Here is a 133,331-nt window from a genome sequence, read left to right on the forward strand (position 1 = left end):
ATTAACAGCTGTGTCTAAGGAATATGTCGGCCTTAGTCGCTAACTAGACTACAAGATCACGCCACTCATCCTACACTCATTCTTCACTCATATTTGGGTTGAAATACGCAGATAGTGGTGTCCCCATCTTACGGAAAGTAAATAAAGATACGTCTTATAACACTTAAAACATATATTTACGCTTATACTGTTACTCACAAGACGGTAAATATACAAAAGATGGTAAGTGGTGATCGACTTCGATTGGACACTCCAATCATCATCAGATGAACATTCGCCTATTGGCTCTGATGATGATTGGAGTGTCCAATCGAAATCGATCACCACTTACCATCTTTTGTATATTTACCGTCTTGTGAGTAACAGTATAAGCGTAAATATATGTTTTAAGTGTTATAAGACGTATCTTTATTTACTTTCCGTAAATTTAATAACACGTACAATGCTGATCAAGAAGTTATTTATTTTCCCCATCTTAATCTTAATTAAAATTATTGATATTAATTTATACTTTTATTATAAGGAAATTGTATTAATATAAATTTATTTCATAATATGAAAAAATGTAGTTTGTCTCTAACTTTATATTAAGAATTAAAAATAAATTTAAGTGATTACGTTGCAATACATCCAACCCTAAAAGGTCTCGTAAATATCTTTATTATCCAAAAAATGTTCCACAAGAATGGTGTAGTTTCTACATCACTGCAAATGTATAAAGCATATAGATAACCATCTGAATGTTTACAATAATTAGCTACGACCTATAAGTCGTGAGTACTCACCTTTTTTATCCACTCTAAAACAGTGTTTTTTTTTTTCATTTTTTTATATCATAGAGGTGTTTTATGTAGAAAAATCATTTTTTATGCCAAACAAAACCCGTTCTCTAATTATGTTTGGATAACTATAACCATTAAATTGTCTTTGACTTAACAATGCAGCATTGCGACTTGTCAAGAAAAAACATTTGGTCATGTTCAGATATAGGAAAGGTTTGAAAGTTTCGGTTTATCACTAGTACCTTCTATATCCATTACAGTTGCCACACAATCATTATAGCAAACGTTTCAAATGCGAACTGTATGAAATTCACAGCTAATCTAACATAATAAGTTTAAGACTTCACAAAAATAGCAGTATGAGTAAACCGGCGCATACTTTCTCCTATTAGCTTGTCAACAACTCTTATAATGGGTAATTGGTTGGTGTAACTATGATATTTCATTTGGGGAATCACAAAAGTTGCAATTAATTTTGAACCGTAATTTTTACAGCAATGGGGGTTGTACTGTTAAGTTTAGAGTTGAAAGTATTACAGCATTCTAATTTTTTATAAAAGTGCGGGCGCTTCATGAGATCATTTTATATTAAGAAAAGCGTTTAATAGTTAGAGATGGTGTAGCAAAAAAACAACTAACTATGACAATAAAAAAACTTGTACGGATTCAATCAGATTCACAAAAAAAGTAATTTTTCCCTGAAGAGTGGATCAATGACGAATTAAATCACTTAAGGAGTCGTTGGTATTTAATGCATCAAGTCTACAGCGGACGTTGTCATAGGAAATCGGTTGTCCAAATGAAATAATTGCCGTAATTTGTTTATGCAATCTTCCCAGATACATTTATTATATTAACTATCAGAGTTATTTAAGTGGTTAAGTATATTTGTAAATTTAACATAGTTTTATTTATACAGAACAATATCCATAATTTCCTGATCAATGTTATTCATAAACTCCCTCTAATGTGTTTTGTATAAACCGAATATGCATGTTTTTACAGGCTTTCATTTTTATCATTAAATTAAGATTAAACACATAATTATACATTTTATTCAAACATAAACGTAATCATTAATTGTGATTGGCACAATAATTTTTCAAAGACTGCTTGTGCTTTTATCATATAAATACGGCTTTCACTTGGGTCTGAACTTCAGGAAATCACTTGGAGAAAAGCATAGGAAATAACATCTAAAAGAATAGTTGATAGTCAACTATATAAATAGATTCAATAAAGAATAAACCATAATTCTAACAATACAACTCTCCGTAGTCCGAAGTGATACTATCAACCCACTATGATAACTATGGTTTGAGGTATGGGTGCAATAAAGTCCAGTCGTGTAGAAATATGGGAAAAATTGCACAAATCTGAGAAGCCACATTAGATACGTGATCGGAGCATCAATACCGTCTCTAGTGATACCCCCCCTCCCTCCCCTACAACTAGGAGGGGAACTGACATTACTTCCCCTTGGTCGTAATGTCAGTTCCCAGTAAAGTACATTGAACAGTAAAGTAACAACAGTAAAGTAATTGAAACCGTTCGGCTTCAATTACTTTACACTAGTCACACGTTTTCTGTTTATTTAACTTTAACATAAGAACGAAGTGTTATTTCAGGAAATTTATTTAGTGAATCTATTTGTTCATGTTAAAAGTTTTTCAATAAAGTTAGTTGAATAGTTAGTTTGAATAGTGATAGTCCTATGTCAACATTGTACTTGATCTGAAGTCGGTCATTTCAAAAGAGACGGGTAGTGCTACCAGAGATAGTGACAGAATAAATGAGATAGCAGTGCTAAGAAAGATAGTAATGAGCCGAGAGACACAGTGGTACTACCAGACAGTGGTATTACCAGACAGTGGTATTACCAGACAGAGATGCTACCAGACAGTGGTGCTACCAGACAGTGGTACTACCAGACAGTGGTGCTACCAGACAGTGGTACTACCAGACAGTGGTATTACCAGACAGTGGTACTACCAGACAGTGATGCTACCAGACAGTGGTACTACCAGACAGTGGTACTACCAGACAGTGGTTAAACCAGACAGTGGTATTACCAGACAGTTGTGCTACCAGACAGTGGTACTTATCGCACCAGACAGTGGTACTACCAGACAGTGGTACTACCAGACAGTGGTACTACAAGACAGTGGTACTACCAGACAGTAGTGCTACCAGACAGTGGTGCTACCAGACAGAGGTACTACCAGACAGTGGTACTACCAGACAGTGGTGCTACCGGACAGTGGTGCTACCAGACAGAGGTACTACCAGACAGTGGTACTACCAGAAAGTGGTGCTACCAGACAGTGATGCTACCAGACAGTGGTGCTACCAGACAGTGGTACTACCAGACAGTGGTGCTACCAGACAGTGGTACTACCAGACAGTAGTACTACCAGACAGTGGTGCTACCAGACAGTGGTGCTACCAGACAGTGGTACTACCAGACAGTGGTACTACCAGACAGTGGTATTACCAGACAGTGCCAGAGAGTCATTGCTGGTGATTGAGTAATGCAGCAGAAGTGTCCAGTTTAGACTGATAAGGCTGTGATATGATATGCAAGCTACTGATGGTATTGATTACATCAAGTAAGTTATAGTTAGTAGTTTCTAGTTATGTTCAACACTCCAAGTTGATGCAGTAATATTGAGCCAACGATAAAACTTTTATAGTGGTATTCTTATGTCGCCATCATTAACATACATTTTTTTTATTAAACCTTCACTATACAATTTATAGTGAAACAATTCTCCATTAAGTAAATACATTTTTTGATTAGGTTACGTTTGGAAATGTTATGTGTAAAATATTAATGTGACATTACATTTCTTGGATATACAAAGTTCACATTTATTTTAGACTGACACTAAACCGTCATAATATACAAATCCAACATTTTCTTGAAGTTTTATCTGGCTTTTAGGATGCTTGTAATAAGAATACCTCTCAATGATAATTATACAGATAATTATAATTTTTTTGTCCCGTAAGTAAACAGCCAAAGTTCGGAAAATGGTTCAAGATTCAGAAAATCTGAAATTTTTTTCCCAAATAACGCTTTGTTAACCAGATATCTGCCTTTTTTAATAATCATTCTTATTTTAGATTTTTTCTAACCGATGTTTACAAAATTTGGTATTTATTTTATTGTAGAAGTAACCTATAATGGAAAAAATTAAGTTTATTCAATTTGAAATTTAAATGACAGTCCTTTTGATTCGTGTAACTTAAATTAAAGTACGAACAAAATGGGAAATTTTATGAAAAAAATGTCATGAATATGTTACCTTACCTTACCTCCTCGGCCACTCAAACCTACGAAGGTTTTTGGCCTCGCCAACAAGTTGTCTCCACTGCTGCCGGTCTGCCGCCATGAATATGTTATGTTGTAAAAATGTTATGGAATACTAGCAACCTGTGTTACTTCGTGACTTCAAAATCCGTGATATATATTTGAATTTGTTTACAGTTTTCTATTGCTTTGAGCTAAGTTTAAAATTATCTATTTTTACGAGATAATCATTAACTTTAGAAAACACAACATCTAACTTAAGTAATTTTCTTCTTTACATTTTAAACAAAAAACATTACTGTACAATATTTTACTTGAATTTTCTAAAACATACTATTAACACACAAAATCCTATCAAAAGACAAAATCTAAAGTAGGCTAATTAATTTTCTTATTTACATTTTATACAAAATAGCATTACAATATTTTACTACTTGAATTCAATAAAACATCACCAACTGTAACGATAGTCCAATTTTCTTATGGACGTAAACAAAATATTGTACCATGGACATTTGTTTTATAAAAAAATTTAAACTTGAAAAAGTTCAGATGATTGACAAGAGAATTCAGCACAAACTCAGACATTTTAAAAGGAAGAAGTGCTTTTGCGGGATATCATCCAAATCCAAAAAAAAGGCACATCTAGAGGATACGAGCTTTAAATTGATAGGTACCCAATATGCCAATAAAAATAAATTTTTAGTGGTCAATTTGCTGCACACAAAAATCCAATAAATTCTTTTAATAATATAGATGACTGTTTTAGTTTCGAACGAGACGCAGCCTGACGCCTCATATTCTTTAGCTTAGGCATATTCAACCTCATTTTACTGGCGTAGTGTAACTGCCCCGACATTTTGGGTGCTTTTGAAACATGAAACTGTCCCGCTCATTAAAGTGGATTAGGGAAGGGCCGCCTCGCAAGACTTTAAATGCTGAAATTGCCCCCCGAACACCCGGCCAGGTAGTCGCTACGGGACTGGGGAAAAGGGAATTATTTTGTCCCCGTGTCCTGTCAGTGACAGCAGTCTTCTAAAACTGCCGTCGACTGTTTTTTCTAAGTCACAATTGTTTCTGTACCGATACCTAACCTAACCTTAAATCAGCTAGTAATTCCCGATATTGGTGGTAGTTATAATAAGACTGTAGTCACTGACAGAACGCAGGGACAACAATAATTCCCTTTTTCCCCATACCCGTAGCGGCTACCTGGCCGGGCGCTCGGGGCAATTTCAGCATTTCTTGTATGGCGAGGTGACCAGGGGATAGCCCAACTCCGCGCAGTGGTCAAATTTAAGCCGAGGAAAAGTTTTATGGCCCCCGAAGGGTTCAGTCCAACTCCGCGCGTTGGCCACATCTAATCTCTACCCCTAGTGCTTTCGTATGAGATATGATGTGTTTAATATAAAATATTCTATATATGTTACACTTTTATTTGCTCATAGGTACTTTATTCATGTGACAGGTTAGGTTTGGTTAGGTGTTAGGTTTGGTTAGGTAAGGTTAGGTTAGGTTAATAATAGGTAAATTCTAATGAAACATAAGTATTCTATTTTGTACTAATTAACTTTAAGCTATAAGTTACTTTTGTTTCGTACAGTTCTAAATTATGTACATATATAACAATTTCAAACTTCAAATACAAACTCACAGCCGTCAGGTCTGTGAGAGCCAAAATTGACCACCGCACGGAGTTGGACAGTCGGTTTTTACATATTTCTGATCACCGTGCGGAGTTGGGATCATCGATGTATATAACCTATACATCGATGGTTGGGATAAGCCCGGCGACCCTTCTTGGTGCTCTGTAATGAGCGGGGCAGTTTCATCGTCCCCCATTTTACAACTAAAATTTGTGAAATTTCAGCTATATTTTATTCAATATTTTTTATCTTGGTGTTGTTTGATAAAGGTTTTAAATGCTATATTGTGTTCTTGGCATTTGTTCATAACATCAGCCATATATGGTCATTTAAATTTAAAAAGTTATAACTAACACAATTTTAAAATTTTAAATTGGGCCAAGGTAACTTTTTTTTAACAAGGGTCTCTCCTACCTCAACAGTCATAATGATCGTTTGGGACAGTCCAAAGATAAAAATAACCTGCCTTTATTTTTAGTCTAGCTTTTATGTAAACAAGCTATGCTATAATAGACAAAACATTGATTCGATGCAAATTTAACAGAATTTAATAAATTTTACTATTGTGTCAGACAAAAGGGCTGTGTGTTTTTGGCTTAATAGTCAAAAATAATAATTTAATTCTAATTAAGTTCAATGTGAATTTCTTTAAGGGGCAGCATTGGGTAGAGTCCCTTGCATCGACAATTGTGACAAGCCCAAGATGGTGGTGTGTGGCTTTGACAGACGGCAAGGAGCGAAACTCTTTGACAACTTGTGTGCCATGGACGCATGGAACCTCTGCTATCACACAGGTAGCTGGAACAAACAAGAAAACATATTAAGTGCAACATATAAAGTGCAACTTCGCCACATTGTCTAGTGTAAGAAGATGTTATGAATATAATCATAAAGGGTTCAAAAATGAGATGCGTGGAGTGGTTGGACCCCTGGTTTTCTGCAAGATAGGGTCTGCAAGCAAGGATGTTAGTCATGCACCTGTGCTCAGAATGCTACATTTGTATTTGAACACATGTATTGAAAACATCTGTTTTCACTTCAGTAAGCCCATCGAAAAATATTCAGGCCTACTGCTTCTCTCATAGTTACTTGTCATGCTTATTGAATTTCAAAATTAAATTAAATGTCAAAAAGATCCATATTTTAATGTTCCAGATTTTGAAGCCCAACCAACAATTGAAGACTGCATGAAAATGTTTGAAGAGCTTTTGACTCAAGAGAAAGCATGGTGCCCTTTAAAAATCCTTTAATAATACAAATGTATAAACACAATAAAGTAGACAATCTGTACTTATAATCATTGTTTTTGTGTGTTTCTTATGACTACAACAAAAAATTCTTTTTTATGTAAAATACAGAGTGATTCGTCAAAATGTTTCACACTTTCATGTTAAGCTTTCCTTTGACAGTAAAATTCAAATCATATTAAAACACTGATTGTCAAACTTAAACTAAAAACACTTTATTACCTTTCCTGTAGAAGCAAACATCAGTACTCTTTAGACTAATATAATTTAAATAGGGAATATATATATTTTAAAGTCCAATGAGACAAATTAGTGAAAATTTCATTAGTCTGCATGTTTGATGCCAATGTGGTATTTTTTGCTTCTTTTGTAACTAAACGAATCTTTCAAAATTCCTTCGGAGTTGTGTGATATTTTGAAAGATATTCGGAGCTAGGCGAATAATTCTATTTTCGAAACTAAACTAAAGCAGTACATTATGGTAATTTTCTGTTAAAGGGAACATCCATTATTATCAATTATTTTTCTCGATATATAGATATTTTATTTTTCAAACCAATATATCCATGGTGGAAGAAAAATACATAGGTGTGCTATTCCCGTCATTTGCCGTAACCCAGATTGCAAACAAAAAAATCAGCTAATGTATTGCCATATAGGTATATAGGTTAGTCTATGGTTTTATCTATTTAGCGATTCGGAGATATGAGTGATTCGGATCGGAGCTATCGTTTTCGAAGCTATGGGTCCTTCTCCAAACTCTACAATAAACTTATGTGATGCTCCCCTGCTTTCTAGATTCTAGAACAGCTGTTTTTGTGTGACAGCTGAGCTGGCCAAGAAAATAAAAGAAGATTGCAGCTACTAGAAAAACACTGATGCTGTCAAAGTCAAACGTCAATCTGCTAACTTGAAATTCGTTAAATTTTTGGCAATATAATTGAACAATAATCTGAAAATACTTTTGATTTTTGTTGGTGTCAATTAATAGTCATAATCCAATAACTCGATGTCTTAAAAAGAAAGTAGTACCTCTATTAACTATGTGACGTCGAAACTCGTGTTAGGTTAGGAAGGTTATAGCCTATTTATTTGGCATTGACAGAACACTGTTAGCACTCAGCACTGTCACATTAGTCAAGAAGAGTTAGTATAAAACCACACTTCTTGGTTGCTCTGTACCACATTCCTGTTTGCCTTGGTCGATTTAGTAATACCACTGTATTGTTGTATTTGTACACAATAGGTGCGATATCTGTCCACGTAGTACACACAATCTCAAGTGACACTTGTTTACTCTCCAACAGTTTAGCTTCACTGGTTATCTGGACTATGGACTCATGGATCGACATGATATTAAAACAATTTATCTTATCATTTTCTTCAAAGTGAATTATCTCCATATAACTAGCTGTTTCTACTAAAACCACCTCTCAGTCTACAAAGTGACAGTAGACTTTGTGCTTGTGTCAGTGAGGGGGCTGCTTCAATCTTTTCCTTAGTTATGGCATTGTCTAGGCATTGGTCATTGTTATTTCGCCAAAGAAAAAAGGTTGATTTGTTATGAAATTATCTAAATAGTTTTTATTATTATATTAAGTGTTTTAAAGCTCAGTATTATTACATTTTTTAAAGATCTATTTATTTGTATTCAGTTGGCCTATCTACTCTAACTTAGTTTGAAATTATGGCTCCTCCATTAAAAGATGTGCCTCTTGGAATCAGGACTCTACAAAAATGCTGCAATATATTTTGTCCTGGAAAATCTTTCAACCGGAATGCATGGTAAGTCGTTTTATATTTTGATATAGCCTACATAAGTGTTTGCGATTACTTGCCAAGTTAAATAGCTAGGCCTAGTCTTCAAAGTCTGTTGAAAGTTTGACTCAAACCTAATTACTTAGGCTTAATCGATTGTTACAATTGTGTAAGACTAAATTACTTACGTAATTCCCGTCACAGCTCAATAAAACTGCACAGCTCTTTTATTGAGCTGTGACGGGAATTACGTAAGTAATTTAGTATTACATTATGTCCAACAGCTCAGGGGCTACACACATGGATTTAAATTGTTACAATTGATAGGCTATAGAAGATTTGTTTTTGTTAGGCTAAATTTGATTATCGATAGAATTGACAATTAATTTGATAATACAATAGAGACTAAGATTTTTTTAAGGTAGGCCTAATAGGCCTATTTTGGTTGTGGTTTAATAAAAAGGTTTAAATCTTACCAGAGTTTCAGATCTGTAAGCATAAATATTTTCAAATAGAGGCCCATATTTTTTAAGGTTGAACCCTGAATAAGTTAAAACTCACAATGCAAAATGTATTTTTTTCTTTTGTTAGGGCCTAAGTTATAAGTTAATTTATACCGTATTTCTAAGTTAGCTTAGGTAAGCTAGGCCTAACTTCTTAAAGTAACTTTTTATAGCCTACCCAAACTTGTTTTTCTATCACAATCATAAAGCTAACTTAGTGTACTGTAAGCCTATACATTTTCTACACACTAAGTTATTGGGAATAGGTAATTGTGATTGCTTAAACACGCTGACATATTTTTATAGGTATAGAAGTTCTGTCGTAGTCTTAACCTTCCTCACGTACATGTGCTACCATATGAACCGCAAGCCTATCAGTGTGGTCAAGAATGTGCTCCATCGTAACTGTTCGGAAGTGAATCCCAAGCCAATTAACACTACTAACCCAGACTGGTGTGATTGGGCTCCTTTTGGTAAGTAGTTTACAACCCAAGATTACTTAAACCCTGTGTAGAAATTAGTAAGTATTTAACTAGCTAGCTGACTCTATAGTAGGCTATTGGCTGATCTTACTTCTCATACAAAACTGAGATTTAGTCTAGGTACCAAAGTATTACTTTCAGTCCACAAATCCTCCTAACCAAAGATAAGTTATATTGCATCAGTGACAGTGAGTGTAGGTCCCTTAGTTGCCATTAGCTGTTTGGGCTATTAATTAACAGCTGTGTCTAAGGAATGTCGGCCTTAGCCACTAACAAGACTACAAGATCGCGCCACTCATCCTACACTCATCTCCATTCATACTTGGCTTAAAATACCTACATAGTATGGTCGCCATTTCATAAGAAAGTATAAAGTGTGAGGGTGTTTGTATGCACTGATCATGTATTGATTGGTTTTGGTTTGTTTCCATTACACCTAACCTTACAAATTAGGCCTACCGGTACGTCTACTGCGTAAGATTGGATCTGACAACAATTATAGCCAACATAGCACATTTCTAGAACTTCTAGTTTTAACTTTATGGTAAAAATTTCTTTTTTATATTAAGTTTTAGCCTAGTGAGTTTTCAAACTCCAGTTGAAAAAGAATCCGTGTTAAACTAAAGTAACTTAGGCCCTAATCTGTATGAAACCAATAAGTTTTAAAACAAAAATTGAAACATTATGTTACGTATATGGGTTAATTAAAATGTCTATTTAACCCGATTTGGAGGCTTATAAGTAGAGTCTACTGTACAGGTATATCATTGTCTTTTTAAGTTGTATGGAAGAAATTCAAACAAAAATTCTTATATAAAGCCCAAAGTACCCATGAACTTTTGAGAAAACTAACTTACAAGTCACACCCCCATAAACCATATAATTAAAATGATCGTCATGACGAGAAACCTTGCACCAAACTATCCATTATTTCATAAATATCACCCTTTAAGGTCCTAATTGCTTTCTAAGGCCTCGTTCACACGTATCGACTTTTCGCCGTGCGCGTGCATGGCTCGGCGCCGTGCATTCCTGAACCACGCCGTGGACCACACGACTCGCGCCGTGAACAACACGACTTGGGCCGTGCGGGTCTCATTTAGTTGCGTGTAAATTTGTTGAGGGTGACCACGATGCGGCGAGCGGCACCGCTCAGCGCCGGTCATGGTTCCAAGTCAAAAACGATTTTCGCGAAAACGCTGCTCGCCACTCAGGTGAGTCATGCTTCATTTAGGCCTAAAATGACAGGGAAACAGCAGCAAACATGCGATACGGGTCGATACGTGAGGTGCAGTCCAGGGAATTTTTGTGGAATGACTATCAGCACGGAAGTTTTAAAACTCTTCAGTCACCATAAAAGTATGGAACAAAGTTAGGGTTAAGGTTTTTCTAAAAACTAAGTTTTTTTTTTAAGACAAACAACTGTCAGATAGCAACAATAGTTGCAATACGTCTTGCAGGTAAGCATAGTTTACCATTTTCGACTAAACTGACTTATAAAACTGGGTAAATTTCATGAGTGTTATAAAAGTGCCGTTTGTATCGTAGCCACCACCGCCGCTTACGTGCCGCTCAGGTTACCGCTTGACGCTCGCCGCTCGTATCGTACCCGAGGCCTTACTCTCAGGTTTTGTGCTAAAAGGTGTATTTTATGTATCATACAAATTATCTAAGCTGACTTCATTTCCAAATAAATCTGGTTAATCTTTACAAACGAGCTTTGTGGTCCATATTAAGGCATGACTTCACTGTTTAAAAACTAATGTTTTATAGCAAACAATACTATGAATTTGTGAACTGTACACATAAGTTATTTTTACAATTTTTTTATAAAAGAGGAAGATTTCGCCTTTTTTGATGGATGTACTACACCTCTCGAATCCAGGAAGACTTCAAACAATGTCTGTGCATGCGCTAGACCGAGTCGGGATGGCCCCGCATCGACCTGTGTGAACGCATCCATAAGAGACCATGGTGTTCAAGAGGTCGAGTACGGCGCGACACCGCGTCGTCGCTTGAAGAAGGTCGTGATCTCCACGGTCGCCGTGGACGGCGTGGCGCTGTGGTCGATACGTGTGAATAGTTGCATTTACATCAATGCTATTGAATAAACACGACGTCGTGTCGTACACGGCGCACGGCAGAGAGTCGATACGTGTGAACGAGGCTTAAAGGAAACTTTCCATATGCCTAATGTTAAAAATACCTCAGCTGTACATATTTGTTTGTTATTCTTTTAATTTATTACCTTATTAGATTATTTGTCTGTACTGTATTCTGTTTTGTTTATTTAATCTTAACTTAACCAATCAATAATTTTATTAATACTTATGAAGTCAAACGGGGTGTAACCCGTGGGTAACAGCTAGTTATAATAAGAATATTTTATGAACGAAATTAAATAGGCTGGATTATCATATGATTCAAGGATCTTGGGGTAAAAGTAGTTTTGACAAAGACAACTACCTATTGTACTGTCGATTCTTCCTATTTCCAGTGATTTTGAATAAATATCACTTATTTTTAGATGTATTCTCAAAATTCAGGAATAAAGGAAATTATAAGTAATTGTACCTAGAACTCTGGGAAAGTTCTGCCCTCCAATATCAATCACTAACTATCCATAAGTATCCCAACAGAGTTTTTCTCAGGGTGAATTTATTTTTATTGAGAAATATGCGTTATTACCTACCGGCAGTTTCATGAGTAACCGTACCTCACACAGGTACTTCTTTCTAAGAACCGATTGAACATAATTTTGGTCTCCACCTCCCTCATTCGACCCTTTAAATTTAAGGCTGAAGAGTCGCGTAGCACGGAGCCCGCTCCTGTTAAGTTCCGTGTGTTACCTAGATGATGTTGTTTTTGTTTGCCAAATATGTTTAAGTTATAAATATGTCAAGTAAGGTTTTTATTTATTTAATGTACACTTTTAATCTATACTTATTTAATACGCAAGCAAGTTTTTTGTGACAATTACTCCTCCGAAACTACTGAACTGATTGACATGTTTTTGGTGTCATTGGAAAGAGCGTTACGTGAAGTTGTGCAGGAAACTTTCTTTGGAAATAATTAGAGAGTGAGGCCCTGGGGCACTTTAAAGTTTCGTATTCCTCCATAAGATTAACATGGGAAACAAGCATTGTTATGAAACTCCAGCTGTTGTCAGAAATTAAAAGTCAGAAGAAGAAGAACATATGTTAATTGTAAACAGTACCTTTTAATTGAAAGTTTCGCGAGCGAAGCCACGACTGGTATGCTAGTAACTATATACATAGTGTTTATACCTTTTTTGTATTGAAACTGTATTTGTATAAAATAACCACCGATTGTGTTTTAGAATCAAGGATTCCGATTAAGAACCTTTGTGTGCTATAGTTAGCGTAAGTAACTGTTAACTAGAAACCAGTAACTGGTTATTTGTTTGATAATGATTGTTCTTAAAAAAAACTCTTGTATTGTAGATGGAGAAAATGCAGCATCGCTTCTGGGATTTTTTGATTCCTCATTCCTCTTTGCATATGCAGGAGCAATGTTCATTAGGTAAGCAAAAATTTAATTGTTAAAAAAATATATAATACTGAAACTATCCAAATGGATTATGCAGTGAAATGATTAAGGTGAATTAAGGTTAAAAATCATATTGTCCAAGATTTCATTGAAATTGTAAAATAAGACATCTTTGCCAACATACAAAAAGGGATTCTTATTAGGCCACTGGAACTATTTAAAAAATTCTATTTGACTAAATCTTGTATAGACCTACCATTTTTCTTCAGACTTTTTTCATCATATTTTTAAGTTTGAAAATTAATTTTTGAATGATTACGTTGTGACACTCAACGCAGGAAATGGAACTATCGGTAACTAGGTCAGCGGAAAAACTATTTGAATAGTGAGTCAAAAATGCCATTAATAGGTATTTTTTTTAGACAGAGGGCCAGGCTTACAAGTAACCATGGGATTGCATCATAGCTAGAACAGCTTATTGTGCACCCTCATTCACAGGTCCTCATTCTCCGTCAAATCCCAGGTCCTTTGTGAACCATGAGATGTTTTTGACCATGGTAAACTGTTCTTCCCTTTGATCTCCAGTCGATAGGGCAATGGATCTCATATGTAGACACCTTGTAGGGCTGGGCACATAAACATCACGTGGAAGGCTGACTCTTTCTCCTCTCCTTATTTCCTACATAACTTGAATCCCATCTTGAGTAGATGTCTGCGGAATAACCAATGGCCTCAGATGAAGCTAACCACCTACCGCAAGGTTCTCCTATTCAACCCAAGGGCATCTGCCGCTATTGTACCAGTAGGTGTCTGCAGTATTCTCTTTGACTGTACGTTGCCTTCTGTTCTTTCCCAGGGCTTTCATGGTCTGATGACAGTCCCATACAGCCTTAGAGGCAAAGTCAAAACTGTCAAGTGCCATTAGTGCTGCTTTGCTGTCCGAGTTCATGTATATAGTATGGCCTGTCAGACCACGCTTTAAACACACTTGCAAACTCGGATAGGGCAACAACTTCTGCCTGGAATACAATGGCCAGTTTCCCCAGGCTTACGCAAAACTGCGCCTTGGGTCTGACTCCATACATTCCAGCCCCGGTGCCCGTTGGCTTTGTCGAGCCATCTGTATACCAAGTGATCCCCCTTTTCATGTATTCAGGTTCTTCTTTATCCCAAGCAGCCCTGTCAACAGTGTTGACATTGTATGGCTTTTCTAGATCTGTGATCTTCACCATCCTGTCTACTAACATTTCCAAGGTGTTCACCTGCACCTTGTCCACAATTATTCTGTGCTCACTGGAGCACACCTCCAGTTGCCACTGCAAACCATTCTGTATGCTGCCATCCTTGCCTCTCCTTTCACAATAGAGGCTAGGTCTTTAATAGGTCTTTATATAATTTCTATATCAGGAATTTCGTTTTAGGTGTATTTTAAAACTTTGACTCAATCTAATGTATCAGGGGTTTTTCTGCATTGGTGTATTTGTCTTGAATTAGTTTTATGATTAAATAGCCATAGCCTACCTTTTGTTTGAAACCAAGACTAGTAAATTTTGAAAGATATATTTTTAACAGATTCAGGGAGCAAATTACATATAACTAGAGCTCGCCCCGTGGTGATGAACTTTGCTGATAATTGCTTTTAGTTAGAAATTTGTTTAATTTGTTGAAGGTAATGATTTACAAGCCAGTTACTCATTCATTCTGATTCACACTATCCCAACAAAACATTTTGACATTGGTACAACAATCCTTACACATTTGATGACTGCAGGTAAAGAAATACAAATAGTATACAAAACAATATTAAGAGGTATTTGTAAGGTACAAAACACATATAGCGAAGATTTCAAAAAATACTATAAAATGTTGGACTACATATACTTGATATGCTTGATTTGCTTTAATATCCCAAGACTCCCAAGGCTCTGCCCCAGAGGCCTTTAAAGTTCCCTCTTCAGATGTGTTTACATTACAACCATATGCATACATTTACACTACTTTTGAATGAAACAGCTGTTAATATTTAAACTGTGATTTACTAAATTTGTCAAAATTAAGTATTTGCAATGGGTTTTTTATGATTTTAAAATAGATTTTCTTCTGAATTGTGCCATGTTTTGCAATATAATGTTCTATTACCAAATCAGTGGAAAATCCTAATATCACAGTAACTCTTAAAATTATTTCTTATGGAGTTAACTTATATCTATTGTATGGGTTGGTTTCTGCCTTTTTTACCACTTCTTGGAGATTACACGTAGACGATATTCTTTGGCGTATTGCATCTGTATTAGACGATACTTGGTTGGTGTAATTTTTAAAATTACAATGGAAAAAAGTGAGAAATACTGCAAAATTTGATATATTAAAAATAAAACTGAATTAACACTGTGCTACATTTCTTGAGCAATAATTGAAAGAGTCGATTTGCAAACAAAGGAAACAGGAAAGTCATAGACCACAACCAAGTACAGTAGAAGAAATAGAAATAATGTTTGTTTTTTCTTTCATTTATAATCGTTATTATAGACAACCTAATGCGGCTATGAGTGGGGAAAATTTGTAGAAAACACTAAAAAACAGGGTCAGCTTTTCAAAAAAGATAAGATATTAACAAAAAATTTTGATTATATCTAACTGCTGTGTACATCTTGAGTATTTCCATAATCTTTGAGTCGACTCTTATAAAGTCACCAGAAATTATGACTGTTATTCGTTTCAAAAAAACGCCTGTAATGCTTCACAATTGCTCGAATTCGAGCAACAGGTACACTAGTCTATAATTAAAATAATTTCACTGTCATTCCTGTTTTTATTATTCTTATACATATTATTCTAATCTTTTTGGCATATTATGACAGATGCGGAACATATAAATTAATGTTAACTAGAGCTGGCTCGTGGTCGAAAACTCAACCAAAATTATGTTTTGTGCTTCTCTATTTTCACCCCAGGCTGTAAATGAAACATGTCACTGGAATTTCTGCTAATTGTTTTGATTTTCTGTTTTTATTTTGTTGTTATTTTGTCACCAACATGGCAACCCATAAAGCCCATGTTAATTTTTTTTAAATTTTAAATTCATTTCTGTGCTCTTTTTCGAGCCTATTTTAATTTATAAAGGGATTTTGCACATCTACCTAGGCAAATATCTTTCTAACAGTATGCGTCGATTTTCCCTTCAATGCACAGAAGCTGAGATTAAAGGTTTTCAATAAACATGCTTGTCTATTAATATATAGAACTAGCAGTTACCCGGCGCGCGTTGCTGCGCTAACAAAATACATCTGTCTGTGTGAAAAGCATGTTTTTTTCTACATCTAAACAGACGATTGTCAGGGATTGCCCTAGTGCCTTATAATGGTGATTGCAAAAGCAAGACACTAAGGAAATTGTAGTTGATTAAATTTAGAGGGTAATTCGGATGATATCATCAGCATTCTTGGGATTAAGACTATTTATCCCTTAAACCTACCACTAATAATTTTTGCTTTAATCAATTTTGATGTCCGTTAGTCTGGTAACGTTGCACTGCTTCGGTGGATTTAAGTTTCGCATTAGTTTTATTGGAGTTCCTTCTTTTAATGGCAGTAATGTGGTGGGTTAATTAAAAATTGAGAGGCATTTGAATATCCGTGATAGCACGCACGATTATTATTCACTTATATTGTTATATTGTGTGGGTAGGCCTATAGAACGAAAGATAAAAATTGTAAGGCATTGTCATCCCTTTTATTGTTTATAATACTTTGATAAAGGTTTTTATGTTTTTAATATTTAACATTGGAGATTTTAAACGTTGTTGAATGCACAGGTGTGCTGCGATCGGGGTTTAATACATTTGGACATATTCAAAAGTAAAATAGTTTCCTGTGCTGCACTCTGTAGAAACACTGTGGCACTATTTCAATTAATACAGAATGTTGTGATCATTCAAACCTACAAAACAGTTGGTGAAAGTAAACATCTGCTTTTAAATTATATTTATTTGTAAACATTGTAGATCAAAAAGTCTGACATTGGCCCACTTAAACCCTCTGGGGCAGAGCCCTTTTGACGGATCTGCACCAAACTTCACTCAAACCATTCTTGAAAGATGCTAAATAATGCCTGAAAGTTTCATTACAATCTGTCGAGCGGTTTCGGAGTCCATGACGTATATACACACACACATACATACATACATAGTTCCTCTTTTAGCGAATTTCCCATATAGGGAATAAGCTATTACCGTAGTACTCATGGTAAGACCTGGACGCGGGACCGATTTTTTTTTTTCATTTTGAGGTCCCTAGAGGCCAAAAACACCATCCGTTCAAATTCATATATATATATATATTTATATATTTATATATTTATATATATATATATATATATATATATGTGTCCGTTAGCACGATAACTCGAGCAAAAATGATCCGATTTTGATGAAATTTGGTACAAACGTGTAAACCTATGTTTATTCGAACGAGTTCGCGATCCAGCATGATTGGACCATGGGAACGGGGGTTTACGGGGGGTTTTATGGGGTAAAAATAGGTTTTTCCCATTTTTGACCCAAAAAACATAAAATTTAGCAATTTCTTTCCAAACCATTTTGTAGAGCTTAAAAAAACAAATAATTTAGTATATTGAAGCGTTATTATGCGCCTAATGGTTACGGAGAAAATTCCAAAAAATTTTAAATTTAAAATTCCCATGTTATTCTTATGGAGAATAAGTAAATTGTTGTAGTTTGCTTGTTTATGAACATATTTTGATCAAATTTGGAAAATGTTTTTATTTCTTACTAACTATTAACGTTTTACAAAAAAAAAAAAAAAAACAGTTTCACCCTCCCTGATGCAGCAAACCTAATTACTAGTTAAACTAATTCTATTTAAATAGAGAATAAATGTTATATTTTTAAGTAGACATTTCAGTGTAAATCCAATCAGTCAAATGGAAATTCGCTTAGTCTGCAGGTTTGCTGCGGCGGGGGTATTATAGATATAGATTAGCCCCATGTTAATTCTCCATAAGAAAAGTTGAATTTCTAATTTTGACCCAATTAACATAAAAATTCTCAAAATACCAATAAAACCTGCACATAGGACCGATAACCTTTCTTTTGGTACAAACCGTGTGTAAATCGGTTCAGTAGTAGTCAGGCTAGCCGTCACAAGTTTTGCAAAAGTTTTTTTTATATAAAAGATAACAAGAATACTGTAGTAGATTTTTAAATCAAAATGCACTTTTAAAGGGTTTTAGAGGACGGTTGCAGAAAGTTTTTCTTGCTATTTCCAAATAGTTTTCCTATTAAATAATTGTTTGCCTTTCGTGATAGCATAATAATTTGTTTTTCGTGATTGATTCATCATTTCCAAAATTTGCCGCCCGGGGCAAAGTCTATCTCTATTTAAGCAGAGAGACATATAATTATAAACTGGTGGAGAGAGTAGAATAGAGTGAGGTTAAAGTAACCTAGCTTTTTTAAAATAAAAATACTGTAATAATTTAAAAAAAGTTTTCATCATACTGCAGCAAAAACAGCCGTTTTTAATGCAAGCGTCTAAAGAAGCATTTTTACTCTTTAGGCATCTAGGGCGTAATAGAAAAAACGATTGAATTACCTTCAAACATCTACTTACATCTACTTGTTTGCATTAGCAAATTGAACTGAAAACAAGTTAGAAGTAGTTTAGAGGTTTTTATTGTAAAAAAATGTCTTTTCAACCCTCGCTCATTTTCCAACATCGGCTTTTACTCGATCGTAAAACTTGAGCTTGGGTCGATAAGAGTCACTTTAGGCTCTAGTTATTGAAATGTAAATTTTATTGTAATTGAAATATACTAAACATTTTTGTAATTGAAATACACAAAATTTTTGTTACTGTACAGGTTTCTTAAAGTGTTTTTAATTTACTAAGGCATGTTACATAATTTCTCTCTAAATGGAAAAGTCGAAGGTCTATCTTACAAGGAAGTCAACAATGTTTAGTAAATATTATTTTGATAATTGATTCTAAACAATCACGTTGCTACAACCTATTGTGGGTTGGACAAGACAAATACTTCCTCCGACCCTCTCAACAAACTATTTACTAAATAAATATGAAAAAATAACTCAGTATACTATACAGGGTGTTGAAAATGTCTGGAACCAACATTATATCTGGCGAGTGGTTAAAGAAAAACAACTGATATTTTGTGTATGGATATACTAAGGTTTTACCTATCTTTTGGTGCCTTATGAAATTTTTTACCACTTATAGGGAACGTCCTGTGGAGGATGCAGTAAAAAGTTTTAATGGAGGCCTATGGTAAATGATACATCATTTTAAAGGCCATTTTTTTCTGAGTAAGGAGCCGCAAGTCTCATCTCAATAGGACCACCCTAGCAAAAATGGCGACTGTTTGAAATTTAAAAACCCACTTATAGGGAACGTCCTGTGGAGGATGCAGTAAAAAGTTTTAATGGAAGCCTATGGTAAATGATACATCATTTTAAAGGCCATTTTTTTCTGAGTAAGGAGCCACAAGTTTCATCTCAAAAGGACCACCCTAGCGAAAATGGCGACTGTTTGAAATTTTTGAAAATAATTGAAAGCTTAATTGGTATTTCTGTTGAAAATAAGTTTAGTAAAACAACACAAACAATTTAGTTAAATGTTTTTTTTTCAGTCATTTTTCAGTTCACCACATGATAAACTACTGTACTTCGTAACTGGCTTGTAATAGCATTTAAAGGAACCAAATACGGACCATTTAAATAGCAATGTTTTTAAATTTCAAACAGTCGCCATTTTTGCTAGGGTGGTCCTTTTGAGATGAAACTTGTGGCTCCTTACTCAGAGAAAAATGGCCTTTAAAATGATGTATCATTTACCATAGGCTTCCATTAAAACTTTTTACTGCATCCTCCACAGGACGTTCCCTAAAAGTGGTAAAAAATTTCATAAGGCACCAAAAGATAGGTAAAACCATAGTATATCCGTACACAAAATATCAGTTGTTTTTCTTTAACCACTCACCAGATATAATGTTGGTTCCAGACATTTTCAACACCCTGTATATAGAGTGAGTTTTTTTTTTTTAACAAAATGAATAATTTTTTACAGCAAACAATTTAATTAAAATAAAAGTGTACATACAAATTATAATATGTCTTTGGGTTTGTTTGCATTAAATAAGTTGATATATTTCCAGAATCAAGAAACTAAATTTATTCAATACTTTATTCAATCTTCCATGTTAGTCCGCCATTGATGATTATGACATTGTTAACTTGTTGACATTGACAACAGTTGTTAAGCTGATCAGCAGTCACTTCATATCTTTCAATTAACTCATTAGATAAATAGAATTTTGACAGCTTAATCCAAGCGAATTTGGAATATACCTGTGGCATAATATAGATATAACTCAAGTGCCAAGATATTCGATTTTGGCTAACATTATATTTATGTATAACAACATTGCCATTTAAAATTTTTTTAACGTTTAGAGTTTTTAACACATTTTCTTAACTTACTGAATGACGTTTTAATGTTCTACAATTTATTTTCATTACAATTATTGAAACAATTCGTTGGTACTGTAGTCTTATGTGTGTATTATTAATTGTATGTCTTTCTACGCCTATAGATTTTTTACATCTTTGGTAAGAAAACGGTTCAAATCCTAGTCTTATTACTATCTAAAGTTGACCTTTTGTTAGATACCATCGTTAATTATGAGCCCAATAAATAGCATCTAGGTCTGGACGATGTCGAATGAATTCCATTATTTGTTGAACTTAGAGTAGACTTCCTCTTATCCGAACTCCTCGGGACCGAGGCCAGTCCGGATAACGGGTTTTCCAGTTAAAAAACCTACGTCGCCAAAAACTCGTTAAAACAGACCTTTTAAATGCATACTGTAAAAGCCAATAATGATTATTTCGTATTTAGACACGTGATCACTGGTCTCAAATCTTTCCCACAAGAACAGTCGTGTCAGTACCCCCCACTTCCTGCTGATCTAGTCCGGTTAAAGAGATGTCATTTCCGCCAAGTGTAGTCCGGTTAAAACGATGTCCGGTTAAAAGGTGTCCGGGGATAAGAGGGAGTCTACTGTATCAACTGTATAAGTTATACTGCCCAGAGTACATTTGTTACAATGCATTGAAGAATCCTTTATTTGAAAGGTTACATCATTATATGGAAAGTAAATAAAAATATGTCTAACAGTACAATAAGCATATATATTTACTCTTATACTGTTTTAACAGGACAGTTAATGCATATGAAAGATTGTAGCGTTTATAATAGTACTCCCATTCACTTATTTTTACCCTTTCCCTCTCCACAATTTCAAATAACACTTATAGTCACCAACACTCCAAAACTGGTAATAAAAAAAAACTTGAGTGAGCAACTTCAGTAAATGCCTTTTAGCAAATTGCCGAAATAGGGAATAAGCTATTACCGTGGGACTCATAGTAAGACCTAGACCCAGGACCGATTTACTTTTTCGTTTTTAGGTCCCCAGAGGCAAAAAACAACATCCATTCAGATGTAACACTGTGGGCTATGTGACCGTTAGCAGGTTAACTTAAGCAAAAATCATCCGATTTTGATTAAATTTGGTAAAAACGTTTAAACCTACATTTATTTGAAAGAGTTTGTGAACCAGCACAATCGGACTATGGGAGCGGGGTTCTTAGGGAGTTTTATGAACCAGATTACAATAGGAGCTCTCTTAACCGTCCGTCAGATCAACCAACTTTATGTTACAACAGGTCGATCATATGTTTCCTGAGCAAATCAAATTCAATCAGTTGCTATCAATACTTTGTGTGGGCAATCTTTACTGTCTAAATAGCGTTTCCGTTTGCTAACTGTGTTATGTAACAGTTTTTGATACTTTAAGTTTTTATTTTATTATCTAATTAATTGTGTTGATTATTTGGTTTAACAGTCCTTTTTCGTTATCATCCGGTCCAGTAGGAGTCAGTTAAGAAATCTTATACTGTACATGAACATTACCTAAAATAATAATAAACATCTTAAAGTCATGTGGGACTAAATGGAATGACTTACCTATAAGAATCTAATTAAGTTTTCAAGATCTTTAAGACATCAATAATAAAGAAAATTTGGCCTCAATACACTTATTTCATCAGCAATTGTTCCTTGGTAGGTATAACTATAGTATAGGCCTATACGCACATAGCTTTAACCTCCCCTAATTTAAAAATGAAATATAAATCAGCTTAGCCAATAAAAAATCTCTACTTGCAATTTACTCCTCTCCTATTGTTAAGTCCGGCATTAGTAAACTCGTCACCATTTCTGAAAGCGGTAATCCTGTATAGTCACTCTCTTACTTGAAGAAACCAAGGGTGTTATGCGATCTTGTCGTTGTAGTTGGTATTTTAAGTGGAGATGAAAGAGAGTGATATTCAAACGCTTTTTGGGAAAGCTGTACAAACCCATATGCTTTGTGGGCGTGCCTGGAATCAAACCTGTCAAACCCTTACCACTAGGCTTCACAACACACAAAACTGGCTGTAAAAGTAAGCACTTCTGGCATAGAGTTTTATAACTAACTCGATTGACATAAGTTTTTAAAACTGTTTTGTGTGTCTAATCAAGAGAGCAGTTGTTGCTTGTAGCAGTGACAGTATGCCCCTATAATAAATCCAAGAGCTTCTCTACTCCCCTCTAAGATCATTGAATGTAATGTAATTTAACAACTGTAGAACCAACACATGCAGTGACTATAGCATGCATTCACACAGTCTTAAATCTGTCCCAATTTAATAAATGTTAAAACAAATCCATACATCTGTTTTCTAAATTTATTTTATTTGTTTGGATTTTTTTGTGTTTAAACCAGTTTTGCTAAACATTTTACACATCTAAATTCCTTTGTTATTTAGGAACAATAGGGCAAGTTGATGAAATGTCACCCCTCGTTGACCATGTAATCTTTGACTATTGATACAACTGGACACTCCATTCCCATGTTGAAGTTGTCGCCAGTTTTTAAATCTAAATTGTCGTAGTGGATGTGACGGATTGCGTTGGTCTACTAAATTAATAATTTTCTGTTGAATATACAAACTTTTTTACCCAGTTACACTAATGGGATGACTTATTGTGAGTTATAGCAACTGTTATGACCTATCAACTTGGTCAGCAACACAAAATAAGGTATAAATCTGGGCAGTAGCACATTCTGTGACTGGTTCACACAAATATGTTGTTTTTTAGTAAAAAAATTGACAACAGCTGGTCCAATGTATGTCTACTTCAGTATCAAATAGTCAATGGAATGGTCTAATTGAGTCAAGATTGGGAGTAATATTGTTATCTCATAATGCTGACAACGACAACAGTTAGCAGCACGTTATTAAACATTCACTTACAATCTGCAATTTTAGCAGATGTTTGATTATAAAATATTTCTCAATGTTCTCAGCTGACAAGGTATTATCTATAAAGGTTATTAATCACTGCTCTCATATGGTAACAAAAATAGGTCTTGCACAATGTGATCATGTGCTACAGTACACGTGCTTTGTGTAATAAATAGCATTTGAATGTTAGCACAACACAGCTAACACAGCTAGTTTTATAGTTTTCATACTACTATTAGTAGCCTACTTTTTTGGAAAATAATTGTTTAAGCAAACAGGGATTAGATAACTGTTAAAATGTGTTCAAGATGACTAGACAGCTGTTACATATCCTCGGATGTTGTAGATTGTTGAGTTTCATTGTCTTATCCATGAAGTGGACCATGTGTGGCCAAGTCTGTGATAACTTGTTATCTCTGGCCTTGGATGTTTGAGGGGTCAGAGAACGGTATCTGTGTGTAATCGCTTGTATGGAAAAAATCTCTTTTGCCACCCGTAATTGGTGTGAGTGAGCATAAAATCTGAGGAATTTAGATAACCTAACGACATTGATATACTTCATTTCTTTTAAAAAAACTGCCAAGATAACATGGCTTATTGTAGTGAAATTACCTCAAGATATATTTGACTCAGCTAGAGAATAATTTGTGCAGCATCTAATGTCACGAAAAGGGAAAGAGTAGGCCTATATTTTTATATGAAACAGAAAAATAAAAAAGAACAATGTTCTCAAGCTGGTAAACTCTAGAAATATATTTTAATACAGTATTTTTTTTTTTTAAGTTATGGTATTACAAAAAAAGTAGTGTAGGTGCAGCTACAAGTTTTAGTAGTGTACTACAACTACATTAATACACAATATTAAGAGAAAACTAAATTAATTTTGTTAACCTGTTAATATTATAAATAAAAAGTTTACAGTGTGGTGTGGTGTAGTAGCTTACAGTATTGCCATCATTTTAAAGATTATTTTGATGTTAATTATTGTGATAATTTATTGTCCGCTGCCACTTTTTCCCCCAATAACACACCAAATTAAACTGATTAATTATTTTTCAAATATCTTTTTTCATTTTTATGGTATAGCCATAATATTTATGATATTTATATAGCCATAGAAATATTTTTTTACGCACATACTTGTGGATGTGGTCATTTCAAATATCAGCTGGCTTAGCAGCATAGAAATAAATAAACACTACTTTGAATAAGGTTATGGTTTTTGTTGTCTTTTGTTTTGGCAGCTGTTCAACAGCTGTCTGTGTCAACTGATGTGATGTAATCGATCCCAACTGTACTATAGTTCTTACTATAACAACTATGTTCAATAATAATATTTGCTTTATTCTTAACAATTCAACAAAAAAGTTTATTCAAGAAGTTGAAGTTATTGATTATCAACCCAAATGCAAGATGGAATAGAGTCCATCCACAATATTCATCCGTATTACATCGACAATTAATTTTACTCTAAAGCGTCTAACTACTTTGGCTCTACTCAAAATAATTTTCAACAAGTATGGAAATTCATATTGAATGTAGCTTAACTATTCTAGCTTTAAACTTTTCATCACTGAGATTAGATAACCGTAGCTTTTCAAAGTAGACCACTTGTTATTGGTCGAATGAGATTTAGCATGGTGCCAGGAACTACAGTAGTCTCCCTCGTATACAGACTCCTCCGGACTAAGGCTGGTCCAGATAACAGTTTTTCTGGTTAAACTGATGTCCCCTAAAACTAGAACGTCTAATAGTATATAAGCCTATAATGGTTATTACAGATAGTGTCACGGTGCGTGGCGCCTCGCTGGAGCATGCGCACTGAGAGCTTTCCCCCACTACGCCTCAATGTATGGTACAGTCATGTTCAAATACTGAAGTTGTGAACTAGCATCAGCTTTGTCAAATTAATTTGCTTTATGTTTACGTTTTTGTATTTTTCTGTCTCTCTCGCACTGCCTCCCCTACACGCCAAGCACGGTGAAACGGTCTGTACATAAAAATAGTGACTAACAATACATGTGCATGCCACAGGAATCACTTGAATTCTATCCCAAATATTTTACTTAAATTTGGGCGAGCATTGTATTTGATCACTAGTCTAAAATCTTTCAGACAAAAATGTTTCAGTACTACCGGTACCCACTTCCTGCCAATTAAGGCCGATTAAACCGAAATGCTCATTGTCCGGTTAAAGGGATGTTAACTTATGCCGTGTGTAGTTCGGTTAAACCTAAGTCCGGTTAAAAGGTGTCTGTATAAAAGGCAGTCTTCTGTAGAACAACCTTGTGATTTAATTTGATTGATAGGTTCTTTAGTATTATGAAATTAAATATGCACAGTATTTTTGATCAATTGATTCATTATATTCTAATGAACAATGTTACATGTTATTATCTTATTTGGATTGGTTTTACCATAGACAAATAGAATAAATATAGACTGTCAAAGGAAGTTAATAATTACAACTTACGTCAATCAGTCCAGTAATATTTATGGAGGACGCACGTTTCGACCTTTAGGTCATCTTCTGCTCCGCTGTTGCACTAGGTTATTACTTAGTTGCATTGTTGGTGTAGCAACCGCGTCCAATAATTTACATTGAGAAACATAGTCAGACCACGTAAACATAAAAACACGACACTGACGAAGACGAAAACATTAATAAAATAAATAATAAAATAATAAATAAAACTATAACCAAGCCCACGGCTGAACAGGCTCGGGACTGCGGCGGCACTCAAGGGCGGGACTGTGCCGAGCCCGTTCAGCCGTGCGCACGGTGATAGTTTTATTTAAATGTTTTCGTCTTCGTCAGTGTTGTGTTTTTGTGTTTACGTGGTCTGACTATGTTAACTAGGTAATAACCTAGTGCAACAGCGGAGCAGAAGATGACCTAAAGGTCAAAATGTGCGTCCTCCATAAATATTACTGGATTGATTGACGTAAGTTGTAATTATGAATTTAAACATCAATCTGTTTGCTACAAATCAATCATGATGTCAAAGGAAGGTTCCGGCGCCCACCTCTAGGCTTTGCCGTGTAGTTATGGCGCACACCGCTGCAGCTGGGGAGCCATATTCGACCATCAGACGCTGCAGCGATGTGTGCTGTAACTACACGGCATACCTAGCAGTGGACGCCTTCTGCTAACCGCAGCACAGCTGACGGTCTATATTTATTCTGTTTGTCTATGGTTTTACCTAAAGCTAACAACAGAACACAGTAACTTAAACTCTCCTAATTCCTGACTAATTTGAGATTTGAACTCAAATATAATATTGTATGTTTGTTGCAGTGGTCTGGTGGCGGAGAGAGTGAGTCTCAGATATTTCTTATCTCTAGGGATGCTGCTATCAGGTCTTGCAGGATACTTGCTGGGTATTGCCAAGTATTACAACATTCATTCCATATCCTACTTCATGCTGGTTCAGGTAAATTTACATTATTTGTCATTACAGTAGAATGTCGATTATTCAACGTAAAGCAGACGCCGCTAGGTCAGATACATGGAAAGTAATAAAATAACCATTGTAAACACGTTGAAACAAAGTTGATTTAATAAAGTGGGAAATTTATGCTATCCAAATCATTAATATCAGTTGGTTAATGTGGGAAAAATGAAGTAAAAAACTACTGTATTATATAATTATAGATTCGGTTTGTTATGTGATGAACATGTAACAGCTCAAAATGCATTATGCAACTCTGTACTCTTATAGTTAGCTATGATCTTGTTTATATTTTCAGGTGTTTGGTGGAGTAGCTCAAACCACAGGATGGCCAGGAGTTGTTGCTGTCATGGGAAACTGGTTCGGAAAAGGAAAAAGAGGTATTTTACCAACCTTATATAAATGTGTGGTTCGTTGCCCAGCTCCTTTAATAAATCACTTCCTACAACAGTTTAACTTTTCAACACTCTCCTAACATCTGAATTGTTTTAGACAGTAACAAAATAATTAGTTCAAGGTACATCGCAAGAGTGTTCCAATATTTTTAATGCATATCGTTTCCCTGTGTGAAATTACATTTTTCTGTGCGCTTGATTATTCTGTACTGAACCACAATTTGAAGGTGAGTGTCGAGTAGAATGATGTCTTTGTAACTTTCTTACTGACTTAGATCAGCTGTTTCTTTAGTCAGGGTAATTTAAAAGCCCAATGGTCTAGGACATCTGGATTTAGTTTTGAACTACATATCAAAGTATTACTGACTTTCTCATGATAGATTTGGTGATCTTTTGATCGTTAGGCAAGCACTATAACCACACAGCTACCCTGTACTGTCTGTAAACTGATCATGTTCATATTATTGTTTATCAGCGGGGTTATTTGTTTGTTTTTGTTTGTGTGTTTTGATTGACTTGAACGGGAATAAAATAAAACTAACACATTAGAACATAATTTTATTCCCGTTCAAGTCAATCAAAACACACAAACAAAAACAAACAAATAACCCAGCTGATAAACAATAATATCAACATGATCAGTTTACAGACAGTACACTCTTCCCCCATAAAATTAATTGTGAAATACTTTGAATTTCTTTAGTTTGTCTAGCGTTCTCTGTGGATGGATGTCTCCAGCTCTTCTACACGAGATTGAGCTTCACTCAGCGTTCTTTGCAATCTTCTATTTTCTAATATTAACTCATCTTCTATTATGTCTAAAGTTTCCGCAATACACTTATACCGAACTACTTGAGTCTCCAATCTTGCAACGTTGATTTTAAAAGTATTGACATCTTGTTCAGCCTTCTGGAGTTTGAAATTATAATCATTACCTTTCAACCGAATGTCTAGAGATCCAGATGCATGTTGCAGGACTTCCGCTACTTCTGATGCAACTAGAGCTCTCCTCGTAGGTTTTGCCCTCGGTGTTTCGACATCTCCCTCGTCATGATCCTCTTCACTATCTACCACCACTATACCCGCCTCTTGGATCAATTGCAGCAACTTCTCCAAATGAGTTCTTGATACTTCCAAATCTTGCTGCAGTTTGCTCTTACACCGTTTTGTCTGTTCAAACTGTTGGTAGGGTTCCTTTTGTTCTATCAACAACTGAAAATGTTGTTGCTCCAACTCATACTTGTGTTTGAACAGATCCACCATTGCAGCCTTCTCTTTGGACATCTGCACCATGGTCGCCATAGCCTTGCGGAACTTCTCCTCACATACCCTTAGCTCCATTCTGACATCTTGTAGGCGTTTGACTTCCTCTAGAGAGTCTTTAGAACTGTGATGGGACAAGTGGTGGCTGTTTTTGGAGGATAGCATAGATCTAGAAGTGATGACCGAGTTGTTTCTAGGAAGTCCAGTTCCTACCCCGTCAGGAGTTTGTCTTTCTAGCTTCCTCGTTACGATTTCTCCGTCCTTAGACCACGCCTTTTTCTTGATGGTCAATCGAGCCTCTGCCTCTTTTGCACTCTGGTCGAGCACAGAGTGTTTGGAGCCTTTCCTCTTGTGGTGCTAGCCTCCTGTCAATGACTTGCATTCCACCACCGCGGATCCATATTGTTTATTTGAGTGATCATTCTCCTTCTTAAGCTTGATTTTATTCCCGTTCAAGTCGACCAAAACACACAAACAGAAACAAACAAATAACCCAGCTGATAAACAGATATTATTGTTTACTAAACAATAATATCAACATGATCAGTTTACAGACAGTACATACCCATATATCGTTTGATCATATCAAGTGTAGCTTATTCTTAAGTTGGTTTTACTATGCCTTAAATGATAAAGCTTTAGTTTTTTTTTTTTTTGATTAGTTTTCATTATAACTATTAGATAGGAATCATAAATAAGGATGATATCAAAGGATTTATTTTTTGTGTGTGTTTTTACTTCAGTGGCATTTTTTACGTTTTGAAAGGGAACGGTCCAAACCCTGGTCTTGTTATTGGTATTAGCTATGTATCTAATGTTTGACTTTAATATCACAATTTGATTCAGTAGCTATTTCATTAAATCAGTGCTGTTCTCTGTTCAAACCTAATGTGTAGATAAATTGTTTATTTATTTTTTTAAATATAGGTACCTAATCTATCAAGGATATTAAAATCATTCATTTTGTGATGTAGAGTGCAAAAATACTTACTGCTGCTTACTTACTGCCGTGGCTCTTGGTACCCAAGGAGGTACTTTGCCTCGCCAACACACTGCCTCCAGACTGCACGATCCATTGCTTCATCCTCTCTTCTTCCCATTCTTCTCAGATCTCTTCTCACTTGATCTCTCCACCTCAACTTGGGCCTTCCAGGAGGTCTTCTACCCTCGGGATTGTTGTTTAGGGCGTTTCTCACTAAGGATCCCTCTTCCTTTCTTAACACATGGCCTGCCCATCTCAATCTCCTACTTCTCACCTCAGCCACAATATCTGGGTCCCTGTACAACTCTCTCAACTCCCTGTTGTGCTTAACTCTCCATTCTCCGTTTTCAAAGGTTGGTCCAAAGATTTTCCTTAGAATCTTGTTTTCGAACACTATAAGTCGTTTCTCAGTTCTCTTGCTTATCACCCAATTCTCTGAGCCATATAGTAATACTAGTCTTATTATAGTTTTGTATATACGGATTTTAGTTTTCTGTGAGAGTAGGCGAGAACTCAACAATTTGTGGCATGCCGATAAACTTTTATGAGCTGCATTTAATCTTTGCTGAATTTCAGAGTCTTCCTCATTATTATCTGTCAGCATTACTCCTAGGTAAGAGAAATTGTTTACTTTATAAAATTTGTGTCCTTCTATTTCTACATGATTCTTATTATTTAATTGGATAGCTCTTCCACATTCCATTATCTTGGTTTTGTCTACATTGATATTTAAGCCAACTTTTTTAGTGTGGTTTATGAGTTTTGAGACCATAACTTTTAGTTCTTCTTCGTTTTTGGCCACAAGTGCCACATCATCTGCAAATGCCAGGATATTAATGTTGGTTCCCATAGTAATTCCAGCTTCTAGCTTTTGTAATTCTTGTAGAGAGTCTTCCAGAGCTAGGTTGAATAACAATGGGGACAAACCATCTCCTTGTCTCACACCAGTATTTATATCAAAATCCTCTGAGAATTCTCCATTGACTTTAACCTTGCATTTAGATCCTGAAACAGTTGACTTTGATAGACTTATTAACTTTTTAGGTATTCCATACTTTTCCATTACTTTCCAGAGTTTTCCCCTAGTGATCGAGTCGTATGCTTTGGAGAAGTCAATGAAAAGGCAGAGAAAGGATTTGTTGAATTCATAATATTTTGCAATTGCCTCTTTCAATATAAAAATTTGATCCGTGGTTGATCTTCCTCTTGTGAAGCCGGCTTGATGGTCTCCTATGATATTTGATGTATACTTCTCTAGTCTTTTTTGTAAAATCTTTGATAATACTTTATAGGTGCAGTTAAGGAGGGAAATTCCTCTGTAATTGGTGCATTCTTTTTTGTCTCCTTTCTTGTGAATGGGAATGATAACTGCTTCCTTCCATTCATTCGGAATCAATTCGTTGTCCCAAATATCAATGATCAGTTTGTGGATCTCCCTTGCCAGTTCTGTGCCTCCTGCTTTGATTACTTCCGATGGGATAGAGTCCTCCCCTGGGGCTTTATTATTTTTTAATTCCTTGATGGACGTTTTTACTTCTTGAATTGTTGGGTATGGTACAATTGGATCTACATTCTGGTACACTTCCTCCTCTTCTTCTTCTTGTTCAGACTGTCTTACATTCAAAAGATCTTTAAAATGTTCCTGCCATACTTGTAGTCCTTCTTTGTTCTGCACCACCAGTTGTCCTGATTTGTTTTTAATCCCATATGGCATTGGACTGTATCCCTTCCTAAAAAATCTTATTGATCGGTAGAAGTCTCTACTGTTGTTTGCTGTCCTGTCTTGTTCAGCTTTCTCTAAGATTTGGTTTACCCATTCTCTTTTTTTCCTCCGAAGTACCTTTACTGTCTCTCTTGAGATTTTTGTGTAGTTTTCTCTATCTCTTTCTTGTTTCTTATTGAGCCAGACTTCTTTTGCTTTTTTCCTTTGTAAGACATTAGCTTTACATTCTTCGTCGAACCATGGTTTTTTGTTTTTCCTTTCCCTTTTCCCACAAACTTCTTTTGCACAGTCTTGCAGGGTCTCTTTGATGTTCTTCCAAACCTTCTCAATTCTATTTACCTCTGAGTCTTCCTGATCAAGGTTATTTAATGCTTGGAAACGGTTAGACAGTTTAAGCTGAAACTCTTTCCTTACTCTTTCTTCTCTTAACTTTTCAAAATTAATATTTGTTGCAGTTTTCTGTTTTGTTAGTTTCTCTATCTTAATTCTCTGTCGTAGATTGACTAGAATAAGGTAGTGGTCTGACCCACATTCTGCGTTCCTTATGCTACGTACATTGCTAATATGACTAGAATGTCTGAGATCTATTAGAACATGATCTATTTGGTTGTTAGTTTTTCCATTTGGTGATGTCCATGTGACTTTGTGTATGTCTTTTCTTGGAAAAGATGTACTCATTACCTTCATGCTTATGGCTACCGAGAGACTCAAAAGTCTCACTCCATTATCATTGCTGTTTGAATGAAGGCTATGTGATCCTGCAACATTTTTCCATATTTGCTCTTTGCCAATTTTTGCGTTAAAATCACCCATCATTATCTTAGTATCATAACTTGGAAGTTTCCTATATTCTTCCTCCACCATTTCATAAAAATCATCCTTAATATCATCTTCCGCATCTTCCGTAGGCGCGTAAACACACATTACAGATATATTCTTAAATTTACCTTTAATCCTAATAATACATAATCTTTCATCTTTGGCTTCAAAATATATCACAGCACTCTCAATCTTCCTGCTTACAGCAAAACCTACTCCTCTTTGGTAACTTCCATCTTCATTGCCACTATAGTAAACAATGTAATCTTTGGTATTTAGCTTTCCTGCCAATGGCCATCTTGTTTCTTGCAGGGCCACTAGATCCATCTCATATTTATTTAATTCTTCTGATAGAATGTCTATGGCTCCAGGCGCTGCTAGTGTTCTGACATTCCACGTACCAAGTCTCAAAGTCCTAAAGGGTAGCCGAAGTTCATTCCGTGTAATCCGTCCTGTGTCCGAGGCATGGTGTTGGTTTTTCGTAACTTGGTGGTTTTCCGAGGTGAGTTGTTGGCCCGACGCTCAACCCCCACATGCCCTTGGAGGACCGGGTTCGGGTTCTCTGATTTCGCCTACCTTATCAGTGCTAAGCCCACCGAAAAGGCGTTTCCCCCCCTGCACTACGGGGAAGTAACAGAGTCACCCTTGCCAATACCGTTGCTTCATCACCACTGGGGCTAGCAGTCTAGGTGCATCCGCGGTGGTATTAGCCTTTAGCAGCTCTTTATTAAAGAGTGCAAAAATAGATCAAAATACATTAGCCTGTATCATTTTACTGCTAAAAGTTATTCTTAGGACTGATAATGTATAAGAATATCGAGAACATCAAGGAATAACTTTCTCACTAGAAAACTGATTAAGTAAAATGGTTATTGATTTTTTATTAATCCTTTTAATAATCTTCTTGAATGTTGAAATTCTGTGTTTATAAACAATGTCATAAAATGGACTTATGATATAATATTGGTTTTTGCTGCAAGATAGTTGTTCAGTAATGGATTAGAAGAGCGTCTAGGGAGCTATACAGTTTTGTCAAGTGTTTTCTAAAGAGATAAAGCTTTGTTTTATCAGTATCCTGTTATCGCCACCAAACTCTATAGAACCATCATTAAAATGGTTCAGTTTATGTACTATTGACTGTCCCATTATCATAGTTGGGTATAGATTCTAATCTTTCTTGGTTGTGTTTGATCTTTATTAAAGTTCTCTATAACTATAAAGTTCACAAGCATTACACATTGGATAAAATACATAGGACTAATGACTACCTTAATGCCATTTTTGTATGGAATAAACACAAATCCTTTTAAGAGAAAAAGGCATCCATACCTCTCAAACTCATGCTAGGTATCAAACATGTATCCCTTAAGATAATTCCTTTCTTAGCATTGTTTGAAAACGTAGTATTTTATTTTGTTTGTTTTTACATTATTTTTATTTATTTTATATTTAAAAGGAGATGGTTTTGTTACTATCTAATATTTGTTCTTATTAGTGACATCCATGAATAACTGAGTAGCTCAGTGGATTTAACGCTTGCCTGTTAATCAGAAGGTTGCCGGTTCAATCCTAGGAAAAGTCAGTAGCTTTTTAATAGTTTGTAACTGCACCCTGCTGTCCTTGGTTCATTAGGTGTTAGATAGATGATCCTGGCTACGTATGGATTTAGACTATATTTTAAGGATTTTTTTGTTTATAGGATAAACTACTACTGACGAAATAAGAAATAGTTGAAAATAACTAACATAAACATTTAAATACATAAAAAATAGAATCATCGGAAATACTAGCTCCTACTTCTGTTGTAGAATCTGTATTCTTGTTGTAGGTTGCAATCAAATAATCTATATGATCTGGTTCTGTTCTAATCTACCGTAAATCCCATCAAAGTCTAAAACACTTGCCAAGAGGCCATCTAAACCCCCCTTTCTAACCACCATGCCAAAACCTTAGTTTCAATGTCCCAATCAGGTGTATCCAATAGTATGTGTTACGGATCATTTTGTGGGGTTGAACATCAATGACAATAGTGAAGGGATGGGGAAGGTCCAAGGCAGTTCAAAAAGCAGGTTTGTTTATAAATGAATTTGTCTCTGCTGCACTATGTCCCAAATGTCATCCAATTTTATGAAAATTACATTCTTCCTTGAAGCCAGATTTTGTTGTCTGGGATTTAGAATCTATTGAGGATAAATCTGAGGTTTTATCAATGGTTGAAAAACTAATGAGGTTATTTCCATGTTGACGTTACGGCTGAGGCAACATTAACCAAGTAGCTTAGCAACCTAGGCGTAGAGCAATATACTGAAATTCTGGTAGGGAATACTGCAGGAAAAGGTACACTTGTCCATTAGGAAGAACAACTGGGAAATCCATGTTTTTCTACCAGATAAACCGGGGGTTTCTAGGAGTTCTGTGGCTACCCTGAGAAAATAAATTAATAATTTGATCAGGTTTTATCCACAACTTTGGTTTCAGGGTTCATCTTCGGTGTGTGGAACTCTCACACGTCCATCGGCAACATCCTGGGTACAGTGATTGCTGGTTACTATGTGGAGGACAACTGGGCTCTCTCCTTCATCGTCCCCGGAGTCATCATGTCGGTCCTGGGCTTTGTCAACTTCTTGTTTCTCGTCCCAAACCCCACTGACGTAGGCTGCGTCTCCCCTGACCAGAACAGGCCTAAGGATAAGGTCGGTCTTATACTCAAGGTGCATGTTTCTAATCACTCAGTTGCACTAACAACTGTGGGCAAAACTTGGTAATCTTAACAACCAAGCTTTAATAATCCAACTCTAATATTTCCAAAATTAATTTGGAAAAAAAAAGATACGTTTTTAGTAAAAAAGTAAATTTTACAAATAAATACATTTGTATAAGTATTATTGTCAACAAACCACGCGCAAAGAATTAAATTTTTCTATATATTACTGCTTCCTATAAAAATGTTAGAAACAAAGACATCCTTTTTAATATAGTAAAACACCCTTTACCTGGACTCAAACCATGATAAAACATTAAAATCTATTAAGAAATTAGCCAGGCACAGGAACTGTCTGTCTTGGCGCAAGTAGTTGGCCCGGCTTTGCCAACAGGTTTTAATAGAACAGACGATGTCACGGATCTCATACCGTTATAGAAATAAAGGTCATAAAACAATTTATGATTATTTAAAAATATATATTTTGGTTATGTTTGTAAATTTAAATTTGACAGGAATTAAAATAACGTGAAAATGACAGTTGTCATTTATGAACCAAAATAGTCTTTAAATTCCAACCATTAATTAATCAAACAGATAGGTTATCTGAAATGACCTCGTCCTCTATATTTGAGTTGGTCAGGGTTTTACAGTTTAACTGTTCCCAGATAAACCAACAATGAGATCTAAGTTATTTTCTAAATTATTACTGTTAGGTACTAGTAAATGCTACAAACAAAGAAATCAATAAAGTAGGTACCTAGCCTACTACATTACCGTCCATATTATTTATGATCATTTGTTTTAGATACTGCAAACGCTATAATTCAATTACCTGTACTCAGTAATACTGTAACTTATTTGTCAAAGCATCAGTTAAAAACATCAAAAATTAAATAGATTTTGTATTAAATTACGAAATATATGAACATAATATTGCTTAACTCTTAATCTATAATGTCTCTACTTTTTGTTTTCAATCAAATCTCCGTTGTATTATAAAATATTTTAAGTTTTGCCCATCTTTTTTTATTTTTGTTGAACTAATAAAAATGTAAATATTTTATAGGCTAAACCAATAATCTTTTCATTACTTTTTACTGTTAAATGGTGATAAACAATGTTAAATTAATTTAAAATATACTATCAACTTGAATAAGATTATTAAGTGTTGTATCTAAATAATATAAAATCAAATTGTTTTACTCATAATGTACAGTTGTGTACAATAAATAAAGTATATTATTTAAAGAGTTTTTAAAGAGATTTCAGGATATGACAGCTAAAAATCATCATTCATGTTTTTAAACCAGTTTAAATAAATCATCAGTTAAGATTCAACTCTGCCATCAATTGAGGTAAACTGTTTATTAGGGTGGCACGTAAAAAATCTAGTTGTAAAATTAAATTTGCCATAGTTCGGGAAAGTTACAATTGATAGGCCTACAAAAAAATGTTTCAAAAAAATGTTTCAAATCGTATTGCATTTTTCAATCACGTAATCTTCCAAAAATGTTTTAAGATTAGGAAAAATCATTATTTATTTTGGTTTTAAAAGTCCTATAGGGCTTTTCTTTTACTTAAAGCTGTGGTAGAAACTTCTACGAATTATTAATCCTCTTGGGAGTATTTCATGCGCAATTTCATGAAACTAAGCAAAAAACACAATTTTTGACAAATCTATTGTGTGAGGCATATTATTTGTTGATTTTGAATTGTGTTCCAATTTTGCAGCTCTTACCTCACATTAAATCCTAACTACCTATAACTGACCACGTGGAGGGTGCTGTCTTTACTTATGCCCCAAAGGTATCCAAACAAGATACAGTTAACATCATAGCCACACTAGAATCTATATCACTTATGCCCAATTAGTGGCTCCTAAACTAACTACAGGAAATAGTTACAACAGAATAGATTTGCAGAGTTAGACTAAACCAAAGAAATTACCAAACATGCAATGTGTAAATAATGTAATAGCTAACTTTAATTTTGCAGCTTAAATTTTTACGCACCACCTCACTGTTAATTAGTTATTACTTAGATTTGTTTTTAACAATAACCTAGGTTCTTAATTTAACTCTCTATTTTCACTGACACATTTTATAGTAAAAAAAAATAGTAAAAATTGTGTGATTCGATTATGTATTTTCACCAATAATTTTTACTGTATTGTACAAATATAATCTTTAAATTTTTTTAACACTTCTTTTGTGATTATGAAAATACAGGTGATGTTGTTAAACATTTTTTTTAAATATGTATCGTATACTGTTTAAATAAACAAAATTGATCAGAATTAGGGTGTTTTATAGATTTATGATAATTTTGTATGGAAAATATTCATCTTGTATTAAAAGCTGTGTTTTCTGCATGATTCTGCATCCTAGTTATGTGTGTTAACTTACATGTTTACTAACATGATATTGTTGTGTATAGTGTATGAGTGTATAGTGTAAGGGATGACTGAACTAACACTTCTAACCATGTAACCGTATGCAGAGTAACCTGATACAGTTGGATCGTATGGATGAAACAACTTCCAAGGTGCGAGGAGCGAAGCATGTGAGAAAGCGAAGCTCGATCAAGTTCAAGACCAAACAGAAATCGGGCAGGTCTCAGATACGCCAGATATTGAAATCAGTAAAAAATGTTGTAGAAGTACACAAGAATGTAAGTTAACCTATATGTGGTGCTGAGCTGTCATCAAGCTTTGAGCTGAATCATCATCATCATTATCATCAGCGACGTTTGTGCGACAATGTAGCTACTGTCTTCTAGCCGTCCTGCTTACTGTAACGTAAAAACTGCAAAAAAAAACATTAAACACCCTAACTACTTATGTAAACTCAGTAAAATTGTATTCAAACTATTTAGCTAATATTTTGTATTAACCTAATTTTTTAAACCAGTATGAAACTGGGCAATTTTTTCATTCTGGATATAATAATGTTGGATGTAGTAAGTTGCATGATTGTTTGTTTCTTATCTGCTTGATAAATTCTAAATAATAATAAGAATAAATTATTAAATACTAACGATAAAAACATCGACTGTGCAAAATATTCTGTTGAACATCATACTTTTTAGCTGTCATATCCCTAAACTCTTTAAAACCTTAAAATTTGTAAACTACATTTGTACATATTTTAAATAAGAGCATTGACTATAATAGGTAATGTTTTGTATGGCTACTATTTAAAAATAATGACAACTAATTATTTGTTAATGATGTATATTTAATTATGTATATTGCATTTAAGTACAATTTCCAACTGTGCAAGTAATCATCAATATGTTAGGCATGGCAAAAAGTGCAATAACAATATTTAAAAGAAATTGTTAAGTTCTAAATCTGCAAACTAAATTTTAACTCTGGTCAATTTTACTTAATTTTTTCTAATCTGAAATAATTTAGCAGTCTTAAATCTTAATGTAACATGAAATTAGATGGTTGTAATGTTATTTAAACAGTTTGATAATAACACTCTGTACCAGGGTATAATTTGCATTATCTCTGTTGTGATGTTTACTAACTGTGTTGCTTGTGTGATGTCTGGGGGTAGGACGTCAACAGTAGATACCAGAGGGTGCCGAGCCATGATGAAGGAGAGGAGGGGGAGGTGGGGGAGGGAGCTACCACCCCTCCACTGTCTCTACCTCCCGAGCTGCCTGTCGATGACTCCAGCGACGACGTAAGTCTCTCATGGCACCCCTGGACTAACACTGGTTCAATCTTATCATGCCACCCGATTTGACTGTGAGTGGGAAATCTTTTCAGCCATTGAAGGGGTCGTTCTTCAGTACTGTTTGAGGGCTATTCAAAAAGTAAGGAACGTTTCCGTCTGACCCCGCTAGACCAGTGCCAAGTGTATACTGTATGTACAGACGTGTTCGCCTTCTTAATGATTGTACAGTTGTCGCAGTGGAAGTGTCGTTGTGCCACACATTGTTGCAACATTCAAGTTGAAAAAGTGTACTTAAATTGAAAATCCCACTAGATGTGATGCACAGTCTGAAATACAGATTTTATTGGCCAAAAACCTATAGAAAATTATTGTAAAGGGTCTGGTGTACAGAAACAACGTAGTGAATGTAATTCTCTCTGGAAATAATACATTCAGTTTGAAAATGGTCAAACTAACATTCGTGAAAAAGTGAAAAGTAGATGCCCAATTAATGTCACCAATAAATTTATTGCTAAAGTTGATGAGAAGATTTGTGGAAAACCCCATTTTAAAATAACAGAGCGGAGACCGAACATTACAACTAGCGGGATTTTCAATTGCAGTGCAGATTCTCAACTTGAATATTGCGACATTGGGCAGTGCAATACTTCCTTTGTGACATCTGGAAAGCCATTGAGGAGGCAAAAACATGTGTACTTAAAGCGCAGATGGAAACATCCTGTTCTTTAATAGGTCTCGTAATAAAAACCACATTTCTTTATACTACTCCTCTCCTCACACAGTTTTCCTAGCCTCATTGTGTGCATTTCTGATTATCAAACTGTGACATTCCCGCAACACTTAATATAATCCACAATATATCAAACAAATTACAGTAGAACACCTAATATCCGGCCTTGGAATTTCCCGTCGTCGGTTTATCCAGTAACTTCCCGAAATAGATACCTAAAATATTTCCCATGGCTGTACACGTAGTCTCCATGATTTGAGCGTTCTCACGGTTTATCTGTTTCCTGTTTATATACATTTTTAGCGGGTTCACTACTACAAATCATGGTTTTAAAATTAGGTTGGTTTATCCAGCCAGGGCTTGGTCTCATTTAGGCCGGATATGAGGGGTTTACTGTAGCTTGCAAAAAATGTAACAAGTACAGTAGTTGCTTCAACCAGCTTCCATACAATACTGCTTTCATTTAACATTCATCAACATTCAACATATCATACTAATGTTGACAAAACGGGTTGTCTCATAGTTATGGTGGCTACTGTAGTCTACCAGTTGGAATGTTAAGAGGTCTTCCAACTCTCTTGCTGTAAGCCAAGTCATTGATATTACTACTTATTCCTGATAAAATAATGCCGGCCTTTATTTGCATGTTTGTTCCTAATAACAAACTAATTTTCTGTTAATTTTTTTAACATAGTTAAAAGTTAATACAGCTATGAGTTTTAATGCCGAGCATAGCTAAATATTTTATCATCATTAAACAATTATTGTGGATGATACTGTAATTTGATTATTATTTTTCTTCGAATTTAAATAACTGGCTTCCAATTTTAAATAACTGGACTTTGATACAAAATATTTATAAGAATATGCATTTCAATCGTTTTCTGAGGCTGTAAAAGATGTTTGAATTTTGACATTTTTATTTAATCTCTTAACTTTTCCTTTTGTTGTGTTAATCACGTTGGTCTTGCTTTATGTAACTGCTGTATAGCGTTGCCAACAACTAATTATTGGCAATATATTTTTGACTAACAGATAAACCGAACATTTTTTCTTAGTTTAATTTTGGTTCATCCACATGAACATTCCTTACACAATCATAACTCACCAGAAAACATGCAAGTGGTGGAATTTGGGCTAATACTGGGAATCCCATGTAATTTAATCAATTCTTTCAATATTCTTTAGTTCCTTTGCCACCTATTCCCGCCATTGTCGTGTAGCCATCCTCGCAAGTTCACTAATCACCTTGCTGAAAGAAAAGCAGTGATATATGTCAATTCTAAATTTGCTAGATACATAAGTCTTCAAATCTTTGTGATTATTCTATTTTTCCCTATCCCTGTTTGTCCGAATTATCTACGTTCCACTGTTGTTGATCTTTCTTGTATCTCTTAATCACACTATTTTAATACGTTTTCACAACTTAAATTTAAAGTGAAGGCGTAAAAAAGACTCATCTGAGTCGGTGGGAAAAACAATCTATAGTTCAAAGTATTGTTGTGATGCAATATTGTGGACAAGGTTGTTTTGGTGAACAACGCATAACAACAATACTGTCGAGGCCCCGGTGAATCTTTTATAGAGAACGATTCAAAATATTACTTGGTAGATCACCCGGGAACTGTATTTTGGATAACATTAGTTACAATGATTTAATTTACGTATTTGTAAATCAAAATGTTATCCAGTGACCAGAAATGAATTATATTGATAAAACTTGTTACTGTTTGATGTTTCATTTCATTTAGCGCTTGGCCTTGTATAATGTTCAAAACTTGTGTCTTTTGTTATGTTCTATATTCTATGAAGAGGGGTTGACTGTGAATAATGTCCCAGTGTTTTACTGATATTGTCAATGTAGTTTACATGTTAATTTTATACAGCATTAATCTGGTAGCTCAATCTCAAAACTGGCAAACTTAGTAAACTTGGCTGAGAGATTTTCAGTAATACTTACCAGAATTTGTGGGTATTGGCTCGATTTTGTTTAGTAAATTTCATACACAAATCCGAGATAAATGTGAAAGGTTTTGATCTATGGTTGGGTAGTGTTAGACTATCTGTTTGTTTACAGACTATTTCTATGTAGCTGTTAACTACTTATTGAATTGAAGTAACTGACCTTGTAAAACAAGATGTAAAAAAATCAAATTCCTCTTTCAGTAGAAAAGCCTGGGTAGATATCAGAATATCTTGTATGCATTTTATGCTCAACAATGGGGTGCTGATTTCATCAAAAAAGTAGTTGATTGTATAGTGTTGGCTTTTGGCTCTTAAATTGATACTGCACAATCGATTTGAAAACTCCTAAGGTATATCATTATGTATGTATTGTTAAGACTTACTTTTTAAATACATTGGTATTAAGAACCCTTTTTTATTTTCCAGGGAGACATCTCAAAAATAAATTCAGAAGGAAGACCAATCTTGTATCCAGACCATGAGGCAAAACCTGTTGGATTTTTTGGAGCTTTGAGAATACCTGTAAGTTTCATTTCGGGTTCTTCAAAAGAAATAAGTTATTGTAATATGGTATGTCTGAAAATACTGTAGTCTTTTGTCATCAAGCTATTTCAATATGGTATGAAAAATTAGCAGGGATTCAGAGTCAAATAAATATATATAAATAAAAAATACTGCAATTTTTAATAACCTTTAGAAGGTGACCGCTCTTATTCAATAAATGGGCAAAAATCAATCAACCATTTAAAATCCAAATGACGTGTTATAAATTATTGGCTCTATTCAGATTTCATCAAAACAAAGTTTGTTGTGTGGAATTTTGCAATATGTTCCAAAGTAATAAAAACTAAGCTGGGTTTTCCTTGGACAAGCGGAGTCCGCTCTCCTCTTGTCTTAGGTAATAATTTAATGCTACTGTTTTCCTGTAAGTGGAGTGGTCAGCCACTGGATGAGTGGAAATCGCTTCTCCGCACTCCACTCTGCGTTTCTGCGCTCAGGAAAAACCTGATGAGGAGAAACAAATTAAATCCTTACAGCAGTACACACTGTGTACATCTCATTCACCTATAACCAAATAATAAACTAAAACTTAGCTTTCATCATAATAATATCTCATCTGAGCGGTTTTGTTACAGGGTGTAGTAGAGTTCTCACTTTGCCTGTTCTTCGCCAAACTGGTCAGTTACACATTCCTCTACTGGCTTCCAGGCTACATCAAAACCTCTAGTGAGTTTATTATTATTTTTCTTACAGTTACCTGACAAAGTGGGCTTCCTTGCCCTGATTTATAGCACGTGAAGCAGCTAATTGCTGCTGCTGCACTTACTTACTTTTGTCGAACTCCTTTTCTTTTACCGCACTAATTTTTTGTTGCCGCACTCCTGTATTTCAACTAAACGACACAAAACAGTGTCCTTTTATTAAGCACGTAATATGTGTACGCTTGAAAATAAGTTGGCAACACTTAAAGATAAGAACACTACGATCAGCTGGTGCAGCGTTTCCAATTTCGTTCAACGCTTGGATTTAGTTCAACGTGTTTGAAAGACTGATTATTTAATGATATATAGTAACTATAAGAAAAATATATGTAACGCGAGTGCCTTTACTGCACTCAAGAAACTTTCCACACTCGCCTGCAGCTCCACGTAAACATTTCTCTCGTGTGCAGCTAAGAGCCACTTTGCACATTAGTTACACAAATAACTATTTATTTTATCACCAAATTTTGGTTTCCAGGAGAACCAGTCACCTATGTAGTTGTGGGGGGAAATGTCTATGATTTGGAATCTACTTTATAAACACCCAAAATGGATAAAAAACTAGCATTGTCCAATCAAAACAATCGGAAATTGGAGTGTCCAATCAAAATTGATCACCACTAACCATCTTTTATATCTGCCGTCTTGTTAAAACAGTATAGGTTTAAATATATGTATCAAGTGTTTTCCAACGTATTTTTATACTTCCCGTAAAGTTAATAACATGTACTATGCTGATTAAGAAGTTATTTTAAACAAGAAAAAGATTATTATTGCAAACAATTGAACACTCCTGACAAAAACTTATTAAAGATAACCTTACTGGAACGCTTGAATTTAAAACATTTAGCTTCCTTCAGGTTTTAAGAGGGTCCAAGTATTTTCAGCCAAGAGTGTCTAGTTGTAGTCTTTAGATTAGAAGAGGTTAATTTTGTTGAAGGAAAGGCTCAAGGCCAGGATAGGATTGCTATTTTTAGTAAAAAGGGGATAGCAGCTAGCTTACCTTAGGAAAATAGTCCAGGTAGACAACAGTACACATAGAAGACACACACAATGTTTTCCCTTGTAGGACTTTCTCAAGTATAGACAAAGAAAGTTGTTCAAAAGTAGTGCATATTTTGTACTTATTTTTAAGACTCTCTTTGTCTACATTTGACAAAGTCCCCCAGGGGACAAAATATTGTGTGTTCTGTGTCTTATCCTATGTGTACTGAGGCATACAAATAAATTTTCTAAGGTAAGCTAACTGTATCCTCTTTTTTCTCTTTAATATAATAGAGCAAATGTATATTTTAGTTTCTTGTGTTTCAGCCACTCTAAATCCTACGGAGAGTGCTGACTTGTCGGTTGTGTTTGACATCGGAGGTATTGTCGGTGGCATCGCAGCTGGCATCATCAGTGACTACAGTGGCAAAAGCGCTTCCACCTGTGCCGTCATGCTCGTCATAGCAGTGCCAATCGTTAGTATTAGTCTTAAAATAATTTAGTAACACTTAAATGGTTTATCTTAAACATATCCCTCTTGGGACTGGTCGACTAATTTGAGTTGATAAAAAAACGTGATGTAATCGGGCGGCAACATTCCGTCAGCTGTCTGCTGTTTGTTATGCTTACAAGCCGACTGTGTTGTCGTATTATTTCTGCTATTTTGAGGTTTGGTTTTGTGTTTGTAGTGAAATAATGATTTAAAAAATGATAGCGGTGTCATTCCTCAACGTTTTGAAGACAGTGATAGTGACAGTGACCCAGACAATCAACTTGTTGAAAATGTCGACCTTGATCCCGAGCTCGAAGGTAACGACTTGGATGTTAGTATCGAATCTCTCAGAGATTATTATTCTGGTAGTGGAGACAATTACTCCTCCACATGATAGTGAAATGGAGGCTTCTGATCGGGAAGATAATAATCCAGAACCTGAACCTAGGCTAGGCCTAGGCCCCCAACTCGAAACCCTAGCCTGGACAACTGGACGAAAGTTCGCCCACCAGAACCTCCCAAAGATGTTACTCCTCAGGTTAGGGTAAGAGAAACTGGACTAAAAATGCACCCCCAAGAAATAGCAGTCCCATTTCTTATTTATATATTTTTCTCACTGCTGGTTTCTGGCATAGAATAAAAAGGAAAACTAATGCATATGCAGAAAGAGTTTTTAGAGAGTGCAAGAAAATGAACAAAAATTTTCCCAACTATGAAAATGGAAAAATGTTTCAGTAAATTAAATGAAGTAGTTTGGTGTATTCATGAGCATGGTTCTAACTGCCAGAAAAAACATAAACGTTTTGGGACAGTAGGCCATCACAACAAATATGTTTTTATTCTAAGACCATGCCTCGAGATTGATTCTTATCAATCAGTACCTTTATTCACATGACATTTGCACCAACACTTCCAAAAGTGGATCCCAACTATGACCCTTGGGTTAAGGTAAGGTGGATGTTGGATAATTAACAAATGTTCAAAGCAATATTTTGTTGCAAGTCAGGATGCGCCGCCCAAAAAACCAGCAAGCGGCAAAGAGAGGAAGAAGATGGAAGAAGACTCAAATAGCTCTAACCCAGACGATCCAGATTGAATTGATGAACTTAAAATTTCTAGGGTTTGTCCTGTTTATAAGAAGGGGCTTAAAGATAAGCCAGAAAGCTATCGTCCTGTGTCTCTTGTGCCTGTGCTGTCAAAAATTATAGAAATAATAGTTTACAATCAGGTCATCTTGTTTTTAGAGGAAAATGAAATTTTGTACAGTTCTCAGTTTGGCTTTAGAAGGGGCAGGGCTACCCAGGATGCCATGGACGATCTCATTTCCCAAATCTTGCAGGCTTTTGAGGCGAGGTCCTATGCTCAAGTTACCTTCTGTGACTTGAGTAAAGCCGTCGATTGTGTTGATCACTCAGACCTTCTTTTGAAATTGCACTTCTATGGCATCCAGGGGGTTGCCTTGCAACTTTTCGAATCTTATCTAAAGGATAGGAGACAAGTTGTGTATATTGATGGTGTTCAGTCTCAAGAGGTTTATTTGAAATATGGTGTTCCCCAAGGATCAGTTTTGGGCCCTCTGTTATTTTTAATTAGTATTAATGATTTACCTCATAATATGCAATGTAGAACCCTTCTTTACGCTGATGACACGACATTTGTTAACACTTCCAGTAACTTGCTGTATTTAAGTAACTTGCTGTATTTAAGTAATTTGGTAAATAACTCTATAGAAGAAGCTTCATCTTGGTTTAGAGCTAATGGCTATCTCTTAAATAAAAATAAAACTGAAAATATAGTATTCTCTTTTAGGCCTTATGACCATGAATCTTTAGCTATAGAAACAGCTGTCAGTACCAAGTTTTTAGGTGTATGTGTTGACCAACAGCTTACTTGGAATACTCATATTGATTGTGTTACTACTAGACTTTCTAGAGTTGTTTTCTTGTTGGGGCGTTTGAAATACTGTGTAACTCCAGAATATATCCGGATGGCTTATTTTGCTTTTTTTCAATCAATAATTAAGTACTGCTTGCTTGTCTGGGGCAATTGTTCAAGAATTGAAGAAGTGTTAATATTACAAAAAAAAGCTGTTAGAATTATTGATGGTTCAGCTGATCTTGAACATTGTAGGCCTATTTTTATTAAATTAAAGATTTTTACTGTTATTAACCTTTATATTTTAGAACTTGTTATTTATTATTTAATAAAACTACCAGTCATGGTCCTGAATGAAGATGTACATCCCTACAATACTCGTGGTAGACATCAAATAAGTTACCAGCACCTCCGTTTGAGCAAATCTTTAAATAGCCATGTTGTTATGTGTAAGAAAGCTTATAATAAGGTAATTATTAATGTAAATAAGTATCCACAAAAAATATTTTTAAAAAAATTCAGTGACTGGCTCTTAAGAAATCCTTTTTACAGTATTGAAGAGTTCCTAGAACAACCTGTGATAAGTCTGTAACTTTGTATCCAAATCTGTTAATTATTTCTATATAGTCTATTTTTGTTTTCTTCAACTTTGTTAATTGTTCATTTGTTAAATTGTTTATAGTCTCTTGTGAATGTTAACCCTGTAGTTAAAATGAATTTGTACAACATAGACTCATACCCAAGTTACCTCTGAATATTTAGACAATGAACATTGAAATTTTATGTTCTTCTCCACTGACAATGTCAATGCATGTAAATGTCCATGATAATAAATGATTTGATTTGATTGATTATATGTTCACCACGGCTTTGACTAATGAACTGTCCGTAAATGAAGAGCCTAATGAGCCCTACAATCATCATGAAATCAATGATCATGAAATCGGGGACTGGCTTATCCTTAAGTTTTTTTTTTAAGACGTTGCAGTAGTGGAGGATAAAAACCTCTCTACCTGTAAGATGTGCAAGACATGTTAGAAACAATAAATTCTAGTGGGCGAATCTGGAAGTTTTTTGAACGGTCGATTACGACAAGATTGGACAGTGGTTGTACCCCCCTACTTTGGAATGATCGACTTAACAACTTTAGCTTTAAAAAATGTTTGAGCAGAATTCTGACTGTCAATTTGAATTTTTTTCTGTCATTTCTTAGACAGACTATTGGTTTGGGTCACTACTAATTTTGATTTTATAGCCTATGTAAACTCTTTGCCTTATGTATGTACCATATTTCACTAAGTAATCAATTATAAATAAACGTTCTTAAAGGCATAACTGGTTATTTTTTTTATTCCTAACCTTTTTTACTCATAAGTTTTAAACTCTGTCTAATTTTACATGGCCTTATAAACTACTAAGGCGTCTTTAATAACTTAAAAGACATCAGACGGCACAAAACACTGTTGCGGACAGGAGAAGTTAGTTTGAAATTTATTGTGTTATTTCAGTACGCATCAGGGTCAAGACCGATTAATTGGATTGACCCAGACACTTAATTTTTTTTTTATAAATCTTAACTTCTAACAACACAAACGGGTCATGGATAATGTTTTTATTATGGTAATATTTTTATTAATGATATCTAGGTAAGTCATCTTAGCCTTAAAATATCAAAATAGTGTACGGTTCTACCCCGTCCACGGTAGCATTGACTAAGTCAATGACGGTAGTCATTTTTTATAAAGCTAATGAACAAAATACTAACTTGAACTGTATATTTTGTTCCAGCTACAAGTTTACAATCTGTATGGAGCTGACAGTGTTGTGATGAACGTGTTTCTGCTGCTGGTGGCGGGATTGTTGGTCAACGGCCCGTACGCTCTAATCACTACGGCAGTATCAGCAGAGTTAGGCACTCACCATTCCCTCCAGGGAAACTCTAAAGCTTTGGCCACTGTCACAGCCATCATCGATGGCACTGGTTCTATTGGTAAGAAACTCTTTTATTGTCTTTTGCTGTCAAGATGTCAAAAACTCAATGTCTATAATAGTGGTGATATTAGTGATTAATGCTCACTCCTTGTAAGGGAGATTCAAGATCCAAGCAATAAAATTCCCTGTTCAAAGGTACAAAAGATCATGACTGCTGTCAATATGTATATATTTCTTTGTTTAGGCTAATTTATGCGCATTAATTCTTTGGTAATTTCTTTTTGTCTGGTCACATTAATGACCATTTAACGAGATACAGTCATAACTTGTATGTAGGTTGTAGAACCAACATAGTTGGCTAAAAAATCACTATCATTCAGTATGCTTGGTATTTGTAAACTCACCTTTTAGATGTGCTATATCTCAGGGTAGGGTGTCGTGCTGGCTTGAATGCTAAGAATTAATAAATTAAATAGTGTCCAAATAATTAAGGTGTTAAACTTACAAAATCCCACAATGAAAATTAAATTTTGAGGTCGTCCAAAAGGTAAGTCCAATGTGCACTGAATTTAAAAGAGTTTAAAAAAAGTTTATACTTAACTTTGAAAATAACAATGATGGAGTTGAGTCCTCTTGAGGTTTACTGTAATATAACTTGATATAAACTGGTTTTCTAGATAATATTAATTAATTTAATTTAGATAAAATCTGGACTCCTTCTTTTAACTAACAGTTTTAACTTCCACTATGGAGTTCTTCTCTTCCCAATCTCAATGTTCACATAATTCATTGTTGAATACATGGATCACTGTTTCACTGCTTCTTGAATTTTGATGCCTTAAGGACTAATTTTGAAATTACATTATAAGAAATTTTGATGTATTGCAATTCTCTTACATATTTAAAAAAATATTACAAATTATGATGTTCAACACCTCTTAAAACCAAAATTTAAATTAAAAAATTCCCAGTTTATTCGCGACTGGCTCATTGAAAATTTATTCAACAGTATCAATGAATTTTTAGAAATGTCCTTGGAAGACAGGATGACTAGTTTTTAAGTAATTCTTGGCAATTTTTGCCTAATGATGTATATTCTATTATAGGGGCTGCAGTAGGACCTCTACTGGCTGGGGTGGTATCTCAGTATGGTTGGGGAAAGGTGTTCTACATGCTTATGGCTTCAGACGTCATTGCATTACTAGTGAGTTATTTATACATATTTTGATAGTTTTAGGTTCTGAAGGTACGTAACGTATTGACAAACACATATCATGAGAATGATTAGAACTACTAGCTCATTCAACCTTAATTAATTAAAAACTAATGTCCCAAAAAAATTACCTGATAAAAAAAACCAGTCAACCTTACGATTCTCCCTGAATATTCTCTTTGATTTTTAACCATTGGAATATTTAATACAGATGCATTGCACAATGTCCAATGATATAAGTCAGTGTCATGACGTCCAAAATATAATTCTAGAGCTCTCTAATGACGTCCAGTATAAAATATTTGGGTGTTGCACGACGCCTAAATCTCATCATGTCCAAAAGTACAGTAACTGCAAGAAACATAGTCTTTCTACAAGCTTTGGACGTCATGGGATTGTTCGTCGTGCGACAGCGCACTTTATACTCTTAAAACTTAGAAGTAGCACCACGTCCAAAGCCACTGGACTAGGCTAGGTTAGGTTAGGCTTTGGACGTGAGGCTACTGCTAAGTTTTTAAGAGTATAAAGTGCTCTGTCGCACATTGACCAATCCCATGACACCCAAAGCTTGTAGAAAGACTATGTTTGGACGTAATGAGATTTTGGATGTTGTGCAACAGTCGAATAGTTTATATTGGGCGTCCGTCGTGAGACAGATAAAAAATTATATTTTGGACATCATGACACTGACTTATATTTTTATACGTCGTGACATACTTCCACATGAAGTTGGTCGGGTGTTACAGTTTACCCATTGTTTCAGTTGCTGACGCGGTTAGTGAAGAGAGAAATCATGCCAATGGTCCAGTCGTCACATACCAACACATGGCAAGCGTGATGTCACAGAAGCTCTGTCTGATTTTATATTCTAACTGAACGTCCCCTGTTCTGAGCCCAAATAAGACTGACTACACATCTTTATACACGCACAAAGTCTTTGAGAAAATCCAGAACTGTGGTTTTTCTAAGTCACGTTAACAACATTTTACAATGTTTATTATTCTAAACATTACCAAGGCCATATGAAAGTTACCTGGTTGGAAGATATGTGATCGCCATATAATAATGATTAAACTTAAAGTAACACTTTTAATTTAAAGGCATTTTTCAACAAAAAAATGTACATTATCAGGTTTATAACTTAACTAGCTTTCTATTTACATAACCAGATTTTTAATTATCATGGATTAAAGTAATGTTATACTTGTAATACGCATATCAATATATTAGTACCTTTCAGCCTCTGCAGGGTGAATATTAATTTATTATTTAAGAAGGGATAGTCTACATATCATTTTTATTTTTTGATATTTTCCCTTTAAGTATTGATTTTCTTTTTATTATTATTTATTATAATTTTTGTCTTTCAGTTTTCCATTTCATTATGTTATAGGTGTAGAGTGTTTTTACTCTAATTGAAAGGTTTAATATTGCAACATTATTACTGTATTGATTATTGATGTCTTCCATTTATCAAGTTGTTTATATGATTAAAGTAGAGCACTAAAATAATACAACATAAATTTTGTGACGAGGAATAAAATAATAAACAAAATTTTTACCCTAGAAATATTTTAACATGGACAATTTTGTAAATTTATACTGATTTTTTGTTAAAGCCATCATTTTTTAAGTATATTTTTTCTGAAAATTATTTTATGGTGCTATATCTATAAAGGCCAGTTAAATTGTTATGGATAATATAAAGAGTAAAAATTACCATGCATGTTTTTCATTAGCCTATGATCAATGGAAGTTTGCCATTTTACCCAAGATGGCTTTTAAAGTAAGGTCAATTCTAAAACAAGATTCTTTCAATATGTTTTGGCACTCAATGTTTTGTAATTAAGTACTCTTTTGATTGGCTTTTATGATTTTGTTTTCAGCCTAATTTACAGTATACCAAGCTAAATTGAACAGTCATAGATTTTTGATTTGTCGAATAAGGAGGATAGCAGCTAGCTTACCTTGATAAAGTGTAGGTAGGCCATAGAATATGCTATCCTCCTTATTCTACAATTCAAAATTCTATGACTGTCTAAGAACCCTTCCATGAACAAAACTAGCCATAGATTTTTGATATTGTGTTAAATTTGGAGTACCAAACTCCACTTAAAGTATTTCATCTATAAAAATACTTGTTTATGTCATATCTAATAACTTATTGAGTTCAGTATATTGGAAAATGTCCCCTGTTTTGACCTAAACTTGCATTGGACCCATCATTCTTTGGACCCAGTGCAATACATCCATTTTTCTATCTCTAGTTTACAGTGAATCTCTTAGTTGTGGTTGAGGAACTTTAGTCAATTAGTTAAACATAATTGATACATAAAAATAAACATTTATTTGTTGTGGCTAAAGATACAAAAAGTGCCCTATCAAGTTTCCTCTAATACACAGCAGAACTACCCTTTGGCAAAGAATATTTTAAAATCTATTGTACCCCAACAATTTTTAGACAACAACCTTAAGATAAACTCAATCTTAAAGTTGAGTCAACTTTAATTGTTAAAATCAAAAGACATCCAATTAGTTATTCTAAACAAAACTATACAACATTTACGTTTTCATTGGTTAACTTAAGGAAACTTTTTACGGATACAAGCTAAAAAAGGTACATAGCAACTATATAGTAATCGACCTTTTCATTTAAATGTACCAATGACCGTTAAAAAAACTGTGTCAGAAGTTGTTGCTATTTGGAATGTAATATTTAACTTCAAACTCAAATTTTGAAAGATAGGGTTGATGCAGAATTTTTGTTTCCCCAAGATAAAGAATCTGTTAAGGTGGTCAATGTGTAATGTTGTTGCTGGTATGTTTGGTTGAGGAAATATGTTTTGAGCTATTTACTGTCATTCACTTTTTAAAATGTTTACTAACGCCAATAATGTTATAAAATTCCAAGACTAGGGTTAGCACTGTTTCATTACAAAAAGACATACAATCATTCCACTATTATAAGATACAAACCTTCACGTCCACGTCCACAACAAAGCAATGGCCAAACTCACTACATGTTTTGCCTATTAAGGCATTGTCAAGTGGTCTTTCAAGAATGTTTCATCCATTAGTAGACTCATCAAGAACATCTATGTACGTATTAATAGGCAAGCAAGTTTCTTTAAAACCTTTTTTCTCAGCTTGTGTGCATCGCAGGGAAAATCTACGCATACTGTTAGAAAGATCTTTTCCTGTAGATGTGCAGTATCCCTTATAAATTAAATAGGCTAAAAATAAGCAAAAAAATTAATTTGAAAAAAATTTACATTGGCCTTATGGGATGCCGCTGGTGACGAAATAACAAAGAAAAATAAACAGAAAATCAAAACAAATGAAAGAAATTCCAATCGCATGTTTTATTTACAGCGTGGGGGGAAAAAAGAGAAGTCTTTACATATTTTTGGTCGAGTTTTCAACCACTGGACGACCTCTAGTTCAAATAAATACACATATAGAACGACACAACGCATGAAAAAAACATTTAAGTTGCCTTCTATTAACCGGTAGCGGTTTTCGTGTGTCATCCTATATGTGTAATTATTTGAATGTTCTTGACAAGTCTGCTAATTGAGGAAACATTCTTGAAAGATCACTTGACAGAACTTTAATAGACGAAACATGTAGTGAGTTTGACCATTGCTTTGTTGAACTGTGGACGTAAAGGTACGTACCTCATAATGGTCTAATTTAACAGTTCAGGGGCTAAATGATGAATTTTTAATACAACAATTCTAATTGTGTTGAAAACATAAAATAGTTTGTCGGAGTTTTAAGGCAATGTAGGAGATTGGAAGATTGAATATGAAAACCAATTGTATATTACCGCTGATGATACAAGGTATTGTCGAAACTGTTTGCGTTCCCTGAGACTAACTTCTATGAATATCTGTGGTTGTAACTTTGTCTTATTACAAGGGATTGGAAATAGGTGATTGTTGTCCTAAAAGTTAGGCTTCAGCAGAGATGCTAGAAGGTGGTGTTTTGACTAGATGGTTTTTCCTAAATTGGACACAAGTAAATTAAGGATATGTATATGCTTTATGTTTCTAAAATATAGGTTGGGATTGAATTGATGTTTCCAAAATATGACATCAGCAAATGTAGGGTTGTTTTTTTCTGAATGAAGGTTTATTGAATCTAGACTGATGTTTACTGAAGACATAATTAAATGAGTAATTAAGGGTTTGTACGAGTTTTAAGATTACAAGAAAATTAAATAGAGACTTTTATGTCTTTTCCCAAGTAGAATAGCAATCAATGTTGGAAATTGTATGAGTGTTTCACGCCTTTTTGCCTCTGGAAGGTGAGGTTAGGATTAGATGGTTGCGTCCCCCAGACGGACATCTGTGAATGTGGTTGGTCGTGGAAGTTCTGTATCCAGCCCGTGGCTGTCCAAGTCAGACATTTGTCGACCATTGACAGTGCCAGCCTCGTCAGGAGATTCTTCGTCAGCAAGAGCTAAAAATACAACAAAATTCCATCATTTAAAAATCACTTAACAGTCAGAACGATCCAATTGTGATCCACATAAATTTTAATCTGGTTTCATTAGGATTAAACAAAAAAATCAAAGTGATATGTGGTGAAGAGATTATTCATTTGAAAAAATGTACTTTCATCGTGTGGCTATTTTAAATGACAGCTGGTTTTAACATAGGATATATTTTCCCAAGCTAACTCAGAGTAAGGGTGTAAGGGAGAATCAGTAAGAGGCGGATCAGTTGATTCCTTGCTTCTAATTATTTTCCATTTGCCCTGTGTTTCATGTATTTTTGCAATTTAAATTATATATTTTAATAAGACAGAGATTATCTACTTTGTGCAAAAATTATTGTTTACCAAAAGTGCTTTCTGGCACTTGTGTCATATTTCTCCCTCGGCTTTGCTTTCCACTTCAAATTTTGTAGTCATATGTTCAGCTTCATCTCACATATGAGCCTTGTTTGCACAGTGCAACTTTCTGTATGAGTAATGATTTATTGTGTTTTATCATTTCTACTCCTAATCCACCTACTCAATTTAAAATTGTAAAATAAAAAAGCTCACCATTCGTAAAGTGTGTTACGCTGGGTATTTATCTGAAATGAGCAGCCCAATCTTTGAAAATCAACCAGGAAACATGTTACTAACACAGGCCACAACAATCACCATGCAAATACCACAATATTTCCATGCAAATTAATAATTAAGTCATTGCATACACTAAGACTTCAATATCATGATTGAAAACATTTGTATAGTAACTCTTTCTTTGGAGCTTTAACTATTGAAATAATACTTCAAGTTCTAAGAAGGCAAACCACTTGACTTTCAATAGGTTATTGCACAACACCAACCAACAAAGTACCTCGAAACCTTGCTTGTCGGTCTGTTCTCATGTTGTATAATACTAACAATAGAGCTATGAGGACCAACAATACGGTCACCATCAAAACTACTCGGAACACATTCGTCTGGAAATTAACAAATATTGCAGACAAATAAATTATGGTAAGACCTAAAAACAGTTGGAGGTGTAAGGGTGGATTTCTTTGATTAAAAGCTATAAATACATAGTTTCTGTTGATGATAATGTCACACAGAGAATTAATAATTGATGCACTATTACTTTGCAGTCAATTTAAAAGTTAAATGCAGCCAATTTATTCTAATCTGTACTAGTTCAAATTTCCGAATGGTTTCATAACTTTTCCACCTTCATAGGCAGGGAAATTCCTTCTATGTACATACTTATCATAAAAATATACATTTTAAAGTAATTAACTGTTTCCTAGCATCCCAGGGGGATGGCCCACAAGGGGCAAGACAAAAATTCTTAAATGTAAGCATAGGTAGTGATGGACATCAAATTAAAGGCCTTAATTTGTAGAATACAAAGCCGCAAACCGGACCTCAAAAGGTTATTCCTAAACAAAAAACATTGCATCGCAACAAAGTGGCAGTAACCCATCCTGTGATAAAAACCATCAATGATATTTTGCAGCATCTCAGGCTATTACGAGCTTCTTCTGTGATCCGTTGAATGAGCTCCTGGGTGTTGGCATGCTTGGTTGGATAAACTCTGTTTCAAATATCCCCATGGAAAGAAATCCAAGGGGTTTAAATCGGGTGACCTAGGAGGCCACTCTATTGCCCCTCTACACCCTATCCAACGATTTCGAAACACTGTCCAGAAGTTCTTTTACCTGCAGAGCGAAATGAGGTGGTGTCCCATCCGGAACCATACAGTATTAAATCGCCGACCTAGCAAACCAAGTAATGTTGGTATGTTTGCAACAATAACTCATATGAATCCCCATTCAAATTTCCATTTATTATGAAAGGACCTACAATCTTTGTGCCAACTATACCAGCTCATGTGTTGACTTCTTGGGGCTTCTGAGTGTGGCTTTCACTCATCCAATGAGGATCCAGTATCGACAGTTGTGACGACTTACATGACCATGAAGTGTAAATGATGCTTCATCTGAAAACACTATGTTATCCAAAAAATGTTGTGTTTCCACACACCTACTCATAACGGTTTTGCAGAATTCAACTCTTCTATCAAAATCGTCCTCTAACATTACTGGACTGACTTACATCGTATTCAGTTGCTGCAGCACTTGTTGATTTTCTGAGGTCTTCAATAAAAGATTGCAGTACATCTAGTATGTGATTTTTTGTCATTGCTGTCTTGGGTCTTCCACTTCTGCCAAGGTCTTTAACACTGTTGTTTTCTTCAATACGTCAAACTGTTCTGCATTTGATGGATTTTGATAAAGGTGGTCTGTCCGGAAATTGGTCAGATGAACAACTTCTTTCAATGATCTCAATCGCCATACCCCCTCCCTAATCATTAGCAATGTTATTCTTTCAATAGTTTCAATCTCATCGAGAGACATTCTGAGAAGGATATTGAAAGGATACTAAAAATTTAAGTTAAAACTTCAAAAATAATCGGCTCAAAATCTTCCAAAGGATACTACACAGCATACACATGTACAATTAACTATTAGAAGATATCGTATTGTTGTAAAATTTGTAAACTTATGGTTTAATATTTTCCTCTTAGTCCTGATCATATGGCCTCACGTTTTTAAATGCAACCAGAAGTTTAATTACTTTATTTACACATAAAATAATATCAATTGCTGCCATTTTGTTTAGGACTAACCTTTTGAGGTCCGGTTTGCAGCTTTGTATGCTAAAAATTAGGGCCTTTAATTTTAAGTACATCACTGCATATGCTTACATGAATTTCTCCTTACCCCTTGTGGGTCGTCCCCCTAGGATGCTACAGTCACCTGTATATAGTACTGCAGAGAGAGCTGTATATGGTACTGCAAACGTAAACTAGCTAAAAAGTTGTCTCTACATTTAGGTACACTTACAAAATGATCAGTTTCATAAACTTCTTCCCAGTCCCTTTTCACAACCAGTTCGACGTTTTCTGCATAAAATGAATTGTTAGAAATATGTTTGCATATGCACGTGTAGACTCCTTGTTCATTGGATGATACGCCCTGAAATCAAATCATAATTATACAAGCTAAACACATTTTGAAATTTATTTCCTTTCAGTCAAAAAACTCAATGAAAAGGAGGGATGTAAATTTTTCCAGCACAGTGGGTGACTTAATCCCTTCCTATTGTCGATACGGGCTTTAGTTGGCAGTACAGGCCATATGAGCGGTCGCGGGGCTTCTACCCGTCCTGACGATATGTGATCAAATTCGGACTGTGGCTGTTACCGCGACACGACTATGCAGCAGACTCTGCATGACTCATTGTCTGAAGGTGCAGGAGCTTCTACTTAGCCCATCTTTCCAGCAAATGTCCTACTTTGTCTTACTTTTTAGTTTTATTTAGTTTCTACCTACTTTGTCTTAATTTTGGTGGGTTTTAAATAAAAACTGACATTCACATTTTGTGAAAATAAAAATAAACAAACAATGCAATAAGTTGTAACATTATAAAAGTCTATATAAAAATAATATTTTCGAATAGCGTAATTTATTACAAATATTTTACAAAACCTACGTATTAGTACTTAATGCTAGCATGTGGGAAGATGGGATCCTCCTATGGGGAAACACAAATATAAATGTAAGTTATTGTTTGTGGTCATTTATTTGCACGGGGTACGTGGCCTACTATTTCATAGTTCAAAGCACTTTTCCCTTGGAGTTGGTGAGAGGTCTGCAGTCTTGCGATTCTCAAGGTTACACAATATAACCAAATGCTGTGGCGATTCCCGGAAACGGAAAAGGAATAAATACCTCTTCTGTCTCATTTCATAATTCAGTGACTGTTGGTTCTGGGTTGGATTTGGGTGCTTCTCTATACAGTTGTGCATATATTAGTGTATAGTGTGAGTTAGTGGGCTTTTATTGTTAAAAATGAATTCGCGTAAGAAGGGAAGACCCATAAGAAGCGGAGACAGAAATACAGTGTTGAACGTTTTTCAGTACTTTAAACCGTTTTACCCACATGCAAGTATTAGTTTTATTGTTGAAAAAACATCTGAGGCTATATACAGCGACAAGCAAACGCTTAATATACATAATTAGAAATGAAGAACTAAAAGGAAATGTGCATACCCCAAAAAAGAGTCGTAAAAAGGTGGTTTATAAGAACAATAGAGCATTGAAATGTGGTGGTTTCATAATAAGTGCCATTAGAAGAATCGTGCACTCGTTCTTTGCAAAACACTTACCCCCAACATTAAACATGTTTTATCTAAGGTGAATGAAGATCCAAACTTACCTGACTTTAAACAAACTACTTTATGGGAACTTCTCAATGATTCAGGATTCTGCTTCGAACGGCGGGAAAAGAAGTCATTACTTTCGGAAAGAGAGGATATAACTGTATGGAGGCACTCTTATTTCAGACAGATTCGAGAGTACAGACGACATAAAAAAATATGATTTACCTCAATAAAACCTGGGTAAATGTCGGAACAAAGCAAACAAAGTGTGGGTAGACAAGACTATAACTACTCCAAAAGACGCTTACATGGCGGGATTAACGACTGGATTGAAAGATCTAACTTAACGAGGGCTTCGGTTCGTCATCACACATGCCGGAGGTGAAAATGGTTTTGTGAAGGAGGCAAAAATTGTATTTCTAGCAAAGGAGGGAAAGGAAGAACTTGATGAGATGGATGGTAAGATTTGGAAAATGGTTCGAAGACCAGCTTCTACCAAACCTTCAATCCAACTCAGTAATTGTAATGGATAATGCTCCATACCATTCTGTGAAAGTAGAAAAGGTAACTAACACAAAATCAAGAAAGGAACATGTAAAAAGATTTCTCAAGGAGAAAAATATTAACTTCCCTGACGACAGCTTGAAAAGAGAACTATTGAATGAGGTAGGCAAAGTTAAGCACTTGTACTTGGCCCACGTCGTCGATGAACTTGCCAAAAAAAAGGATTTTTAACTTTACATCTACCTCCTTACCATTGTGAACTCAACCCTATAGAGTTTGTTTGGAGCCAAGTGAAAAGGTACGTGCATAACACTTAGTTTAAACAAGACATAATGGTAAAATTGATTGACAACGCATTCGACACAGTTTCAAACGATCAGTGGAAAAACTATTGTAATCACGTTGAACTTATTGAAGACAACATGTGGAAGGCCGATAACCTGCATGACGACATTGAGCCCCTCATTATCCAGCTGGGCGTCTCATCCGATGAATAAGAATCCTCCTTGAATGAAATTGACGCCTGTTCAACAACCAGTGAAATGTCTGTGAGTAAATCAATTATAATAAAGGTAGGCCTAAACAGCTTAATCATTCTGCAAGATTATTTAATACAAACTTTACAGTTAAAAAATCAAAGAACTTCGGCTTTATTTACTAAATCTTTGTATATTTATATATAGACTGTATAATAAAACAATCCGGGAAAAATATTTGGATGTTACGGTAACTTATCATTCACCTACTGACAATAGCACAATGATTTTCTTATTTTCATTGTCTATATACAGTCTTTTCTCTTAGGTGCCATAGAGATTATGGCGAGTTTGAAATAAACTCTAAACCTATTGAAAACGAGGGTAGCTTTAGAGCTCTTCTGAGAGCGAGAATTGAAGCGGGGTATCAAGATTTGAAAAATCACTTTGAGTCGTTTGACCGAAATGCTAAATATATAAGTTGGAATTTCCTAAATCAAGACGCTTATAACCGGATTATAACTGAAAAAATAGTAAGTAAAATTAAAGAAGCAAAGTTTTTCAGTTTTTTTCAAACCTCTGATCATTCAACAGTTGAACAGTTTTCGTTGTGCCTACGTTGATACGTGATATGTTGCCTACGTGATATGTAATGCGTCAAATGATTTGTGAGCAGTTTCTCAAGTTCATGCTACTACAAGTAGCAAAGTTTGCAAAAACCTTAAAAGGACTTGAAGATAGTTAATATAGACAAAAGTAACCTACGTGACCAGGTTGGGAACTATCTTGGTCTGCCATAAGTGGTAAGTTTAGTGGGGCTCAAGCTTATATTCAAGAAGACATCCCACAGCAATATATGTGCATTGCGCTTCTCATAGCCTTAACCTGGCGTTTTCAAACACAATGTTGCATCAATCAAAAATTGCTTAGGAATAGCAAATCTGAGGTAAATATGGAGACCAACAGGAAAGAGCTTCTGCAGTTTGCCCAAATAGGTGGGTACAAAAACATGATGCTGTTTTTGTTACGAAGGAACTGCTACAACCAGTTGGAAGTAACGTTTAAAGGAGAGATTAAAAACTGGAATGTTAGGGACTCTTAAGAAGAATCTTAAGACATCTGGAAGAATTCTTCCAGAGCTTTAATACTTAACTCCTTACGTCAAGGTGAATTTATAGTTCTCTCTTGGCATCAGAAAATCTCCTTGGTTACACTGTGTAAAACTAAGCAAGAAGCTGTAAGAAAGTGCAAAATGAGTCAAAAACCAAAGTTAAGTGGCATGGAATTTAGAAAAAAGACGTGAGGAAAAAGAAGAGAAAAAGAAGAAAACTTAAAAAGAAAATTCCAAAATCACCTAATTTTTTACGCGTGCAGATGAAAATGCTGAAGCGGCATCGGTTTCTTCAGAAACATCGGCAAGTGAAGATATATGTGTGAAATCGATCCCGTGCTCGAAGGCCTTGCCCAGGCCTCAGTTGAATCAAGAGTGGAAGTAGACACAGTGTTATAGAATTTTATATTTAGCAGCAGCTGACTCAATTTATGTTATTTGTTATCTCAAACATTACTATGTTTTGTTCTGCTTAGTATAAGCTTGGTTTAGGGTATAATTATTTTCTCTTTTCGCTCTATATCACAGAGTAAGCACTGTGGTTCATTTTAGCAATGATACAGCGTTATGAGACGTTAACCCTTAAATGTGTGTGCAGGGGTATGATATATGGTAATTCTGTCATAATTTCACAAGTATAGTGGCAACCCTGGTGAGCATAACAGAAAATGAATATAGATATTATGTCTAAAGTTTAAAGAGCTATATCAAAAACTTTTTTTACATACCCATTTTTATTTTGGGATCCACTAAACCCCTGCGTTCTCCTCAGCGTAAAACCACGAGTGTGTATGCTTAAGGGTTAGTGAAGATCTAAGAGACTATATCTGCCTAGTCAATTAAAAATAGTAATGTACACTTTCAAAAATCCAAAAGGCGGCATTCAAACAACTCCCGTTACCAGTCAGTCGTTGTTTTAAAAAAGGCAAAAAATTGGTGAAACAAAAAATTATTCTCCTTCAACCGGGTGCGTTTTTTGTGTTCCCTGTAAGCTTTTTGGGGACTCAGATGGGAAGGGAACATTTTCAACTACTGGATTCAACGACTGGAAAAATGCAAGTCGATGACGAGCATGAGAACAGTGGCTACTATAGAAATAGTATGTCAAAAAATAAACTCATATGCGATGCAAAAGGTAAGGTAAATGTTCACCTTATTGAAGAACTTTAACGCAAAATTCATTATTGGCGGGAAGTTCTGAAACGTGCTGTAGCGGCTGTAAAGTACTTGACAGCTCAAGGACTCGCATTATGTGGAACGAATGAACATTATGGCAGAACATATTTAACGAAATATGGTGACAAAGGTTCGGGAAGTACCTCTCATCTGTCTAAAACGGCTTACGAGGAATTTATTTCTCTTATGGCTGAAAAAAATAAGATCCTTTATTATGAAAGAGGTTAGCGAAGCGAAGTACTTTAGTATTGTGTTAGATTCAACACCGGACATTTTACATGTTGATCAGCTAACATTCGTTGTTAGATATGTTAACAAAGATGGTGTGCCGATAGGAAGGTTTATTTGTTTTGTCCCAAAAAATGTGTACATAAAGATGAAAAAAATTGTTTCCGCATTAATCATTTAACAAGTTTGATTTGGAAATTTCAAAACACAGGGGTCAGGCGTACGAACGCTACTAATATGTCTGGTGTTTATTTTGGTGTTCATGCTCAAATTAAGCAGTAAACCCTCTGGCGGAATATTTACCGTGTGCGGCGCATTCTCTCAACTTAGTAGGGTCTTGCGCTGCAGAATCGTGCAAAGAAGCAGTTTCCTATTTTGTTTCATTTTTTTGGAAATGTACAATTTCTTCAGTGCCGAGACACATAGGTGGGCCATTCTGAAGGAGCATTGCCCTTTACAGTTGCAAAGTCTATCAAAGACACAATGGTCTGCTCGCAATGACGTATGTCGAGTTATGAGTGAAAATTGAGAGGGCATTATTTGCAGTTTGCATAAAAATACATAGGGTAAAATATTTGAAAGGTTTAACAAAGTAAGTAAAAAGCTGCAGTATGAAACGACAGAACTTGGGAATATAATAATGTACTATGACTCTCTTTGTGGGGTTTTTCAAAAGGTCAGAAATAATTTTAACAAACTTGAAAATACAGCAAAGGGAAAATGTGGGAAAGAGTACAGGGCGATACTCAATGTAAAAAAAGAGGGCAAAACATGCTGGGGAATATGTCGAACCCAGCAGTGCAATTTCTTTAACAGGATCTGACAACTTTCGTGTGAATATAGTCAATGTAATTTTAGATTCATTGCATTCAGAGATTGAGTGACAAGGTGAAAAATATACTGAGCTCCATAAAAGGTTTGGATTTTTAGAGGCATTACAACGAGTGACACCCTAAAAAATGATAAAGAATTGGGAGAATTATTGAGTGTGTACTCCGAAGATCTTGAGCCTGCCGTAGTAGACGAGTACATTTGAAACCATTTTTGGCGCAAAACTACGAGAAAAGCAAAATAAGTCTCCCCCTGATTGAGATCATCAAACTTTTACGTCACTTTGATGCTTTGGATATCCACCCAAACATTGATATTGCCTTTGGAATGGTTTTATGTGCTCCAGCTACTAACTGCACAGGATAAAGATCTTTCTCCACTCTCAATTATATAAATAATTACCTACGATCAACAACTAGTAATGATCTGTTATGACCTCAGGTAATGGTAAGTTTATAGGCTAACGTGATAAGCCTAGGAACCAAAAGTCGAGTTTGGTTCATAAAATACAGTTAATACTGAGTGTTTTCTAAATATTTTTGACAATTAAACGTACTAATTAATTAGTTTGTTCCAAAATGAGCACTCCTGAATACAACACTGCCGCTACTATATATGCCAATTTGTTTTTTTTTATTTAACCCTTTGCGGTCGTATTTATCGTTCTATTTTCCTCCCCTATAGATCGGGAAGGCCACACTTAGTGGACCTCTTATTTTGTCTAATGACGCGACATTGTCAGCACTGAAGGTAGCCCCACAGTTTGGGCCGGTCACGCGTAGTGGCCCTCTACGCGTTTCCTGTTAAGCTCGGGCCGGCCACGCGTAGTGCCCCCTGTTTCTCTTCATAATATTTAGGATTGTAATTTTGTTATCGATTCTCTCTGCTTGGGAGGTGCTGCGCTCTCTCAACAATCGTCAGAACTATCTGGAGACAACAACAAGCCGTTGGTTTTTTAGGTTATAACAATATTGTCACGTGTTTCCTCAGTGAGTAATCAGCTTGTGCTGTGCAACAGTCGTTTTAATGCTTTTAATTTTTTATAAATTGATATTTATGATTTATAAATGGCCTCAAATAGAGACTTAACATCCGATACTATAGGGGATTTATTACAAGTCGACGAAGATGACGATCTTTCCATGGAGATCGCAGGTGTAGAGGAAGATCAGCAAGTAGGGGTTGAGGGTGGTGACGAAAATATTGAATGTACTTTTAGTGATATTGACAGTCAACATGACAGTGATGTGGATTTTGAATTAAGTGATAATGATATAGAAGGAAATGTGAACATTGATAGTGAACTAGAACACAATATTAGCGAAATTAACGAGGGTGAACACGATCAACATGTAGCTGATGTTGAAGAAGCTGCTGCAGCTGACCTATGGCGAGAGTGGCAGGATGATGATGTAATTAAGTTTCCGTGAATTTCAATATAAAGCTTTGAGTGGATTCAAACAACCACCGAATTTTGATTGAAACTCAGAAATTGAGTATTTCAAATTATTTTTCACTGATGAATTGTTAGAAGAAATTGTTAATGAAAGTAACAGATATGCTCAAGATAAAATAAATAAAATGAGATCCTTACCAAAAAAATCCATGTGGTGGACATGGAAGGATATTACTGTAGTAGAGTTCAAGGCATTTCTGGGGGTCATAATTAATATGGGCATGCACCCAAAGCCTGATATCGACGACTATTTTTCGACCGTTTGGTTGGAAAACCAGCCTTTTTTTAAAGACATATTTTGCAAAGAGAGATTTTTACAAATTTTTTGGAATTTACACCTTTCTACACCTCCAACCAGACCAATATTAGGTGCAATCTCTCGCTCTGCTAAAGTGAAACATGTTGTTAATTATCTTGACATGAAGTTTAGAGAATATTACTGTCCAGGCAGCAAAGTTAGCGTAGATGAGAGTACTGTAGGGTTTAAAGGGAAAGTATTATTTAAATGTTATAATAAGGATAAGCCTCAAAAGTGGCACATTAAGGTCTATTTCTGTCTGACTCGAGTAATGGTATTGTGTGTGCAAAATAGAACCATATCTGGGACAAACAACAAACAACCTACTTGTTAGGCCAGATTTACTGACAACAACTCGAGTTGTGTTGACTCTTGTTGACAGAGTTGGACAATCTATAGGAAGTGCTGAAGGGTTGCACGTATTTACCGACTGGCTTTACTCTAGCCCAGAATTAGCCGTGGCTCTGTACAAAAAAAAGTTCACTTTACTGGAACGGTAGATAGGAAACGAAAAGGGCTACCTCTAGCAGTTAAGAAAAAGAAAAAATTTAAAAAAGGCGATGTCAACGCATTTAGAAAAGGTGACCATCTATCTGTAATACAATGGAAAGATAAAAGGGAAGTATTAATGATAACTTCTTTGTATGACAACTCGGTGGAAGAAGTAAAGAGATACGTTAAGGGTGGAAATCAAGAAGTTGTTCAGAAACCTACAGCTGTTTGCAGATATAACGAAAACATGGGTGGCGTAGACATAGCAGACCATTACATAGCTACTTATTCATTTGCCAGAAAATCAATAAAATGGTGGCGTAAAATTTTTTTTTGCTAATTGAAGTTGCTGTTGTCAATGGATTCATAATTTACAACTACAACCGAGACCCTGGCAGACCAGCTGTGCGTCAAAAGATGTACCGTAAACAACTTGTGAATCAGCTAGTGGGTGATGTAAGAAACACAAGCAGGAAACGTGGACGCCCATCATATATCACTGAAGGAGACCGCCTAGATGGAAAAATACACTTCATTTATGAGCTGGAGGGAACTTCGAAGAAGGACTGTGCCGTTTCTACAAATAGAGCAGCTGGACAACGTAAACGAACCAGATTTTACTGCAAGACCTGTGAGAATAAACCTGGCTTACACCCAGGAGACTGTTTTCACCGATATCACACACAGAAGAAATACAAACTCGTTTAAATCAACTCAAGTAGTGTGATGTCTAATTATTTTATCTATAAATTTTATCCTTCAATTACTAATTTTTTATCCTTCATGTGTAAATTTTAGGCAATAATGAGTTAATAATAGGCAATCAATTTTAGTTTTGTAAAGTTTTTTGCAGTTCTTTTAACAGTTTTTTATCCAATATACTTCTTAATATTATTTTGTTTAAGTACCAAGATTTTAAATTAATATTATATTTATTTATTTATTTTCCAATAATCACATAACATCATATTCAGACAGGTGATTCGTCATTGTTACAATAATTTATAGTCTCTATACTAAAACTATTACTAAAATAAATTTCATATGCTGAGCCTTAACATCTACACAGCTTCCATATATTCCTCCAATGAGAAGAAGGCCTTCTCCAAAAGAAAGTTTTTTAACTTCTTTTTGAATTTAGGGAGTGAATCAGTGATGTCCCTAATTGAAGAAGGTAATTTGTTGTATATTTTTGGACCCATGTACTGAGGAGATAAATGGAATACTTTAAGTCTGTGTTGAACTGGTTTTATATTGTTTTTAAATCTAGTGTTATGTGGATGTTCATGTTGATCTTCCATGAATGTGTCAAAATCACTTTTAAGTTTTAACCATTAAAGCCAGTTTAAAGATATAAGAACTATACAAAGTAAGAATTTTAAACTGAATGAAAAACTCTTTACTGTGAGTAATTCGAGACACTTTGGCTAAGACTCTAACTGCTCTTTTCTGGAGGATAAAAATTTGTTCGACTATTTATATATTATCTATGTTCTTTCTAATTTACACTTAACTCATAATAAAGCTGGTAATTTGCATAATACTGTATGATAATCATATAACTTGTCAAATATATTTAGATTTGTAGTTTTTTTAAATATTTCATTGCAAATGAACCATTTTCATTGTTTTTAATCAGTTTCAACCATAAAAGATACTTTGCTTTTTTATTTTATCTAAGAGTATTAATAATTTAATTGTTATAAACGTTTTAATATTTGAGTAATTAAATTGTTATTAAATACGAGTGTACATAATTGAATCCTAATGATGACCGAGTTTACAGTCATATGTTTGGTTAAACATCATTGATTTGGAGTTGAAATGCTCGCCACACGGTATTTAAATCCAAGCGTAAGACGTAAACAAGAAAAGTAATAATGGCGGCCAAACCATAGAAGGAGGCGGGGCCACTACGAGTGGCCCTGCCGAGCTATTGGCGCGTCACTTCATACATATATTACAACTTGTCACACTACGGATCTTGTGGCCACACGTAGTGGCCCTCCGACCGCAAAGGGTAATCTCAAAATTTAAAAAGTATGAACAAATGATTGCAGTACAGCCAAAAAAAGTTCATTGTCAAAGATAGTCTACCTAACCGCATCTAGCTAAAAAATCTAACTATACCCAGCAAGTTCGGCCGCTTAGAAAGCGACCTCCTCTAGCATTGGTTTAGCATTAGCGCGCAGGTCGTTTTCTAAGCGGCCGAACTATACTTAGTTCTTACCCTGATATATAGTGTTCCAGTGAGAACTTCATACTTATACTTGTCTCGGTTGAACTTGTTGGTTGGTCCAATCATCAAGTTTTGGGTCTGGAGCTGCCAGAACTGGAAGCGATGTGACTCGTCATTGCTGGGACAGTTCAGTACAGCCATGTCTCCTAGACCCACTTCCTACACAAGCAAACATATCAGATTTCATTCGCCTATTGGTCTTTTTTTTATTAACTGTCTTGTGAGTCAACAGTATAAGTGTAAATATATTATTAAAAGTGTCTTTTTGTTTTTTCATGTAATTTAATAACACTTACGATGCTGATCAAGAAGTTATTCAATGTATACACACGTTCATAGCTTATTGTAGACAATTAAAAGCAAAAAAAGACAAATCTGTGTCCACCTCCTTTATACTAATGTGAAAAGAAGAAAAAAATGTGTTGTGTGCAATCTTTATTAAACTCACTAATGCCGCAACCAGATACCATTAATACCATTAATACCATGCCACCGTTGGCCGAACAGGTCGATTGCCCACGCACGACAATGCTAGCGCTCATAAGTCAGATTTGACAAACTACTTTAGTGCCAGTGGGTTATCTACAGCAAAAAGGCTACACACATGATACTTAACCCCTTTTGTTTGGAAATATACAAATCCATCAAAATTGTGTACTCTTTCTTGAGCAACATTTCAATGTTTGGGCTCATATCCAACCAAACTGGATCTAGAGATTTTGAGTCTAAACTTGAGCTTTGAATGTGTTTACTGCACTAACCTGTACCATTGTCACTGCTTGGTACAGAGGAATGAGAGCAGCTAAGATCATTGTCACTACAGCCACTTCAGCCATCTGAGAGACAAATTCACTTCACCTGTGTTAAGCAATTTTAAATTAGCTCATCATTTACAAGGACACAAGATAGGAATTAACAATATGACTACTAAGGGTAATTACAATAAAAGTTGAACTAGTTTGTGATCATCTGGACTTTATGGAACCTTGGATTCATTTATGGACATACCAAGTTAGCTTGATGCGTCTGTAGATGTTTTAAAAGCAGCTGACACATTTGGAAGATTTATTTAAATCAGGCTACCAAAGTGGGACGCACAAACCTTAGTCTTTAAGAGCAAAGATCTAAAGATCCCAATATAATTTAAATCTTTTAAACAATCCAAAGAATAAAATTGTACTTATTAAAATACTACTGGTGAGGTAAAGATACTACGCCACTTGTTGACACAATTGTCAAATGTTTTGGTTAACAACTTCAAATGGAAAAATAATTGTTTTTTTTAGCATAAGTAGTAGGCTACCGATACCTAACACCCATAATTTGTGTGGATTTTGAAAAACAGTTCAAAATGCATTTTATGTTTTCAATCTGTTTAAAAATTATAGTTCGAAGATCATTCTACAAGTAGTGCCATTGTTCTTTAAACACAATATCAATACTGCTGGACAAATATAACTGTTACTGCAGTCTGGTCAAGATTGAATAGCCAGAGATCGATTACTGGTACTATATAAGGTTTCTTTTAATTGAGCATCCTTTAACAATGACAAACAAGATAGACTATAAATATTCAAACTATATTTAGCCACTCTTGCAAACATCTGATTTTCTTTGCAATCTATGATAAAGAGGGATGGAAACCTTCCAAATGTACATCAAAGAAAACTACACTCATTCTTTAGACTAAACTAAAACATGTGATGCTGTGTTTGTTAATAAATATTTTTCACAAATTATAACGGAATTTGTATATAAGTTATGGTGCTACTTCAATATATAATTTGGACAAAATTCTGATAAAACAAAAAAAGCAATACGAATCATGTTAGGTTTAAAAAGCACAGAGAATGTCGAAAACTTCTTTAAAGATCTTAAAATTTTGACAGTTTACAGTCTTTATGTCTTAGAAACAATAAAGTATGTCAAAGAACATGAAAGTGATATATTTTTTGAATCCAAGCATCATTATGATACCCGAAATAAAATTATTTTTTATAAACATAATCTGCATTTTTATAAAAAAATTAAATTAATGGGCACCAAATTTTTTACTCAGTTGCCAATGTTTCCTCAACCAATCTGTATAAATTATGTGTGCAATTCTCTTGCACATAAATATTTTTTATACCTTGAATTACACATAGAAAAGTCTGCCTTAGTCACAAAATATGATGGTCATAATGCAAATTTAAATTTTTAAAGCATTGTCAAACTGTCTGAAGGTTTTAAACGAATAGCTAAATATTGTTATACTTTTATTAATTAGTAATAGCCAAAAAGTACAAATTTTCACGCTTACAACACCAGGCGAGGAAACAACTTCATTCTGCCAGTACATCATACCACGCAGTACGCCAGAAAACCATCCTACACTGGCCGCAAAGTCCACAATAGCCTACCACGATCACTGAAGTCACTGAAGGGAAAACCGCTTTAAACACAACTTCACAAGTGGCTGACAGACCTGCCTACTCCTTGAAGAAATTCCTTGAATCCGATCTGAATCAATAACTTGAAACACATTTTTCATGATATTGTTAAGAAAAAAAAGAAGAAAAAAAACTCTTGTAGCCTACTAGTTTTAGGTTATATTGTTGTATTATTATTGACACCATTGTATTATTCTTAATGAAACTACAAAATAAAGAATGGTTTGATTTTATTTGATTTGAATTTCCAAATGTTAAAGATACAATAATATCTTTATGATACTTGCAACAGCAAAGTTTTATAATTGTTAAATGTGAAGCCGAGTTGCTGGACTCCATTCAATAAAATAAACAAACAATCTACTTGAATAAAACAATAAATTATTCTCAAGTTAAGTTCTGATGATTTGGCCAAGGAGCATTTACAAAAATATTTAATGTTTACAGCCGATATAACTCTAATTTGAAGCCATTTTCGTTGCAAGTGCAGACATCCAAAGGTTCTATTATACCCAAAGCCAACAATATACATTTGTTTTTCGACACAAATTTAATTTTTCAGTTTTTTACCACAGGTAAAAGGTTTTTGACGAAAAACAACTTATACTGGAAATGTATTTTTTAACATTCACCAGAAAACAAAAATCTTAAAATGGTTTAACATATTATACAAATATTTTGAAAGAAATATTTTGAAAGGAGAATTTTTATTAAATAGGTACGGTACATTGAAGGAATTTTCCACCTCTCTCTGAATAATCACAAGTTCTCTGTTTATATATTTAATGTTTATTCATGCATCTCATGTACAGGGTTTTTTATTTCTCTCTAGGTTTGGTAAACATTTTATTACTGTATATTCAGATCAGTAATTTTAGGTTATCTACTGAAGTTTTATCGTTAGCACTATTCATTGTTATCATAATGGTTAAATCTTAATATAATTTATCATATAATTTAGCTTCTATTATAAAACGATTCCTACTGTATTGGCTTCTAGTAGCTATTTTATGTTTAACCATACACCTAAGAAAACATCAAAATATACTGTTTTAATAACATTACTTTCACAATAGACTAAACCATAAAAAGTATGTTTCACTTTTATATTGCCTGGATTCGAATTTATTAACGAAATACCTATCCAAAGTCAATACAAGCTTTTACCTGTCTAACAAAATCACTCTTCTATAACTAAACTTTACTCCAAAAATATTCTACCTTACCTTTTATAGTCTGTCCAGTGTCACACCTCTTCTTAGTAAGAAGTTTGTTTCTCACTTAAAACATTAAAGATATTCACCCTGTGAAAATTTGAACTAGGTCATAATTTACTGGGTTGGAGAGTTGTGGATGAGAGAACAGCTGTTTAGAGTGACCAGTCCAGAAATAGGTTGATACACGACTGACGTTGGGCCAGGTAGATCACATTGACCACTTACCCAACTGTCACAGCATCCATGCCAAAACTTGCGTCTCAATAAACAGCCTTGCTGTTAGGTAATCTGTGATAACCTTATTGATGTATCTTAGATAATGCGGCTTGATTGATAATTAATTTGGTTAAAAGTCTATTAACCAACTTAACTTCCGTGGTTGATAACTGTGAAGTTGTGATTGAGTCAATTAAAGTTATAATCTAGTTTAAATTTAAATAAAAATTAATAAAACATAAAACCAGTCCAGTGATTTATAATTGGAATCAAAAAACGCAAAAAAGAGAACAATCACACTCCAGCTGGTCTTCATAAAAAAATTCAATAATAAAAGGAATGTGAGATATTTATAGCATTACTTGCTAGGCAATTTTATAAATCTTATAAAATACACAACTGGTTTTTTCATTGGAGTAAATTTTGTATTTAAATGACAAGGTATAGTAATAATAAAAATTGAAATTAATTCATAGTCTAAAGGCAGTGTTTAGCTTTGTAAGGCTTAACATGAAAACATTTTGTTTGGGGACTCCCTATTTTGTTGACCAGGGTCAACAGATGTAGATATTTACATGAAACTTGGAACGAAGGTATATCAACATGTATTCTATACGTATGTAAAGTTTGGTAACGATTAAAAAATATTAATATATTTTGTTAACAAAAAAAACCGCTGTAAATAACTAATTTTAATTTTGTTGACCTGAGTCAATCGCAAAAAAAAGGTACCGTACTTAGAATTAAGGAATATACGTGAAACTTAAAACGAAGGTTAATCAGCATGTATTCTATACGTATGTAAAATTTGGTAAGGATTACAAAATATTTACCTATTTTATCAACAAAAACCCGTCGTAAATGACTAATTTTATTTTGTTAAAATAAAAAAATAAGTTATTTTATTTTGTTAAAATCAAAAAATAAAAGTTATTTTATTTTGTTAAAATTTAAAAAAAGTTATTTTATTTTGTTAAAATCAAAAAATAAAAGTTATTTTATTTTGTTAAAATAAAAGTACTTAAAATTAAGGTATATACATGAAACTTGGAACGAAGGTATATCCACATGTATTCTACAGGTATGTAAAATTGGTAATGATTAAAAAATATTTACCTATTTTATTATCAAAAAACTGCTGTAAATAGCCTAGCTGACCTATTTTATTTTATTTTATTTTGCTGACCCAGGTCAACAAATTCAATACATTTAGCAAATTAACTACTTAGAATGTAGATATTTACCTGAAACTCGGAACGAAGGTATATCAACAAGTATTCTATACATATGTAAAGTTTGGTAACGATAAAAAAATATTTATCTATTTTATTGCAAAAACCCGCTGTAAACTAATTTTAATTTTATTGACCCGGGTCAGTCGCCAAAATAAGGTACTTAGATTGAATATACATACAATTTAAATCGCAGGTACTATGTTTGTATTCAGTTTGTTTTTTTTTTTTTTTACATAATAATTACAATATGATACATATATACATTTCATTCCTCTTCTATCCTGTCGCGCCCATCAGGCATCTGTAAAATTATGATTTATGACAAAGTACCCACAAAATTTTAACATTTTTACGATAATCGCTTTTCAAAACAACATTGACTGAAAATAATTATGGACATTTTTAGAACATGTATTGTAATAAGAATAGTGAGATAAAGACAAGTGTAGTAGGCTAGATGTATTACTGATGATGTGTACAGATATTTTTTTAATAAGTTTTCATGCTTTGTACATTATTAGTACGAGTATACTTACAATTAAAATTGCAGGTACTATGCTGCCGTGCTAAGCACAAAAGGGGTATCCGCAATGGGAGTTTCTAAAACGCTGACAGACTGACTGACAATGTTATAACTCCATAAGACACATAAACGATGCCACAGGTTGCCACAAACGACCTACACCATTGAAATTTGAAATATGTGTTGGGAATACAATTATTTATAAGGTGTATGAATTTCAATAGGATATATTAATCGGAAGTTCTTAAAAATTTATTTAAGAACTATTAATGAAAAGAGTGCCACAGGTTGCCACAAACGACTTACAGTATTGAAATTCAAAACATGTGTTAAGAGGGTACATATTTATCTCCTATATAAATCTAAACAGTGTATCTTGGCCGGAAGTTCTTAAAAACACACCTAAGAACTACTAAGTATTTATAAAAAGAGTGCCACAGACTGCCACAAACGCCTTACAGTATTGAAATTCAAAACCTGTGTTAGGAGAGTACATATTTATCTTCTGTATAAGTCTGAAAAGTGTATCTTAACCGGGAGTTCTTAAAAACGAACCTAAGAACTATTCATAAAAAGAGTGCCACAGGTTGCCACAAATTACCTACGGTATTAAAATTTGAAATATGTGTTAGGAGTACAAATATATAAAATGTGTATGAATTTCAATAGGATATCGTAACCGGAAGTTCTTAAAAACGAACCTAAGAAGTATTCATAAAACGAGTGCCACAGGTTGCCACAAATGACCTACGGTATTAAAATTTGAAATATGTGTTAGGACATAGGAAGTGAGGCTTCCACGGTCACAATTACTAACACAAAGTCCTTGGTCTTCTGGGTACGACCGCTTCGGAAAACTAGGAGAAATACTAGTTGCTGACGTTTCGGCTTCGTTGCAGATAGCCATCTTCAGAGCTGGTGACAGGCACTAACTGAGCTGTTAGTGCCTGTCACCAGCTCTGAAGATGGCTATCTGCAACGAAGCCGAAACGTCAGCAACTAGTGTTTCTCCTAGTTTTCCGAAGCGGTCATACCCAGAAGACCAAGGACTTTGTGTTAGTATATGTGTTAGGAGTACAAATATTTATAATGTGTATCAATTTCAATAGGGTATCTTAACCGGAAGTTCTTAAAAACGAACCTAAGAACTATTAATAAAACGAGTGCCACAAATTACCTACGGTATTAAAATTTGAAATATGTGTTAGGAGTACAAATATATAAAATGTGTATGAATTTCAATAGGGTATCGTAACCGGAAGTTCATGGCGGCTGAAGTCGGCTGTCAGCCTTTGAAGTGCCGCCGCCGCGCCGCTAAGGGTAGTAGCTGTGACGCCAGGCGGTCAATGCTTCTTCGCATAAAATCGCTTCATTATAGGTGAGTGGAAAGTCCAAACAGATGTCTTTTGACAAATGTGTCAAATAAAGTAGAAGAGTGTTGTCTCGTGTTATGTTCGGATGTGTTTGGACTGATGTGCGAAGTGAAGTGGAAGTGATGTAGTGTGTCCGTACATGTGTTCAATAATGTAATACATTGTGTTACCGTGAGTTTGGCGTGTTTACATTTAATTATTAATTAATTGAAAACGTATTTGGAAACATTTAGTATTTTTTATACTCATAATACTTACAATTTTTATGCCATTTAAGATTTGGTCTTTACCAATTAATGTTATTAAATAACGTATAAAGTAATCAAATTATACTTGAATGCAATGCGAATAAAATCGCCAACGTATTGCATATTTGTTTTGCTACGCACCATAAAGCTTTCTATAGACTTTCATAAACTTAGGCCTACAAAATTCCTTTGGCTATTAAGTTAGCCCACATTGAACTTGAAGTCATTTCTTTCTTAATAAAGATAATTCCTAATTTGTGTTTTATTTCTGTTTAATAAGGTAAGTTTTTATCTTAATCTTATAATATGAATTATTTTAAGAATAAATAGATTTGATAAGTTACAATATAAATTTATTAATGAAATACAAATATTAGATAAGTTGTTGGTTGAATTAGCTACAGGGTAAGTTAACAAGGGTTAATTTTCAAAATGGTGGGGTTCCAAAGTGGATGAAAAACTCCAGGCTTATTGGGTTTGTTTCTTCTAAAATACTAATCAATATTTTAATATGAGCTCTTAATTCAGGGAGGGGTGGTCGTGCCGGTTCGAATGATATATTAGGCTTCTTTAAAATGCAAATAATTTAATTTAGTTATTGTTCTGAAATAACTTAAGTTAAGCTAGGTTCATGATGCTATTAATATAATAATGTTAAACGTCCAAAGAAAGATTCCAAATGGTTTCACTGAATTTAATGAAATAAAATAGGATTTGAAGATTAAATTTTGAATAAAAGTTCAATTTGAAATATGTATATCTTGATGAGTTAAGTTAATTTGGCCTAGTAGGCTATGCTGATTAAATGTCCAATGAAGATTAAATTTGTCCTTAGTTAAATAAGATGGATGATGGTTACCAAATTTGGAGTGTCTGTCTTCTTATAAATTGGTACTCTTCAATGCACTTGTCCAATACTTTTGGATGATAAGAAATTTAAAATATAGGTTTTACTTTGGGATTATAAATTTTAGTTTAAATCAAACACAATTTCCAATAGAATGATGTTCACACTGTGAAGAGTTGGCAGGATCTGGGGAGAGGCAATGGTAGAAGCTCAGGAAGTCCATGTCCATTGTTGAAGTGATGTACAGCTGGTTAATTCACATGAATGACACTTGCCACAGTAATTTTGATTTTCTTTGGATAATTTTGAAAAATAATACTATATTTAAGATGTTATTACTATATTGCAATTTTCTTACAATTCTATATTATTCTAAGTAAATGATTATTGTTGGTTTTTGATGAATACAGGATAGGTATGGAGAGAATTGGCATAAATATTATATTGTAACATAAAAAGAGATGATGTTTCTGTGGGGTGATGGGATATTATATAACATTGAACAAAATTGGATAAAATAACACATTAACAAGGAGGAACATATTAAATAACTGATAATACATTATCAGGGGCATTAACAGACATTATGGGAGAAAATACACAAAATAATACAGAAATTAATGTTAATGATGAATGAATGACATGTAATATTACAAATTATCCCCACAGAAATCTGTATGCTATGAAATGAAATACAGTTCGACAAAATATGAAATGGAATCATGAATCATTAATATGAATGATACTTAAAGATAGGTATGAATAACATTAAATGATTGATTTTCTGGATGATAGAACATTGGGTGATAATACAACAAAATTATAATCTAAGTTAACAAATGTGTAGGACAATAACATTAAAATGGGGAAAATAGAATAGAGTGTTCATGGCCTGGCATGGGAAGAAAGGGATATTATGGCTGTTGTTCCATACTGTTCAATATCAAATAACTTTATTGTTTCTTTGTTATTGAGGAGATCACAGTTTATTAGTAAGTGAGTATTGTTTATAAACTTTATCACCTGGGTATCAGTTTATGGAAAACACAATTTATGGGGTCACGCACTCGCGATTAAGGTCCATGGCACAATTTGGTTGGAGATGATGATGCACAAAAGTCTATTGATGGATGAAACACATTATAAAATTCATTGATATACAATGTCTTCGAAGGTAGGGTCATCATTATCTATCTCGTCGATCACAGCTTCTATTGCTCGGGTTGGTTCCAAATATTTCTTGAGGGCTGATATATGGTAGGGGCCGTATAAAACATCTTCATCTTCTTTAGTCACATGGAATGTGGATTTTCCTAAGATTTTCTTTATAATAAAAGGTCCTTCGTATATTTCGAATAATTTTGCTGTCTCGCCGTATATAGCTCTAGAGAGGTGGTGAGATCGGATTAATACTTTATCATTGATCTTGAGGGTTTGAGGTTTTAGATTTTCATTTAATTTGGATGATCATTTCAAGCGTTTTTCTTCAAGTCTTCGTCTTGCTAGGAGTAACTTTTGTTCAATGGGAGTATCACTATTGAATGTGTTTTCAGCTAAATAGTTGTCCCAAAACCGCTGGTCTTTGATTCCTAACTGAAGTTCATTAGGTGTATATCCTGTGGATTCATGATAGAGCTCGTTTAAGCAAGCATTTATATCTGGAATGAATTTTGCCCATTTTGTATGTTGGCGAGAACAATAGGTTCGCAAACACCTTTTGATTTCCCTTATTGGTCTTTCAGCGAGATTGTAGCATGGGTGATAGACAGGGCTGAAAATTAACTCAATATTATGTTCTTCCATTCTTCTGATCCATTCTTCACTTTTGAACTGAGTTCCATTGTCTGATTGTATCCTTTTTGGGTATCCATATGTAGGAAAATGCAAAGTGAAAAGTTTATTTAAAATTATCTTTGTTGTCGCTCGTTGAATGGGGTACAGCTTTATAAATTTTGTGAAAATATCTATGACAATTAGGATATATTTTACATTTGATACACTGGTTGGTAGAGGTCCAATAATGTCTACGGCAACTTGATCATTCTTGCCAGTACAACGCACACCTTTTGCTGTGGCCATCAGCGGACGGTTGCTAATCTTACACCTTTGACATGTATCGCATGTAGAAATAGGTTTCCTAATTATTCTGTTGATGTTTCGGAAAATAAAGGTTTCTTGAAGTAGTTGAAAACATTTCTTGGCTCCACAATGTAAGTAGAATAGGTGACATCCCCACACAAGTTTTTCAATCATACAACTTGGTAATGCGATGAGCCATTTATTCTTCAGTCGTTGGTAGAGGGTATCTTGATGTAATAGAAAATTGGCTGATAGTTTTGTTCCGATTTCGGATTCTGGTTGAATCTCTAAAGTGTTAATAATGTGTTGGAGTTTAGGATCTCTTCTTTGGAGTAGGGGAAGGTCTCGTAAAGCGTCTTTTAGATTTTGATCTGGTATTTTATCTATATAATGGATGGTTAATTCAATGGGGTTGTTGTATGAGATTGCTGGTTTATCGATGGAAATTCGACTAAGAGTATCAGCAGTTATGTTGTCAGTGCCTTTGCAATGTATGATTTTGAAGTTATATTCTTGGAGAATTAATATCCAGCGAGCTAATCGATTATTTAGTAAGCGACAACTCTTAAGGAAAGTTAAGGCATGGTTATCGGTGATTATTGTTAGATTTGTTCCAAGGACGATATATCTAGCTTTTTGAAGACAGTAGAGTATAGCAAGCAATTCTTTCTCAGTGGTGGTGTATCTTTGTTCTGCCGGTTGTAATGTTCGCGACATGAACATAATTGCAGCCTTATCGCCATTTTCTCTTAACTGATATAGGTGACCACCGATTGCGTAGTCAGATGCATCTGTTTGGAGGTAGAATTCTTTAGTGGGGTCTGGATGGATTAAAGTGTTGGTTTGTAGGAAAAGTTGTTTGATTTTTGAAAATGTTTTATCATCATCTTCTGTCCAAATGAATTTATTTTTCTTAGAGGTTAATCTCATTAAAGGTTGTGTTGTAGCAGAAAATTTGTCAATGAATTTGTTGTAATAGTTGATGCTACCAAGGAAAGCTTTTAGTTGTGATTGATTCTTAGGGGTTGGAAAGTTTAATATAGGATCCACTTTACTCTGATCCATTTGTAGCCCTTCATTGGTTAGAGTATATCCTAAAAATGGTACCGAGTTCTGGCAGAATTTAGATTTGCTGAATTTAACTGTCATGTTAGCTTCTTCAAGTTTTTGGAATATATATTCAAGGTGTTTCATATGGGTTGGGAAATCTGGTGAAATAATGCAGATGTCATCGATGTAGATAGCGGTGAAATCTTCAACTTCTGAGTCAAACACTTTATCCAATGCACGGACTAATGCAGCTTGTGACGTAGAGATACCAAAAGGTGTCACGGTGTACTGATAAATTCGACCTCTAAATTGAAATGCTGTGTACTGCCAGGATTCTTCGGTTAAGGGAATCTGCCAGTATGCAGTGTTGGGAAGTAGCGCGCTACAAGTAGCGACGCTACAGTAGCGCGCTACTTTTTTTGTAGCGTTAGCTGTAGCTACGCTACTTTTAAGATTTTGTAGCTTTAGCTGTAGCTAGCTACATTTTTAAAGTAGTTGTAGCGGAATTTTAGCTACTTTTCTCGCTACATTAACATTGTTTGAGATAGTGATTTTTATCATAACCTCAACCTTACGTGAAACAACCTCTTTCAAACTGAGATTTAAAAAAAAAATAGGCCTTACTTTCTTGGCTTCATACAGCTGGTTGCAGCCGTTTCATTCCCTATTACAACGTTTTGTGGACATGGAGGCCATTAAATGAGTGTTATCCACATTTTTGGCTCTCATTTCCTTAATTTACTACTCTATGATTACTGTCAGATAAAATAAAATCGCTAGATGCAGCCGACGTTTAAACGTTACCGGTGACAAGAGAAGCTATTGAATGCTTGCAAGTGATTGACAGGGAAATTAGTAATCAATTTAGTTTGTTTATTATACCGATAGTGTTTCAACTTGGATTTTAATGGAAACCAACACTTAAACCTTAAAATAATGAGAAAGCTGGTCTATCAACCTTTGCTTCAGCTGTTGATTGTGGTTCATCATCACAAGCCCTTCCTTGATTAGATTACGAAGATTTTTCAAAGGTTTACTAAATTAACAAAGAGGAAATTACCTGATGTGATTTAAGATATGTATGGCTAAATGATAATTGTAACGAAAAAATATCCATATAACATGAAACTTACATTGAAAAAATAGCATAGTTTGCTCCTGGTAACAGCTCTTGTATAGGACTATTAATTCCTAGGCTATGCTATTGTTTAAGACGAATACCAAGTTCCAAGTTCAATTATTAGGAATCCTATCTGTTTAGTCCTAGCAAGAACAAGCCTACTATAGCCAACTTGTTACATAGCCAAGTAGGCCTACATGTTATTTTTACTTTACAAATTTAAACATGTTTAAATTAAAAGCCGATTTCAGGATAAGTTACTGGATACTGTTTTCTGTATCAACTAGGTTGAAGCACAATTTGCCCTATGCATAATGACAATACAGGACGATTTCTTGACATTGAAAAGTGTTATTCATAGTACAAGTAACTTATCACTTAAAAGTTTATAGCAATGTCGTTTTTAACATTAAAAGAAAGGCAATAAACTCCAATTTCAGTAGGCTAGGCTCTGTAACACAAAAAAGTATTTTTAAATAATCGTTTTACAGTTTTATTGGTATTAATTGTTGATATAAGGCATCTATATTAAAGAAATAAAATGAGCTTTTAAAATATAGTTTGGTTGTATGTCCTTTGAAATGAAATTTACATTTAAGATGCTTAAAAATAATGCAATATTTAAAAATGAGTACTAAATATGATGGGACACCGAACTATTTGGTTCTGTTGTTGTAATGTTAGGTTTATAATGCCAAAAAATTAAATACAATCTAGGAATAATTTGTTTTCCAATTAATGTTAGATACAATACTGACATTTTTTTAATGTTTGTTCAGTAAAAATGTAGTTGCAATTAATTTTACATTTACCTAATGTGCGTGGAATAAAAAGTAACGTCTTTGGAAAAGTAGCTAAAATTGTAGCTGTAGCTACATTTCAATGTAGCTGTAGTTGTAGCTAGCTACTTTTGCAGAACTGTAGCTGTAGCTGTAGCTAAGCTACTTTTTTGGAAATGTAGCAGTAGTTGTAGCTAGCTACATTTTAAAAGTAGCTTCCCCAACACTGCCAGTATGAAGCTGTTAAGTCAATGCTACTTATAAATTTAGCGCTTTTACACTTGCACAAAATTTCGTTTACACTTCGATTGCATTCAAAATCGGGAGTTATTATTTCATTTGCCCTGCGTGCATCGAGGCACAATCTAATCTCGCCAGTCTTTTTGACAACAGGTATTATTGGATTAATAAAGGTACTTTTGCTTCTCTCTATCACATTTAATGCTTCCATCCGATCAATTTCCTTTTGAACTTGGTCTTGATATTGTTGCGGGACAGGGTACGAAGTAGTTTTAAAAATCTTAGGGTTTTCTACACGTAACTCATGTGTATACTTGTTGCATACTCCTGGCTGATCAGAAAAGATATGCTGATATTTATTTAATAAACTGCTTAATGTTTCACGTTCTTCTGCGGTTATGTGCGTATTTGTTGCTAGGGAATTATCTATTTCTTCTTGGGTTAATGTTTCATCTTCGATTGGATCTGTTTTTCTATTTTTGAAGTTATTTATTGTGCTATTAAATTTATTATATATTGGATCATCGTGATATACATCAAACGTTTCATCATTAAAATATTCATTATTTGGCCTATGGCTATCATTAATTATTAAGTGACATATTTGTCCCTCTTGGTTGCACATAAAAAACTTCAAAGTAACATTGTGATTATTTATCTGCATATCTATTTCATTTGTGTTGAAATTCAGATCCATTTTAAGATTAGACAAAACATCTACTCCTAATATTATGGGCCAATATTTTAATTCGGGACAATTTAAGTCCCTGTGATTTTACAAGATTATTAACATATTTAAAGCTGCAACCATGTTAAAATATTAAAGTATACAACTTTGGACATAAGTTCAGGCATTGAATGAATTTTTTAGAAAAGTCGTTCATAATAAAAAAAATGTTAACTATGTTAAAATGTAACGGCGGTCCCGTGTCCCCCATGGTACCTTCGGATGTTTGAAGGTACGATTTTTGTAGTTACCGTTGTTTAAAGTAACGGTTATAGGGCACAACATTCTTAATAAATAGTCTAAAACGACCACCCGAGGTGCATTTTATGAACTGGTTTCGCATTTGGGTGTTAGATATTTTTTTTAGGCTGTCCCCAGGTTTATGGTAACGGCGGTCCCCGACCAAATTAGTTCACGTCACTGCCACTAGAGTAGGAATAGCGCTTCAGTTAGTGGTGGAACGTGAACCTGAGCAGTCGACCTCTTGACTTTTGGCAGGTAAATATTTTTAAATACTATGATTTCTTTGTATTATTAAAAACACTCATAAAAAATGCTTGCGTATGTTTTTATTATGTAACTTCTGTCCCGTTAGTTAATTGGAATCCTGCTAATACAAGACAATTTGGACTATTTCGTTGTATTAAGCAGCTAGACCGAATACTAGGGTTCCAATATGGCTGTCTTGAGTAAAGCTGTTATTTTGTAAAAATTCATAATTTAATGTTTTGTAACGGCGGTCCCTGTAACGGCGGTCCTTGAATATCGGAAAATATATTTTATTAGGGACCGCCGTTACTTGGACCGGCGTTACGTCTTTTAGATGTTGTGAATTAAGTTTTAATCTTCTTTTTTGCAAAATATTTGTAGTCTAGCTACATATTTTTTTTGTTATAGGCAATATCCAGGGTCGAAAATTACATATTAAATCCAAAATTATGGGTTTTTAAAAACAAAAGACATTATAAAAAAATAGTAATTTGCGTCATTTTTAGGGGCTTTTTTAACATTTAACGTTTAAGAAATCACATATTCAGCAGGAATTTTGGATTGGACTGTACACTACCCGCACCATCTTTCATGTCAGCTGTCCAGCCGTCTCGAGTCTTGATTGAATGTGACTCATGTCTCGACGTTCCTCCCTCCCTCCCTCTCCCTCACTCTATCTCTCTCTTTGTTTTGATGTTTTGAGGTCATTTAAGTCGTTTTGACACTGGCGATATCAGTGTCAAATAATTTACCGGTACTGATTTATTAGTTTATCTTTTAGTTTTACGTTTTATTTGTCAAATTTGGAGTCAATACTGTTTTTTTATAATTCTGGAAACAAATGTTCTTGCTTTATTTTTGATTAAATACTATCTAACTAACATTGGTTTGTGTTATGTGTTTAATTGTTTAAAATAAACATTCGGTACTTTATGTAAACTTTTATTTTTTATAAACACCTCCTTAAATAGTAATTGAGGTATTGGTACTCCAAAAATAAAAATTAAATATCAAGTGGTACGCGCAGACAAAAAGACTGAGAACCCCTGATTTAGAGTTTGCTATTCAAATAGCGTGTTCATGTAATCATAGCAGATATTTACGACAATATTTTCTACTTTCAGATCATGGCAGGCAAACGACGAACTAAAAAAATGTCAATCGAAGAAAAACGAATGTATGAGAGGGAGAAAAAAAGAAAACAGAGAGCGAGAATGACAGACGTACAAAAAGAACTGAAAAAAGAATATGACCGCAAGTATAAAAAGAAGAAAAAAGAAGAGAATACGTGGAAAACCGTCGAGACTATGAGTGATCGGGAACTTAGGAAAGTAAGAAAACAAACTAGGATTAGGGTGCAACGTTTCAGGAAGCGGAAGGCTGAACGAGATAATTTTTTAAAGGAACTACTTGTCAATTCACCTCCTGAGAGTCCACAGAGTCTTCCGCCTGATCGTGTTGTCCTAACTAAAAAAAATAGTAGTAGGAAGAAAAAAAATTTGAATAGATCTAAAGTGTACAGAGCACTAAAAAGGATGGAACTTGCTTTGAAAATTGAAAAAACAAAATCCCAGAGATACAAAAAGCAAGCCCAACGATTTAAGCTCAAAACAGGTAGTTGTGGATCTCCATCTCCCAACACAAAAGTGAAAAAACTAGCTGGAGGAAAAAATGTTCCTACTCCTGTGAAAAGGAGACTGGTATTTGCTGAATCGATGCTTGCAAACTTAGAAAAGAAGATTTCGGATAGCAACTTAGATACAAAGAAAAAAGACGAATTATCAAATCTTGTATCTTCGCCGTATCTTAAAAAATATAGAATGATCAACCAAGCCAAAAATTTTGTGTCGTATAAAGTATACAGGAAGGCTCTGATGGGACAAAACACCAAGCGAGGAAGGAAAAATCATCCCCACTCACACCTAGTAAAACAATTTCTCGAAGAAGATATCAACAGCAAAATGTGTCCTGGTAAAAGAGACACACGGACGAAGAAAAAAACCAAGATTCAGAAGAGGATCCTTCTGGATACAATGAAAAACCTACACGGATGTTTCACAAAAACATATCCAGGGATTAAACTGTCATATTCAATGTTTTGCAGGCTAAAGCCTTTTTATATTGTAGCACCAAAGATGGCGGACCGGGAAACATGCGCTTGCATCCATCACACAAACTTTCAGTTTGTCGTTGATAAGCTATACCAGATAAACGTTTTAGACACAAACTCAATTAGAAAAGTCATGGAAGAATCATGCTGTAATGTAGAAAAAAAATCCTGCATGTATAGGAAGTGCCCTAGTTGCGTTTCGAAAATGAAATTTCGCCTACCAGAAGAAGATTTAAAGATAACCTACAAAAAATGGATCCAAAAAAAAGAAACAAGGACAATCAAAGGAAAAGAAAAAATAATAAGGATTATGGAGAAAAAAACTGTGGAGTGCACTATAAAGGAGCTTGTGGTAATATTCATCGAGAGTTTGAGCTTCATGGGACCTCACATCTTCCAAATTCATTACCATTACAAATCAATGAAACACTTGAAGGAAAACCTTACTCCCAATGAAATCATGATCCACATGGATTTTTCCGAAAATTATGTGATAAAACACGCAGAAGAGATACAAGCAATGCACTTTGGAGCCTCAAAGAGGCAACTATCTATTCATACTGTAGTTGTCTACAAAGAAGACATTCCCAGAAGTCCCAATGGTGAAGATGGGGTTAAAACAAAAAGTCACCAATCATTCGCAACTGTGTCATCAAATCTCGACCATAACGCTTATGCGGTCTGGGCTCACCTTGAGCCTATTGTGAGCTGTCTTAAAACAAAATATCCAAATGTTGATACTGTCCATTTCAGATCAGACGGGCCATCGTCACAATATAAAAACAAGAACAACATTTATCTTTTAATGAAGAAGCTGCCTGATATTTGGCCTGGCATTACGTCGTGGACTTGGAATTTCTCTGTTTCAGGGCATGGCAAAGGTGCCATGGATGGCATCGGAGGTACTCTTAAACGTACAGCTGATGGTGTAGTTCTTAGAGGCAATGACATCATAGATACATCTGACTTCATCGAAATGGCAAAACTAAACTGTAAATCAATCGAGCTGTTTGAGGTACAAAGCCACAAAGTTGTCGAGTGGCAAGGATTGTTAGCTGGGGCAAAACCTCATGTAATTCCAGGAATCAAAAAGGTACACCAGATCACTTGGACCAGTACAAAGCCCTACGAAATACAACTTCGGGAACTGCCATGCACCTCTTGCATGTTTGAACGGTGTAACAATACTTGCATATCTGGACAAACCACCATTGAACTCCAGAAAAAGAAGACACCAGAGTCTAACCAAAGCAATGATATCCCCGAATTCCTAGAGATGGGATCCTACGTCGCTGTTATCTATGACTTTAATTGGTATACAGGTAAGGTATTAATTTTTTATCTGTAAGAAATATGTATTTGCCATTGCGTATTTTATTTAAATCGTACCTGTAAAAGGTACCCTACTCAATCACTTTTTTCTTATATTAGTGACACTTAAATGCCTAACTCTTTTTTTGAATGTATTGAAAATGCTTGTTTACAGGACAAATCGTAAGAATTGAAAATTACAACGTGCATCATGTTTTAACAGATTTAAAATCAGTTAATATTTTTTGTTGCCTGTTATTAATCATATGAATGTCAATGCTTCCCTCAACAAAATTATGATAAATCTGCTTGTTTACAGGAAAAATTGTTAAAATTGAAAATGATGACGTGACTATTTCTTTCATGACTAAGAATGGAATCAACTACCAGTGGCCAGCAAAACCGGATATCCAAACAATCACACGCAATTCAATCTTATGCTTGATGGACGGGGGACCCAGAAAAGTATCATCACGGAACTACGTGTTCGACAATACTGAATACATTGACGAGTTGTGCGAGAATGAGTTGAAGCAGTAACTGTAAAAAACATTTTTTCAGCCTTCGTTTTTGAAAAAGAGTGAATTTATTTTAGTTCAAATTAATAACAGAACATTGTTTATATTTTATCCTACAATTGCAGTTACTTTAATAGTTTTTCAATATAACTGCGTCACTTATTTTTTATTCATAATGTTGTCAGCCAATATTTGTCTATTGTTTCTTCATTCGTTTGTCGTTTTTACTATACAGATATATTCTATTTTTATGTACGACTATTAAAAGTTAAATTTATTAATATAGTTCACTTGAAACATTTTTATATTGTTGAATAAAAGTCTGAAAAAGTAACTTTGAGACTGATGAAATAAGACTATAGAAGGTTTTTTTAAGTACAAATTAAATAGTTGATGATGACTCGACTTATTTAATACTATCTTGTTAACAGTAACTTGTTTAAATGACTTATGATCTGCCTATTATAATTTGTAAGTGCAATTAATAAAATTGTTTTTTGAAAGTAGTTGTATTTATTTTCAAACCTCAAAACACTCTGTTCTCATAAGAAAGGTTAATTAACTTTGTTGATTTTCTCTGCATTTGTATTAGTGATTATTTTATGATGATAAAATGCATTGACAGTATATATAAAGGCAACACCATGGCCTAAAAGGAACAAATATAGGTTTAAATAAGTTTTTATCTTTATTTTAATGACGATTTCATGGTCTTGAGTCTTGATGTAACGTCGGTCCCCGCATGCGTAACATCGGTCCCATAGTTTTGTAACGGCGTGTCCCCTAGTCAAAATCAAAAATTTTTTCCCGCCAAAAAAAGGGTCTACAGCGTGGACACATATTGTATCTTGATTTGACATGTCAGTAGAATGTATTAAAAAAAAAAAAAAATTTCACTATTTTTTTTTGGGAAGATATTTGAAGTCAATTTGTCCCGAATTAAAATATTGACCCTTATAGGTTTTATTAGATTTGGTACAATAAGATATTCCAATGGCAAGGTGTGTTCTGCAATTGTGGTGGGAACGTAAATAATTCGAGAGACTCTTTTAGATCGCTCATTTGTAGCAGTTTTGATTACTGTATTATTAACTGAAAATTCTTCAAATGGTGAAATTTTGGTTTTGTTTTCATTGAACCAGGATTCTGATATACAAGTTATTGATGAACCAGTGTCGACTAATGCGTTTACTCTAATATTATTAAGTTTGATGCTAATTTCTGGGCAACTTATTTGAGTGAAATTTAGAGATTGATTATTTTCTGAATCATTTTCTAATAAGAAGTTCTTATCACACATTATACTTTGTGATTGAAGATGATTTATTTCATTACCGAGACTTTCATAAATAGGCGCTGTAATTTTAGAGTTAACTAATGATAATTGACCCTCTCGGTTGTCGCTTACAGCGCCGAACCGTTTTCCTGTATATTTGGTGCAGGATGAGTCTGTGGCTCGTAACTGTGTGATGATTGGTTGTTTGGAGGAGCACTTGGCACGTAGTTATTTTGTCTCATTACTGCGCAAAGCTGAGCTTGTTCTTGGGTTGGGTGGTTTCTGTAGGTCCGTTGGTTGTTGTCACCGTTACGAGGAGGATATTTGTCTCGTTGATATGGTTTGTTTTCATGGTTTCGGTCGTAAGTAGGATGATTGTGGTTAGGACGGTAATTTTGATGGTTTGGATAACTTCTGTGTTGGTGATTGTTGTTGTATGAATTGTTGTGATATGAAGGTATCTTGGGTTGGTACGCTCTCTGATTTTCGTAGCGGCCATTTTGATGATAAGTGTGTGGTTGTTGATTTGGAGTTGTCGGTCGGTTGTTGAATGAGCTGTTGTGATTCTGGTTGTTGGTACGTGTCTTCTTCGGTCCTTCTTTGAGATCTTCACGTTGTAGAAGTCTTTCTAAGGCACGTACGGTGGTGATGTTCTGTACATTGATGCAGTCTTGTACGATGGAGTCAAATCTCTCTGCCATCAGTGTCACAATTTCTTCTTCGGTTAGGCAAGGGCTCATAGATTGGAGTGAAATTACACGTTCTGTAAGGTATTCGCTGCGGCTGAGGGTACCATTTGACCGGTATTTTTCTGATTCAATTTTGGCTCTTAAGCTGCGTTGTACTTCTCTTGACCAGTATTTGGCTTCAAATTCGTTGGAAAATTGTTCCCAGGAACTTAAGTCGGTCTTAACAAGTTGTAGCCATCTTGAGGCGGGACCTTCGAATGAAGTTTCTAGCAGGTCTTTGAGATATTCAATCGGGTCATAATTGCAGTTTCGCTCAAGTCCTCTGTCATAATATCTTTTCAATTTATTAAGATATTCTTTTGGGTTGCCACTTCGGCCGTTGAATTTTGGTAGTTGTCGGTCTTTCTCTTCATTTCCATTGCATATAATTTTGATTGGGCCTTGGAAGTTTTCAAATGTTTTGCTCTGTTTGAGGGTTTCCACTTCTTGTTCACATTTAGTCAGATTTTGATTTAAACTTTGGATTTCAGCTTGCTGAGATTCTAAAGTTTTGTTTTGGATGGTGAGTTTTGGGAGAATTTCGTTTTGTATAATGGCCAAATTAGCAATGGTACCAAAACATAGCACATATTTTCTACGCAGTGACACTTATTGAGATGGGATGGAGTGAGGGGGGGGGGGCTTAACCGATGGTATCCTAGGCCGGTAATTTTTGAAGCAGATAGTATAAAAATATAAATACCGGTAATTTAGGAAGTTAAATTGGTACTACCGTAGACGGATAAGCTTAAGATACTTAATTGAACATCTTCAAATTATTAAAACTCCACAAACGTATTATTATTTGTGGAGTCTTAAGAATTCGAAAAAGTTTAAGAAATAAATAAAATTGGTGTCGTTATCTTTGAAAAAACAAAACAAAATGGCGGTCTTTAAGTTTTTCTAACATACGTAACTCGAAAACCAGTCGTTTTACCAACTGGTTTTTAAGTTGTTTAAATTATAAAAAAATGTAATTGATAAAAATTTAATAACAAAAATGTAAATATGTAAATTTTTTAATCACGACACCAATGTTATTATCTTTATACAACTTATCATTATACAGACGACTAAAATTTGGTGGAAGTATGTAAATCATTTTTTAAATATAAATTGTTTTGTGAAAAAAACATACCGACATATAGACGGACAATTATTTGTGAACCATTCCTGTCCTAAGCACCTAGTTATCGGTATTTGTACAGAGCGTTATGGGTCATCCTGAATATAATACTTATATTATTTTGCTACTTATTTTGTCCACTAACTTATCACGCAGTCACACACGCCCACCAAACGGGATTTGAAAATACTATACTCTTTTTTAGGGATCGTGTAAGTTGGTATCTCTAAAAGAAATGCTTACTAATAAAATAAAGACTGTAAGTTTAGAACAGTAGGTTAACTTCAAATAGTTCAGTAAATAAAGAAATTTTAGAGTGAAGAATAAACGATAACTATACAAGTCCCCGGACCTGAGTAGCGAACGGAGGCAGAGGGGCTTTCTTTAAAGTTAAATGAATCGTGACCAATTAATCGAACCATTCAAATAAAAATCAATTTGTTCTTTTTCAGTTACGTAGGCATTCTTAAACTCTTTTGACACTATTATGTTTACTGTGCGTACCTATATACAGGGTGTTGAAAATGTCTGGAACCAACATTATATCTGGTGAGTGGTTAAAGAAAAACAACTGATATTTTGTGTACGGTTATACTATGGTTTTACCTATCTTTTGGTGCCTTATGAAATTTTTTACCACTTATAGGGAACGTCCTGTGGAGGATGCAGTAAAAAGTTTTAATGGAAGCCTATGGTAAATTATACATCATTTGAAAAGCCATTTTTTTCTGAGTAAGGAGCCACAAGTTTCATCTCAAAAGGACCACCCTAGCAAAAATGGCGTCTGTTTTAAATTTAAAAACATTGCTATTTAAATGGTCCGTATTTGTTTTCTTTAAATGCTTATACAAGCCAGTTACGAAGTACAGTAGTTTATCACGTGGTGAACTGAAAAATGACTAAAAAAAAAAAAACATTTAACTAAATTGTTTGTGTTGTTTTACTAAACTTATTTTTAACAGAAATACCAATTAAGCTTTCAATTATTTTCAAAAACTTCAAACAGTCGCCATTTTCGCTAGGGTGGTCCTTTTGAGATGAAACTTGTGGCTCCTTACTCAGAAAAAAATTGCCTTTAAAATGATGTATCATTTACCATAGGCTTCCATTAAAACTTTTTACTGAATCCTCCACAGGACGTTCCCTATAAGTGGGTTTTTAAATTTCAAACAGTCGCCATTTTTGCTAGGGTGGTCCTTTTGAGATGAAACTTGCGGCTCCTTACTCAGAAAAAAATGGCTTTTCAAATGATGTATCATTTACCATAGGCTTCCATTAAAACCTTTTACTGCATCCTCCACAGGACGTTCCCTATAAGTGGTAAAAAATTTCATAAGGCACCAAAAGATAGGTAAAACTATAGTATATCCCTACACAAAATATCAGTTGTTTTTCTTTAACCACTCACCAGATATAATGTTGGTTCCAGACATTTTCAACACCCTGTATATGACGATATATATGAACACAGCAAACCAGTTGCTACTTCAACTCCAGAAAAACCTCAAGACAGACATACAGTTTCAAAAACCCAACTTGGACCTACTCACAAGATATTAAAGCCAACACCATCTCCTCTCAAAAAACAAAGAAACATTACTGCAGTTGACAAATGTGACATAAGTAGTGGTGAAGAAAGTGATGGCATAGCGTCATTGATAACGGACACGTTTCAGGAAAAGATGAAGAAGAATAAACCATTCTCCATATTAGGACAGTCAATTTATCCCTCCAACCTAGACTGCCTCCTGACAACAAAGTTATCAAATGCTACAGATCGCTACCTCTCTGATAATGTTATCACAACATATCTTTGCATTAGAGAGTATGTTCAGAGACAAGAATTAAATACCGGTAACGTAAGAGTGATGGTTTGTGAAAATTTGCTGTCGTTTACAAATGAAGAAACATTTCTTATGACATACTCGCTAAAACAATTTTCGGAATATGAGATTCCAAAAGCAGACATTGTTCTGATTCCAGTGGTTGAATTTAATCACTGTACGCTGTTTGTTGTGGTGAGAAAAGATCACAGGATTATTTACCTCAACAGCTTGAACAATGAACCTCGCCAGACATTAGTTGACCGTCTTGTATCTTTATACAATTATTATTTCAAGTTTGTAGGGGAAAGCTTACCCACTTACACCTTATGCTGTCCCAAAGATGTCCCACAACAAAAAACATCGTATGACTGTGGACTTTACGTTTGTTTATTTGGAGACATCATAATGAAGAAATCTACAAATGATCTCTTCTATCATAGAAACTCTAACATGGAGTATTACAGTACAGCCGTGTACGGCACAATTGTGTCTGCTACCGGTATGCAAAGAGGAGGAGCAATGACCCGCAGAAAGCAAGAGAAGAAATATAACAAGCAAAAATTTGCTAAATTTAGCAACACAGTGGAACACTTGCAACTGAAAAAGGAGGAAACAAACCCAAGTACAGACGATACAATGACATACTTAGCAAGATTGGTAGACAATTATTGGGAGGAAAGTTCATAATTGTGTCACTTGGAAAACTGCAACAAGCCTACAGGAGACGTTGTGGTTCTTTGTGAGCCCTAGCTGCAACCACTGGTTTCATTTGAACTCCGTGGGACTCACAAAATCTCCAAGAGTTTTTCTCTGTGAAAAATGCAGGTACTCACATTTTAAAATGGTTTATCCATTACCTCTTGTAAATAAACTTGTAATATATTATTCTATTGGTAATAATTTATAATTTATGATAAAATATAAGTTTTTCAATTTTTTTACCGTGAATAAAAAATATCTGCAACATCATTTTATATGTACAGTTTAAGCATAACTAAACCTTTATCAATATATTGTTTAAGTCCTAATAATTCAAGAATGTTTTAACGTAGTGAAAATAACTATTTACTACTGGAATCAAAGTGCTGCATAACAAACTACAGATCTAAAACTTGTAATATATATTTTGATACCCCAAACGGTTTTGATGTGCAGAGGTGGTGGCCATATTGTATTTTAGCCCCATAAGACCAATGTTAAACAAACGGAACTTTGTAACAGCATTCATTACTCATAGACCGTTCATCACGAAAACAAATTTGAGGTGTCATATTAAAAGTAGCCTAAATTTGTCCTCTAGGCAAATACAATGTTACTTTTTGGAGATATTTTGTTATTTTCTCATAGTTCCTGATAAAGTACTTACAAATTGAAAATTTGACTATGAGAAAATAACTAAATATCTCCAACCAGTAACATTGTATTTCCCTAGAAGACGACTGTACCTTTAATATGACACCTCAAATATGTTTTTTTGATGAACGTATCTGTGAGTAATGCTGTTACAAAGTTCCGGTTGTTAAACATTGTTCTTATGGGACTAAAATCCAATATGGTAACCACGTCTGCAGACTCTTAAGACTACGATAAATTGTAACTTTGTTAATTATGTATATGTTTTTATGAAAATTTAAGAGTTTGACTTGATAGCATGTTTTAACCATTAAAATACATTCAGTTATGGCTTATAAATCACCTTCATACTGCCAACAATCATCATTATTATTATTACATTAAGTAACTGTAATTGTTTCAAACTTGACCGAGAGGAAAGGAAATTGCAATAACCCAATTTGTGCTGGTCCCTTGTTTATATTATGTAAGTTTATGAACACTACTTAAATATAATCATAATTATTTACTGTAGGGAAACCCTATTGTAAAGTAAAGTAACGTAAAATGTTAACAATAATTAAATTCACAGAATATTCAAAATTGATTAATATCTCTTTTTTACTGTCTGACTTGATTTAAAAAAAAAAAAACACATTTTGGAAGTGTCTCTAAATGTTGACTACTTAATTTTTTGATTAAAAATGTCCAACACCTATTTTCAAACTTTTAGTACCACTGGTGAACTTTATATATCATATATATTTGTCTTGTGTTTTAGAATGTCCCCTGACCTGCCTTCCCCTGTTGCGACTCGTTTCTACAGCGCCTACACCTAATTTGTGCTGGTCTCTTGTATGTATTATGTAAGTTTATTGACATTAATATAATCAGAATTATTTATTGTAGGGAAAACCTATTGTATAATAAAGTAACATAAAAAGTTAAAAATAATTAAATTCACAAAAGATTCAAAATTGTTTAATATCTTTTTTTTACTATCTGACTTGATTTAAAAAAAAACAACCACATTTTTTAAGCCTCTCTAAATGTTAACTACTTAATTTTTTGTTTAAAAATGTCCACAACCTTTTTTTCAAACTTTTAGTACCACAAGTGAACTTTATGTATTATATATATTTGTCTTGTGTTTTAGAATGTCCCCTGCCCTGCCTTCCCCTGTTGCGACTCGTTTCTACAGCGCCTACACCCAATTTGTGCTGGTCCCTTGTATATATTATGTAAGTTTATTGACATTAATATAATCAGAATTATTTATTGTAGGGAAAACATATTGTAAAGTAAAGTAACGTAAAAAGTTAAAAAGAATTAAATTCTCAGAAGATTCAAAATGGTTTAATATCTCTTTTTTACTGACTGACTTGACTAAAAAACAAAAAAAAAAAAAACACATTTTGAAAGTGTCTCTATTAATTATTTGATTAAAAATCTCCACCACCTTTTTCAAAATTTCAGAACCACAAGTGAACTTTATATGTCATATATATTTGTCTTGTGTTTATTATTATGTAAGTTCCCTTGTATATATTATGTAAGTTTATTGACATTACTTTTAATATCAACAGAATTATTTACTGTAGGGAAAAAATATTGTAAAGAAAAAAATAAATTCCATTAAATCTCAGAAGTTAAAAAACGAATTATTTCATATTTCTTTTTTATTTAGTTACTTGATCTGAAAAAATATATACATGTTGGAAGTGTCTCTGAATTTTTACACCTACATAGAATTTTTTTTGCCTACATTATTGAACTACTTTTTTGGTTTAAATTTTGATATCAGAACTTAACTTTATGTTCCATTAATAGATAGTGTTTTGTTTTAGAATGCCCCTGGTCTTCAATTCCCTTGTTGTGACTAGTGTGAGTAAAAGCCTACATCTTATTTCAACTGATTACTTGTTTGCAGTTTGTAAGTTCATTTACATTAATTTTAATATATACAGTGTTTCTTTTGAGTGAATTGTACTAATTGAACTTTAAAATACCCCCGCCGCAGCAAACCTGCAGACTAAGCGAATTTCCATATGTCTGATTGGATTTACACTAAAATGTCTACTTAAAAATTTAACATTTATTTCCTATTTAAATAGAATTATTTTAACAGGTACTTAGGTTTGCTGCATCAGGGAGGGTAAAACTTTTTTTGTAAAATGTTAATAGTTAGTAAGAAATAAAAACATTTTCCAAATTTGATCAAAATATGTTCATAAACAAGCAAACTACAACAGTTTACTCATTCTCCATAAGAATAACATGGGAATTTAAAATTTACATTTTTTTGGAATTTTCTCCGTAACCATTAGGCGCATAGTAACACTTCAATACACTAAATTATTTGTTTTTTTAAGCTCTACAAAATGGTTTGAAAAGATTTTGCAAAATTTTATTTTTTTTGGGTCAAAAATGGGAAAAACCTATTTTTACCCCATAAAACCCCCGTTCCCATAGTCCGATCATGCTGGTTCGCGAACTCGTTCGAGTTTATCCCGCCTTACACCTTCAAACCAAATTTTACCAAAATCGGACAAAAATTACTCAAGTTATCGTGTGGATGGACACATATATATATATAGATATATAAAAATTTGAACGAATGGTGTTTTTGGCCTCTGGGGACATCAAAATGAAAAAGTAAATCGGTCCCGGGCCTAGGTCTTACCATGAGACCTACGGTAATAGCTACTTCCCTATAGGGAAATTCGCTAAAAGGAAGAGAGGATTATTAAATGAAATCTTTAAACTGTAGATTCTTTGTAGAAACCTTTGACACACATCTTATATATATCTGTTGTCAGTTTTACTTATCTTGCAGTTAAGATACATTATTGAAATTTAAACGTAAGAGTCATAAGACAAATACATGTTATTAGATAGATTATATTAAATTACTAAAGTATGGATAATTTCTGGCAACCTGAGGCAGTTTTTTACTAACAATTGTTTAAGTAAGTTGTAAAATGTACCACTCTTCTTATGAATACTTCTTAAAAACTTCCGGTTAATATACACGGTTCAGATCCATATAGAAGATAAATATGTACCCTCCGAACAAATGTGGTGAATTTCAATACTTTGAGTCGTTCGTGGCAGCCTATGGCACTCTTTTTATGAATAGTTCTTAGGTTCGTTTTTAAGAACTTCCGGTTAAGATACAATCTTCAGATTTATATAGAAGATAATTATGTACCCTCCTTACACATGTTTTAAATTTCAATACTGTAGTTTGTTTGTCGCAACCTGTGGCACTCTTTTTATAAATAATCTTAAATTCATTTTTAAGAACTTCTGGTTAATATATAGTATTGATATGCCTACACATTATACATAATTGTACTCCTAACACACGTTTTAAATTTCAATGCTTTAGGTCGTTTGTGACAACCTGTGGCACTCTTTTATGAATAGTTCTTAGGTGCGTTTTTAAGAACTTCCGGTTAATGTACACTGTTCAAATTCATGTAGAAGATAAATATGTACCCCCCTAACACATGTTTTAAATTTCAATACTGTAAGTGGTTTGTGGCAGTCTGTGGCACTCTTTTTATAAATAGTTCTTAGGTTCGTTTTTAAGAACTTCCGGTTAAGATACACTGTTCAGATTTTTATGGAAGATAATTATGTACCCTCCTTACACATGTATTAAATTTCAATACTGTAAGTCATTTGTGACAACCTGTGGCACTCTTTTTATGAATAGTTCTTAGGTTCGTTTTTAAGAACTTCCGGTTAAGATACGATCTTCATATTTTCTAAAGAAGATAATTATGTACCCTCCTTACACATGTTTTAAATTTTAATACTGTAGGTCGTTTGTGGCAACCTGTGGCACTCTTTTTATAAATAATCTTAAATTCATTTTTAAGAACTTCTGGTTTATATATAGTATTGATATGCCTACACATTATACATAATTGTACTCCTAACACATGTTTTAATTTTCAATGCTGAGGGCTGTTTTTTTAAGTCTGTGGCACTCTTTTTATAAATAGTTCTTAGGTTCGTTTTTAAGAACTTCCGGTTAAGATACACTGTTCAGATTTTTATAGGAGATAAATAAGTTCTCTCCTAACACATGTTTTAAATTTCAATACTGTAAGTGGTTTGTGGCAGTCTGTGGCACTCTTTTTATGAATAGTTCTTAGGTGCGTTTTTAAGAACTTCCGATTAAGATACAATATGTTCAGATTTTTATAGAAGATAAATATTTTCTCTCCCAACACATATTTTAAATTTCAATACTGTAGGTCGTTTGTGGCAACCTGTGGCACTCTTTTTATAAATAATCTTAAATTCATTTCTAAGAACTTCTGGTTAATATATAGTATTGATATGCCTATACAGAAGATCAATATCTCCACCCATTACACATATTTCATATTTCAATAGTGTACGTCGTTTGTGGCACTCTGTGGCATCGTTTATGTGTCTTATGGAGTAATACCATTGTCAGTCAGTCTGTCAGCGTTTTAGGCAGTCTCATCTGCAATTTTTGGCTATATTGAGATATTGATACCTACTAAAACAGCTTGATTTTACCTATCAGTTACTAAAGTATTTTAGCCGTAACAACAAATAATTTCCTTTAAAAAGGTATTTTTTAGTTAGTCGTATCTGCACGAATGACATGTTTTACTAGGAGATTTTAGCTGTAAGTGACATTCACTAAGCAATAAAAGTCGCATCTGCTGTAGATACGACTTATTCCCTTATTAATACTTACATACCACTTTTATATCTTAGTAAAGTAGCAGTTGCCACCTTTTTGCTTTAGTATGTTGGCAACATTCTCACATGTTTGCAAGAATTGTTTGTTAGTTAGCTAGCTGAACAAGTTACTGATTAACCTAAAAACTTTGTTGTTGTTAGTTTTTTGGTAACCGTGAGTTACGATCAGTCTCTTAAATATAAGTTTTAAGTACATAACGTTATGACTAAAAAGTGATTTAATAAATAGTCAATCATAATGTCTGGGAGGGGGAAACTCATGGTCAGTTTGTGTTCTGAGACGAAAAGTTTGTGAAAGTGTGGTTGAAGGTTATGATGATGCAAATTCTACTACAACAACTTCTGGATGTAATGAACCTGTCGTGAGTAATAATGTAACATTAAATGAATATTTAGAACAAAGCAGCAGTTCCGAATACTTTGTGGTAAATGAATTAGACGGTTCATTAACACCTCTAGTTACGCCTACTTCAGACTCCATCACAGAAGATATTAATTTGGACATAGACCTATCAATTAACAATGATCCTACGGTGCGATACCAGGGGCTCCCGACGACGCAGACTTTCGACGACACAGACTTCCGAAATGTGACGTCACGGCCGACCACCCCTCTCTCTATCTGAGTGGAGTGGGAGAGAGTCGTTGCGGCAACGCCCCCCGGTCCAGCCGATGGCTTGTCCTCCACACGAAAACCCCTACAACACTATGACGTCACGGCCGTCTATCCCTCTCTCCGGGTAAAGTGGGGAAATGTGAGTTTTCGTCCGCGATTTTGATGTTGTCGATTTCTACTAAATTAACGATATAATTGTTTTAAATCAGATTTGTAAAGCATGCCATAGACATATATTTTATCCTTGGAAGATTGAAATAAATTGTTAAAATTATTAGCCTTGTCGCCTGCGTTTTTTTTTATTGGTCATTCCCATTAAATTAGCAATATATTTTTAATCAGATTTAAACATAGTTTTAAGCCAATAACGACATTATTGGGAAAGTGTTGACATTTTGTAAGTAAGTACATTGGATTATAGTGTTATATACCTTAATTATATTTATTCTTTGTCTTAGCTAGGCTATGTGATTTGTTGTCTTGTGTTGGTAACACTGTTTGGATATTGTAGATTGAACATCAACCACTTACCACTTCCGTTTATGCTTATGCTAGATTATGACCATATTGTGACTGTCATAGTGTCATGTGCTGTAAACTAATCATAATAAATCCAGTGAATTAACCAAGAATGTGTGAGTATTTCAATACCTAGTAACAATCCAACATGGTGGCAGCGAAAAAACGAACTTAAAAGAACATTGTGCGATGTGATGTGCAGTGTATGTGTTAGTTAAGTGTTTAACACACGTGACTGAAATGTAGATTTAGCTACCTAATTTCAAAGTTTTAGTAGTGATACCTAAGATCACTAGGATTATTAAATATAACCTAAGTTATATAGTAAAATTACAGACCTAAGCTGTAAAATGGAGTTCAGACCCCCTAATCCTATGTCCCTAAATGGGAACCTCAGCGATAACTTCAAGAGATTCAAGCAGAGTTTTTTCAATTTTTATGAAGGCTTATGGACACAAAACCAAGACCTCTGAAATAAAGTGTGCAATGCTACTTAACCTAATTGGGGAAGAAGGAGTCGATCTTTTCTACACGTTTGATTTATCGGAAGAAGAAAGAAAGGACTTTGATAAAGTCATGAGTGCATTCGAAGACTACGCCAGTCCTAAAAGCAATGTCGTAATGGAAAGATTCAAGTTTAATATGAGGAGGCAAGCACCGGGGGAACCTTTAACAAACTTTCTAACCGATTTGAAGAGACTGATAAAATCGTGCGAGTTTGGTGATCAACAGGACAGTTTACTGAGGGATCGAATGATTCTGGGCATTGCCGACAAAGGGCTTCAAGAAAGGATGCTAAGGGAGGTAGACTTGAGTCTGGAGAAGATTGTCAAACTATGCAGAGCTAAGGTGTAGTATTCTTTATACTGTATATTATCAGCTGTTGTCATTAGTTAAAAAACAATTTTTACCTTTTCAATTTGCAGTTGTAAATATTACTTTTCAATAAAAGAGTTTATTCAAATGCGTGCTTATTATGAACTCTAATTCAAAGTCACAACAATTGGCGACGAGGAAAAGTTTTTCAAAATTTCTACTCATTATTTGGATCTAAAACCTTTTCTAAATTTCGATTTTGTACATTATGGATGCAGAACAATTTACAGCACTACTGAAAGCATTCACTGAGAGCCAAGTCACACTTGCAGCTACACTTGCAACGAAGATCACAGAAAAACTTCAACTTCAACCTCCAGTACAGCAGAGTAATACGTTAGTAAGTATTCAACCATTTGAAAATTTCGATCAGAAAAAGGAAAAATTTAAAAACTATTTGGAACGCTTTGAAAATTATCTTGCTGTCAAAAACATCTCAGATGAAAGGAAAAAAGCACAACTTCTTTGCGCTTCAATTGGCTCTGTTCACTACAATAATCTTTCATCATTAATTGGACCTGAAAAACCTATCAAAGACCTAGATTTTGCTACTTTGGTCAAATCACTACGTGACATGCTTTCACCACACAGAAACGTTGTAGTTTCACAACATTACTTTTTAAACACTTATCAAAGAGCAAATCAATCAATTCCTGAATACATAGCTTCACTTCAAAAAGACCTATCTGAATGTGAATTTACAGTCCAGTGTGAATGTTCAAAACAAGTTTCAGTCTCAGATACATTTTTAAGAGCTCAATTCATAAGAGGCTTAAAAGATGACTGGATTCGAGAACAGTTATTACAATCAGACACTACTTCATTCAAAGACATTGTAACCAAAGCTACTGCTTTGGAAGCTTCCCGATTAGAGAACCAGGCTTTGAACAAACATCAGCATTCAATTCCAACTGATGTAGATATCAATAAACTTTCAAATGTAGGTACAAAACATCAGAGAAGTCGTTCAAACTACCGTAAGAATCCAAATTCTGGTCATACTTATCGTTCTCAATCAAAAGTAGATTTCAATCGCCTAGGTTTTGGAGATCTTTGCTTTCGATGCGGTAGAAATAATCACCGCGCAACTGAGTGTCGCACTAGCAAGTCATCACTTCATTGCACTTCCTGTTCGAAACAAGGCCATGTAGCCAAAGTTTGCATTTCAACCCAAATGAAAAATAAGTCTTCTACCAATCAATCTAAGTTCAATTCAACAAAGTACATTTCTTCAACCTCTGATGATATTCCGCTAGGCTTAAATCAAATCACTGAAGTTCATCCAGTTACCAAACCTAATATCATAGACATATTTGACCAGAACGAACGATCAAATTTACCCGATTCACAAAAGTATTTTGCTACAGTTTCAATTGATAACAAGCCAATGCGTTTTGAGATAGATTCCGGAGCAGGATTTACATTAATACCAGAAAAGGCTTTCAATGAGTTAAATCTCAACGTCAAGCTTGACCCAACTAATGTGTATTTCCGTGCTTATACAAATAATGTATTTAAACCATTGGGCAAAGTTACAGTTGAGGTTACTTACAAAAACCATAAATCAATTGAAGATATGTATATAGTTCCTGATAATTGTCCAGCAGTCCTAGGAAGAGTGTGGATTCGACACTTACATATAAGTCTACAAGAAATAGATGATGGTTCAAATCAACCTAACTTTTTCAATGTCTCCGAAACCTTCCATTCGATTGATGACATATTTTCTGAATTTTCCACAGTTTTTGACCAAAGAATTGGATGCTTGCCCAACCACAAAGTTACACTTCAATTACGTGAAAACGCTAAACCTGTGTATACCAAAGAACGTAATGTTCCGTTTGCACTTAGATCTCAGGTTGAGGAAGAACTCAACAGTCTTGAATCATCCGGCATAATATCTGAAGTCGATGCTAGCGATTGGGGTTCGCCTTTGGTTGTTATTCCTAAAGAAAATGGCACAGTGAGGTTATGCGTCGATTACAAAACAGGCGTAAATGATCGTCTTGTTTCATCTAATTTCCCGATCAAACACATTCCAGATAGATATTTTTGAAAAAAACAAATATTTTTGCAAGCTTGATATTTACAAGGCTTATTTGCACATTCCAGTTGATGCGACAAGCAGCAAAATTCAAACTATTACTACACACCGCGGTACATACTTGATGCACAGACTTAGTTTCGGAATCAAGACCGCGCCTGCTGAATTCAATCGCATTCTAAGCCAAATTCTAAACGGGTTACCAAAGACTGAAGTTTATTTTGACGACATAATCGTGCATGGTACAACAAAAGATGAATGCTACAATAATTTACGGTTGTGTCTATTCCGTCTACATGCGAACGACTTGCATCTAAACAAAGACAAATGCAAATTCTTTTGCGAACAGATTGACTATCTTGGTCATGTGATTAAGTACAATCAAATTTCAAAAAGTCCAGAAAAGATTAGAGCTGTTTGTAATATGCCTCAACCAAGGAATATTGATGAGGTCCGGAAATTTCTTGGAATGGTTACCTACTACGCTCGGTTCATCCCAGACCTATCTACAAAAACAACACCTCTTCGACAGCTTCTACAGAAAAATAGAAGATTTCATTGGTCAATAGATTGTCAAACTGCATTTGATTGTCTCAAGGAGGAAATAACTTCTAAAAGAGTTCTCGTACCATATGACCCCCATCGTCCAATCGTTCTAACATGTGATGCCAGTCCTACCGGAATTGCAGCTGTAATGAGTCACATAATTGATGATGAAGAGAAACCGATCGCTTACGCATCCAGATCCTTAACTCCATCAGAGCGAAATTACAGTCAGCTCGATCGAGAAGCTCTTGCGATCGTGTTTGGAGTCAGTCATTTTTACAATTATCTGTATGGACTTCACTTCACCTTAATTACAGATAATGCCCCTCTTTCAAGAATTTTCCATGAAAGCAAATCCTTACCACCCATGACTTCCAGCCGTCTACTCCGTTATGCATCTTTTCTATCAGGGTTTAACTATTCAATACGTTTCAAGAAAGGGGAAGCAAATGCTAATGTTGATTGTTTATCCAGAGCTCCAGTGACTCAACATTCTGAAACCTTAGACACTTTCCTAAACAATGAAGTTACCTTGCTACATTCAGAAACAATTTTTGAAATATCTTCTGAACATTTAAATGCAACTATTCTAGCCCAGGAAACTGAAGCTGACCAAAATCTTAGGGAAATTAAAAGGAAACTTTTGTCTTCTTCTACTGACCTACCATACACATTGGACAACGGAGTACTTTTCAAGGAAACTCGTGCTGTCATTCCTAACAGCCTTCAACCTCAAGTCTTACAGCAACTACATGCTACTCACATTGGTATTACAAAGATGAAGCAATTAGCTCGAAGATACGTTTATTGGCAAGGGATTGACAAGGACATAGAGAAATTGGTCCAATCGTGTGAAATTTGCGCCCACATAAAATCCAATCCTCCCAAAGCACCCCTTCATCCATGGGTAGAGCCAGAAGAAAATTGGGAGCGTATTCATATAGATTACGCGGGGCCTTTTCAAAACCACTACTTTCTTGTTTGTGTGTGTGCCAAGTCAAAGTGGGTAGAAGTTAAAGTATTGAGAAATGCTCCTACAACTTCTAATACTATTATTCTTCTCGACAATATTTTCTCATCTAATGGCTATCCTCAAGTGATGGTATCAGACAATGCCACAGTTTTCACCAGCGCAGAATTCAAGAAATACTGTTCATCCAATGGAATTTTCCAGAAACTGATTGCACCTGGACATGCAGCTACAAATGGTCTTGCTGAAAGAACTATCCAGACTTTGAAGCAAAGATTAAAAGCATTGGAAGATGACCATCGTCAAATACATACAAAGGTTCAAGAGATTCTTCAACAATATCGTGCCACTCCTCTCTCAAATGGACAATCACCTGCAGAACGATATCTTCATCGTAGGATCCGCATCAAGCTGGATGCTCTTCAACCTTACCATCCGGCAAAGAATCCTCCTTCGATAATAAGAGTTCGAACATTCAATGTGGGGGAGAGAGTTCTCATTAGGGAGTATTCACAAAATAATAAATATATATGGACATTTGGTGAGATTATACAGAAACTAGGGACTCTTCACTATATTGTAAGGTTAGATTCTGGAAGAACACTGAAACGTCATCTAGACCAACTCCGGAAAACTCAAGTAAAGAAGGTTCGTTTCGACGAATGTGAAGAAGTACCTAATCAAGTTCCCACAATTCCACAAGTCCCAATGCAAGTACCCATACTTCCGCAACAGCAAGTTCCTATCCAAGTTCCAGAATTAGTCCAATTACCAGCTGAAGAGAACTTACAACCAACATCACCACGACCACGAGTACGATGTTCAACCCGCACTCATAAAGCTCCAGATTACCTTAAAGACTATGTTACAAAATGAGTTGAAAATAAGTGGGGGAGATTGTAGTATTCTTTATACTGTATATTATCAGCTGTTGTCATTAGTTAAAAAACAATTTTTACCTTTTCAATTTGCAGTTGTAAATATTACTTTTCAATAAAAGAGTTTATTCAAATGCGTGCTTATTATGAACTCTAATTCAAAGTCACAACATAAGGTAAACCACCCAAACTTGGAACACCGACCAAATATCGAACGCGTCGACAGTCGTGTAAATATTTTGTAAGCTAAATATACACATTATTGTATGTTTTAGAGTAAAATAACAGCGATTTTCGATGTATTTCATTTGTTTATAAGGTGTTCGAACTTAGGTATACTGAAATGTACGTTAGGCCTAATATTAAACGCCGTGTTCGGACTTTTGTTTTAGGCTCTACCTAATATGGAACGATGTGTTTTCCAAGTATATTTTTATGAATTTGTTAATTTCTGCATTTAAAAACTGCATATTTGCTAGATTTTGTTGAATTTAATGTAAACACATTCTGAAAATAACGTAAAACGTCTCTTGAATAAATCGCCCTTATGCTTTAAAGTGTATTTAAAAGTTGAGGCTCTACCTAATATGGAACGACGTGTTTTCAAAGTATATTGTTATGAATTTGTTCATTTCTTCACTTAAAAACTGCATATTTGCTAATTTTTATTGAATTTAATGAAAAAACGTTTAATAACATTAAGTATCCCGTGAATAAATTTAGGCTTTAAATTAGTAGGCCTACAGTAGGCTACTTTGAAAGTTTCCAAGTTAAGCCTACTGAAGCAGTTCTGAACTACCGGATTTTACTTACGTTGTGTGTTATATTAACAAATTATTTAGTTACCTGTAAAAGGCTATAAAATCGGGAATCTTTACAATCATAATGGTAGCCTATATATACACAAAAAGTTAGCAATTGCTTGGTAAACATTATTTAAGTTAGAAAATAGCCTAACAAACCAGAGCCAACACACCCTCATCTCCACTTACATTACTCGCATTCTTGGGAATGCCATTCCAAAATACCAACTGACCTGCCATGATTAGCCCCTCCACATTCCTACATTCTATAACCATGACATCATTCTGTCCTTGTTTATATTGAAATAAGCAAGAAACATCCCAGAGGTCAACTCACCCCATCTCCACTTACGTGACTCACATTCCTGGGAATGCCATTCCAAAATACCAACTGACCTGCCATGATTAGCCCCTCCACATTTCTACATTCTATAACCATGACATCATTCTGTCCTTGTTTATATTGAAATAAGCAAGAAACATCCCAGAGGTCAACACACCCTATCTCCACTCACGCGACTCACATTCCAGGAATGCCTAACCAATACCAGCTGACCTAGTGAGATCATCCCCTTCACATCCCTATCATTCCTTTTTAAATTATGAAAACCTGTAACTTCCTCATATGCAACAAAATATTAGTGTTATTTTGTGGGTTTTCAGCATCATGCCAGCTCCAACACGGCCGACTGTACGTCGACGATATGTGCAGGAGGATGTCGCAAAGGCGTTGGAGGCGGTGAAGAACGGGATGACGCTTGGGGTGGCAGCTAAGACCTTCGGTGTCCCCAAGACGACACTCCACAACAAACTAAATGGAAAAACGAAGGAGGAGGCCACCATGGGAAGACCATCTGTCCTCACGAGTGAGGAGGAAAACGTCATCGTGGAGTGGGTGACGCAAATTGGGAGAATGGGATTCCCCGTCACAAAAGACCAGCTGATCGACAGCGTGGCCAAGCTGGTCAAAGAACAAAATCGGCCAAACCCATTCACAAATGGCACGCCCGGCGAAAGGTGGTATGGACTCTTTCTTCAAAGAAACCCCACAATAGCCCAAAGAGTGTCTCAGGGCCTAACCACCTCAAGGGCAAATGTAACTGAACAGCAAATTCGCCGGTGGTTTGAAGAGATCAAGACCTACATGACAGACAATGGCCTCATGGAGGTGTTTGAACACCCAGAAAGGGTGTTTAATGCAGACGAGACTGCGTTCTTCCTTTGCCCTAAGGGGAAAACTGTCCTGGCAAAAAAAGGCCAGAAGGCAGTTTACTCCGTCGCGGGCAATGATGAGAAAGAATGTTTGACAGTGTTGGTCAATGGCAACGCTGCTGGTCATTTGGCGCCAACCATGGTACTGTACCCTTACGAAAGGATACCAGCAGCCATTGCCCAGTCATTCCCCGATGATTGGGCAATTTCAAAAAGTGAGTCGGGGTGGATGACAAGTGCAACATTTTTTGAATACATCAGTAATGTATTTTACCCCTGGTTAATACGCACTGGAACCACCTTCCCTGTAGTGCTCTTCATAGATGGCCACACTTCTCATTTGAGCCTCCACCTTTCGAACTTCTGTTCACAGAAGCAAATAGAAGTTGTGGCCCTCTACCCCAATTCAACTCATCTCCTTCAGCCGATGGACGTCTCCGTTTTCCGGCCGTTGAAAAGTGGCTGGAAAAAAGGAGTGGACGAATGGAGGTTAAAGAACGACGGGAGAAGGATGAAGAGGGAGGAATTTGCGCCTGTACTCAAAAAAGTTTAGTTAAAAAAAGTATTGAGTGAAGAAACACATATATAAGAACACACTTTTGAATTGTCATTGATTTTTGAGTCATAATTTCTTTTATATAAAATTTTTAATCTAGGTAAGTCATTGTTTTCTACTATCCTTTAACATGAACTTAACGATATAACTTTTAATTAAGCTGTTTGCAGCAAGTATATAATGTAAATACCTTATTAATAATGAAGTATTTTAACCATAAAGAAACATGGATAGCAAAATTCAATTTTAATATGCATATATTTTTTTATAACAATTTTTGAACAACTGTCCCCCACAATCGGTCCTGAGTGTTACTTCAGGAATGTTACCCAATGAAAACAGGGAAAAAAGGGAAATTTTGTTTTGTTTTGTTGGCAATAAGCAGCCATATTGTTTCTAGTTTCCAGCAATGTGGAAGTTTATGATTTAAGTTAGAATAAAACCAGAATACATCAAGAATACGTTTTAATAATGGTAAGTATTTTAATTCATTGTCAAGAGTGTTACTATTTTTTTAAAGTGATATGCATACTTTAGAAAAGTTTACTTAATATCAGTTGTTTAGTGTTGATGTACTATGAATGTAAACCTTACCTCCAAATTCTGGTCTTTACCCAGAGTCCACTTTTATAATTGTATAGTAACATTAGTCAGGAGTGTTACCTGTCAGGAGAGTTACTTGAAAAAAGTAACACTCCTGAACAGAAAGTAACACTCCTGACTAATGCAGTTCAATTACATTTTTATCTTACTTTATTATTATATTATACATTCTGAAGGTGGTTTTAGGCTTGGAATTAAGGCTAGTACCAGGCCTATGCTGCATTTGAGCTGTAGCCTATATTATTGTTCGGTAGGCCTAATGTATACAACATTTTTTTGTACTATTTGTATTGTACTATTTTTATTTTATTTATACTATTATAACATTTTATTATATTTAAGGCATTCCTATTTGTAATCATCTATCAATGTATTCTTTCAGGGGGAAAATAAACCCAAGCTATCAGCTGCAGAGAAGCAGAGACGCTACCGTGAAAAGAGAAAGATGGATTCTGTCCGAGAGGAGGAATATAAACTCAAACAAAAAGCAAGGTAGGGCAATACAACTTTTGTATAGATTTATTAGCGTTGAAGAAACCTCGTCTAATGCAATGACTAGCGAGAATATAGGCCTATTAGGCATACAACAATATGTTCAGCATTGAAGTAGGTACCGGTACCTACCTAAACGATTTTTATTAATACAATAACAGAGTAACCTTTATGTACATCTAAATTGTTTCCATTCACGTAAGTGTTTTAGTTGAATAAAGTATTTCAATTTAACTAAATCTTAATATAATTCTTTGGAAACTGATCACAATATCTCAACTTTTTCTTGAATGAATTGCAATGAAACTTAAAATGGGCTATATAGCTTCATAACGTTTTAGGGGCGCAACACTAATATTTTTGCAAATTGCTTTTTACTTTTCCCTAGAGGCATACAAAGGCACTGCTCTTAGATCTCTGCTATCTAATTGACATTAAATTTAGATACAAAACTCCCAGTTTTTACAATACCATAACGTAATGAAATAATTATGGTTTTAAATGGCATAACAAGATAATTACATACTGGAGTACACACAATTATTGTGTTTTCTTGGGTTTGCGCTAGTACCTTAGTATGCAATGGAATTAAAACTTACCATACCTCATTCTTGGGAGGGAAAGAGTTCTGCCGGTGTAGACTGGCTTCATGGGTTCCTAAAAAGACACCCACGACTATCTCTAAGAAAACCTGAAAATACAAGTTTAGCTCGGGCCTCTAGTTTTAATAAGAATAACGTAGATATGTTTTTTGATAAATATGAATCTGTCATGTTAAAATACAAATTCCCCCCCAGCAGGATTATAAATGTAGATGAAAGTGGGATAACTACTGTACTGCCAGCACCAAAAGTAATTGCTCAAACTGGTATGAAACAAGTTGGTCAAACTGTTTCAGCAGAGAGAGGACAACTTGTTACGTTCGTAGGAATTATTTCAGCTGAAGGGAAGGCTTTTCCCCCAGCATATGTTTTCCCCCGAGTAAAATGTAAAGAACATTTTACTTTAGGTGGACCCGATGGTTGCTTGGGTCTTGCTAACCCTAGTGGTTGGATAAGTGTGCCAACGTTTTTTGAGGTTATAAAGCACATTCAAAAATTGACTGAACCCTCCACAACAAATCCAGTGCTATTATTATTCGATAACCATGAGAGCCATTGCTCACTGGAAACAATCTTGTTTGGTAGAGAGAATGGAATGGTTTTTCTTACATTCCCACCACATTGCAGCCACAAACTGCAACCTCTGGATATTGCTGTGTTTGGACCGTTTAAGGAACGTTGTAAACAAGCGTTCAATCAATGGATTCATGAAAACCCTGGAAAGACTATAAGCATTTATAATATTCCACATCTGACAAAAGAGCCATTTGAAAAATCATTTTCAAAAACAAACATATCTTCTGGCTTCAAGAAACCCGGCATTTGGCCATCCAATCGTAATGTGTTTACAGCAGAAGATTTCTTATCGTCCTACGCTACAGATCGTGATCTACCAGACCCCATATCTGTAGATCCAAATCAGAGTGTTACAAAAACTGGGTGTGATTCTCTTGCAAACCTGCCAGATCTTAATATTGCCTCAACTTCAACGCAAAGTGATGGACCATCTATGCCATCAACACCAATAGGCCTACATACCAACTCTTCATGCGGTAGGTCTAATCAAAACAATTTACAAACTCCTGATGGGTCTGCTGTAAATTTAGTTGGAGGAATAACTCCTGAAAGTATTAGACCGTTCCCAAAAGCGGGTCCTCGTATTTCTACAAAGAAAGGAAGAGAAAAGGGGAGGACACGTATTCTGACTGAAACTCCAGAAAAAGATAGATTAATTTTAAAAGAAAAAGAACAAGCTGAAAAAAGGAAGAAGAATAACAACAAAGTTACAAAAAAGCGAAAAATACTATTTTCTGAAGATGGGCCTAAATCTAAGATCAACGTATGCCCTAAGATCAACGAAGATTCAAGTTCCAATGATGAAAGCTTTTCTAGTGGAGAGAGCAACCTTGTTTTGACTGATGAAGAACCCGACATGGAGTTGTTAAATCCAACTGTCGAAAATCTAGGTTTAAATGATTATGTTTTGGTAAAATTTGAAACAAAAAAAAACAACTAAGTATTTTGTCGGTCAAATTGAAAACAAATTTGGACTTACAGAATTTAAAATTAATTTTATGCGATCCAAAGACAAACGTAAGTTTGTTTTCCCAGCAACCAAAGACACAAGTGACGTATCATTAGAAGATATTTGTGCCAAATTACCTCAACCTAAGATGATTGGGGGAACCGCACGTGCATTGGGAGGAATGACATTTGAAGTTGATCTTTCAGATTATAATTTAGGTTAAGAATTCTTTATTTGTAGGCCTACACTTGTAGAAATGGTACAGTAAATTTTTTATTGTCAAAATAACAATGTAAACCATATTTTCTCTTTGTTAATCATTTGTATGAAAGTACCCCAGTCCTGTATGAAACTACCCCTATGAGGGGCACTTTGTTAAGAATTCTTTATTTGTAGGCCTACACTTGTAGAAATGGTACAGTAAATTTTTTTTTGTCAAAATAACAATGTAAACCATATTTTCTCTTTGTTAATCATTTGTATGAAAGTACCCCAGTCCTGTATGAAACTACCCCTATGAGGGGCACTTTCATACAATTTGCTGTACAGGGTGATTTTGTGTGTGTGTCTATTATTAAACTTTTTGGACCGATGAAAATATTGTCATTTTCTTCCTTATTCATTTGAGGATGTGTATACAAAATATGAATACAATACAGCAATAACAACTATTTTTTCAATTTTTTTTTTAAAGCTATGATGAATTTGTATGAAACTGCCCCACTCTCCCCTATTCTTTAAACATTGCAGATGGTTTGATATCCATTTCCACCAAGGAAATTAACAATTTCATAAATTTACAACAAGGGCTGCCTTCATCACGTAAACAGCGCAACAAATGGCTGATACAAGATCGGAACATTGCAACTATTCAGAACAAGTTTGTCGGTGGCGAAACTACAATTGGCCAGTTTTTGGTCGCGGCCAGTCACCGCATTGCTGCAAGGACAGTCTTCGTTGATCCCGACATGTCAGAGCATGATGACATGGAATTAGCGGCCCTAGATGTCTTCAATGGTATGAGCTAGCTCCCTATGGAATAAGACATATTTAAATTGAAAATCACATGGCCAATATAACCAATTTACATTACATATTATACAATTTGTTATACTAATATAATATATTCAATCAGAAAACACGGTGCAGATATTGCAAAAGGAACTAACGATATACTTTTCTATCGTTATTCTTGACTTAATCTTGGACTTTTCCTATTTTTTGTTATGGTCCTTCAAATCTCAAATCTGTGTATGTTTCATATTACAAAAGTTATTTATGTAACTAGTGGGGGCAGTTTCCACTCGTGCTACACATTATATTTTTCCTAAGTATGTATAATATATAGCTTATTGTAAGAAATTAAAGTAGGAAGAAGCTCCATGAAGATGTCGCATTGAATGGTGAATTTGTGCTCCTTTTTTACCTTAGGAAAAAAATACAATAAATATTTTTTAATACAGGTTTAAGTAACATTCAATTACAATTGTTATATAGCAGATGAACTACCGGAAATGGTGCCAAGAGAAGCTGCAGTAAATCAAGAAAGTGAATGCGTGGCTTGCCGGGTTGCGCCAGCTACACACGTTATGGCTCCGTGCGGGCACCAATGCATTTGTGGGGACTGCACTGACCACTTGAGGACAGCGGCGGCGGAAAACCGGGCTGCGCTGCCCACTGTGCAGAGAAGAGGCTGTGTTTATAATACATGTTTTTGTAAATAGAACTAATTAATTGTTGATTATTGTTATTTTTTTTATTGTTCATGTGTACATAAACCATCTACTTTCTTATTTTATAAAAAAAGTTTTTTTTACCTTCCTTTAATTTATTCTGTTTCATGTTGTGATTCATTAAATAACTTAAGGTAACAAACATAAACTAGAAGGCCGCTCATGCCCTTGACAAATAAATTAACATTTTCGCACAAATACAAATCAATATTGACATAAGACAAGAAATCAAAAATAACATTTAAAAACAAAATCTACCACAACATATTCTTGAACAAGTATGCCTACAAACCTACGATAAGCATGTTTGTTATTATTATACTTAACCTAGAGTATTATTGTATTAGTATATTTGTATTATTGTCTTATTACTATTACAGTATTATATTGTCTGTGCTATGGCTAGTAGGATTTGTAGGATCCTGATAATTAGACCAATTCGTATATACCAAGGAAAAATGTGGTTCGGATTCCACTATAAACTGTAGGTCCCTTAGTTGCCATTAGCTGTATGAGCTATTAATTAACAGCTGTGTCTAAGGTATATGTCGGCCTTAGCCACTAACAAGACTACAAGATCACGCCACTCACTCATCTCCATTCATATTTGGCTTAAGACACCTACTTTGTATGGTCGCCATTTGATTGAAAAGTATAAGTATAAAGTACTAGCAGAGTACTCGTCCTTCGTACGGGGTTGGCATATAAGTGTAAAATGCTTATTGCAGTTATGCTCCAACTTAGCGTTTACAATGGGAGAGGACACAGTTTGATAACATTTTCTTCTTTAAATATACGGTATAAGAATATGCCTATACGTTAATAGGGAATATGAGCTATCATCATGTCAAATTTCAGCCCAATCCGTTTAGTATTTAAAGCGTGATTGACCTTCAAACAAACAAACAAACAAGCAGACAAACAAACAAACACACAAACTTTCACATTTATAATATTAGTAAGCAAAGTATAAGGAGATACGTTTTTATTGCTGCATCAGCTGTATACATTCTCTGAAGATCTGCTTCAACCAATTTTTGTCAAACATTGATCTCGTAAAATAGTGAAATTATTTTTCGTATGCACTGATAGAACAAGGTTTGTACTCTTCTTTTAGATTTAAAAAATACATGTTTCACAGGTAAAACGTTTTTAACCACAGTAGTAACACCATTATAGCTTACAAAGTTGATAAGTGATAGTTCACACAATTTTTAGCACATTTGACGGGTATACCTTTTTTTGAATTTGTCATATTAAGTGTGTGAAAATTAATACATCTACTTATCTAATTTCTGTTCAATGGAAGTTATAAAATTTCAATGATACCGGTACTTAAATGGGAAGTCCTACAGTTGTAATAAAACTGTGCATAAATTTCGGGTGACTATTTTAATAATTCTAATAATTTATTCTTATCTTTCTAAACGGAAATATATGTGTAAGGCAAGGTATGTGTCAAAACTGATTGCTAATTCAGTGGTAATTAAGTGCCATCGGCTGGACCGGGGGCGTTGCCGCAGGGAATTACGTGTGGAGGTTAAGCCGTCGGCTTGACCGGGGGGGTTGCTACAGAGAATTACGTTTGAGGGTAAAGCCATCGGCTGAACTGGGGGGGGGTGTTGCCGCAGCGACTCTCCCCCACTCCACTCAGATAGAGAGAGTGGTGGTCGGCCGTGACGTCACATTTCGGAAGTCTGCGTCGTCGGGAGCCCGTGGCGCGTTCCCGATCCTACCATCGAAAATTTAATAGGACTAGTGCCTTTTAACAATGTTGTAGATCTAGAAGTAATTAACTCGACTTCTACGGTACCGTCATACGCAGTTGAAAGTGCCGCTAGCTTGTTAACTAACACCGACTCTGTAGCTGAGCTTAATAATGACATTAACATAGGCCTAAAAGAGGACCATGATTATTATACTATACCCGAAGAAGTACCCTCCTGTGAAGCATTTGATTTTAATATTGAATTACAAGAAGTAGTTGTACAATCGGAAGATGACAATAATAACCAATCTACAGCTGCAGCTATGCCTACTTCTACTACACCTACTAATTCTAGCTTTTGTGAAATAAATGCATCTACAGTACCGGTAACTGAACTTACAAAAAAGGGAATCCAAGGAAAAGAAAAAGATTTGACTTATCTGTATCTGAAAGAAAAAAAAATCAAAAGAATGGCGGCAGCGGAAGCCCATTTTGTAAAGGAGTCTTGTAATGACAACTGTAAATTGAAGTGTATCTCTAAAATTTCAGAAAACAGACAAAAGGAGATAAACAAACAGTTCTGGGAGCTTGGATCAGCCTATGAGAGAAAATCGTTCATCTTAAACTGTGTTAGTAAAATGAGTGTGAAACGAAGAACTAACACTCCAGCAGAATCATCCAGAAGGTCATGGACAAATGAATATTACCTCAAAACAGACAACGGGACTTCAACAAAAGTCTGCAAAGTGTTTTTTTTAGCTCCATTAGGCTACAGTAAGAATAACGATAAAGTTTTACAGAATCTCTCGAAACAGGGAAACCAAATTTCACCTAAACCTGACAAAAGAAAAGGTAGGATTCCAAAGAACAAGGCTGACCATAGTTTAATAACACAACACATTGAGTCTTTTGAACCAAAGATTTCACATTATAGACGTGAGCATGCACCGAATAAGAGATACTTACCTAGCGACCTCTCAATAACTCAGATGCACCAAGATTTTTTAAAGAAATATCCTGACAACAAAATTTCCTATGATCTTTACCGAAGCGAAGTCGCTAAGCTAAATATATCATTTGTAAAGTTAGGTAATGAAGAGTGTGAGCAGTGTGAAAATTTTAATTTGCATGGCCACACTAAAGAAAATTTGCAGGAGGACTGTGAAGTTTGCAACATTTGGGACACTCATATTAAAAAGGCTGATGCAGCAAGGGCAGAATATAAAAATGATGTATAGTATTTAGACTCAGATAAAGGATCAACAAATAGCAGATTTATTTATTCAGTTGATATGGAGAAGGTTATAATGCTACCGAGGTGTGATATGTTCAAGAGTGTAATTTTTACAAGACTTACAGTATACAATGAAAGCTTTGTTCCTGTAGGGAAGAAACAAAGTGTTCCAACTGTTGCCTGATTATGGCACGATGCAATTAGAGGAAGAAATAAAGAACTTATTAGCACTGTATACAAGTTTTTGGTCGCTAACTGTCGAGATGTTGAAGATGTTGTGTTATGGATGGACAATTGTTCCTCCCAAAACAAAAATTGGGCATACTACACTTTCCTTGTGTATTGTATAAACTCAACTGAAATATCTACACAAACAATCGAAATTAAGTACTTCGAGCCAGGTCATACTTTTATGTCCTGTTATTCTTTTCACCATATGGTTGAGAAATCCCTTCATAAAGTGAAAAAAGTGTATGATTTTGATGACTTCAAGCAAGCCGTGCAGAGCTGCTCATCCAAAGTTCTAGCTATCGAGATGACTCCAAGTGATTTCTACCAATGGAAAGACCATTCAATGAAAAGAAAGCCAAAAAAAGGGAGGAAAGATGATGAAACATCTAACACGACTCGCACCAAACGTGGACGAAGGAACTCTCCAAAATTAGATGATCATGCAGAAAACGAAAAGGAAAAGAAAGACGAGACAGGTAACAAGATTATCTAAACCCTTAAGTATAAGAAGCACCTTTAATTGAACCAATTGCAATCAAAAAAATTTATTTGTAATTTAAATAAATAAATAAATTAAAATCATTACGCTATTTAAATTAATTTTTTTGTAGTTAAATGTTAAGCACTTTCAGGCAATACCTAATTAAAATTTATGTAAACTCACCTTCCAATATTCATTTTAGGCTAGGCCTATTCTATAAATGTTCAAAGTTAATAAGTTAACAAAGATATGGATTACAAAAGGTGTTTTATTTAAACAGATGAACAATTAACATGCAATGAGAAAAGGCTTGACGTTACAATGAAAGGATTGACAATGGTGTATGGGGTTGAAATTAAATTGAAATAAAAGATAAATTTGAATAATAACTTGAAGGTTCAAATAATTTAGATGTGATTTATCTCAGGGTAGGGTGTCGTGCTGGCTTGAATGCTGATAATTAATAAATTTAATAGTGCCCAAATAGGCCTAATTAAAGTGTTAAATTTACACAATCTCAACAATGGAAAATCTAATTTTGGTGTTGTCCAAAAGGTAAGTCCAATTAGTATAAAATTTAAAAGAGTTTAAAGAAAAGGTTATACTTAATTTTGAAGATAATGATTGAGTTGAGTCCTCTTGAGGTTTAGGCTACTATATGATATAACTTGAAACTTGAAATGAACTTGATTCTTGATAAATGAATTTGATTTAACTTAGGTAAAAATTTTGAGTCCTTCTTCTAATAATTTCAACTTCTCAATGGCTTCCTTCTCTCTCAATTCCAATGTTCACATCACTGATTGTTGAACACATGGGATCACTTTCACTGCTTCTTAAATTTTGATTCCTTAAGGACTAATTTTGAAATGATATTATAAGAAATTTTGATGTATTGCAATTCTCTTACATATTTAATAAATAATTAGGTTGTGGGTGTTGTAAAAAAAAAAATATAGGCTATGGAATGAATATTATTAATGATTAATTGAACATATTAATGAAATGATATAAATTAGGAAAATGAATATTAGGGCAGCCTTCCTGAGGAGTGATTATTAGGTGTATGAATAGAAATTAACATAAAAAAAACTAATACTAAATAATGAATGAAATGAAATGAAATATTACATTTATCATACAGGCTAGGTACCTACTCTTTTCAACTTTACAATTACCGGTACTGCTATTTTTTATAGTTATAAGTTATCGGTAACATTAACAGTTTTGCTTACTCTTTTATAAATATTCCTGTAATATGTCTGTACGTTTCCTGAAATATTTGTTTATCATTAGGTAGCCGTCCATATCTACGAGATGTGGTTGAGGTACAAGCAAGGAGAGTTATTTTCCATCTCCTCTACAAAACCTCCTATGACGATGAAGAGTGGAAAGAATTACATTTTCTCACCCCACTGAGTTTGAAAACTGGACTAAAACTACCCTCTAACTATAAAACTCCTGTCGGAATATCGACATCAAGAAAAAATGCAATATTGAAGAATCTATTACATTCCAAAAAGGGTATTGTTCCGCAAAGCCGTTTCTCATTTTGGGAAAATATCCCAGTGATCTCAGATAAATCTGATAATTAATACAGACAATATTTGCTTTTGAGGTTTTTTTAGTGCAATGAAAAACCATGACAATTACCGGTATTAATTACATTTGTTTCATTTTTAAGCCGGTCATCAATTTGTTAATAAGTTGATTTGATTTATGACTGCTTTTTACTTCTAAGTTTTATAATAAGTGTTTTTAAGAGGGAACTTTCCTTGTTTGCAGAATAATTTAGCCTAGAAGTTTTTTTTTGTGCAAAAATGTTTATTATTATCTGTAAATAAATTCTGGTTTTTATCAGCTGTTTTACTATTCCTAGGCTATTAATTGTTCCTGAAATAATTCTAATGATCAGGTCAAATTATCTAGACACTTTTAATTTTAGTATTATGATCAGGACTTGGCAAATTATAATTTGTTGAGTAGATAGTTCTACATACATTACTAAGCATTCCTAGTTGTAAGTGTGTGCTACTAATGTAATTTAGCCGTAACTGCCGCAGATACTACTTAATCAGCTTAGTAAGTTGTACATACGGCTATATAACTTAGTATTTTAGGATTAGTTAGTTGTTCCAATTAGCCGTATCTGCCATAAAAATGTGTTTAATAGGCATTTTTAAATAAATGTAGTATTTTTAAACATGGGAAAAAATTACAAATTCAGTAAATATGGCAATATTGGTCCTAGGCCCATGGTTACCGAAATTAAGAGGTTTAGACTTGGAACCTCTTTTTCTCAAAATCATCTCAGGTGCAGATACCCCCTTTGTGCTTAATACGGCAGCTTATATGTATTGAGTCTGCCCTTTTTTCTAACATAATAATTACAATATGATACATATATATACATTTCATTCCTCTTCTCTTCTGTCACGCCCGTCAGGCATCTGTACCATTATATCTTACTAGGTGAAACCCGTCGAAATCGACGGTTATTTTCAAGGCTTACGCTAATCCATCTAACTGCGATAAATTGAATGAAATTGTACATATTTTGAGCATTTAGCATTGTTTAAAGATTAATAAGTGTTAAAACAATAATGATATTGATGTTAATTGCATTAGTTGCCAAATATGGTTGAACATTCAATAAATAAAATATCTCCCATACTGTACGTCATCGGAGTTATTAGTATATTATCTGCTATCTCATCGTTTGGAAGAACCTTTAAATAGTATTAAAATCGTATTGGTGGATCTTTTGTAGCTAAACACTTCCGTGATTTCATCAGTGTAATGCAGATTAATCTATGATTTTATTTGAAAAAAAATCTGTTTGTTGGGAAGACACGTTCTAACATCAAAGGGAGATATCCATTACAGTGTAAGTTTGATTTTTCCTTCGTCACGTCGCTTTAGTTCATTTCGTACTTCTGTAACCCTCTATCACAGTTTTCAGAAAATTGTTGTGGGGTTACTGTTAAAGCTGGAATTCCTTGACATGGGGGATGTCAGTTAGTTGTCTCAGCCATATCAATTACATAAAGTTGTCAATATAATCTCTCTCTCCGGAATGTTAGGTGTAGTGGAATATCCTTGAAGTGAAGTTGGCTTTTATTCTTAAACTGTTAGGGGCCTCCTCATTTATATGCGGCTTCATTGGCAACAAATAATGCAAATGACATAGCAATGAGGCATTTCTAAAAAGCAAAACTAATGTAAATTGGCTGTCACGTAAATATTGACGTTTACATGCATTGTTAATCAGCGTATCTTAACGTATCAACGTAAAGGATGATGTGATCTAGTTTAAAAGGAATATGACCTTTCTGTCATGGCAGTAGCTTCTTAAATATTATTTACTCATTGGGCCATATTTACAGCCAAAATGTTGTGTTATTTTCAATAACATATGGGTAAGTTAGATAGATTTTTTTGCTGCTGATCAGTGCACTTTAAGAATATATATTTTAGAGATAAATTAAATGGTTGCTGAGTAGCGCTAGTAAACATGCACAACCCTTTTCTAATAACATTCAAAGGCTCTCTAAGAATTCAAGTTCTTATTTGTATACATATGTATATTATGTTTTCGCTAAGCTGAATGAATACATCGAAGTAACCTCTCTGAAAAGTCTGCAGTATATTGCAGTTTTCCAGCTTAATGACTTTCTTTATCATGCAAATATTTCTACATAAATATTGTAAAATGTTTTATCCAGTTGCTGTAAACTACTATTAATTTAACCAAATATGGACACGGCTCAAATGGGCACCGTGCCCTTCTGCACTTGTAGGCTATTTTTTTTTGTATTGTATTACACAGTTGAATATTTTTCCAATGATCGAAAACTTTAACATGTATGAAAATAATCTCATGAACCTATGATGATCTGTCTAGAACAATATGTTAAAAATAAAGACAAAATGGTGAAAAGGGCAGTCACCGTACAATATATATAAGGTCAATAAGAAATAATTTTAAGAGTTACTGTGATAAAAGGATTTTTCACTGATTTCGTCATAGAATAGAACGTTATATATTGCAAAACATGACATGATACAGAATAAAATTTATTTTAAAATCAGAAAATAACATTGAAAATGCTTCATTGCAATTCAATGCAATTCAGTAACTACCAATTAATGTGTCTTGTTTAAAATACAATTTACAAATTAACAGCTGTTTCATTAAAAAGTATTATCCACATGGCCAAAATGTAAACAAATCTGTAGAGGGATCTTTAAAGGCTTCTGGGGCAGAGCCCTAAATTAATTTACCGTACTTGGTTTTTCTTCTGATAACTCATCTGCAGACCAAGACCTTTCTTTTGACACCCCTACCAAGTTGCTACGCCCAGCCATTCTCTCAAATTAGTGGAGACAAAGTTTCCAATTAAATTTTTAGATTCCCCATGTTAATCTTATGGGAGAAAATCCAACTTTGATGGAAGATCCTGCCCAAACTAATAAAGATATCAAAAAACGAAAAACACTTTGCAAAACTACAGATCAGGGCAATTCTTTTGACACTTAAATCATCAAAATCGGTCTAAAAATGAGGGAGGAGTTCTGTTCACAAAAATCGGCTTAGCGTATTATATATATAGATGTTGAAGTACCCACGGAATATCATAAATTAGCAATATCAGTGGTGTGAATTTTATTTTTTCATAAACCAATTCAAAATTATAATATAATTACTGCAGGTACTCTAAGGATAGCTAAACATATTTAGTTTTTCACAATTTGTTTATTTAATTTTCAAATTGAAATATATCATGATACTGGTACGTTGTATCCGTGTGTTTCAACTGATATTGTGGTCACAATTTTCATCATAAGATCTCCCACACATAAACCAGCATGGTAATTAAATTTGTATTACAACTTTACCTCGTTTACTTTTCCCTGGTGTAAAAGCAATATAGTACTTAAAATATTGATATTGTTTCTCCCTTACTTCCTCCCACCCTGTCAAGCATATCTCTTACACGCTTTATTTTATCCTTTTTTTCATTCTGTTTCATGCGCATACACTCACTAACACATTCATACACACACCCATCCACATCTTTGCCCTTCGTAAATGGTAATATTAATTTGTATATCGCATTGTTTGTCCTAGCCATGATTATTGAAATTATTGTGGTGGTTAGTAGCCTACTTACCTTTTGGGGAGCGAGCTGGTGTAGTGGTTAGAGCGCAATGCCGCAACCCCTAGGTCTAGCCTGAAGTAATGTGAAAAACAATACCAGGCTCGTGCCTAGTGTCCTATGAAAAAAAAGTACTGTACTTACCTTTACAATAGTTACAATAGTCATTTCGTTTCTGTTCTGTCTGAGCACGGTTAAGCAGTCCTTAGATTTTGTCTCGATTCAGGAACCCTGGGTCAATAACTTTAGAATTGCGGGAATGGGTACTATTAAGGGTAGCATCATTTCCGTGTCTGTACAACACCCTAGAACTTGCATTTGGGTTAACACGTTCGCTACTGCAATAGTACAAAATTTTTCATTCACATGGACTAGCGACGCACATATGCGACGGCCGGTTTCCACCCATAGACTGCCGTCGCATATATGCGACGGCTAGTCACATTAAAATAGACTGACGACGCATATTTGCGTCGGGGTTCTAATGTTATTAAAATGCTTATATCTTTGTAACGGTCTATTTGAAGGCACTGAATTCCCTGCAATGGTCTACAGAGATGTCTGACGCACAACTGCGTCGCTTGGTCTGTGGATATGATGATTGGTGACGTCATATGATAATTGGAAAAACTGGTCTTTACTTTTCTGCATCACCGTATGTATGTATGCAGTATTTATGATGCATTATCCAGGGGTGCCCACAGGGGGGGGGGGCTATGACGCAGACTGCGTCATTGAAATTGTTGGGGTGGGTCCAAAAAGGGGTTGAGGGGGGGGGGGGGTAAAGTTGGTAAAAACAGTGTAACTTGACGAAAATAAAAAATACGAAGACACAAAATAGAATTTCAATTAATGACTGTAGATTTACAAAAATTATTATTACACTATTGAATATAAATTATCTAATTATCTGATCCAAAGAACGCCGTTTTTTTAAACAACCATAGTTTTGATGAAAGAAAGCGTTGTCCACAACTAGATTACAGTTGTTCATTGTTGTATAGTGGAATGGGTTTGTATAGTGTGACTTGAAAGAGTGGAATAAAACTCGTCACCGTAACTGACGGACACTTTGCCATAAATGCCTGCTCTTTAAGCTATTATTAGTTTTTTTATCCCTTAAGGAGGATGGCCCACGAGAGGTCAGTCGAAATTCTTAAATAGCAGCATAGGTCTAGCTTGGCATTAAATTAAAAGTCTCTATTAATAAAACACAATACAGAGATAAAAAGGAAACACACTCATCAACCATTCTTGAAACTCTAAGTGAGGAGCAAACCGAAGCGATGGACACACTCCAAAGATTTGTTGTTCCAGGGAAAAATGAACACGAGGTGCCAGTGTTACTGACAGAACAAATGATCAAAAATATTGATTTGCTAGTAAGCCTAAGGTCAACACTTTTAATCAAAAAATCAAACAAACTTCTTTTTGCACGACCCGGGCTGGACACACCGTTTAGTGGTACCAAAGTCATGCATAAGATGGTAGGGTTGTGCCCCGGGTTGACGAAGCCGAAACATTTCACACCAACTGGCTTAAGGCATCACGTCGCCTCAGTATCTCAGGTCCACGGAGACACTTTTGTCAACCATTTGGCCAAATTTATGGGACATACTGCTCATATTCACAAAAAGAACTACCAACTACCATCAGGAGTCATACAACGTGCGGTAATTGGTAAGGAACTGCTGGCTATGGAGGGCGTATGTAACCAAACAGATAGGGATTGTCAGCACAATCTAACGCCGTTTTGGATGAAGATAATACACATGAGTTCAACAGAGAAATAGGGTGTGGTAAATCTGAAGAGTATGTATCCCCTTCTCGATCGAAACGTAGATGGACGGAAGAAGAGAAAAATATAGTTATACAGGAATTTAAACACCTAATAAACTCTGGAAAAAATCCCGGGCTTCCTGAATGCAGGAATGTAATAGATAAATACGAACAACTAAAACACAGAACCCCAAAACAAATCAAAGCAATGGTGGACTAATTAAATGTTCAACAAAATCACTACGCTAGATTTCAAGAACAATTTTAGGAACATACAACAACTCTTTACAAAAGCCTTTTCCGTTTACAAAGTTTGATGTGGAGCTTTAAATATAATGAAAGATGGATAGATTTATAGACAAGCAGCATAAGCCAGTCCCTTCCCCTCATTTACTTTGACCAATGAGAACGTCTCACCTCCACCACAACATGGACCGGGAAGTGCCGTCTGGCTGAAAAAGGTGTATATAGACCGCGAAGTGCCACATTTAGATAAGTGGACTGGCTTGTGCCAAAATATGAGTATAAAGCAATGATTTCGGTGTATATAAATTCAGAAGAATGATTTTGGTTTATATATGTTACACTCAATCTCCGAATTCGGACAATGTCCGAAACTTCTACCCACTCCGCGATGTGGATAGTGTGAAATACCCACGTCGCGGAGTGAGCATTTTATTCGGACATTGGCTGAAGTAAAATGCCCAGACCGCGTTGTGGGTAAATTGATTTACTCAAATGCCGAAGTCATTACGTGCTTCGGCGATTGAGCAAATCTTAAATACCCACAACGCGATGTGTGCAAGAGGGATTCCCCCATGTCGGGTTGTGGGTATTTCTAGTTTGTGCAAACGCCGAATTTACGTTTAGACATGGCACCCCCATCATTTGCACTATCTGCGATTAGGATGGACGGATCTGCACCTGCATTGTGTTTTCATTACCGTTTATGTTTTTTGTTTAGGTTGTCCTGTAGTGATACGCACGTGATCAAGTTAATATACGTTCAGTGATTACCTCTTTAGATATTGTTTTGGCCTGTCGAACGAGCCAATAAAGACGACAGAGGCCAATGTGGACGGGCAAAAAAGAGGTTAAAAGAGGTCGACAACCTCTTTAAAAAAACAAGGTTTTATTAGATGTGTTTGTAAGAAGAACTTTTTGAGTAAATCATGTCAATGTATTGCCGTAAGTAAAACGTAAAATGCAATTCTAAATTTCATGGCAGCACCACCTTGTGCCAATAACTAAAAGAAAGATTTAACAAGAACTGTGTGATAATCGGCGTTTTAAGGCTACTCCAAATTTTGAAAAGTGGAAAAACATAATTTCAATGTATGTGTAATGGACCTTTTTATATTTGTTCCTATTCGGTATTTTGCTGTTTTCTGGTATTTTATAAAATGCTATTTATACATTAAATAATTATAAACACAAACATAAATTTTATTTATTTTACCTAGTGATTGTGGATTTCATGTAGATTTATGGGTATACGGTGGTTGATAGAATACTAGTCGGCGTTTGCGCAAACTAGAAATACCCACTACCCGACGTGGGCAATCACTTTTGCTCACATCGCGTTGTGGGTATTTTGAATTTGCTCAATCGCCGAAGAAGGTTTTGACTTCGGCGTTTGAGTAAATGAGTTTACCCACAACGCGGTCTGGGCATTTCGTTTCGGCCAATGTCCGAAATAAAATGCTCACTCCGCGACGTGGGTATTTCACACTATCCACATCGCGGAGTGGGTAGAAATTTCGGACATTGTCCGAATTCGGAGATTGAGTGTAACATATACACTAGTTGATAGTTAATCATGATAGTTAAATAGTTGATAGCTAAATAGTTAGTTTAGAACATGGAGAAATAGCCAACAGTTGCGGACCGGCTTTTGACTGGTATATGGGATGGACCGGCTCTTGCCTAGGTTCCCTGAATATATATATATATACATATATATATATATACATATATATATATATACATATATATATACATATATATATATATATACATATATATATATATATTTATTAATATTAATTACAGTAGCCCTAAACGTGAACAATATCAAATACAATATATATTTATATAAGTGTCCGTTAGCGCCATAACTCGAGCAAAAATCATCCGATTTTGATGAAATTTGGTACGAATGTGTAAACCTACGTTTATTCAAACGAGTTCGCGAACCAGCATGATCGGACTATGGGAACAGGGGTTTATGAGGTTTTTTATGGGGCAAAAATTGGTTTTCCCCATTTTTGAACCTAAAAACTTAAAATTTAGCATTTTCTTTCCAAACCATTTTGTAGAGCTTAAAAAAACAAATAATTTAGTATATTGAAGCGTTTTTATGCGCCTAATGGTTACGGAGAAAATTCCAAAAAACTGTAAATTTAAAATTCCCAGGTTATTCTTATGGAGAATAAGTAAACTGTTGTAGTTTGCTCGTTTATGATCATATTTTGATCAAATTTGGAAAATGCATTCATTTCATACTAAACTATTAACATTAAAAAAAACATCTTTTTACCCTCCCTGTTGCAGCAAACCTAAGTACTCGTTAAACTAATGTTATTTAAATAGGGAATAAATGTTATATTTTAAAGGAGACATTTTAGTGTAAATCCAATCAGGCAAATGGAAATTCGCTTAGTCTGCAGGTTTGCTGCGGCGGGGGTATTTAGTTATCGAGCAATCAATCAGAATCTGCCCTCAGATGAAGGAGTTGTTTTCTATTCTAGAAGAACTATACCGATTGTTTTCTTCTGTCCACAAAAGAAATGATGTACTAGTGAACAGTATGTCCAAAGGAGAAAAAAGTTCAGAAAAGAATATGAGACTGAGGAGGGTCCAAACAACCAGGTGGAAGAACAAGGCAGAAGCTGTCAAAGTTGTTTTGGCTTGTTATGAGGAGGTAAGATCATATCTGCTTGAGCTACAAAATTCTCAAATCTTTGACTCTGAGACTACCACACTTTCAAAGGGCATTTTAACAAAGCTCAACAACTGTGAAACGGTGATTGCTCTTTATGTTGCTCAAGCAGCGTTCAACGTGATGCACCCAGTTACTATTTGCCTGCAAGGTATTGTTTTGGACTATGGAGGCGTTCAAGCCATAATTAAAAGTACCAAAACTAAGATTGCCAAATTAAGAAATGATGAAGAATGGGACAAAGTTGTCAAAAAAGCAGAAGAGTTCTCAAAAAAATATGATATTCCTGAAGCGGTGAAAAGAGACCAAGAAAAAGGAAACGGTTTGCTGACGAGCCCATTGTTGATACTCATAAGAAGCTAAAAGTTGAGCTATATTTCAAGCTGATAGATGCGTTACATTTTCAATTGGAAGATCGATTTTCAGACCACTCCCTAGCTATGGTAAGTGAGATGACTTATATTATTTCACTCATGCTGGTTTAGTCAAAGATGTTAAAGGCAGTGTTTTACCGGAAAATGTAAAAGCTCTATGCGAGTTCTACGGCTGGGATAGCAGCATTGTAAGCGAAGAGCTCAACTCTTTTAGTCACTTGTATGCTGTTGCTCATCCTAGTGTCCCTGTTGACGACTTGATTCCTCAAAAAAAATAGAAAAACAGCCATAGACTCAGGAAAAAGCAAACTTATACCAGAAGAAGGGGAAGAATTTAATACAGAGCCGTCTGAAAGTGAAAGTGTAGATTTTTCAGAGCAAGTGGAGATTTTATGGTTGACTAAAGGATTTTTGAAACCCTACCGATGTCAGATTAATTTTTCTAGCTTCTATGCTTTGAAAGTTGTTTATACAACTTTACTCTCCTTAGCTATAACCAGTTGTTCAGCGGAGAGAGCAGGGAGTCGAGTCAAAATTATAAAAAAACAGGATCAGATCAGCTATGGGGGACTCATGGCTGTCTAACCTAATGGTTCTATCTGCTGAAAAAAATGTACTAGAATCCATTTCCAACCAAGAAATAATTGACAGGTTTTCTCTTACATCAACCCAAAGACAAAAACTGCTATGCAGGGTTTAAAGATGAAATAGGATTGACGTAGACATAACCCAATTTATTCGTCACACATAAATTCTGGAGGCAATGCTTTATAAAAATTATGTAATTATATTTTGCTGTTTTAAAACCAATTACTGTAACGTCCACAATCAACTATTTTGAAATTGTAATTTGAGCAGAATTATTTGATTGATATTTCTTTTGTACTATAACAAAACAATGTTAGATGTAAAATTATACTTTAGAAATAATTTGGGGGGGGGGCATATGCCAATTTGGGGGGGGGGGTGCATCATGAGGACTGGGGGGATGGGCACCCCTGCATTATCCTCTGTAGCTTTTATATTTGTTCAGTTATAAACTGTTCTTGAATAATCTGTCTTTTTTACTTACTTTTACCTCAAAACACAAACTAAAATACGTCCATGTCACTGGCCCGGCCATGACGGAATTAGTACATAAGAATTATGCTAATATTTAGTACCTATTTCGTACTATTTAGTACCAACAAAAAAAAATTTAGTACCCCACTTGGTACCGGATAACTAATTAATTTAGGATTCCGGGCCAGTGACATGCTGGCCCGGCCATTTTCGAATTTGATCCTAATATGTATACCATCATTTAGTACCTATTTCGTACTATTTTGTACCTCCATTAATATAATTTGTACCTCAAAGAAAACCAAGCTACGGGGCCGTTAACTGTACAGGTCGATGGACCCTCAGCCCGGCCATGTCGTAACCTGTAGTTATAAGCTATGCTACTATTTAGTACCTATTTCGTACTATTTTGTACCCCCATTAAAATAATTTGTACCTCAAAGATAACCAAGCTACGGGCCCGTAAACTGTACAGGTCAACGACCCCTCAGCCCGGCTATGTCGTAACCTGTAGTTATAAGCTATGCTACTATTTAGTACCTTGTTCGTACTTTTTTGTACCTTTTGAGGTAAAAAAATACCTCAAAGATAAACAAGCTACTTATGTTACATATTGTATATGTAATCAAGTTAATGGCAGTGGTTATAATTAATTACCCCTCAGCCCGGCCATGCCATAGTCTATTGTTATAAGGTATGTTATTATTTAGTACTCAATAATTAACAAGTGATGCAGTTATTTGGTGGTTATCTCCAACTATTTAGTTCTTCATATTAAACAATATGTACCACTCATACAGCCCAAGTAATCAATGTGTCGAGGTTTAGGCTATTTTGGTGCGAGGGGACTGGGACTATGGTGATGAGCCTAGGCCCTACTTATAGTTTCCCAAGTCTGTACGTACATAGGTCATAGTATGGTACTATACATGACAGCCATCACATATTTCATGTCAATTGCATATAATTCATCCTCAAGTAAAATACAAATATTTTTTTCCGTTTTTGATTTAATCCCTGATAAAATTTTCATAGGTATCAACAAATTTAGGTCATTAAAAGACTATATGCAACCCAGCAGACGCACAGGCAGAGTTTGTCTATGTCTGCTGATTCCACAGACCAATTAATTATAACTAGCCATAAAATTATAAAGTTTATTACGTTCGTTTTGTTATTTTTTTATATCAGTCAACATTAAGTTTACAACTTTGTTAATTTTTTCTTTTTTTTCTTAATTAATTTATGTTGTAAAACTTAACACGCTGTTGGCCTGTCCTACGTATGGGAATTTAGTAGTCAACTAAAACTAAAGTAATATCAATATCAAAATTAACAAAGTTGTGAACTTCATGTTGAATGATATAAAAAAATAACAAAACGAACATAATAAACTTTATAATTTTATGGCTAGTTATAATTAATTGGTCTGTGGAATCAGCAGACATAGACAAACTCTGCCTGTGCGTCTGCTGGGTTGCATATAGTCTTTTAATGGCCTAAATTTGTTGATACCTATGAAAATGTTAACCACCTACCATTAACTTGATTACATATACAATATGTAACATAAGTAGCTTGTTTATCTTTGAGGTATTTTTTTACCTCAAAAGGTACAAAAAAGTACGAACAAGGTACTAAATAGTAGCATAGCTTATAACTACAGGTTACGACATAGCCGGGCTGAGGGGTCGTTGACCTGTACAGTTTACGGGCCCGTAGCTTGGTTATCTTTGAGGTACAAATTATTTTAATGAGGGTACAAAATAGTACGAAATAGGTACTAAATAGTAGCATAGCTTATAACTACAGGTTACGACATGGCCGGGCTGAGGGTCCATTGACCTGTACAGTTAACGGCCCCGTAGCTTGGTTTTCTTTGAGGTACAAATTATATTAATGGAGGTACAAAATAGTACGAAATAGGTACTAAATGATGGTATACATATTAGGATCAAATTCGAAAATGGCCGGGCCAGCATGTCACTGGCCCGGAATCCTAAATTAATTAGTTATCCGGTGCCGAGTGGGGTACTAAATTTTTGTTTGTTGGTACTAAATAGTACGAAATAGGTACTAAATATTAGCGTAATTCTTATGTACTAATTCCGTCATGGCCGGGCCAGTGACATGGATATAACAAAAATTAACTGTCGCATATATGCAACTTTTTGGTCTATTTCAAGAAAACTATGATAATTTTCACTATTGTCTTTGCTGTAGACCGGGTGTCGCAAATATGCGACATTACGAAAGGTTATAAAAAATACGAAAAACAAGAATAAATTATTTACAAACACGATTGTAGCACATTACAATGTAAATGATCACTGTTTTACAGGTTTTCACCCATGGTCTGTGTGTACTGTTAACCAAGTGACAGCCGGTCTATGTGTAAGATTTAAATGTATACCTCAGTCTGTGGCAATGACCGCGGCGTCGCATATATGCGACGCTCAGTAGGGAACGTGTTAAAGAGGGGCTAAAATTTAATCCAGTTCTAGAGCTTTGTTCGAGGGACGTAACAGTAGTTAAGACTGTATGTGCTAAATCTGACACAATACTGCTGCTGGCCTCTGTTTACATGCCACAGGGCGACGATGGATTGTTCCCATCGGCCGAGGTTAGAAAAATGGTCAACCTTGCACAGGGTCTGGAGCTGAACTCGTGATAGGCTGCAACTTTTGGTTGGGGAATTTGTGCGGCAAAGCTCGCTTGTTCAGGAGCCCATAGGTAAAACCGACTGGGCCTCCTTCAGAGCTGATCTTCGGGGCAAGATTGCCTCAAATCTGAACACATCTCTCATAAATACAGTCGATGCGCTTGACGAGGCGACAGACCATCTAACTAGGTGCATAGTTACATCCTTTAAGAATTGTCCTTTGCGCAAGGGTAAGAGCAATAGGGCTAGCTGGTGGGGTGACGAACTTGCCTCTCTTAGGAAGAGAGTTAGAGCCCACTTCAGGCGAGCTAAGAAAATTAACAATTGGGATACATATCATATTGTTCTCACAGAATATAACCATGCAGTACGAAAGGCCAAAAGGCTTTCATGGAATACTTTTTGTGGTAAATTAGAAAGTATTAAGGACACTTCTAGAATACATAAGGTTCTTGTTAGAGACAGGCATGTTACTCTTGGGGCCGGATATATGAGATATATGAGATATACGAAGATATATGAGGGACCGGATGGTGTAATGGCTTTTGAACCTACTGAAATACTAAAGGTTATGACAAAAACTCATTTCCCTGGTTGTATTGTTTCTGAAGTGAAGCAGGAGGAGGTGAGTTTTGAACCTACTGAAATACTAAAGGTTATGACAAAAACTCATTTCCCTGGTTGTATTGTTTCTGAAGTGAAGCAGGAGGAGGTGAGTTCTGAGCGGCCAAATCTGGGCCGTCGTGCCACCCATTCATTGTAGCACTGCTTGCCGCACAGTCACCTTCAGCAAGGTAAGATGTTGGTCTAATACGACCCTTCAAATCGCCAGGTCCTGATGAGGTAAGACCCGTTTGTTTGCAGAAAGAGCTAGACACTAATATAAACCCACTCTGTAAACTTTTCAGAGCCAGCTTAGCCTTAGGACACATTCCCTCAGGGTGGTGTAATTCTCGAATTGCATTTATTCCAAAACCAGGGAGGGATAGTTACACTGATCCTAAGTCATTAAGACCCATTTCTCTATCTTCTTTCTTCCTTAAGATCCTAGAAAAATTGGTCTCAAGATATATGATGGATACAGCTCTCAGGACAAATCCTGTTCATAACAATCAGCATGCGTATGTCTCAGGAAGATCATGCGAGACCGCGCTGCACCAACTTGTAAGCAAGATTGAGAAGGCTCTAGAAAGTATTGAAGTGGCCCTGGGTGCCTTTCTCGATATTAGGGTGCTATTGATAACACTTTGACCCCAACAATTCTTAATGCGGTGAGAGCTAGAGGATTTCACGGTATCATATGTAGATGGATTGAATCCTTGCTTCACAGTAGGAAGGTCAGGCTCTCACTCCATAATGACACGAGCGAGGCAAGAACTACTCGGGGTTGCCCCCAGGGTGGGGTTCTCTCTCCCATCCTTTGGAATTTGGTAGCAGACGACCTTATAAGGACCCTCAATGAAAGTTGGGTTTTCGCCTTAGGTTACGCTGATGATGTTGCAATCCTTGTGGTTGGAAAGTTCCACGGAACCATAACTGACCTTATGAATAGAGCTTTAAGGGTGGTGGACCGTTGGTGTCAGGAAGTTTGGCTCTCTATTAATCCCAGGAAATTTGTAATGGTACCCTTCACAAGAAGGAGGAAACTGGATGGGATCGGCCCACTAAGACTGCAGGGCACTGAAATAGAGCTGCAGAATCAGGTGTAGTATCTAGGTGTAATTTTGGACAGATCACTTCATTTGGGACCTCATCTTCAAAAAGTTATTGAGCGTGGCAAGTGGTACCTTATGGCATGCAGGCGGATGGTAAGTAGAAAATGGGGGTTACAGCCCAGACTTTTGCACTGGCTGTATGTATCTGTTGTCCGACCCGCCCTCACATATGGTTCGCTTGTGTGGTGGCCAAAGATGGAATCTACTGCAGCTGTCAAAGCTTTAGCAGGAGTTCAGAGGTTTGCTCTTATAATGATAACTGGGGCAGTAAGTAGCTGTCCTGGAGCAGCTCTAGATTGTCTGCTTGATATGCTACCTATCTGTTGTATTATTATATATATCACTGTAATCTAGTGATAAAGATGTAGCCTAATGGATTGGTACATTGCTTTGTACATAGGCTAATACGTTTTGTAATGTTGGTAATCCTGCTGTCGGTTGCTAAATGTTTTGATGTACTGTTGTGTAAAGAAATGACTGGTGTGGTGTCTCAAATATAATCCGTTTATATCTTAAAGTGTTTTAATGTTCTACCACAGTTCACACGACTAAAATTACCAAGTGGTCATGGACCCAGCATGAAGATACTAAAAAAGTTATTTTATGGAAGTTTAAGTCGTGAATAACCCATAGTCAAAAAGTGAGGTTATGCAGTCACATTGCTTGAACTGAAGTGAGGTTGAGGTTATGCAGTTAAATTGCTTGACAGTGCCAGTAAGTTCGTTTTTGGAATTAAAATTGTGAAATTATATACTCACAATGGATCCAATGAAATTTATTATTGATAAATTGGATGGACAGCACAATTGGACTGATTGGAAATTTCAGATTAAAATTCAGTTACAAGTGAACAATGTCATGAATGCAGTTGAAAATAAGTTTGAACTCCCGGAGAAACCTCCTGATACGGAAAGTGAAAAAGTTCATAAAGAATACGAGAAGACAGTGCTAGCCTTAAACAAAAGTGAGTTTGTAGCTCAAACCCTTATCGTAAGCTCAATAAGTAGCCAGGTGAGGCAGCTTATAAACATGTGCACTTCAGCGAAGGACATGTGGGACAAACTACACAGTGTTTTTGTACAACAGACAGAACAACGCCAGGAAAGATTGTTTAATGAGTTTTTTGTATAAAAATGAAGGACAGTAATGACAGTGTTGCTAAACACATATCAAAACTCGATAAACTGTGGACGGAATTGCAAGATGAAACCTGGAAAGAAGACTAGGTAAAATTGCCTGAATCACTCTTTTTGAACAGAATACTTAATACTCTGCCTAATGATTACTTTGAGTTTTTAAACGCTTGGGAATCAATGCCTAAAGATCAGAGAAATTCAAAGAATCTCTGTGAGAGGCTGTGGATAGTGGAGAACAGGCTGTTCGAGAAGGATGTGCAGAAGCGACAACAGCTCTTGCTGCCAAGACTAAGTTCAAAAGAAATTATGGATATAGGCCTAAGCCTAATGAATTGGCTACTATGAATAGTAAACCCACGAATCAAAGCGGACCAAAATGTTTTGCCTGTGGCAAGTTTGGACATATTTAAAAGAACTGCTATTCTCTCAATAAGAATAAAGTTGATAGGCCTACAAAAAGAAGTGAAAGTCAAAATGTGGACAGAAATAAAAGTGAATCTCTGTTAACTGTCTTATCTGTAAGTTGTGATAAGAAAAATTGGGTTGTCGACTCTGCTCATATGACTCCCAGGAAAGAGAATTTTGTAGATCTTAAATTAGAGAAAAGTCTTAAAGTCACTGTGGCTAATAATCAAACAATTCAATCACAACCCAGATAGCATGCAAGCTTTCTGTAAACATGGGTTTGGTGTGTTTTTCGTTCGTTATTGAAAGTATGCATAGGAAGTTTGGCGAAAACTTGTTTTTGCTTCCCGTGAGTCTTCTGAAGCTTATTTGCTGTAAGTTTGCAGAAACGTTGCCTGTTGCCGCCTAGCGCTACGACCAGGTGCGGGATAAAAGTGAAACTCTTCAAATAGTTCACGATGGCTCCGCACTTGTTCGTGTAGCGCTATGCGGCAACAGGCATAGTTTCTACAAACTTACAGCAAATAAGTTTCAGAAGACTTTCACGGGAAGCAAAAACAAGTTTTCGCCAAACTTCCAATCCATACTTTCGAACGAAAAACCCACCAAACGCATGGGTGCAGGCGGACATTGTTTCGTTTTTTTTAATCGGCAGCCTTTTGTGGAGAGACTAACCATCAGTACTGAAGCTCGAATTTATGAGGCGCATGATAGGAATAACTTTGGAAATACTCATCGTTAAATGATTATTTTAGTTTACAAGTGAAAACATTGTAAAAAAATAAAATAAACAAATACTGAATCATGTTTTGTATTTGGATAAGACAAACCCACAGAGATAACTACTCATCAGATGAACCAGAAACTTACTACCGTATCTATATTCAGTCTTCATTCCCTTTTTGGACTATTTTTTGCAACAGCTTGATGTACGATTTCTCAACCGGCGAACGTTGTTGGAGTCCCTACAGTTTCTTCTCCCACATCACTGTTGCTCTCTTGGTGATAACGAAATTCAAGACATATTAGATAAAATAACAGAGTTTTGGCCTAACGAAACAGAAGGTTACAGTGGAAGTTTTCATGCAGAGTTGATCATGTGGAGGAGAAAATGGTTAGAATGTGAGAGCAAGAAACCAAAATATTTTATATCGAGCTTGAATTAATGTGACAAGCACATATTTCCATTTCTGCACAAGATTTTGAAAATTGGTGCCACTATTCCTGTCACAACTGCGACATGTGAGCGTTCGTTTTCAACTCTTAGAAGAGTGAAATCCTTCTTGAGAAGTACCACAGGACAAGAGCGACTGAATGGCTTGGCACTGATGTCAATACACCGTGATGTTCCTCTGAACCCAGAAGAAATCCGTAACAAGCTAGCACGCAATAAATCAAGAGGCCTTAATTTGATTTTATAATAATTTGTAGTAAAAGTTTAAACAGGCAAGGAAAGTTTCTTCATATTGAATTTAGCACAAACAATTGTATTAAATTGTACTTTTTCTACTTCAAATAAAAACATATGATTTTATGTTATTCGATGTGTGCATTACTTTCATTTCCCCGTGCAGCTTATCAGCATTATATCTCTCAATGTCTCTCTACATATTTTTTTATATACTTAAATGCGCTATGCATTTTTAAGGTATAGGCTTACTTAAAAAATTATCCCCCCCTGTTGTATTATAGTGTTATATACCATATTATATTTATTCTTTGTCTTAGCTAGGCTATGTGATTTGTTGTGTTGGTAACACTGTTTGGATAAGATTGATCATCAACCACTTCCGTTTATGCTAGATTAGATTATGACCATATTATGACGATGTTGTGTGCTGTGACTTAATCTAAATAAATCCAGTTAATTGATCTAAACTGTGTGAGTATTTCAATACCTAGTAACAATCCAACATGGTGGCAGCGAAAAAACAAACTTAAAAAGAACATTGTGCGATATGATGTGCAGTGTGTGTGTGTCTCCAGTGTTTAACCTCACATCAAGGTTAGGTTTCGAAAAACCATGAGACTAAAATGTAGATTTAGCTACCTAATTTCAAAGTTTTAGTCGTGATACCTAAGATCACTAGGATTATTAAATATAACCTAAGTTATATAATAAAATTACAGACTTAAGCTGTAAAATGGAGTTCAGACCCGCTAATCCTATGTCCCTAAGTGGGAACCTCAGCGATAACTTCAAGAGATTCAAGCAGAGTTTTACCATTTTTATGAAGGCTTCTGGACACAAAACCAAGACCTCTGAAATAAAGTGTGCAATGCTACTTAACCTAATTGGGGAAGAA

General features: G+C 35.0%; 2 protein-coding genes across 6 annotated transcripts; one reads left to right on the forward strand and one right to left on the reverse strand.

Annotated features, from left to right (window-relative positions):
- Positions 1-7,902: 7,902 nt before the first annotated feature.
- Positions 7,903-50,822, forward strand: LOC128985689 (glucose-6-phosphate exchanger SLC37A2-like). 3 transcript variants are annotated; one of them, XM_054405473.1, is made up of 13 exons: positions 7,903-8,773; positions 9,556-9,722; positions 13,196-13,274; positions 26,924-27,059; positions 27,376-27,457; positions 34,738-34,952; positions 37,463-37,633; positions 41,771-41,866; positions 42,481-42,571; positions 43,918-44,066; positions 47,747-47,948; positions 48,997-49,094; positions 49,867-50,822. In XM_054405473.1, exons 1-13 carry the CDS (start codon positions 8,676-8,678, stop codon positions 49,939-49,941), a joined length of 1,659 nt encoding a protein of 552 aa, XP_054261448.1. In that variant the 5' UTR covers positions 7,903-8,675; the 3' UTR covers positions 49,942-50,822. The 3 variants fall into 3 exon arrangements, with proteins under 3 accessions (XP_054261448.1, XP_054261449.1, XP_054261450.1); XM_054405474.1 differs by lacking the exon at positions 37,463-37,633 and adding an exon at positions 38,527-38,655; XM_054405475.1 differs by lacking the exon at positions 37,463-37,633.
- Positions 50,823-51,427: 605 nt separating this feature from the next.
- Positions 51,428-70,491, reverse strand: LOC128985878 (uncharacterized). 3 transcript variants are annotated; one of them, XM_054405837.1, is made up of 6 exons: positions 70,271-70,488; positions 67,374-67,470; positions 66,604-66,771; positions 56,483-56,614; positions 54,457-54,562; positions 51,428-53,567 (listed from the first exon to the last, which is right to left on the reverse strand). In XM_054405837.1, exons 2-6 carry the CDS (start codon positions 67,446-67,448, stop codon positions 53,425-53,427), a joined length of 624 nt encoding a protein of 207 aa, XP_054261812.1. In that variant the 5' UTR covers positions 67,449-67,470; positions 70,271-70,488; the 3' UTR covers positions 51,428-53,424. The 3 variants fall into 3 exon arrangements, with proteins under 3 accessions (XP_054261812.1, XP_054261813.1, XP_054261814.1); XM_054405838.1 differs by lacking the exon at positions 54,457-54,562 and having other exon boundaries at positions 70,271-70,491; XM_054405839.1 differs by lacking the exon at positions 70,271-70,488 and having other exon boundaries at positions 66,604-66,767.
- Positions 70,492-133,331: the final 62,840 nt, after the last annotated feature.

This window comes from Macrosteles quadrilineatus, unplaced genomic scaffold (assembly GCF_028750875.1).
Source record: "Macrosteles quadrilineatus isolate MER2022 unplaced genomic scaffold, UCM_ALF_1.0 Scaffold_2__2_contigs__length_208266976, whole genome shotgun sequence".
In the NCBI taxonomy this organism is placed as follows: domain Eukaryota; kingdom Metazoa; phylum Arthropoda; class Insecta; order Hemiptera; family Cicadellidae; genus Macrosteles; species Macrosteles quadrilineatus.

Bases quoted from the DNA above. Each gene is read 5' to 3' on its own strand.
- LOC128985878 (XM_054405837.1), bottom strand. From the start codon at position 67,448: ATGGCTGAAGTGGCTGTAGTGACAATGATCTTAGCTGCTCTCATTCCT. The intron at 56,615-66,603 runs GTAAGAACTAAG...ATTTGATTTCAG, and splicing joins CTGGAACACTATATATCAGG to GGCGTATCATCCAATGAACA. The intron at 54,563-56,482 runs GTAAGTGTACCT...GTTAATTTCCAG, and splicing joins TTTATGAAACTGATCATTTT to ACGAATGTGTTCCGAGTAGT.
- LOC128985689 (XM_054405473.1), top strand. From the start codon at position 8,676: ATGGCTCCTCCATTAAAAGATGTGCCTCTTGGAATCAGGACTCTACAA. The intron at 9,723-13,195 runs GTAAGTAGTTTA...CTTGTATTGTAG, and splicing joins GTGTGATTGGGCTCCTTTTG to ATGGAGAAAATGCAGCATCG. The intron at 27,458-34,737 runs GTATTTTACCAA...CTTTGGTTTCAG, and splicing joins GTTCGGAAAAGGAAAAAGAG to GGTTCATCTTCGGTGTGTGG.